This window comes from Larus michahellis, chromosome 2 (genome assembly GCF_964199755.1).
Source record: "Larus michahellis chromosome 2, bLarMic1.1, whole genome shotgun sequence".
In the NCBI taxonomy this organism is placed as follows: Eukaryota; Metazoa; Chordata; class Aves; order Charadriiformes; family Laridae; genus Larus; species Larus michahellis.
Window position 1 is genome coordinate 31,247,760 of NC_133897.1, and position 144,179 is coordinate 31,391,938.

Consider the following 144,179-nt stretch of genomic DNA (forward strand, 5'->3'; position numbering starts at 1 on the left):
AAAGCAAACTAGCAAACAAACAAAAAACCAAAGTTATTTTCCCAGATAACTTTTTTTGCCCAGAATCTGATCAGCTGCAACAGCATAAATGCTGAAAGAACTGCATAGAAGTGCTGCAAACCTAAAAACACTTAAGTAAGAAAGTGGGTTTTTTTTTTCTGTTCTTTTCCTTTTGGAAATCGTATACTTACAATAAGAAAAGCAAGAAAAAATAAATGTGGAAACTGTTCAGTTGGCTGTAGGTGATTTGTCACCAATGAATTTTTCTTCCTCCTTCAACTCCAGTTAAATCCACTATGTACACAGTCATATCACATAGCTGAAGAATAGCTTTTTATGATTTTCTGATGAAACATCAAGAAAGAAAAACAAAATAACTGAGCCCTTTTTACTCCATTCAAACATAGCCTACTCTGCTGGAGTGCTGGCCAAAGTTTCAGCTGTGTAATGAAGTTCTGCAGCCAGAGGGAACAGATTTTACAATGAAATAGCTGATCAAACCAATGTAATTTCCAACAGCACATAACAACAGTTTGTTAAGGTGAAAGGGTGCTATAACATATTTATAGTTTTATACATGTGCTGTGTTCTTATTTATACTTCACTTGCACATAAGCAAATATAGAAAACACTCTATGTGTACGTGGTTAAGTAATTGCTCCCAGTTATACAATCCATGCCATTTTAAGAATGATCATTTCAAGGTGTGTGTAGCAACTATTAAATTTTTCTGTTGGCAGAGGGCTTGAAAACTGAAATGCAAACTGGAAATTAATTCCGCTATCCTGACTCTTGTGTTGTCACTTCTACTGCACAAGCTGAATATTCAGGAAATACTGGTGTAAATACTGATGCTGCTTTGTGTTCACTTGTTATAGTAAATATGAACCTGCTCAAAGCACGGGGTAGCAAAGCATCAGATCTTTCAGGTCATAAAGGTATGTTTAGAAAAAGATAATTCCATCCCTTAGGATAATTGGTGATACAACAGCTCTGCTTTGTTTTCAAATTATTGTTTTCTTTTCCTCAGTCACATTTTCCATCTCATACCTTTGTTTTCTAACATGTAAGAGAATCACATTGAACTTGTGGCCTTGTTGCTAGGTTTCAAGCTGCATTTATGCAGTCTACTGAGACGCTATTTTCGTTTTTGAATTCTGAATCGAGTCCCAAGGCAACAGCGCCCTGTTTCTTAGCAACACAGATGGGTAGACTGTATATTCCAGCTCTTTTGTACAATGGAAGAATAAACAATTCCCTGAATAAGGGTGTGCTGCAAGTTCATCCCTTTGCTTAGCTTCCCCTAGGAGGAATGAGAAGCCTTCAGTGATACAGCATATGAAGTTTGTCAGGAAGTCCCTGTTTTTGCAGAGTGGTGAGTGGTATCTCTGTCTTTTCTTTGGGGTCCTTATTCATCACTGGACATATGGATCTGCAGGTACTTTGGATCAGTGAGTTTCAGTTTCTAGGATACAGGCATATGCATGGAAAATCAATGTTAACAAAGCTGATAGAGGTGTGATGTGTGAAAATACACAGACTTTTTGCTTTGGTGAAATTAACGGAGAATCATAGAATTGCATAGCTTCAGAAAGTTCCTCTGGATTCAAACCCATGGTTTTAGGAAAAAAAACAGGGGCTGGAGAAAACAAACAGGTGGAGGATCAAGAGGTGAGGAGGAAATGGTTATTCACGTGACTAGTAAATTAGTGATGTATGTCAGCTAGTAAATCAGTGACTAGTAAATCAGTGGTGTTTCATTCAGCGAATGAAACAGAGAAGAGTTACCCTTTCAGCACAAACCCTGCAAAGGGTTGCATGACTTTGAGACTTCTTGGCCATATCAGCAAAAAATTGACTTTTGCTGCCTCCAGACAGTTGGACTGACATTGCCATGGGGAGGGAGGAGTGCCAAGTAGAAGGAAGGGTACAGAGAAGCACACAGCTCCTCAGAGCTGAACTTTCTGCTCCTGACACATGTGGAGGGGCAAGTCCATATATACCCTTTTCATGACGGCAGCAGCAGCAATGCAAAGTCTAGGTTATTACAGTTTTGGCAATGGTTAGAAAAGCAAAACACCTTTGCTATTATTCATGCAGCTGATTGCTGACTTTGCCAACTCCCTATTGTACCTGTACCTGAAGATGGCCTGGTGAGTCTGCCAGTATCTCCATTTAGTTGCAAAACAAGAAAAGGCAGATTTAAATGTATAAATTACCAGCTGTCAGTTTTTCTCCTCAATTTATTAAATGATCAGATCAGTTGGCTTGCCCCTACACACACACCTGATGGGAAGCCAGGGCCACATTAGAGGACAAAAGCAGGGCACCCACACAAGCCCACCCAAGCCTGCTCACCTCCTCCCAAGCAGGAACAGGGCCAGGCTGTGCTTCGGTGTTTGGATAAGCTGAGAATAATTTGTGGAATAGGGACTGCCAGTTTTGGCCCCTTCCTGGAGGCTGTCCTGCAGTGGGGCCCAGCTGCAGCTGGGAGTGCTCCAGCCAGTGGGGTCCTGGACTGGAATGAGCCTGGCTTGACAGCACAGCACAGCTGAGCATGGCTTGAGAACCAAAATCATCTGAAAAGGAGAGCACAGAAATGTGACCTTCCAAAAACAGTTTGTGGGAACTTACTTTATCTCCACCAAGCTGCCTACCCAAATCCCTGTTCAGAAACACAATTTTGTTGGTAAGGACACATTTGCATTTGCCCTTATTGTACAACGGACCGCCGTCTTCTCTTAGAAAAAAAACAAACAACTTTCTGTCCTCAGAATGAATAAGCACAAAGAAGACAAAGTTGTAAGGTTATAGCTTTCCTTCAGATTTCCTAAGCATTGAATATTAAAGGAAGCAGGAAAAAGTAGTTTGTAGTGTCTTGAGGCCTGTTGCAACACCCTTATGTCTTGCAAGACCTATGTCTTTCTTCTGGATTTTTCAGGACATACAAGGAGCTCTTTAAGGCTGCTATTACAGATATGGTGTAAGAAAGGTAACAGAGTCTGGGTGGGTCTTTAAGATCAGCAAGAGACAGAATAGAGATAACGTAGTATCTAGCTGGTGCACACAGGTAAATACTTTGCTGCCTATTAGGGCATTAGTGCTGCTCCAGTGGTCTTTCACCCTGCCCAGAAGCATCCTTGGGTATATGAAAGGGCCTCCTTCTCCCTCTAGGCAAAAAGGTGAAGCTCGAGTGGCACTGGCTGATGAGATAGCCCACGGCAGGACATAACACCTGGGCACATATTAGGATACTAATGGGGCAGCTCTAATTGATGTTGTGGCCTGGGTGAGCCCAGGAATGTGGAGGAACATGAAAATACATCAGGAAGGATGGAGGCTGGAGTTTCAACACTTCCCTGATTTGAGGTTCGTTTTGTCACTCCTGCTTGTGCAAAGTGAGGCTGTTGTGCACCCAGCGCTGCCCAGCTAACACCAAGTTCCTGCCATGCTGCGCTGCATGTGCATAGGTTTAGTCTCCCCTCAAGGATGTACTGGTTAATGAAACAAGAATAAAAACTTGAAGGAGAAGATGTATTTGTGATCCTACTTAGTGGTGGGCATTTCAGGCAAAATAAAAACCAGAGCTCCTGTTACTACAGGCTGGTATGAACATGTAGATTCCTGAACATCAAAGCTTTTGACTTCAGATGGGCTTTCTCTAGGGTTAGGAGTCTGCTTCTTCAGGTTACTTCACAGAACTGAGAGGAAGAAGGGATCAAGAAGCAAGAGTTCTTCATGTAAGCACAGGTACAAAATAATATTGAAGTACAAGTATACATTTATCTTCAATGAATGCACTAGGTTATACAGTCAGGGGTAGCCAGACTGCAAGTAACAATCAAAAATAGAAGTTCTGTTGTATATGTGTGTGTTGCTTTTTTTTTCTTTTTCTTTTTGACAGGGATTACAGTATCTGAGAAGAAAAAAATCCATCATCCGGCCATTACGTTCACCCTCCACCAAGACAAGCAAAAATTTTTATTTGCAAGTCAAACACAATTTTCTGTGAGCCTTGATTTGCCTTTCTCCCAGCGACAAACTGTAGTGCAGCAACCCAAAGCCAATACAGATATATGGCTAAAACAGCCTCCTGATTTTAGCTACCAGCTCTATAGATCATCTAACCCTTCACTGAACCCACGAGAAAGGGGAAAAGGGGAACTGAAGCCAAAAATTACCTCTGAGTTCATAGTCATGCAACAGCTTTCCAGGCTTAGGTCCAGGCTGCTCCTTCGTCTCAGAAAACAAAAGGGGCTTGCCTCAGCTTGTCACTTGCTTTTCCACGGATCGGCTCTTATGAGGCCAAAATACTGTTTGTGGAGAATGGCAAATGTAAGACTGGTGTGTATGAAGACCCCGAACCACATGATTATAGGCAGGTAAAGTGTCTGGCTCCCACACTTTTATAAAGCAAACACTGAAATAGAGGATGCTTGGAGATCTGTAAATGAAGCCACTAGATGTCAGTCTCAGTAGCCCCAAAAAAAAGAAAACCCAGCAGTTAGTACAACAGCTGGGCTCCAGCTTTCATAGGTAACTGTTGTAGTCACGAATTATTTGCCAAAAAAGACTTCTGTAGGGCAAGTTAATGAATGCAGGTTTGGACCTTTATGTTTTAATGTGCTTTGTAGCTGACAAGATGGTGTTCATTTTGGCAGCGCAGATTGAAATAGGGACATCAGGGCTAATCAGTTCATCTTTTCCTTGCTCTCTGTGACATGTCTGCCTGTACTTTCTGCTTTCCCCAGATTAACAGGTAGCAGTTGAATTGCTTGACATGCTGGATGGAAGTATTTTATGGTAATTTTTCCATTTAGCAGCCCTAACTGAGACCAGCATCTCATTGTGCTAACTCTTGTTTGTAACACATGGCGAGAAACTATCCCTTTTTTCACAACAGCTGAAAATCAAATTATGTACAAAAAAGTTTGCAAAGTTGCAAAGGAAAATTAAAAAATCCAGAGTATTACTTGGATCAGCGCATTCCCCCAAAATCAGTGCATTTAACATTAAAACTGCTAAGGAAGAGAAATCTTCAAACTAAGTGGGTTTTGTTCAGATTCTTTAGATTTTCTTTTTTTTATTTATTTCAGAGACTCTTTCTTTGGTTTGCTTTTTGGGTGTTTTTTTTTGGTGTTTTGGGTTGTCTTTTTTTGTAATATCTTTTAAAATCAGATGCCATAAAAACAGAGAGAAGAATAATATTTTATTAAGATTCAGTATTCTATCCATATTCTATTAACTTTTAATTACAAACCTTCTTATGTCCTCTCCTCTGAGCCCTTCAAAGAATCTCACCCAAACAGCAATTCAGCAAACTTACTATTTCTAAAATAAGAAACAAAACCGAGACGGTAAACAAAATACCTTCTGTTCTCCAAAGCAAACATTTATCACTGAATACGTAGTTTATTGAAGAACCACATAAATGGCATATAGCCAATATTACATTTCCATGGAAAACAATATGTTTTTCCTCATTCTGTCTTCATGAGAGTATAAATCATGTCTTCATGTATTTGCCAAGCTGCTATAGCAGGAATTTAACTTCCTTGTTTTTGAGTTTACCTAAGGCAATTAGAAGCAAACTTCTAGTTAGCTTTTACAGCCAGAAGAAATTTGTCTAATAATATCCTGTCTCAAGGAAAATTTGCTTTATTTCAAGATGATCAAGTTTCCATAATAGTAATTAAATGCTAATTTGTACTAAAACCTGCTAAACAAAACCTTTCTCTTTAAGTAAATGTGTCTTATTTTTTCTCAAGTCTTGACCAGTAATGTAAATTTGCAAAACCAGTGGAAGGGGAAAAGAAAGCATGTTTGTCCCGCAACTCTAAAGTGCTCTGTAAGGTCACTGCTTCAGAGGGCCTGACTATAGCAAGATAATCAATAGCATCCATATCTTAGGAAGTGTTCTCAAGGTTTCAGAACCTTCCCCATTCCATATCAGGAGAAAACTAATGCTTTAATAATTTGACTGGCTCCAAAATCTAACTCCAGAAAGTCCAGTAACTACATGACCAAGGCGTTTAGCTGTGCATGTGAAATCAAATTTCAGGTCCTTGTTACAAATCAGGCACTTTGGGGATTTCAGCGTCACCAGTCAGTGCTCTGATCTGTGGACTAGTGGTTTTCTTTGGTGAAATTCTACCTGAGTGAAATAACTCAGCACATCTGAAAAGAAATAAGGAAAAAGCAAGTTGCAACCAAAAATTAACCATTAAATTCCTGACAGCAGCAAAACATTTTCAGACTCTCTTAAGGACTTGGACAAGAGGTGGAGGGGACCTGCACTCTGAGGTCTAGAGGAAAATAGTGCATATTGTCTAATTGCTTTGGTATATCATTAGCTTTTCAACCAACTGAAATTTCAGGCTACCTGGTTCCAGAAGACTGTAGACTGTACAGTGATGCAAATTCAGTAGAACTAAGGACTTGCCACTGCAAGGAATTTTACTCTTTTTTTTCCCCCCACTAAAATGTCCCCTGGGGAGAAACCTTAATGATATGTTGTCAGGAGTTTAAAAGGAAATGAGCAATCCCAGTGCAAGATTGCTAAATAAAAAATGTGCCTAAGGACTAGCTGCACTGGTCCAAAATTCTTAAATATAGACTTGGACTTACACAGATAAAAAGAGGCAATTTCTGTGTTCACTTAGATGCGAAGTCCCCTTTTCACCTTTCAGGCCAATGAGAAATGCTTCATCAAATGGAAACCAGAACTCAGAAAAAAAAATAAGAAAGAGTTGTATTAAGTGAAAGGCAACAAGTAAGATATGTAAATTACTAGCGCACAGTGTTTCCTTCTCCTTGTGGCATTCTCTCCTAGACACTTATAAGATGCACCACACCCATCAATCCACAGTTAAGCATTCGTTACCACCAAGTTTTCAACATGTAACTTCATGCACCATTTATGTTCCCTCCCTGATTTCACAGGGTACGTTCTTGTCCTGCTGCCTAACCCCCCCATTTTGATTTTATCTTGTTCAGTTAATCAAAGAAACATATCTTCCTATTCATGCAGATGATACTGACATCTCCAGAACATCACGGTTATAGATTTTTTTATCTTGTAATTCACAAGAAATCAACTGGTTTATGATATCCATTTCAAACTGTGCAGATCAGGGAAAACTGTCAGTCACATTCTAGAGGAAGAAGCAAATTGCTTTTCAAGAATGGGATGATGGAGCAAACTCACCCTTTTAAAACACTGTGTCTCGGAAAGATTTTAAGACCAATGTACTGGTGTCATATCTTGTCCTACACTTATCTGACTCTGCAAAATGTGGTTTGGTGAAGAGCAGCACTACCAGCAGTCAAACTCAGGATTTCCTTTTGCAACTGGCAAAAAACATTACCAGCTTTTTAAAATCCTACCCACTTTGAATGCAAAATCACTTTTGCTTCTAAACAATGAGAATTCGTATCTAAAAAATGTTATGTCATTGATTTTAAATGACCCCCTTGTTTCAGCCTTGCTTTCAACCTCTCATAAGTTCTCCAGCAACAGAAAACTCTTAAGCTCATCATAATGCAGATGACTGCGGGGTATGTTAATGGTTAATTAAATCCACTGGAAAGGTTTGAGAAATAACACAAATTACTTCATGCAAATAACTCCAAAGTATGCAACATATTTATACCAAGAAATTGCATCCCCTGTGGTTTTAGTATCACAGCTCCTTTCTCTAGAAGGGTGTTCTGTTTACATTATTATTCCTTATCTGTATTGTAATAGGAGGCCACTGGACTCATTTGAGATCAGGACCATGGTGATAGGAGTTGTGTAAATAAAGAACTTTAAGGTCACGGAAAACCGTAACTCTTGTCATCTCAACAGCTTGACATGTTAACAAGTTAATTAACAGTTAATTAAATCTCCTAAATCTTCCTTTTTTTTTGAACAGAAATGTTACAGGTATATTTTTTACCTTACCTAAATCCAACATGTAAAGTTTACTCTTCAATTAACTTCAATGTTCCTTGTTCTAGGCATGATGACTTATCTGACGTCACAATGTATTTTCCTCTTCAGGTGCAGCATACAGCTAATTTACCAAATCTTGTGACAAGTTACTCCAGACATCCTTTAAATCTGAAGTTAAGATCACAGGATTTAAACATAGGTAAGTCCTTGCACAACCTGCGCATTCACTGTGTTAAAGAAATTAGGATTCAGTATGTGAACAGTAGCCAGCAGGAGTAAGAGCGCAGAACCCCTCTACTGCCATGCAGCTGGCGTAAGTGACCTCAGATGAAGATGAACAACCAAACAGCAATGTTTTCCCCTAAGTTTCAGTATCAGAGAAAGTATGCTTCCCAGGTCTAAATAACAGACTCAGATCACAGAAAATACACTAGTTCACTCATGCAAAGACGCTCAGTTTTAAGGATACCGGATACAAGCAGGATTATTAGCTCAAAAATCTGCTTGCCAATGTAGATTTGCTGATAAGACTGGAATTTCAACCTTGTAATGGTGGTTTATTCCCAGGAAACTGAATCAAGTCCAATGTCTGCTGTCCTCATTGTAGATACAATAGTCCATACCTGCATTCCTACTGTGGTGGGTTGCCCATAATGGGATGTCCGCCCTTTAGTGTAGTTTCTGTAGCTTCACCTCTTATAAGAATAGCTTATTTGAAAATAATTAACTACACATTAGTTAAAGTACACACACACACCTACTATGTATCATAAAACGTGACTTACTTTGTACATTCACAGCAAGGCCATGGACAGAATATTTTTTTGCTTATAATCTGTACCACATATGTCTGGGTGCTCCTTTTTTGGAATCCTATCTGATTAACAATAAACATAGCTTTTCAAATCCTAGAGTCCAGACAGTTTGTCCCATAGTTTGCTTAATATTTTCAGATCCTGGACTTGACCCACTGAGAGGAAAGCAAAAGGATTCTGATAGGAGATTTCTTACATACAAGCCTTGTGAAAGCAAATGGGATCCACGGCTGCTACTACCAAAGAATCCCTGCCCACCAAAATCTGATTCATTTACAGTTAGTTAGATTAAAAGATAACTCCCTGCTTTTCTCTACATCAAAATCTTTTAAAAAATTATTATTATTATTACTAGTACTACTACTACTGCTGCTACTACTGCTACTAATTCTGAATTACATTTATTTCAAAGTGTTTTGGATCATGCAATATCTGAACTTGAGGGGCACAGCTGGCATGTCCTAAGGGAAATGTCACTGTACTGGAGATCTAGGGACATGGACCAACAATTTCCTTTAGCTTTTCAGGAATATAAGTCTGTTTCCAGCTCGTGGTGACTTTGATGGAGTCTGGAAAAATATTGTCTTGGAGAACACGCTCTTATTTCAGCCTTTAGCGGAAAATTATAGAGCACTGCACATGGCAATTCATTTGTAGGAACTAAGGTGTCCATATTAAACTGTTCAAAGACATGGACTATTTCAGAATATACAGAGACTGGGTGGATGCTTTGATGGTTTATAAATATACATCAAACACTGAAATATAGAGATCTCCAAAAAGAGAATGTCTCTATTTTCATTCTAAAACAGCTCCCATTAACATTATTGAAGATTAACAAATAGTGAGTTGAGGGGAAAATAAATTGTTTAGGGAATCAGTGTAGGTGATAACAGATTCCAAGTTGTGAACATAACTCTACTGAATAGCAGCAAGTCAACATGCACATTTGTAAAACACAAGCACAAGAATTGGCTGAACACAAATGTCTCTAGGCATTTTGACATGTTGTGCTCTGATTCAAGTCTGAAACACATCTGAGAATGAGTTCTTTGATGAACCTGTCAAAGATCATTCTCATGACAGCCCCTCCTGTTCCATTTTGTAGCTCTAGTGTACCTCTACTTCTCTGCTCTCAGAGGTACATGTGGTGGTGTGGTGGTGCTCCCACTGTGTTCTTGGATTGCATGGAGGAAAAGCTGCGCCGGCTGCAGCAGGGAGACGCAGGCAGAGACAAGAGTGTTCACTCTGCTGGAGATTCTGCTACAGTAGGGACATCGGATCTAGTCTCTTTCAGAGGGCAAACATGACTTTGGTCTCCTGTGGTCTTAGATGAGAAAAGATTGATAGGTGCTGGGAGAAGTCATAATTCCATTGGCTCAGGAGGGTCAGGAGGACACTGACACCCAAGTAAACTGAATAGGCCCAAATCTTTCTTTGAGACCAGAGTTAAAAATGCAGAGAGTTTGGCTGGCCTTTCCCCATGCTGGCTTGCACCGGGGAAAGGTTGCTATCAAGTGAGATCCTTGCAGCATCCAGGATGACCCTGGCGTACATGGGCTCAGTGTATCCATGCAGAAAATGCAGCATTGTCTCCGAGTCTGCGCTACAGTGGTGATAATCTGAGTGAGAGGAAGCAATGAAAATGTGCTGGTCACGTCACTGACCTTCGCTGGACCAGCTTGTGCTTCTTGGAAAAATACACTTGCCTGAGCAGACTCCTCTGCTGCTATAGCCAGGATGCTCTGTATTTCTGGTTGTCAAATCTCTTGAATGAGATTACTCTTGGGGAATAACCCCCACTCAAAGAAGGGCCATGTTGGGTGGCATCTAAGGCAGGTGGAAAGTAGGACTGCTTTTTAATGTGTTAGGAGACAATTTTTTAGCTTCCAACATATCTCTCCTTCAATGTTCCTGGGCTGCTGACACTTTACAGTGCCCTCCAACATCAACCCCATGCCTAGCTGCCAGAGTCCTGGGAGGAAGAGAAAAATGTCTATGAAATACACCGTTTTCTTCTTCCATCTTGTCTAGAACAAACTTCTCACAGAGGAAAATCTTGATCTTCTCACTGATGAAACCAGTTTCCTGTAAAACTGCATTTTTTTCCATCATGTTTGATGGCCCGATGTGACCTTATAGGGTGATGACTGTATTTAAATGACAATGTTTTTCCTTTCACAGGAACCCCAGACTAAACAGCATGGTGCTGAGGAGAAAGCAATGTGATAGGGACTCCACACCACTACCCATGCTAATGCACCAGACTTCTGGTCCCAAGAAATGTGTTCATCTGCACATGTTATGGAAGACACTAGTGGTCCTGAGCTGGTCTTTTGTCTGTCCTGTGAGGTCAGGTATGAGCCACTGTAATGAAGCAGGCCTAGATGCTTCAAACAATACAAAAACTGGCACAGAGAGCCCCCTTTATCAATGATGTTCAAATATTTCAGCAAAATGTCTGCTTTTTTTTTTTTTTACTGTAAATACCAGAGTGAAAGAGAAACACACTAAATGGGTTAGTGAGTATTTCACCTCTTTCTCTTACACCCTGATTGCTGAAATAACATGTAAGATGTAAGACAGCATTATTATCTCTTTCTACTTAATAAATTCCTCTTGAGTCTTTCAATTCATTAATTCTTTTCTCTAGAATGACCTCAGTCATCTGGAGGTAAAAGAAATGGCACAGCCCACCACACTCCTGAGAATTTGAGAGGCTGAGTGCTGTCATGAGCTTACTTTGGAAAATCCCTGTCCTCTCCACTCAAGAGCTGGTGACCAGCAGACTGTGCCAAAATGAAACCTCCCATGGTTCCTCTTCCTTTGATAGGGACAGCTGCTTTAATCTTGACTCTAATTACTATGGCATTGGCTGCTGAAAGCTCAACATGGTCAGGTAGTTTCAATTCCTTTTATAAACAGGGGGAAGCACTTTTTAGTCATAGTCTGCATAGCTGAGGGCATTGGAGGTATATCCAGAGATAGGTTTGGACTCAAATCTCTAGATTTAAACTGTAAGTAAGCTGCACAGTAAATGCACCCCAGATAGTGATTTAGCATAAGAAAATGACATATTGGATTGGGACACTAGTAAGAATCCCTTAAGCAATGATCTCATAGCTCTGTGTGCACTGTTGTGGAGTTTGGCATTTCCCCAGGATTTCCCAGATGCAACCCTTAGTGAAAAGAAAAAATTGTGTAAGATGTTAACACTAAAAAGAGCGTATTTTTTGTTAAAGAAAGCATCCTATCGGTCAGGGAGCAATTGCACTACATCTCCAGACACTTGTTGGAAGTTTGTGGTTCCCCTAATTTGGGTTTGGAAAGAATAAAGTCCCCACTCTGCCTGGAAATTCCCCATTTTCTGAATGCCAGACAAACTGAGCCCTGCGAATGATGCTTTCTCTGTGCATGGCAAATGAAAGACTCAGGACAAATACGATTTCAGAAGTTGTTAGGATCTGGAGCTCTTGTTGGTAGACATAATCATAACATAATAGCATTGCATCTGTGCTAATCATGGATAATGATAAAATTTTAGCTAGGCCTCCCCATAGTATTAGGAGACACAGTGTAATGAAGTGAAGCACATAGCAGTCCTTCGAAGGAATGCTATTGACTTTGTGTTTTTACAGGTGGGAAAAAAGAGGCACAGAGGAGGCAAATGAATTACACCAAAAGCATGAGGGAAGGGCAAACTCTCAGGCAAACTCTCAGGCTCTTTCAGGCAAACTCTCGCAGGTAAACTTGATCTCTTATAACAAATGTGGGTGTATTTCCAGTGTTCCTGAGGAAAAGAGGAATGAACTTGTCTTTAACCTCTGTGCATGACACCTCATCTTTAAAAATGTAGATGACAGAGATATATCTTCATTCTGACCCAAAAGATGGAGGAAGCCCCTTGTACTTTCTTGCAGTGGGGAGTGAGACACGCATGTTACAGACACTCATTTCCTGACTTGGGCAATTTCACTCTTTCATTAGAGGAGCCGGGAAAAAACCACAGGGCTGCTCTGCAGTGAGGAGAGTGCAAGTCGCTAGAGCCTCTGGGGTACAGGGGTTATTAAGGAAACTACGGTACCTGCATTAATTCTATGCATGTATAATGCTTTTATTGCCAAATATACAATAAGAGATAACATAAGAATGCAAACTGAGAGTTACAAACCTAAGAGTTCCTTGAAAATGCTGTCTCAGTTTGTTCACCTACTTTTATGTAATTATTACATATACTATATACCTTTACCATATGCAATATATATAAGTAAGAAAAAACAACTCTTCCTGTTAAGAACACTATGAAGAAGTATAAAGTTTTTTTTTTCTCCAACACCACATCCTTGCTAGGAAGCATCTTAAAGAGCATTACTGCTACTGACAGGACAGATATCTTGCTTCCAAATTCCCGCAGGGCTGTGACACCCAGCTGTACCTTTTGTGAGAGGCAGATGCAGTGCTGCTGGGCAGCTGTGCAGCTAGAAGCCCCTGTTACCCTCCCAGGCTTACCAGTATAATGCAGTAGCTTGGTCTGAAGAAGCTGGCGACGCTGCCATACAATGTGGACATTTAGGTGCTCTCTGGAGAGTGGTTCTGCCTCTGCTGCAAGGTCGGCTTGGTGCACTCCAGCATTCAGCAGAGCCCAGCCGGAGCACAGGGTCACCGGCCTTTTGCTGTGTGTCTGTGTACCATTGCCCATGGCAATGGTTTATAGATGCACATGGAAGAAGTGCAGCACCCGAGCAGAGTGCTGTGGCAGCTCTTCACACTGGCCCAAGCTTAACATCTCCTCGTCCCTCTGTTGCACACCCGAGTTCTTTCAGGGTCCAAAGAGGCCTGAGATCCCCCCTCAGAGATGTCTGCCATTCAGGCTGATCTCCATCTCCTCTGACTTGCTTCACAAAGCTTTTAAACTTCAGAGAAAGCGGAGTGTAGTTTTTGTATCAAGGACCGGCTAAAGTAATGTTCTCATGTCTCAGCAGTTGGAGATACATGCAAAATATTTTCATCCTTTTTACTTTTGCATTCTCTTTGCGGGGGTGCAAACACACTGTAAATCTTGCTGACAGCCCTGTCAGCCATTTAGGCACACAGTCAACTGCAGCGTGGACACCTCTTAGCCCAGAGAAATGACCAGTATCCATTACCAAAAATGTCGCTGATCTAAAATCTGTTCCAGTCAATCAGTATTTTTACATTGACTGCTGTATTTTGGAACAGGCTTACGGAGGTGAATTCTTTTGTTCTAGGCAGCACTATTGGATTGTTCCTTTAGAATCACTTTATAAAAACCTCTACATCTTGTATAAATGCAGAGAGTAAATTTGGATACTTTCTGAAATGCTAAAAGGAAGAAGCAGGCTTATCGGTTAACTGTAAATACCGTGATCTTCCAAATGACTAGGAGAAGCAAGTGTTGCACAAAAGTATATTTAGATGTGCCACCCACACACACTTACTCCATAAAGACAAATGAGTAGATTCTGAAAGTTAATACTGCTGTTTTGCGTATGTGTAGAACTTAACCTACATCTTTATTATAAAACAGACAGAAAGATTTCAAGGTCTCTGTTCAGGACCTCCTCCCCCCCACCTTCAAATTCAATGTTATCTCTAAAGCTGTTGTACTTTGGGCTAGATTTAGCCATGTGTCCTGTGATTTCTTGAACTGAGATCCTACTTGTGAATGATTACCACGCAGATTAAAATCAATGTTTGAATTATACACAGGACTCCCAATCTAAGTTCTGTCACATTTCTATAACTTTATTATTTCTTTGCCATGAATTTATGCCCAAGTTCAACTAAAAGACACTTCTCTATATCCTCCCTCCATCGCAAACCCATACATTTGAAAAATTAAGCACATACACGTGGAGTACTCAGGTGGTCAGCAAATTTTAGGTACTGTAAATGGTCCCAGGATCATACTGTTTGTGCTGAAAGTGTTAATATCCTTGTCACACTAAGCCTTTGAAATACCAAATTTTATGCCTTTCCAGTGGAACAAAATCTTAAAAAGACATGAAACAATCAACCCGACTAACAATAGACTAACAACCTAAAGTTTAACGAATTATTATTAATTTATTAAGATCTTTCTGAGACCTGATTTACAAAAGCTGGTAAAGAGAGCCGATTTGTTTGCAATGAAAAAAAAACTCGTATTGACCACAATTAAAATTAACATACTGGAAAAAATGCAAAGAATAATTTTCTGCCAGATACTTCTCTGCTCCATTAAACATTGCTTTGAGCATTGCATTATAACTTATCGTTATAATGTGTTATGGTGATAGCAGTAGGGTAATTTTTTTACCTTAATAACACAAGTGCAGTTAGCTAACACTGTGCTGTTTCAGTCATATAAGGAAGAAAATATTAATTTATTTTAAATAAGGGACTCTTTTTAAAAAGGCACTAACTGCATCCACAAAGACACGTAGGAGAACTGTGCAGTGCTAAATAAAAGAGCGAAGACCAAATTAAAAATGTTCTGGGATGCCTCTTTTCATTTAGATAAGTCTAAGGCCCTCTTTTACTTGGCCAGCAACGTCTGTAACAGCTCAGGAAGTGCTGGGAGTGTTCTGGCTGAATTTTGTGCACATCATGGCAAAGGACAACAAGCAGAGGACACTGGAGAGAAGCAGGGTAGGGATCTGTGGGGAGAGGGCCTCGGAGGAGGCAGCAGGATGCACGCAGCCAGAAAGGCTGCTGTTGCTGCAGGACGCCTGCACACGCTTCTTTTAATAAAGAGCCAGTTCAGTTTTAGTACCATGGGATTTCCTCAAGTTACAAACCAACAGGCAGTGCGTGAAACACACAAGGTCTATTCTGTGACTGTTTAAAACGTAAAGCTTTATAAACATTGAAGTGCTACTTTTCCTCCACAGAGGCCTTTACTTAGTTGGAAAAATAAAACAAGGAAGCTCCTGTTATGTATGTTGTACTAAAATTATACTTAGCACAATAAACTCAACTGTAATAGCAAGTTCCTCAGCAGACTCTTTAGCTATCATCTTTTACTTTGTGAAGAGAATCAGTTTATTTTCACTTGCTTCCTACATAGTTGAAGGAGATAGTAGCTAAGTAGTGGTGATATTCTTTGAATGTTCATCTCAAGAGATGGATAGGAAAACTTCAATCACCTGGCAGCCAGTGGACAGTCAAACCACAGAGCCATAAACAGATGCGTTCCTGTACGTGTTTTCCTGCGAGGATAATTGCTCTTGTTGATGGTTATGTACCTTTGAAAATAAATATCAAACGGTGTTACTAGTGAAAATAACTAGAAACAGAGAAAGTCCAAGGACACCAAAGGGATTTTTCTTTTCCCAACAGAGGAAATTTTCTGGCCTCGTGGAAAAGGCAAAGAAGGAAAGGGAATATAATGGCCTGGTGTATTTTAAAATAGTATATCAATATGCACCCTTCTCTCTGATCATGACTCTAAGAGCTGGCTGGGATGTCCTGTATGAGACATGAGCCCAAGCACACAGAGGCTGTGTCATCACACAATACTGGCTACCTTTCCTACTCAGTAAGGAAAAAGTTTCTCTTGAATCCAGGAAGAGTTGGACAAAGCCTTAAGTGACTTCCAGATCTGGAATTTCAAGCACACAGTCTATACACGTAGTGCTGTGTCGCTGGGTCTTTGAAGAAAAAAGAGCACAAAATTTATCAAATTTATTTATTGAATTTATTGATCTGGGTTTTTTGTGGGCTGGGGCGGTGTTTTTTTTATTTGTTCTAGGACCACACAGTTTATCACAGTTTCACAACATTGTAGATCCCATAAGAGTGGGCATCCCCCAGTCTTCTTTAGTGCTGTTCAGGATTTTATTTTTAAAAGTAGAAATTAGAGAAATATACTCTCAGAAGTCATATATATATAAAGCAAGGAAGGGAGAATGGTTGGGATAGAGGTAACATTTATGTTTGGCTTCTAGACAGATCTAGTTAGGAAGGCTCAGGACGTTGGAAACATGGGAGAGGACAGTGCCAGAGACCTCAGAGCAATGCACCAGGATGGTGGGATGGGATTTACATTAGCAGGATAAACTGGAGACCCAGGAAAATGAGGAATCTAAACTACTGATTTGGGGGAGAAGCTAAAGGGTGCTTTGTAGCTGTTCAACAGTTTTATTCTGGAAGGAGTGAATGCTGTAGTTCTGTTTGGGAGCACAAGTATGTACAGGATTATTGACATGAAGGAAATGAGGGGAGACAAAGGAAATGAGATGTTAGCTCTCTTTTTACAGCCAGAGGGTTCATTTGTTCTGGGAACTATGCCTAATGCTAGCTAGGATTGAGGGTGTGTAAATAATGTGCGTACTTCACTGTCTCACATCAATTACGCATTTTGCCTCACACTTTATTTTATCTGGTATCTGCCATTTGTCAGTGGACAAATAAATTGGAATAGGATTCAGGAGAACAGGCTCTGCAACGATAATACACTTGTGACCCTGAGGACATGCCTTCTGTAGAACAATAGGCTCCTTAAAACAAAACATTAAGGAAATGTATTTATTCTCATAAGCTTAATTTTTTCCTTGGAGTCTAGGGCTGAGGGACTGGCATGATTTGCTAATCAGACTTGAGTTGACATGAAATGTCATGGTTCTTCAGACTTTCTCATGAAAAAAACTTGTTCCAGATGAGTGGCAAAAAACCTAACCAAATATTGTTCTGTGTGTTTCCTTGTCACTTAGATTTATGAAATCAACTTTGAAATAAATGTTATGTTGACAGTATAACTTTTAATGTCAAGGCACCTCCGTGCTTTCTAGTGCTAATCAGAAAACATAGAGGTTGGGTCCTTTTCCAGTAAGTATGTCTCAGACTCTTGAAACAGGAATCAGTACCAAGCTTTGACTAAAAATAGATCTTTCTGTAGACCTCTTGAGCAACATCAAGACCCCATCTTGAACATGCGCTACCAAAAGATAACTATTTTAGAAGCTGCCTCCAGCAGGTTTGCAGATCTCAGCAGCTTTTTTGTGAATTAGTACACTTTCAATATTTCAGAGAAAAGGAAGAAATTAATTTTATAACTCTGGTGATCCTGATGTAGAAACAAATTCATGGATGTCTCTGTTCTCCTTCAGACAGCTTTGCATATAGATCTGCTAAACTCAATGGGTAGATCCCCGACAAATGTCGGTGATTTTAGAAACTATTCACTTTATTTGGGAAGGCTGATCGAGGAAACTTTCCTGCCCTCTTCAAACTGAAGCAATGCTGAGAGTATTAGCTTTAAAATGCTGTGACAGGACTCTTGTTAGTGATCTTAGTGTTTTGTGCTGGTATAATTAAATTTGGCTAATGCATAAAAGCTGACATACCATAACAAAATTCATAATTCTCAAATGTTTTCTTCTCGGAGAGTTTGAAACCACCTTAGCCTTTCATTAGTTGAAGTATAACAATATACTTGTGCTTTAAGAAAAGAAGTGGGAGGCATAAATACTCTCCTATATGAGCTTGGTAAGAACTGAATGTTTTGAACAATCTAGAAAATGTTTATTTTCCCAGGCTAGTGTGTCAAATTCAAGAAAACTTCAAACAGATATTTTTCAAAAAGTTAGAAAACAGAAAGTCTTCCCCTTCATTCCCACATTTCCCTTCCCTTCTTTTCTGTTTCAGATATTTGAGTGAGTTAGGTAAGTGTTCAGGCTCGGTGAATTAAAAACTGAAAAAATTGTTAGAACGTGTTTCAAATTTTATGTGAATGTCAATGAATGTTTTGAAAAAAAATAGTTTCAATATATTGTTTCCAAATCCAGAATAAAGTTATATGTGAGATTTGATGAAAAATGTAATTTTAAGTACTCAGCTCAATACTTGCAGATAACCTTTTAATGAGGAGCTACTCTGTATTTAAAAAGCAGCCATACCACTACAGTGATCTGTGTTACTCTGAAAATGTAAAGAAGCTCAAAGCCTATTTTTATTCACGGTTAAATTAATCTTACAACTGTTTTGCCTGGAATAGAGAATACGCCATGGATGTCTACCACTGCAATCAGCTACAATGAAGGAGTTTATTCCTTCTGTGAGAATTCAGAGGCGCTACTTGCTAAACGGGGGTAGAGGATGCACATACTTTGCGTACTCTGCTTTTCACACACACTGCCTTTAAACACCTGAAGGCATTAACATATTATCTTCATTCAAGAGAAAAAGCTGTCTGAGAATAACTTTATTTCAAAATATACCTGCAATTAGAATCTTGGGAAAAATATCCTTTCCTTAGGATCTTAGTTTAATGTCTCACAAAAATTGTTCCTTTTTATATTAAATTTAGTAACTCTCTCAGATGAATCAGTATCAAGGAATTAATGAAGGAAATAATTACCATTTGAAGAATGCAATGAAATAAATTAAACAGAAACTGTACCTCAGTGTAGATAACTACCAGCAGTTTTGCTTTTTACCACTTTTCTACAGATTTGATTGTTCCCCCTTCCCCCTTTGTGAGCAGATGTCTAGAAGAACCACTGGTTTGTGCAGATATATATAAGGAATATAAGGAAGTAAACTTAAGGATCATTGGGATAATTTTGGTGAAACTTACTGAGCCATGTAGCCGTAGAGAACAGCATGATTTATTCCTATGGTAGACCAAATAAGCAGGAAACGTGGACAGGCTGGTAAATCATTGGTGTGAATAATGGCAGTATTTCTCTGTGTAGGTAGCCAAGGTGGGTAAAATGGTGAGTCTGAGGATGTTTTTCTGAATCTTGTCTACTCCCATGACCATGCAATGAAATGGCATGTCACATAAACATAAAGGAAACCTTCTATCTCTTGGAAGACAGGGATTGCTGAAGGAGTGCTTCAATTCCCTCTCTCTGACTCCCTGAGAAATAATATATTGCGGCTTGGGATGAACATATAATCAGAATTTCTTGATTAAACTTTTATGCTGCTCATTGACTATTTCAGGGGAAGAACATATGAAGAATACAGGGAGCTGTAATATACTTAATAATTAATACTTCTCACTAGCTCAGTGTCAAAAACATTTTCCTAGCTTCTTTGACTGAAAGCAACAATTGGATTGCTTCCTCTGCATGCCCTGCTTAGTTGGCACCATTGCTGAAGAATGAATTTGGAAAGTCAGAGCGTCCCAGCTGCTGGGCATGCAGCATCCTTACCCGCACGGCTGAGAGTGGTGGGTGCCACTGAAGAACCCCTCATTGCCTGTACCGGGAGCACAGACTCTGCCATAGAGAATGAAAGAATGCCCGGGCAAGCAGAGCAGGACGTAGGTAGGAGCCAGCCAGTTGCCAAGCGGAACACATAGTGTAGCTGTGATCCTACCCTCTCTATGCCTCAGATACCTGCCTCAAAGCTACACACTGAGGCCCTTTATTTGCACTGAACTGAAGAGGATTAAAACCAGACTCCTTTCTTGAAGGAGAGACTTATTATTTTTAAGGAGGACCTATTACTTTTATGTCAGGGGACTGCCTGGGATTCTACATACCTCTCATCTGGTACCCTCATGACTCAAACTTTGCCAGTAAGGAGGAAAGCTAGGTTTTGGTCTTTCTTCAGCACTTTTTGGCTTTGCTAAAGGCTCTCTTGTTGAGGCTGGGCTACCAAGCAGGGTGGTTTGAGGGATCATGAGAGAATGGAGAGAATTAGCAAGCGGTAAAATAATTCTGTAGCCTGGCTTTGATAACTCGTTTCTTAAAGCTGTTTGGTCTAATTATCCTTCTGCTCATACAGTAACAGTGAATTTTTATTTATTTTTTTTTTAGAAGTATATTGCAAACAAGAATTTAGCTCCGATCTATGAACTGTCTTACTGTATTTGGTGTAAATCTGAAATAACTACTGATTCGTAATTCAGCAACAGAACAGATGAGAACAGGGATTGACCTCTGTGACTGTTTGGACAAGACACACATACTCTTGACACACATACTCTGTGTACAGCAAACTTTGTAATGTGAAACTGGAGGAAAAACTAAACATCTGTAATCCTATTGTTGAGGTAGGGTCATAGAGTTCATGAGGGTATTTGGTATATGTGGGGAAGAAGAAATAAGCTTCATAGAAGGAAAACACTCGTGACATTTGAAAATGTTCTCTCCTCACATTCCCTCCTCTTTCCTTCCATTGTTAGTTCCTGAAACTCCAATTCAAGGCTGGGCATCAGCCTTGAAGAAGGACTTCAACCTTAGACTTAAACAACACATACTGAAAGATATTCCTCCTGGGAATGCTGGAACTCAGCTCCTGGAAGGCCTTTTGGGTTCCTTGTGTATATCATCTGGAAACACCACCTTGTTTTGTTGCAATGCTTATCCCTGACTGGGACAAAAATCAGAACTCACTACATTGTGTTCTGGTTTTTCATATGCATATACACACACGCCACCCTGCATATATGCAGTATATGACAACAACACTTGAAGGGAAAAAGACCGCTTAAACATTACCCAAAAAAAGACTTTGGAAGGATATTAGCAAAATTAAATGGCAAAGTTTTTCATAAGTCCTCGAATTCTCTGACTCATATCAAAGCTTTAAACTCAGTACAAGTTTGAATCTCTACTGTTTTAAGGACTAGATGAGGAACAGGAACAACTTCTGACACTCCTGTGTGACCTATCAGCAACTCGGAAAAAAAAGCAGGCATTTAAAGATGACCATACCTCAGACAGGGCAGGCAAGCAGGTAGAAATCTACATCTTTACTCTATGACTGTGTTCCTGGTCTGCAACAGCAGCTGACTGCTGTATCCAACCTCCCCCTGAGGAAAGGGTGTGAGGCAAAACTATTTCTCTGTGTTACTCCAAAGCTAAAACAGCAGTAGGCCTTTGCCATCCTTTTGAGGAAGACATAGTTTATTAGCAAAATATAATCTTTAGGATATTAGAACAGAATTCTTTGAAATGTGCTGGTAGTCTGAAATTCCATTCTAGTGCAATTTCTAATGAGTGTAGTGATTACAGTTTGACCCGGGACTTCTGAGTCACAAAACCAATGTTGTTTTGTAGTCCCCTCCACTTCGACTACTACATCAAACAACATGCAAAACCACATAAAAAGTAATTTTAAATATTCTTTCTGAATATGCAAATCCTAGGATATTTCTAATTTTCTTTCTCTAAAATTTAAGCTTTGAATCTGCATGTTAGAAAGCTTTTGATTATTTAAAATGTTATGAAAATCTATGTGATGTTAACAATGTCAGTGCTTATTTTTGCTACAAAAAAATAGATGGAAACGAATCAAGGCAGAAGACAATACAACTTTCATAAGAAGACAGACATACACAACAGGAGTGGATTGCAAAAGCGAGATTTGCAAACAGACAAAAATTAATGTTGAAGAGTACAAACAAATCTCCTGGCACGTACTATACAAACTTCAACCCAAGATCTTCTTTGCTAGCGGCCAGTAAGTGATTATATAGTACATAATCCTAGTAAGACAAACTTGGGAATGAGAAAACTCTGCTGTCAGTACTAACATCTTTTGTGTCTGAGTAGTGCCACAGACTCCAAGACAAAACAATTAAACTGTTCTTGTGTCTTTAACCTTTGTCTGTTGGTGTGTGATACTGGGCACGGTCAATGCTGAGCAAATAGCATTAGTGTGTATCTCAGGACAGAAACAGGGATACAGCTGAGAGTAGTATTTGGCCTGTCGATTGAAAATTTAAAGCTAGAATAAGGAGATGTAAATTTGACTCAACTGGCCTGTGCAATCTGTGCACAAACCATCGTAGCTTGGCAAGACAGGCAGAACAGGTAGGAGACATGAGGCTGCATAACACCGGGCTGGTTTGAGCTCATGTATGGGCAAAACCCAGCACAATCCAAAGTGGGTGCAACTTGCCAACTTCAGAAGAAACAGTAAATCCATACAATTATAGAGTATGCGGTAAGTTCTACCTGCACTAACTAATGCACAAGAGTGCAAAAAGGCATGCAATGAGAGAAAGAAAAACTGCTTGGTGTAGTTAAGTGAGTAAAAGTGAAAAGAATACTTTTACTGGGAGGGTAAATCCGAGAAATCACTTACAAATATTTTGAAACATCTGATACCATTTTGAAACATCTGATACCATATTGAAACTGGAACTGCTGTAATGTTTTGGCTGCTCTTTCTAAACTTTTTTTTCTTCTTCACATGGTGAACGATCTGAAGAAAAGAATTTCATCCAGGAGGCATAGTGCTTTATCACGCAGGCTCAGCCTCATCAAGTCCTCAGCCCTGGCTGAGGGATGAAGGATAAAATGCTTGGCCATGAACTGCTGAAGGTGAGCTGTAACATGTTCAGCTGGACCTTGGGCAAAGCAGAGCACCAGCAGGTTCCTTTTTTAAACAGTGGGGGTAGAGTTTAGGGTGCCTGTACGCCTCTGTCTGACGAGCTGATGACAGGGTGCTCACCAAAATGGGAAGTGGTAGTAGGTACATATTGTGTAATGGCATCTTTCCCCTCAATAGCTAAACTGTACACCAGACAGTATAAAAAGAAGACAGGGAAGATAGATAGTTAAAAGGATTTCTTAGATGTGGTGCTTTTTTTAACTTTTTGCCAGAGAAGATGCTCTCCATCTGTTGCATTTAGCAGTGCCTCTCCCTCCTTATTGAGGTAGCCCCAATCCACCTGCAGGTGAATAATTGCACTCTGCTTGTATTAACTTGCTGAAACAAACTAGTGGGGAAATCACGAGCCTCAAAATTAATCCAGGTGGATAAGATAATGGACGTAAACACAACCCTCTCTGAAATATATAGACAGCTTGAGCTGTACCTATCTGTATCCTATCCAGATTAACCTACCTCCTACAATATCAGATGAAAGCAGTGATTTGCTATAATTTTCATGTTGTAATGACATGTTAGGATGATGTACCAACCATTTATAAAGGACAAGGAGGAAGTAAGTTTAACCTTTTTGGGTTGCTGTTGCATGATGTTGGAAAAACACCAGCACAATGCTTTACATTTTCTGAGAAAGGGAAATTTATACAAATTCTGGCCTTCATTTGTAATCTTCAAAAAGATACAAAAATTTTCCCCCTACAAAAAGATTTCTGGCAATATTGGACAAACAGAATGAAATTACTGGATGGAGAATGAGAGTTGTGGTTTGCCATTCCAACCCGGGGTAAAAAAAAGAGCCCAGCAGCGAGTGCAAGCTCTAAAAACTATTTGTATTCTGATATGAACAGCTTACAAAAACAAGGCAGATGTGATAATTATATAGGCAAAATACACAGCACGATAACACCCATAGCTACTGAATTAGGCTGGTTGTGCTTTGCTTTCTTAACTTATTTTTTTTCCTTCTCATTTTAGAATAGAGAAAAATGATCCATTTGCAGCAAGGAAGGCTGATTTTTTAATAACACCTCTGCACCGGCTCTGGGGCACAGAAAGTAAAGGTGTGCTGGGTGAGTTCTGTAGGCATGTGTCCTGATTTAAGCGACACAGGACTAATTTCTCTTCTAATGCTTGGGAAAACTGCACTTCTAGAAGACTTCAGTGTCTGAATTTGTGAAAATATTTACTTTATAGCCATCTATGCTATGTGGGTTTCAAGATCTTGGTGTTTTTGTGCTCGCCAGCTGCCGGGATGAGGAGTGAGACGGAGATGAGACCCAATCTGGCCAACAGGATTATTTCATACCATGAAAGTCACATTCAACATAAATTAGAAAGCTTGCTGCCAAGTGCTCTCTCTCCCTTGATGGCGGTGGTCTAGGGAACTTCTTGCCCCCGTGCCGGACCCCTGAGCCCTTCCCTTCCTCCCGAAGCCACGGCCCTCGCAGTGTCCCACATTTGCTGTCCCCTGCTAGGAGTGCACAGCTTCCTGCTGATAGAACGGGCTGAGTATGATCTTGTATATTTTGTATTGGTATCGGGATCAAGACTGTTGTTTAGTATTATTAATGTGAATTATTTAGTCCTATCCTATTCAATCTATACATATTTCAACCCTCGTGTTTCCTTGCTTTTCCCCGATTCCCCTTCCCGGGTGGCGAGGGGTCAGAGGAGTGATGGAATAATTGTCTAAACGACAATAAGTTGTTGTGGGTTTCTCAAACTGTAACAGCGTGTTAGAAACGAAAAAATGAACAAAACTTCAGCCAGCCTGCACCGGCGCCGCCGGCGGGAGCCGGGACGGGACGGCGCATCCCGCTGCCCCGCGGGGACCGGCGGCTCCCCTCGCCGGGCTCCGACTGCCGGGCGGGGCCGGCCCCGCTCCGCCCGGGGGGCCGGGCCGGAGCCCTATAAAGGCGATGCGGGCGAGCCGGCGGTGCTGCATCTTTGCTCGCCACCATGGCCCCGGACCGGCCCCCGCCTGCCTTCGCCGAAGCCGGGCAGCAGAGCGGGCTGCAGGTGTGGCGGGTCGAGCAGCTGGAGCTGGTGCCGGTGCCCCCCAGCCACCACGGCGACTTCTTCGTGGGGGACGCCTACCTGGTGCTGCACACCGTCCGCCGCCCCGCCGACGCCGCCTACCGCCTCCACTTCTGGCTCGGTAGGCAGTGGGGGGGCCGGGGGGCTCGGGGCCGGGGGGCAGCGCCGGCCGGCAGTGTGTGCCCGGGCTCTTCCCGAAGTTTCTTGCTGGGTTCCAAAGGGAATCAGGAGCTGATTTTTCCCCCCTCCGCTTCCCTTTTCAGAAGTACTGCGTGCGTGAAGCCTCCGAGTTGAGGCACTTAATAAGAGAAGTAGGGCTATGGCCAAGCATCTGGGCGATGCCAAGCCTTGCCACTTCTGATGCGGTGGTGCAGAGGGGGTCTGGGGATGAGAAGGTGGGGTATGACAGAAAGGTGAACATTTGCTTGCTTTGTGATGTTAGTTTGGAAAAGCGGGGAAGGGTTAAAATCAAGTCTTGGCTGCATCCAACCAAGATTCGCAAGTGAAATCCTGCCGTCATTCAGATGAAGAGTTTTCTTGCCTTTGTTTCCACTAGGACCAAAATGTCATCTATGTCATCTCCCTGTGGCATTCTTGCACTGTTTTGTGTCCAGATGTTGCCTTTTTCAGCTAGACTAATTTTGCTTTCTGATGATACAGAAGTTGGAGGCAAAGTCACCAGGTTTTCTGTAAAACCTCTTTAATATCAGTCCGACAGCCTAGCAAAGCCCTTCCTGAAGCAACTGGGAACACTTGGATTGATGTCTTTTTGCCTTCAGCCTTGACTAGCAGAGTGTTTACAGAAAAACAGGAGTCTGACATAAGGATGCATTTTAGGTGACTTCCTCATCTTTTGTAGCTTTCTTGAGGCTTCCTTGCCTGGTCACCAAGTCATCTGACCACAGTGGTTGCTGGTGTAGCCGCCTGAGATCTATTACTTTGTTCTTGTTTCACCATCACAAGGTTTGTGTTTGTAGGCAATTATCTCGGTGAATGCACATAAAGACAGGCCAATGTGTATTAACATTAATGTGTTTGAGTTGCTGTGGTTCTCATTGTACTTTTGAATGCATTGAAAAAGAATGGCAGATAAAGCTGGGATTGTTCTTGCCTAAATGTTTGAAGCTTGTTTAGTTTTGCATGTGTTATGAGTTATCCAGCTGGCATGTGGGATAGTGTCTGTCTCTGATGAGTATAATCATAGATGGCAGTATAAATGAATTTCTGGCAGATGTTCTTATGTCAACAGCACTGCTAGTCAATAGCAGGGTTTGGCTATTTAGACCTTCGTTAATGAAGTTAGAACTATTTATGTAGTAGTTAAGGTATATTAGATACTTCCTAGGGAACGATGTGAAGAGTTCTTGCAACTGGAAGTGAAGTAAAAAGTGACTGATATTTGCGCTAATTAAAACCTCTTTGCTGTTGGCTGAAGACCTTTAGTTGTATGTGCTGATGCACATCTCGTGCTGATGGGGTGATATCCAGATATTGTAAATAGCTTCAGGTACTCAGGGCACACATCGTTCTTTTATGCAACTAGCAGGTTGGCAGCAGAGTGCTGAACTGCTGGGAAATGCCTTTCTGCATGCAAGATATTCTAGTATTGGGGCGGAGGTGCTCAAACACTGCTGCAAGCTTAATAACAGGAGATCAGGACTTCATACATGGTGTATGGGGAAGGGCAGCACATTCAGAGTAGGAATTGAAATAATTTTGGTATTTTTTGATGACTGATTCTCACTACTGTTACATACACCAAACTTATCTCTCATGAGCAAAGGTTTTATAACCTGTGGGCCAGGAAGACCTCAGTAGGGGTTTTTCTAAAGACTTCCCATAAGCAGTCTCTGAACGGTAACAGCAGTAATTACAGTCAGACTTTGGGATGCAAAGAACTTTTGTGAAATGAGATTGATGGAAACCCTGCACACTTTGGACTTTGGTACTTAACAAGGGACTTGCGATTTGGCGACACTGTCACTACCCCTGACTGTCATGTGGTGTGTGTTATTGTGGTCTCATGTGGTAGCTTTGAGCCTGAACAGATTCTGACTTTACCAAAAAAGATCCCCAATTCATAATAAAAGCAGACCATTGAATTTTCATATTATATAGTGGTAGAAGTCCTCCTAATACCTTGCATGGGTATACCCATGGCGTAGGTAGGGTACCCTTGGGTATACCCATAGGAAGTCTAGACTATGGGAGGATGGTCTGTGACCTTGATGCAGTCTTGTGCTGTGACTGGCATCCTAGGGTTAAAGTGACCAAACTGTACAAATTCTCACACCTGGGCAGGATGTAAACAGCCAGGAGATGAGTGATGGGTTAGCTCTCCCAAGGTACACCCTACACTCTCAGAATAGCTCTTCTCCCTCATCCCTCTCTGGCTTTTATCTCTGTGTATGTTTTTAACAGCCCAGGCCTGCTCTTCAGCTAGCAGGGTGAATGGCACAGTCCCATGCAAACAGCTGAACTGTCTCCTTCCTCCCCTTTTGACTTCTCTTTAAACAGAGGTGAACGTGTTTCCAAAGTGTTTCTTCAGAAAACTAAAATGTAGACAGATGTCACTAATATGCAGAATCTCTGGTTACAATTTGGATGCTAAATCTCTGCCCCTTTACTTTGCAAGTTAGTCTTTACTAGCACTGTATCCTAGGATTAGTGTGGGGTTTATTTTTTTTTAACTCAGTGCAATGCAAGCTTTATCTTAAATGTATTCTCTCTCTTAACATATAGTTCAGTACGAAAAAATATTGATAAATGAACTGTGTCTCTGAAGTTGTTAAACTTTGCCTTTCTCAGTTAATAAAACTAAAGTTGTTGCTAAAGAACTTGATAAATGTACAGCTTTCCACACCTATTTACAACAATATATGAAAGCTATACAGGAGAAATATTTTCTCTGGAATGTGTACAGTGAAAGAGCCTTTTTTAAAGACCATGGAGGGCAGGGAGGCATCTGAATTTCTTTTACTCCTGGTGAAACATACAGCGATCTCTGAGGGAGGATTACTTCACACCTTTTCTGTCTATCAGCTGTGAAACTACAGCCTGCATGGTACTTTGTCCTTACCAACAGTACATGTGAATTTGCAAAAGAAAAAAGTTTTGAGAATTTGGAATTAACTAATAATAACTAATTAGGAAAAAAACTCCTAAAGAAAGCAAATTACAGAATTTCTTCACCAAATGTGTCTCATTACTACCTGAGACCAGAGTCCTAGGGGACAACAAATCCTTGTTTAATCTGATTTTTGTCACCTAATACTTAAAACTTTCTACTCAAATCGTTCCAGTACACCAACTATTTTAGTATAAAGTTCAGACATGGGTGACCACTATTACAATAGAAGGTTACTTTTAGGAAAGGATTTCAAACATTATGCAACTTGACTTACCTAACAGTCCCCTTCACAGCTTTTTGCTTAGTAAAACTTATCCCTGAGTATCCTAAAACCATGCCTAAGGGCAGCAATGCTTCTCTGGGCATCTAAGCGAACCACCACTGGTTACTCTGAGGTTCTGGGCCTGCCTTTGTTCCCACTATCACAGTTGTTCCATTGGCTTGAAGCTTCCTATGCGAAAGCCAATGTTTTACCTCACATATGGTGAAGTGCTGTCCAGGTCAGGTAGTTTCTGAACAAGCCAACTCAGGTGCTGCAGTGATGTTGGCATGGCCAAGCAATCAATATGGATCTGTCATGGTAGCTGTATCCATTTTTACCTTTGCTTAGAGATCCTGATTTGGATGTCTGCACTGGCACTTGAGGGATATCTTAGCAGCTAAACTAAACTGAAGGGAGCTGTCTTGACTTGAAATTATAACTAGTGGAAATGGCACTATGAAGCCACTTGTGGGAGTAAGCCTGACTCTATCCCACTTAATATCTTTAATAAAATCATGCATGGGACTTTTAACTATTTTTTTAACCCTTGTCCCCAGAGATTAAGTGATAAGATTTATCCAGTCTGGCTTTGTATTCTGGCTTATTTATAGTTGTTTGTGCCTCAAACTATAAGGTAAATCTGTTTTCCATACAGCTTGAATGACCTACACTTGGATTGATGCTCACTTTATTTAAATAGGGTTTCACTGACTATTTTACTGCACAGCAGCTCAGAGACTGAGCCTGGTTTTTGTTCTTATCTCTAACACTGTTCCAAAACCAATTTTCTTCAGCCCTGAACCCTGCTGTGTAATTACAAGCAATAAACCTGAAGGATCTAGTCCTAATGGGCATGACTAACCCTAAAAAAAAAAAAAAAACCACAAACCAAAAAGCAAACAAAACTTTGCCACCAACTTTAAGGAAGTACCCAGTTCTAAGAAAGCATATTATCACATAGCAAATTCTTCTGTCACTTGAGTGATGGGGATATTTTTTTCAGAGCTTCTTGTGTTATCCCCTTTCAGTAACTTATTTTTTTTTACCATTTTGGGTAAGGCCTCATGCTTTTCTCTTCCCCCTGTCTCCATTATTCTTTGGATCCCTTCCCTGTTTCATCCTTGCTGCTTTCTGGGCGCTTCTATTGCACCTGTGTCCCCACAGAAGCTGTGGTGGTGGCAGTGGTGGCACTGCTTCTCAGAGAAGCACAGTTGTTGGGGGGCAGTGGGAGTTGTCTTGTGGCATTTGCACTGCTGGGCCATGAATAGCATATTTATTGTCCCTCTGAGGAGCTATCTTGGTGATCCACTTAGGCATCCCTGTCCCCCCTTCCCCAGGCTTTATTCTTTCCTAATGCCTTACTGACAGGCTTCCTGTGACAACAACGACTCATTACACCCTGAGGTGACACCAACACCGCACTACACACTTCCCATTCTCCCACAGCCTGAGAGAGGTATCTCTGTCTGGGCTGCCTGGAGCTCTGTGCTATTTTTCCACTCAGTCACCTAGAAGCAAAGAAATGGTTAATGCAAGTGAGAAGCTGCCCTTGAGAACTGTTGCTTGTATACCAGCTTCTTCCTCTTATTTAGAAAGAACAAATAAAAACCAAACGGCAAACCTTGCCTTTCCTCACTCTTCAAAAGTTCTTGAGAAGCTAGTTTTTTGAGACTCAATCCTACTTGCACTGCTCTTGGAACAATCAAAACTGCTGAAAATGTTCATCAAAACTGTATGGGCCCATGCTAGAAGTTTTGTTTTAATATACAATCTGCTTTGCAGTGTGATTAGGCCATCAACACACTAGTTAAAGGGCCCATTTTGCCACATTCCTGAGAAGAGGCTAATCTTTGAAAGGTACGAAACGATGTGTGACCTCATGAAGTAAATATCTGAGCCCCAAAGCTGCTTTTCTTTCTCCCAGCTGTACCAGGTGATCTAATAAAGCTATCTACGCAAAATGCCCATTGCTTCATTATAGTGTCCAGAGGACTGCTTCTGATTTTAACTTTATGGCTTGGCGAGTTGCTTTTAGCATAAATATATGGTTTGCTATCTAATCAGTCCTTTAACATGACCTTCCTTAGTCTTTGCACTTCAACTCGAAGTCCAAAAATCGTTACGGCAGACACTTGCCATGCTAAACTTAATTAAAGTATTCTCTTGTTCAAAGAGACTGAGAGAAGACGAACCTGGCTATCTTTCATTTTTTTTGCTTATGAAGGCAGTTCTACAAGTAGTTAAGAAATGGTGTGGATGATCATGCATTGGGTGGTGAAAAAGGTTACGGTGTAGTGTTTTGTTGCAACATACAGGGGCTCTACAACCTGCTGAAGGCAGTGCCTGATTATCACAGAAATGATTTCTCCAGCAGAATTCAAAGTTACATTAGTGCTTTATAGACATAATATTTCATATTATTTCAGGGAAAGAATGTACCCAGGATGAAAGCACAGCTGCAGCTATCTTTGCTGTTCAAATGGATGACTATTTAGGAGGAAAGCCTGTGCAGAGTAGAGAAATTCAAGGATATGAGTCTACTGAGTTTGTGGGCTACTTCAAAGGAGGAATTAAATACAAGGTAAAGTGCCAGCTGTCAAAATATATTCTAAAAATGTATGTAACACTGTCTTCCGAGTAAAAACAAATCTTTTACTTTGTATCTGTTACTGAAAGTTTTAAAATTGTTTCTTAATTTTTAGTGGTTTCAGATCTGAACTACCTATCCTAAACTATAGGAGTCCCAGTACTTGTACAGAAAGCAGCAGCTTTCCCAATGATTTCCCCCCCCCGCCCCGCTTTCATCCCACCCCCATCAAGCTATCCTGGGTTTTCATACTTGTGTGCCTAAGGGCGCTCACCATAGGGACTCTTTGTGTTCGGGAGGCAGCAAATTTCACAGAAACCATTTTAGGTTGTAGACTGAATCATTTTGTTCAAATGCAGAACCCAGTGTGCTTAAGTGGTTAAAAACACGAGCAGAGTGGAAAAGACCAAAACCTCATTTTAGTCTAAAAATGGTGCTTTTGCAGTCCTACTGCAATTTTTTTCTTTGAGGTAGGTAAAAATACTCCCAAATACTTTTCACTAAACTTGTTAAATGTTTTAAAAAGCTGTACTGTCAGACTCCTTGTTGTGCTACTTCCAGAAACAGAATCTTTGGAAGGAAATTTTTTGAGACATCTGTGTTTAAGAATAAAATAATGCATGTACTGACAGTCTCCTTGTAGCAGGAGCTCTGGGAGCTATTGCTCAGTCAGCCTTTTTCCCATTATGGAGGTTTGTCTACAAAACCAGTTTGAAGCTTTTAACTCTGTTTGCATAAGAGTTTGACAGTGACCTGCCCACTCCTTTACATAACTTTTTTTCTTTGTAATTTCAAGAGACATTTTCTATTCCAACCCAAGATCTGGCTCTTGTGGAGGAGTGGAGAATACTGCCTCACAGAGCCTCACGAACCAGTTTACAGAAATAAATGAGGCTTAAATTTACACTTTATAGATTGTAAATCAATAGTTTGGTCTCGCTTACCCAAGTTTGGTGCTTTTTGCTAACTTGCCTCTTAAGTTGCAAATATTCTTTTCAGAAAATCACAGAGCTGCTGTGAAATGCCTCCTCCCTCTACACGTAACCAGGCACTAAAACACCCAGACCTATTGAATTTAAGGAAGTTGTGAAAACTTGTACAGAAGCTCCATATCCCTCTGCTTTCCCTCAGTCCTTACTTGATAACCTACTGACTTTTGTCCTAACAGTGTGGTTCAGCATTACCTTATCTGGATGATGCAGGAATGTGCTTTCCCTTTCCCCATTCATCTGAAAACCTTTTGAAGTGGGGTGACATCTTCTTCCTCAAAGGCTCACACCTGAGAGTTCAGCAGCAGCAGTGTTCCCCAAGTCTGTCTGGTCTGTGGCCAGCACTGTTAAACAGTATATTATTTTGGCTAACCTCTCGCTGCATAAACTATGTTTTAGCCCTGCTAGCTCCTCAGCTGTAGCAAAACAGTAAATTTGAGAAATCAAACTAAAATAAAGCTTGCTGCTTTGTTTTGTTTTATTCAGGCAGGTGGTGTTGCTTCTGGATTTAATCATGTTGTTACTAATGATCTGAGTGCTCAGAGGCTTCTGCATATCAAGGGCCGGAGAGTTGTAAGAGCCACAGAAGTCCCCCTGGCTTGGACCAGCTTCAACAGAGGAGATTGTTTCATTATTGACCTTGGAACTGTAAGTATATCCTAGAGCAAAACACACTGAAAAGTAAGAGATGCAGCATCCCTTCTAAGGTCTGAATCATCCCCTAAACCGTGCAACTGATTTTGTCACTCACACAAACTGACAAGAATCTGCTTTAGTAAATCAGTTTTAGTGTCACAACACTTTGAAGGTTCAAAACTGCCCTAAATGTTTTCTGAAGTATGCACAGATTATCCTTCGGTAAGCAGTTCTCTTTCCCGCTCAAGGCATTGGCATTTTTTACTACTCATGTTTGAACCTTAAGCTGTTCACAGTAAGTCCTGTCTGACTTTGACACTGTCTGCCAGCTGAATGGGATCAGTGCTAGGCTTCAGAGCAGAACACAGATTGGACCTTTCCCTTAAGAGCATTTCTTGATACTCATAAAACTTTGATCATGACAATTCACGCTAAAAAAAAGCTGTAAAAGTTGTCATAATAAACTTATCATACAATATGTTATAAAACTACTTCAGTATTTCAAGAGGTCACTTGAGAAGCCATCCCATACTTCAAGGCTTTCTGCTGAAAGCAAGTAGAGAGACTTTGCACAGAAGCATGTGGACAGATAAGATAATTTTGCTCGCTCCAGATGACTTAAAGTATAGTACGGTCACCTTAGTATCAAAGTCTTAAAATTAATTCTAAAAGTAGCAGCTGGGATGTAGTCTGTGCTATTAGATGATAGTTATCACTTTGAAAGTATTCCCCTGCCTGATATGCTGACATGTATAAAACTAAGAGTGTATGAGAGAAAAACAGTTCATTTGCAAGACAGCAACTGCAGTTGGTCTTAATTGTAATGCTTCACAAGGAAGTGGTCAGCTATTTCAGCAAGATTTCAGAGAAGAGTTCCATGACCTATTGAAAAAGGAGTTCTGAACTCATGTTACGGGTTTGGCTGTTTCTTCTGAAAAGCATCCTCTGGTGTGATGATTGAAGATATTGGTATGAAGTAGCTATATTGATTGTCTGTTAGAATTTTATCATGCTTAGCAGCCTTCAGATAGAACAACAACCAATGTTTTCCTAACATTATCCCCATTTATCCTTTGGCACTGTGGTCTAATCATCCGAAACAACCAAGTCATCAGTATCCAAACAGCTATCTCTCAATGACACTTTGTACTAAGAATGCATAGAAGACTCAATCATCTATTCCCTTTCAGAGTTAACCCATGGGAAATGGGAAAGTTGGAACTAAACATTGATAGCAAATGCTGCGTTTGCAGTGAGGCTGTCACAGGGCTTGAGTTTTCTGGTTTGGAGTTAACCTCCCATGGACACCCCATGGAACTGGGTGTACTCCATTAATTTGGTTTGTCCTGATCCTCATTGTGCCACAGTTACCCAGTTCACCTAATACTCAGGTCCCACCACAGAGGTGGCAATGACACTGATGAAACACACTATAGGTAATAGTGGTATTATGTGTATAGCTTGGGGTTCATCCCTTTTGATGAGACTTGTCGAGAGGACAGCACTGTCACTAAGTAATTCAAACGTAATATGGCTTTAAAGTCTTGATTTCTAATACTGAACATACATTATGAGCCTTTTTCTTTTTTTTTTTTAGTATAACATCGCTCTGGTTTCTGATTTCCTGTTTGATAAGACAGAGGTTAAGCAGCAAGGCAACACTGTGCCTTTGCAGGAAGAAAGATTAGACGTGAACATCTAGATATCTTCTTTACCACGCTATGGGAAATATCAGTCAAATCACATGACTAACAACAGTTCTTTGGTCTTGCCGTGTCAGTGGTATACGTGGGATGTGTTTCCTTGGATGTGTTAAGGAAAAAAGTCTTTCAGCATCCAGACATTTGTAGTAACTTCATCATAGGTTAGGATATAAACCAGACCTTTTCTGTGGGGGATGAAAAGGCAATGCGTGACATACTTCAAGATGAAAATATGTAAGTCTAGTAACTTTCAATAGTGAAATAGGTGTGGTGTAAAACTTGCTCACAATTTCTACTGTGACAGTGTATTTTCTATGAACTATATTTCAAGCTGAATTAACTGTATTTCAGATTGAAATTTTCCATGGGTCCATGACTAGAGGTTCATTATAAATGGGTTTACAGGAGCTCTTAATTGAATTTAGGGATCCTTTAAAAAAAGAAAAAAAAGATTTTGGCTCAAGTAGATTCCTTAATTGAAATAAAATTAATCTTAAATAGGGTTGCTCTTGAGTCTTGGGATTTATTGCAGGGCACTACTGAATCATTGTCTGAGAATAATGGGCAGTAATTGCATAAAATAATGAGCTTATGGTCAGTGCTTTTAATATCAAATTATTGTAGCATGTCAAATAAGATGAATTTCCAAGACTTACTTTCCCCAATGTCTTAGCTAACAAGAAGGATGGTCTCCATGGCACTGCAAAACCGCTTATGCAGTCCATTTGCTGTTACGTTTTATCAAGCCGCTTTACCTAATATAATGAAAAATCATATAGGATTTCCCACTGAGCTCAATTACAGCAGTATTTGAAACCTGTGGTTTGAACAGATAAGGGAAAATTAAGAAAGATAATAATGATCAGGAATAAAATCATTAAAGTCACTAAGGTTTCCCTCCCAGTGAAAATGCCTTAAGTAAAAAGCGTTTATGTGCATTTCCAGCTAGGTTCGCATATTTACAGTTCAGGTTCTGATGGTTACCTCATACCTAGATATGGTACTAAACCACATCTACAGCACTTCAAATATCCTGCCCAGGTCTTATCTTGCCTCCTTTGAACTCTCTAGGCTGGAATAGAAAATAGCTGCAGATGGCAGAGAAAACACTGTCTTTGATATGAGTGGAGTCATTACCTGTATGTAATGTGTTAAAGACCTTTTATTCAGTCTCCTGTAAGACCATCACATGAGCGCTGTGACTACCAGACTGATGTTCCAGTGCAATGAGTGATCCAGGAGGGTGCCTGGAGTGCCAGACCCAGATTTATGATTTTATTTTTTAATTTTTTTCTACAAGGGATTTCCATGACATGTCCTTGATGAACCTGAGAATCTCCCTGTAAGGGAGCCTTTGGGAGAGGGCAGGCAAGACAAGTGCAAGGCAGTTGCTGAGAAGGTTTTGTACAGGCCTGGAGTAAAGCACACTTTACCTTGTCAGGTGCCGCTTGGTGCGTCCTGTCCTGGCGTAGCTGTGCTCAAGTCCTCCCAGAAGCCATGGTCTTCTGCCTCACTTCCCATTCCATCCTTTTGGTTGGAGGGTGCTGAGCTCTTCCTGGTGTCCCACCTGAGAAGCACCAGGATGGGTTTGGCAGTTCTTGGTGGCTATAAACTGTCCTTGGTCTGTGCTGTCCCCTTTACCTCCAGATGCAGCTCTCCCTGCACCACCCCATCCTCCAGCCACATCCCTTTTTCTTCCTCCATCACCAAGACAAATTCTCAAAAGAGCAAGGAGCATAAGAGGGCATGGAAAATGGGAAGGAAGGAAATAGATTAATCATTGTGCCACTCAGTGAATAACATACATGCTGTTCCCCAGGCTATTTTAGTATTATCCAGATGCATATGTTAATATAGCTTATATATGTATATTTCTGATAAGATGTGCTAAAGATTTTAACCTCTTTTGTCAACTTTCTTAGTGATTGGTTTAAAGTGGGAAGGAAACTTTTCAGTATTGTGAAAATCACTCTACGTGCATTGGTATACACTGGTGATGTACAAAATGTGAATGTTGGGACCTGTTGATTATTTGGCTGGTTATCAAAACATGGAGCAGAAGTAATGGGAGTAGCAATACAATAAAACAGCATGAAGTGACCAGCTGATTTTACTGAACGCTTCTCAACTCTGTTTGGGAAGCTCTGCTGTATGAAGGCTGTCTATAGTTGTATCCTTTAAATATTCTCTACACGTTTGTTCAGATAGAGCTTTGTAAAATGTAAGACTTGGTTCTGTCTGGCTGACTTCCCTCTTGATGGGAGGCAGCAGCAGTGCTATGAGTCAAGTGACTGCAGGGGGCAGGAAGAGGGCAGTGTACCACTCAGCCTCCTGGAAGGAATTAGGAGACCCTTGGTAAAATAAGGTGTGTGATAAGTAACAAGCAGTTCTGAGCTTGGGCCTGATCGAGGCTGGAAAGTTTTGTCAGTACAAAGCTCTGCTAATAAAATGTTACCCTTCTTCCCAAAGGAAGAATGCAGACGTTGAGGTGTTAACTGTGTCTTAAGTTAAGTGAAGACTGAAGGTAAACTGCATGCAGTTGTCCATCCTTCCCATTCCCATAGGGGTGCTTATAAACTGATTTATAAACAGACACGGGGTTGCTGGTTTGAAATTTAAGAGCCTGCGATGTGCTTAAAAACAACTTGTGCCATCCGGCAATCAACATAAGTACATCTCAAGGGCTCCATGAATCACAAGTGAATATTATGATGTTAGAACTCAAAAGTGTGAGACTGAATAAAGCTATTGTGATGCTTTTATATGTCAGCATATTGTCAGTATGTTCCTACTTGAACTCCTGACTTAGGTATTATGTCAAAAGGAAAAAGATTGCTGTCTTTCATGAAGACCTGGGAAAAAATTCATCAAGCAAAAAAGGCTGTTTTTTTTATTCACAGCTGCTTTTTATAAAAACTGTTAACTTGCTATAGATTGTTATGTTTACAAAAAAATTAACTTCTGCTTTTTAACAGTAAAGGATCAAGAGGACAGATACTTGCTTTATGGTTATGACTACAGGGTATGACTCAGCATCACATTGCAACCTTAAACAAAGTTGAAATTTTCCTTGCTTCTGTAATCTCCCTGCCTTCTTGCCTGCACTATCTCTTCTAGGTGCCTTTGCTTCTCTTCCTTTAGAGAAACCAGGTCACAGTCAGCACTTTAATAAAATCACTGTTTGGGTGTAAACAGGAATGGAAGAGCAGATTCTTGCATGGTGGAGTTCATCACTGTTAAGTTTCTCTTCTAGTTGCTTTGTCTGGCACTAACAGCTGACTAGTTGTGTCCTTTTTCCATGTTTTTCATTCACATGTTTCTCCTACAACTAACCTCTTCCCCAGTTTCCCCCAGCTGAGAGTTAAACTATTGCCCTGCTGTAGCAGGGAGCTGCCAAACAAGTAGCAGAGCTTGGAAGAACTAAACTGCTTTAGTTCTTCATTAACTTTATGGACTTATTAATAGTTTAAAAATGTGATTATAGCTATGCACAGCGTATCTTAGTAAGCAAGCATCTCATTTTTCAGTAAGTCTGTGAACCAATCACTTTTACAGCTCCAGTAGCGTGAACTCCAGCATTCTGGAAACTGTTGTAGTCCCTGGGTCATTAGATGGAGAAAAATAAATAACAAGCCTTTTTTTGCCCACTTCAGTTAGAGTATTCAGGGTATGTAGTTTTCCTTCTTACCCTATGGACAGGAAAGCTTCTCCTCACCCCCACTTGTACACAGAAAAGTGGCTGAAACAGACCACCATTAAAGGTTCAGGTGGATGGGACATACATATATGCACAAGGATTTAGTTAGGTTACTTGTCTTTCTGATGCTATGGGAAATCCAGAGGTTTTGCTGCTTGAGCTGCTCTTATTTAGAATAAATAACCTCCTAGTAGCAACAGCTATTCCCAGAATATACTAGCAAAACAGGTGTGAGAGGAAAAATGAACGTAGTAAGTGTATGACTGTGGTACATCTGACTTATTTTTATTCTGGCAATTTGTTCCAGTTGAATCAACTGGGAGACTTCAAGACTGATTACAAAGACACTATTGTAATTATACCAGGGCCAGGCTTGTGGTGGCCTCAGCAGTGTTCTGGCTGAATGAATTCAGAGTTTGTTTTGGATTATCAAAACTCCACAACTTTCAATGGGTCACTGTATTACAGTTTCAACAAATGTTAAAAGGCAGATTTGATGAATATGTGAAATTATTTTTTTCTTTTCCCTGCCTATATCAAGAATTTAACAGCCAATAAAGGAAAAAAACCACTGAATAATTTAAGGAGAAAAATGTCTCCAGAGGTCTATATTAACCTGGTTCAATCCAAACATTCTTCTTAATATACATGTCAGTTCCTAAAAAACTGAATATCAGTGAACTGACAAAAAGTACTGTATCCTAGTCACTTTTATTCAGTTTTACCGTTCAGTTATTTTCCCCAACATTTACACTCTGTTTTCTTGATTTAGCACAAAAAGCTCTACATTCTTGCTTTAGGGGTCTCCATTTAGTTTCCAAGAACTTGGTATTTGAATTATAAACTCCAAGGTAAAATGCATTAGTTTACAAATACTTTTATTTACAGAACTGAAGGCACTGGAAGTATTTCTGTTGCTTGCAGTTCATATAAAAGCTTTTTTTGCAAGTCTCTCTGCATTTTGTATTGGCATTTTCCTTTAAATCTGTTAATTTTAGAGACTAGACTTTAACAAAACCAGTTTCAGCTAGAATGAACTTGTGCCTTATCAGAACAGCTGTTTAGTAATGACCATGAAGAGAATGAATGCAGTTTCAGCTAAGCGCATGCCAAGTATTCCGATACAAACACAGGAGCATGATAAGATACATATAAAAGCTTTGCTAATACTCGTGCATGTTCAATTTGCCCATAACTTCGATAGGTTTTCTTTTTTCTACTTCCCTCAAGGAGAGTGATGTCTTAAGTTCACTCGCATGTGTGGGTCCTTTGGGCACTCCTGTATCACAGCTCCTCTCCTCCTGACCCACCTTTCTTTACAAGCCTTTCTTCTACCTACCTACTGTGAAACCAGTGAACCACAGAAGCTGTGGCTTTCTGTGATGTGGTTATTTGCCCAGCCTCTGATCTGATTCTAATAAACAGAGGCAGCTAAGCCAAAGAGAAGAGAGGAATTAAGGAAGTAATAACTTTAAAAACCCTCTTTTCTTGCTTTTCACCCTTTTGTATGAGTTGTGGGGGTAAAGAGAATGTGGTGTTTCACACGAGTGAGGGGGGTTTAGCTGAAGGTCTTTTTTGCACTAAGAACCTCTGTTTCCATAGCCGTGCCTCAGCAACTGATGTTGTGGTTTAGAGGAACAGAAGACAACATCCAGACTGACATACGTGAAGTCAGCATAAGCTACACCATGTTGACATGACACTATCCACGCTATAGATTTAGCTGAATCTTAAATGAGTGGTAATTTTTTTAATTGAGGTGCAATTACATTCAGGGTGCATGTTCTGGTGTAGGTGCGGGCAAAGGTGGACAGGTTTGGAGTACAACAGGGCCTGCCAAAGAGAGTAGAGGCACACCAGCTTGTGATTCTTGGCTTGAAGTCTTTCCTTAATGAAAGCTTAAATTTTTATTTTAATATTTTAAGATGAGTGACTCAATCCCTTAAACATTTCACTATTATTTCTACTGAAATTGGAGTTTTGCAACAAATTTACATCAAATAGAGTTTTGAAACCTATTTAATTTGTTTAGCTTTTTAACGTCTGTTCATGTAAGAGAATGCAAATAGGCAGTTACAGTATGGGCTGGAAATTAATAGATACTTCAACAAAGACATAGGATTAAAACACTTTTATGTTCATGGCATGTAGTTACTAGAACAAAATTGTGACTTCTTCACAGATTTAAGCTTCTTGGTTTTGCTTTCATAGTCCTGACTAAGATTCATAGAAAAGACACCAGGATGCAGAGTATATTTTTGTTTGCCTCCAAACCGAGCAGGCTGCCAGTTGAATACAGAGGTGGCTATGTATTAGAAAGGAAAACTTGGTTTTTATGTCACTTCTGAAATACACAATTTTTTTTTTATTTTTCCTTCTCTTGCTCTACATGCCATTTGAGGCTGGAGCAGAAAAGCAGGAGGTGTACTTTCACAATCCCTCTCCATGCAGGGAAAAGTGCCAAGGTACTCTGAGTAAGAGTTACACAAGCCATACATAATCATCCTGCCACACGCTTCTGTATAGAAGCTAAGTGTTGGGTCATTTTTAATGTGCTGTAGAAATCTCATGTGACTTGCTCAAGGTCACTCTGCAGGCCAGAAGCTATTAAGAATAAAAGTAGTGACTCCTGATACTTTAGAACTGGAAAACCAAACTGCATGCCCCAAAGACCACGAGACGTTCAGATGAGGAGAGACCTCAATATGACCACAGTCTGCACATCACAGACCTGGTTTGCCTTCCCAACCTTCCTCGGGAACTCTGGAGTAGTCATTGTGATTATTCATGACAACATTTTCTCACTCTAAGCTGCTAATTGTCCCACTGTGATCCAACAAGGATATTGATATCAACAACCATTAATATTGGGTAGCAGAATGGGACTCTTCATAGCATCTCTCTCAAACTCTGTTAAAGAGATTACGAAAAATAAATACTGCTAGTACAAACTTCTGAAAATAAACTGGGCTTGTCACAGGAATTACTGATGAATGAAGTTCCTTTTTTTTTTTTTGAGGGGAGTGAACATTTCTATTCTATTTTCATTTTATTGGAAACATTTTTTTGTCAGCTGGCCAATTCAAAACAAGGTTAGCAAAACAAGCCTAAAAATAGTGAAGGTGTAGTACAGCTAAGAAATTGTGAAAGCACTGAGTGAGCTAAAGCTGAATACCTTATTATGTCCCTAGTTGAGCACCACATATATGTCTAAAAATAAATACATGAGTAATAAAATACAAGCCAAAGGCTCAGTGCCTCGGGTGCCTCAGGTCTGTTGGACATGGTTAGATAATTAGCTGACTGTATTTCAGTTAAATCCAGATCTAAATATTAGCCTTGTGGCTTTAACTTTTAAAAATATCTTTTTCTGGCTTTAAATTGTTAGAAAACCAATCTGTGTGGAGAATGAAATGGGTAAGTTGCATCAGGAAGACAAACTTGTAAATATCCAGCTGAATGTCTACCATGAGGCCTCAAAATTCGATACATTTAAAAACAATTGAGAAGATTTTACTTCGGAAGAGAGAATTAACTGAATCTAAGCTCCTGAAGGCTTGTAGCACTGAATGCTTAAGGTATTTGTTTAGTGCTCATAGTAAACATAACGAAATGTTATCTACTCTGGGACACTTTCATGACTTGTGGCTGCTCACTTCCTTCTATTAAATTACACAGTATGTGAAGTTTAGCTGTCAGTGTTTTAAAAAAGAATGCTATCTTTGATATCTAGTGCCGAAAGGAATCAGGTTCTTGTTTCTCTACCTTTTAAAATCACTATTTTTTAAATAACTAGGGAACATGGAGCTTATAGGAATGGTATGGGTCATCCATGTGAAGTCCAGATCAAGGATGTTTTCAGACACTGCTTGTTGATTCAGGTGGGGTTTTTTATGCAGCAGGAAAAAACCTTACCACACAAGGTTTCTCAAGGTTACAGATAACAAAATTTCATATGTAATTATTTTATTTTAGGACAAAAGTATTTAGACCACATCATTTTGTGGGAATGTTTCTGTAGTTCAGGAAGGTGGACTCCATAAGGAAAATAATGAAGTCTGCAAATCAAAAATCTGAAATCCATTACTGTAGATTTTCAAAGGCCTTTCTCCTTCCTCAGGCTGATTTTCAGCCTAGAGCCAGTGGATTGTTGGAGAGCTCAGTCTAGTCACTTGCGGACTGAAGGCAAAGTGGGAGAATACGCTGTGAATGCAGGGCAGCCAGGGCGCGCTGTGCAGTGGGACCTTTAGGAGATGCTGAGAAAAGAAAATGTGAATTTATTGTCTGAGAAGTAAAGGTCTTTCTTTGTAATTTGCAGTGACAATTTAAGTCTCACAATATCCTTTGTGGTCAGTACAGTAAATACTATTCATTTTGTAGATGAGAATACTTGTTTGAGGTTGCGTGGTCAGTTACCAAAAGACCAAGAGAAGGCTGACTCATACAACTGAAACTGAACTTTTAACCTTTTTGAACGACTAATCGCCATGAATTGCAGCATGCATGCTGAGATAAGGCAAGAGCTGCTTAACCTCTTCAGCTAATTCTCTATATGTCTTCTTCCTTATTGCTTCTGTAGACTCTGTTAAAGAAAGAGTTCCTGTTTATTGCTGCTATATCTCTAGTGACTCCTGTTTTCTCACATAATTTCAAATAAGATCAATTAGTAGGAGGTAAGCCAAGATCAGAATGGGTAAGTTCGAGTGCCAAAATTCTCGGAAACTGAAGGCATCTGTGTTTTGGGAAGTCTCCCAAAATTTGGGAGAAGACGGCTGAAGCAGTGCATGCCTATAATAACTATATAAAGAAATGTGCTTAAATTGAAACGTTTGACTTTCTACACACTCAAGGCAGTCTTTCATTAATTCTTCAGAAAATTTTGTTTCTCCAAGTATGCACAGATATTAATTTTTTTTTTCCTGTGTAAATGTTAAAAGTCAGATTTAAGATAAGGTTCAGACCTGAAGCCAAGTATGTCTCCAGATTCTGGATACTTAGTAAGCTGACAGTACTTAAACTAGAACTTGGAAGCTTCTTTTTTTTTTTTTTTTCTTCCTTGTCTTAAGCCTACAGTCAGTTTGGTAAAGGCAAGCTGAAAATCTCACAGCTTTCATTGCATAACATCTGCAAGTTGAAAGGGATCCAGTTCTGGGAATCTGTGTAATCCTGACGTAAGCTTAAAGCTTTGTCTTTGAAGGATGCTTCCAAAGGGAAGTGAAGGGAACTTGGCTGTGAGATCACTGAGTTTGGTTTTATTTTATTTTTTTTGTGTCCAAGCTGGTGAAAAGTAAATATCAGAAGGTATCAGCACTGTTTCGCATGCAGATGGCATCAATGTCAGCTGTCTTCTAAAAGTTTGCATCGGCTAGTACTGAGAAGCTACACTTCATCTCTCACTTGTCTCAAGCCACCATTTCAAGTACTATTAAATAACAGCAGTGGTCAGCAGAATTAGCTTAAAAAATTTTTTTGAATGAAACAGGTTTTAATCTCAAATCTAAGTTTTATACGTTTGTATACACATAGTAAAACTAAGACCCCAATAATTTGCTCAGTGAGGGCTCTGATTAAGTCCTTTTTGTTTGCATTGTAGATGAACACAAACCAGTTCAACCTTTTTTTAAAGTTGAAAACAACTGTGTCCTTTTCTTGCTGTGCTATTTGGACTATTTGATAGAATCATATGAAGAAGAATCAAATTACTTTCTTCCAGAAGAAGGGAGGGGATAAAAAAACAACCAGCCAAGTTGATTAATTTCCTTTGACTAGCTCCTTCCAGCTCAGCCTCTAGTGGCTCTGCATCTTATGTTCTGTCTCTTCTTAGTAATTTTAATCAAGACTGAAATCTAAATTCTTTATTTTGAAATGCTTTGCATTCAGGATGAATAATGGGACTTGCCAAAACTGGTGGTGCTTGGTCTGTGGTGTGACTGGATTAGGTTACCTGTCTTAGGCCGGTTATGGTGGCCCTCCTTTCTAAGAAGTGCCTTGGGAATATGCTCCGTTCCGGTTAAATCGTTCTTTCCTGGTCATGTGCAGGGCGTACCCATTCACTACCTATTCAGCCAGATGAAAGGAAGGCCTTGAAGGCCTGCAAGATGGAATCTAGGAGTGGGTTCATGCCATCAGAGCCCTTGCTCATCAACATGAAGAGCCGCGCTGCAGTGTCTGAGGAGCTCCTTGTAAAGGTGGCAGCTCTGATGGGGTGGACTGCATCTGTGGCAGCAGCTTACTCCTAGGTGCTGTCTTTCCTGAATGGAGGCTTCTTTTACAGATGTGTCTCTTGTCTTTATTTTAGTCAGTTCCTGAGGCAGGAAGGGGGACCAGGTATGTGTCCATCTTCTGCTGGGGAGGAACTTGGTGGTTTAAGTGACCAGAAAAACTGTGTATTCCTCACATCTTTAGAAGTAATTTATAAAGACTTTTGTGATAACTACGCTTGGAAGGGCTTGCATTAATCTGAGCTTAATAAACGTTTGTGAGCATTGGATCAGCTGTACACTGAGGAAAAATCTTCCAGTGAAGAAGACTTTTTATTGAAAACACCTGTGTCATCTGTCTGCAGTTGAGCTGTTTTTGTGGTTTGATGCAGCAGAGTGTATGCTAAATATCTTTATACAGCAAAAAGTCACCACAATAAAAACTGGATTGAAAAATCTAACTTTACCTTTGAGTAGCAGATACAGTCAGAGTTTTCCTTGAGATTTTGAAATTACTTTGTTTCTTGCCACAGAAGAGAACCAGCACTGCTGAAGTAGCATAGAAGAGGAACAGGTATAAAATAAAAACAATTTGCAGTAGCAAATTCAGGAGTTTCAGGTTCTTTAGATAGCTGAAGATGTATCTGTATTTAGGATAAAACTCAGTCAAACCAAAACTCTGACTATTCTGAGACTGAGTGCTCTCCTAAGATGCAGATGCTAAATTACATTACATAAATATCTTGCATATTGCAAATATCTAGATGATTTAGCAAAACTCTTCTGGAAAGTTAATTCTGAAAGATATAGCTTCACTGATGTTCTGGTGGTTTAGATCCAGTAAGATAATTATTAATAAAATAATAATTTTGCTCAGTGTTTAATCTTATTGCTAATGTGTGTGTGCTTTTAATTATTTTAGGAAATCTATCAGTGGTGTGGCTCATCATGCAATAAATACGAGCGGTTGAAGGCTACTCAAGTTGCTATTGGCATTCGGGACAATGAACGAAATGGAAGGTCTAAATTAATTACCGTGGAAGAAGGGAGTGAACCATACCAGCTCACAAAGGTATTGTAATATGCATACCAGTTACTAAAATAGCTGTGAATAAAATGTTTTTACACCTCAGGAACTTAAATAGGATTGGGCTCAAGCCTTGTGTTCTTTAAGGACTCCAGGAAGTCAGATTTAGGTTATGGTAGGCCAGTTTATACTACTTTTCCCTCCTTATCCAAGCAGTGTTAAGTTTATTGGGCAGTAGAGTCTGAGATAATTAACCATCTGAGAATACTTTTTCAAGTACTAAATTTTGCGCTTTTGGATTAGACATAGGGTGATTGACTTAGCCATAGGGTGACTGAATTAACAGCACAGCTCGTACCCGAACCACGCTATCTACTCCGTATGAGGGAAGAGAAGCATTGAGGTGAGCCAGCACCGAACCAGAGGACGTACATAGAATTACTGTGCCTAGGATGTCAACAAACGTAGCAAATTGCATGGAGATGCATGGGGCCAAGCACGCCGCTTTGCATCACCACTTCTATTATGATCTCCTGTGCAGCTAACCCCTAGTAACCCTACTGAGCCCATTCCTCGTACGTTTAGAAAATTTAACCTTTTTCTTAAACACCAGAATTTAGATGTCATAACTCAGTCTATCAAAGTAGATTGAAAAACAAAATATTCCCCAATTTATGGAGTTGTCAGAACTTGAAAAAATTGAGTACTGATGTGTTGTTGCAGGCTGCATACTAATAAAAGCGTTGTCACTTGGCATTTGTGTGCTAATTTAAGCTTCTTCCATTCATCCTCTAAAAAAGCACAAGGGAAGCAGGGTCATAAAGCAGTCCCTCAATAAAATGGAAAATGTACAATTTGAATGTTATTTTGTACCTCGGATTAACTTCAGGAAGTAATGCTAATGGTGCATGCAGGTATGCCATTATTTTTGATGGTGCTTACACTTGGTTTTGTCACACAAACTGTAACTAGTTATGGCCTAAGCAGCAAAACATGCCAGGTGTTGAGCTGCCAGCCCGTGGCCATGCTAGCTGTGGTGATGCCTTTGGATAATCTGTCCCTCTGCCGGCAAAGACTTTTTGCCTGTGGGTGTGAGTACAGATGTGGCTGTGCTTAGAAGTAGGGGAGGTGGCACCCAGTGCACCAGAGATTTTTGAAGGAAGAAAAAACAAAACAAAACAAAACAAAAAGAAACCAACCAATCCTCTATCTGGCTTTTGCTTCCGTGTACAGACTTCTCACACAGGTTCTGATGTGGCACACATTTTACACCTAAAACTTCTGTGAAAAGAGCACAAGTTGGCAATTAGAGCCCAACCTCCTGCTCCTTAATTGAATCACGGTATTGTGTTGCAGCCCGCGGCTGGGTGCCACTGTGGGAACCTGCTGGCAAGGTCCCCTGGCAGCAGCCTCCCAGGGCCCAGCCCATCCCAGGGTTACTGCTCCAGGCTCTGCACGGGACTTCTGATAAGCTCACGTCTGAGTTCGGGAGCATTGATCAGAACAGCTGCACTTTGTACCTCTTGCCTAAGGTACAGATGCAGATGGGAAGTCAGACTGCTGTGCCACTGCAGGGACGGCCGTCAGGCGGCCAGCTGCCTCCTCCCCTGACAGGCTATAAGCGACACAGATATGCTGGCCTCACCCCTGCATCTCTTTGCCAGATTTTTTTTTCCCAGCTGAGTGCAACTGTTGTTTTGTAGCAACCTTGACACATGATTAAGAGCAGGAAAAACGCCAAGGCTGCATTTTGATCCTGCAGTGCATTGTTATTGCATCAGGGAGTAAGCCTTTTTTTCACTTGCTGAGCAGCGTATGAAGAAGTTTCTGCTTTTCCTTTTGGATTGTGAATGCAGAGGGAAGAAAAATGGGTAGTTCAGTGCAAGTAGGTTCGTGGCTTTTATCGCCGCCACCATAATGAGCCTGATTTGAGTGAGTTTGTCAGCAACCAGGGCTTACCTTCTAGTCTGTATCATCCTAGGAAAATATGCTTTTGGAAGTGCTGCTCACATAACGGCATTTGCAGCTTGGCCGTGGCTTCCGCAGTCCAAGCTGTGAAATGTGCTGCTAATAAGCTGGGAAGCTAGTTAACCTCACAAATATGTAAAAGATATTAATCCCAATTCCTGCTCAAATTGTATCCAGTTCCTGGTGCTCTTCATTTTGATTTTTCCTTGCTCCCACAAAATTGTCTCTAACTTGCTGTAGCATTTGCTGGGGCTGACTGCTCTGAATCCAGCATTGTGCCTGTTTCTTCCCTCCGCATCAGGAAGGATGGATTTTTGCAATCTCTGGCTTTCTTAGAAAAAGGTTGATTTATTTTCTAGGGAAAAGAATTATGTACTTTAGATATTCATTTTGTCACCCAGTATGCCACTGAAATCAGAATGAGATTTCCTAAAATTACCTCCTCTGATAAATGTCAGGAATGATTCCCCCTCCTGTGAGCTAGAAATCTGCTTCCATATCAGTGGCTAAACTTGCTCGTGCAGCACTGCTAGAAAAGTCTTCACCAAGCAGGGGCTGACATACCCGTCACAAGTACCAATGGAAAGAGTTAATAGTGATCTTATCCCTACTCTCTAAGCACAGAGTTGTCACTCCCAGGCAGTAAAGCAAGAGCGCTGTGCCTACACCCCACCGTGGAGGCAAGGCACAGGCTGATTCAACAAACCTTGCCGTGGGATTAGCAGAGGCAGCAGTGGCCATGCCGGGCTGGTGTTTCCCAGCCAGCCTGCTTTCCTGTTGAGAGCTGGGCAGCTGCGGGTGAGGTGAACTAGTCTGACAAGGGTGCTTGCCTGCTCCCAACTACCATTTTTAGCAAGAACTGGGAACAGGCTGGCACTGCTTGAACAATTTCCCCATGGGAGAGAGCTGTCTGGAGCACGCTGTAGGGCTGGATGGACTGCAGTGGTAGGCCAGCAAGATGCAGCTCGTTCACCCTAGGAAAGCAGAGTGGCTAGAAACAGCAGCAGTTTTGACAGCAGCAAGCTCTGTTTTCATCTGCTGTAGTGACCAGAGGCCACTTGGGAACACACAGGGACCGTCCTGTGCTCGCGCTCAGGAAATGCGGCGTGTCTGGAAAGCTCAGACCTGCGGTGGGTGCACGTGCACGTATCTCTTAAGATACTTCAGGAATCACTAGAACTCTCCGACTGCGAAGATGAGACAGAAACTTTCTGTGCAAGCACATCACAAGTACTCAGCCTAGCTGGTTTCACCTCTGCGTTTGCACTTTAGGTGAGGTACTGACTGGCAGGTTTAAATAAGCAGTGCTGTATAGGGTTGCTGCCTTGGAAATCTAAAAATTAAGCTGACCACCTTGGACGAATTGCTGCTGCTGCTGCTCAGTGACTGTGACTGGTCTCCACAGTTGCAGATGCCCATAGTAAAATCCACCAGAGGCCAACTCTGCTGATTTTCACAGGTAAACAGCTGAATAGACTTACTCATCCTGCTGAATCTTAGGCCTGAGTGTTCAAATTGTGTTGCAGGAGGTTTTTCATCTGCATGGGACCAATCCAAAAATAGGTCTTAGCAATGCATGAGTCAGTTTGATTGCTCTAGAGTGACCATGTTAGTGTTAGAGCTAACAATGCTGCTTTTTTTTTTTCTTCTTTGACCAAAAGAAGCACTAAATAGATGGTTTCAGAGCTAACCTAGGACCAAAACCTTCTAGGGTCAGTTGCTAGCCCTGTCAGAAACCCTCTTGGGCTGGCAGCACTGACACTGATGCTTGTCCTTCTGACTGCTTGCACAGCAGTGAGCAGAGATCTCGCAGCACTGCGTTTGTGTACCCAAGAGGTGGCTGAGGTCTGAGAGTGCAGCCACAGTTAACACCTAGCCATCCTCACGGCAGACAATTTTCTAACTGGAACCTCTGCCCTAATTCTGAAGAAAGGACAAAACTGGGGAAGCTAAATTTTAAACTTAGTTTCCCATGATCTCATTACTCAGCACTGTGTGAAATGGTGAGTGGGATGAGTGACTGACTGAGGTACCCTGTTTTCTTTTCTTCAGGGAAGTTATTGTCCACTATTTGGCTGGTGAATGTGTAAGCTGCACTTCTGTTTTCAGAGTAAAGGCCAAAGAAGGAATTGGAAATACCTGGTTTTGTGAAGTTTCCTAGTCAGTCAGCAAGCTGAAACTGCTTGCAATAATGCAGGAAACACGGAAATTCAGTTCTGAGTCACCCAAGGGAACGATGCAAAGCATCCAATCCTCCGTGCGTAGCGTACCAGCACCTTGATCTGGTTTCATACATCTAGAGATGAAGTAGGAGAAGAAGAGAAAGTGTTATTATATTTGTTTTACTATATTTGTGTAATTGGAAATATTAAATAAATATATTAGACACCCGATAAGATTTTTAGATTTACAGTGCTGTTCTGACTACATAGATTGATCTCCCTGTCATACATTTTAAGCATCTCAGGCACCTGTGACAGTCTGTGTGCAGGGTATAAGAGCCTATGCAAAGGTAGGATAGACTGATATTTAACTAAACTAAGTATAGAGCCTGCATTTGTCCCTTCTATTTAATCGTAAGTATTCAGCTAACAGGATGGTTCTGTTTTCTCTGCAGACAAAACTGATTCTTAGGACTGTTTTCTTGTTCCCCTACAAATTATTCCCTTAAATCTGAAGCTTATGGTAGCATGTGATTGCTGCAGTTTTTACTGCTGAGGCTTTTGGCTTTTGTTTCATTGTTTTAAAGATTTTTAATATTCATGGCTGAAATAATGAAACCTGAGAAACATGACTGCTGAGGTCTAAAACCACAAGAAAATGAAGGATCATGTTAGTACTCATCTTTGAAATCATTCTTCTGCCTTTAAACAAAAAATGGCTCGACTTTTGTTTGCTCAGCATTTTCATTTGTCATTAGCCTGGTTTTGCTGGAGTTCTAGTGGCCTTACAACAGCAGAATGTAAACTCACTTCTCATAAAATACTTGTATAAATATTCATCTAGTTTAAATATTGAGCAACAGAGGGAATCTCTTCCTCCTTTCTGATAATGCAGCCTTTCTCCTCCCTCCTTTTTCTTTCAGTCTCCTAAGAAATGCTTCATCCTGACAATTCCTGAATGTCATTGTGTTCAGTGATAATTGGTTTTGCCTGTGGTGTGAATAAATACTATGCACAAAGGTATGGGAATGCCTTGATCGTATTACAGCCAGTCACACCTTTCCACCTGTAACTGGAAAGGGACTGGTAGCGCTACACAGTGCTAACTCAGTCATGTGGATAAAATCTCAAGGGCGGAGAAATTTAAGAGCCCATTGCAAATGTAGGTTACAGAGGAGACCCAAATAACGTAAACGTCACTACAACCTCAAGCTCCAGTAAATCTTAAATTACCTGGATACGTGTCTGGGCATATGGACAGAAGAGCAGGACCACCTCCTTCTTCCTTGTTAAATTCAAGCCCCTAAAAATGATTTGATACAAAACAAAGATAATTTCTAAGAGCAGCACAGAGCAGTGAGGTAGTTGGGAAAAACAAAAGCTTGCTGTGACTTGTGACCAGCATAAATGGGTTTAACAGTGCAAGGGCATGCTTCTCTGAAGGAGCTAGGCAGGTTCCTGCAGTCTCTCGTCCTGTCACGTGGATCATTGCATAAGGCTTTAAGGGCAGCACATGCCCCACCAGTTTGGTACCTGCCTTCCCTTCAAACTATAGGTCAAATTTAGCCCTCAGGAAGTTAAATACACTTCTTTACTGGAATGGTTTGGGATATATGCAGGTGTCATCAAGAACATGATTTGGGTCTTGCCATTTTGAACAGTGAGAGTTTGTAGGATATGAACTCGAAGTAGTCTAGGGGGAAAAATACTACATATGCTTGTGCACCTTTCACAGCAACATCTGTCCAATCTGAAGAGTGGCAGTTTATTAATCATTACACCGTTAAATTAGAATTTATGATGGGCTATGAATGCGGATACAAAGTACAAACCCTTTGTCCCTGCAGGGAGCCAGTTTCAAGCTGCCAAAACCAGGCGTCCCGTTTTCTTTCTAATTACTGAGTGTATCTCCTTCATTAAGGACAGTCCTTTTTCTTGATGCAAATTTCCATTTAAAGGACTAATTATGCCACCTGTACTCAGACATAAACACGCATGGCCTGGATTTCAGTATGGCTTAGCTGCTTTGCACCAGCTGAGCATTTGGCCCGGTGTTTTCCCCAGGCCCAGGTTGTAAATCAGCAGGGGGTTTGCCCGAGAATGGCAGAGGCTGGTAAGGAGGAATCTTCAGCAACGTTGTGAGTTACCCGTAATGTTCTTCAAGCTGCAGTTTTCAATCTTGGATGCCTGAAGCCACATACTTAAATGACAGGGAACTGAACAGGAACTGCAGGTGGCAAGTACATCTGAAAGTCAGGCTTTTAATTAAGTCTCTAAATACAAATTTCAGTGCTTGCATTAGAAATTTTACTTCAGAAAATGTTCAGGCATGTCGTACCGCATGGCATGAACTACATAGTTTAAGAACAGCTCTAATAATAGATGGTTTTCTTGTGCTGGGAAAAATGCTTCTGCACTAGGTATTTTAGTGAATTTCTAAAATCGTAATGAATTTCTGGAAGTGCTTGGAATTAAATTATAACGTGTCTCGTTTGCATTCTTGTGGGTGAGAAAACCACTCATCTTTGTTATGTTTTCTCCAGCAGCTGTAGTGCTTGCAGGGTTACCATGTTAGTCAATTATAATCTTATAATTACATGTTAGAATATTAATGGAGTTTGTAATGGCTTTTTTCCTTTCTGTGCTAGACTATCAAGAAATCTATTGATGAAAAACCACTATAATTTTCAGTTATTAAATGAGCACAATTAAGAAGACAAGGCCAACGAAAAGAGTTGTTAGCAGTTATCTCCAAGTGGAGTTGTTAGCAGTTATTTCTATGTACTGTCTAGCAACAGGGGGATTTAATGGAGAAGAACTGAAAGGGCAGAATTGCCTTGCTATATAAAGAGCTCAGAGATATGCTGTCCCTGGAATCCAGCATCTCCCCAAGACAAATACACCTTGAAAGGCGTGTTGGGTTTTTTTCTTGGTGGTTTTTTTTTTTTCCTTGGTTTTTATACAGGTCTGATTCATCCCAGCCCCTGTGCAAAGCAGCTCTTAAGGGATCTCTGCTTAAGGTTGCCTTTGAATTTTCTTAAGTGGAAGGTCTGAAGTGCAGGAAGGGCTCAGGGGAGAAAACTTTTGTAGGTTGTTTGTTTTTTCAGAGGAGTCTGGATATGCACGGATTGCTGTTCTTAACCAGGCGATATAACACTGGAGCAAAAGTCTTCTCACATCCGGGCAAGGTTGAAGAACAGCTGTATAGAAGAAATGTGTTGTGGGATCAGTTTCAGTATTTCCACCACCACTGACTGTATAACACTGAAGAAATATGTAAATGTAACTGTTGTGTTCACTGCAAAGCAGATTACTAGGGCCAAGTCTTTTGCTCCCATAACTGCCTATGACTTTGATACTACCTGCCTTTGCCTGTAAAAATAAGAGGTAGATAAAATTACATGAGACGGATTTAAAAAATGGAGTAATCAGTGGTTCGAGTTCTGATTTTTTAAGAGCTGTAAATCAAAGCCCCTTTGAGCATATTGTCTCCTCTAAATAAATTTTGAGGAGGTGTAGGGACTTAAAAACAGACATCAGTTAGTGGACCTAAACTAGCAGGTGGAAACGATTTTCAAAGAGCTAAGCAGGACGTATCTCCTATATAACCAGGGGAAAGCAACATTCTTGCTCTTTTTCTGTCCTAATAAATATTTAATTGATTTCAAGCTTCATCAGGAGGCATTAGAGAAAATTTATCAAAATAATCTCTGGTTATTAACATTAGAGCCCAAATCTGTGCTCTGTCAAGAATGCAAGAGTTTGGGTGTCATACCAGAGAGGATCCCCTGGTATAACTGATCTATTGGGCTCTATGGGACTGGAAATGCTGAGCTTGTGAATACAGACAGTGGTGCACTGGGAAAATATCTCAGTGCCCTGAGTAGCTTTTTCCACCTTCCCATCTCATGGACTGAGCGCTGAAACACCTTGCTGCAGCTCCCTCTGCTCACTCTGATGTTGCTAGGTATTACAGCTGCCTGCTTCTCCCTCCAGCCACTCTAGTTCCCCTGGGAACACTGGTTTTCTAGCAGGGTGGTTGGTTGCCAATCGCCTGCTGCTTCCTCCAGCTTGCTCCCTGCTGCTTCAAGCTCCACAGGGTATTTGCCATACTCTTCCTTTCACCCCACTATTGCTATAGACCAGCCTGCCACAGCCCCGGCACCAGCCTGCGTGGTGGCACTGCAAATGCCCAGCTGCAAAAATATGGGTGCTTACAAAACAAAAAGCTGGGAGTTTTCTGAATTTTAGCAGGTAGTGTCTGAGCCTCCCTGTTGGCGCTAGTTACTTGAATTATTACCGTTAATTATTTTCCAACACATAAGCATGCATTAACTGTCATGCAGCTCATACAGGGTTTTTTTATCCATAAAGCTTTCAAACAGAGATCTGCAAAGCTACAGAGGTGTCAGTGTGTGCCTGACTTTATGTCCCAGTAAAGCAGAAAAACCAGGCATCTCAAGCATACATCCAAGTCTCTGCAGGATTTGAGTCTCATTTCTAACACTTCTGCTGGTATCAGAGCAGTATATAACAAAGGAGTAAGATTTAAAAAATGAGGCAGAAAGGATTAGTATAAATGCAAAAAAAGATGTAGGGGGGATTACTTACTGTATTTTTAATTATGCTGCAGGTAGGCAGGTGGCTGACCAGCTCAGTTCTCGATGTTCAGTGGCAGTAATGGTTACAAAAAGTCTTGTGTTTGCATAGTTACTGCCAGTCGCTCCCCTAGTTTCTTTAGCGTGGGATCGCTGTTCATCTTGAAGGCGCTTGAAGATAACATAGGCTGGGGTTTTCCTCAGCTCATTTCACGCACAGTTTCCATGTAAATAGCTAGCTTAGATACTGTCAGCTGTGCAGTCCCGGCAGGACAGAAGGTGGCTTTTTTACCTCGGAGGTGAACTATTGAAAAACATCCAATGTGTACTCTCAAGACTGATCTAGATACTTTTTTTTGTGAAAATGTTATCTGTGGCCTGTTTCACAGAGCAGAAAATCAGTGTTAGAATATTGTTCTCATACTAGTAAAGGCTTTATATTCAAATTATCCCAGACAGATATGCAAAGTTGCAAATATTGTGTGAAAAGCTGTCTAAGCCTAATGTCCTGTTTTTAGGAAGTTAAGCATAGAGCTATGAATAAAATTATGATTTGCATTTGAAATTCCTGAGACAACAGAAACTGGCTAAAAATGTAGGCCATAATTCCTGCGTCAAAAGTGCCATGAGCAACTGATGCTTTTTTGCTATTTTATAGCAACCTGACTGCATATAGATCAGGTTTAGACCTTAATACCAGAAAGTCTTTTTGATAAATTCCATGGTAAACCCTCAAATATTAACAGCATACCAGAACAATTTGTTAACATAAAACATCCTTTTGTCCGCTGCTTAGTGCATTATGGCTGTTTCCATCTTATTTTCAATCTCTGTTTAGGCAGGTGGGAGGTCTTCTGCTCAAGGTGAGAGTGTAATGACATCTGTTGTTGCTGGCATTGCCAGTGAGAGGCAATTTCAGGCAGAAATCCTGCTGGCTACCTGGGAGCAGTTTAGCAAAAGGATTTTTATTTTTTTTTTCCTGATGGAAGTGTAATTTTTTCTAAGACAATGAATGTTTGCTCAGGTTGATGGAAAGAGCTCCAGGTTACAATAAGCAGTGAAATAAGCATGTTCGGCTATTCATAATCTGACCAATGTCAAAAGTCAGTTTTGTCTGGAGCAGAACATCCTCTGCAGTGATTGTGCTGCGGCAGGAGAACCAGTAAGCTAAAATGATTAGAAGTGAAACTGTGGCCAGTTCCTTAAGCAGCAAAGCCCTAAAGCCACCTTTTCCCAATGAGCCTCAGGGTGTATGTCTGTGCCGGTACCCAGCGTCAGCCAGGTGGTTACGAGCCTGCGTCATGTTCACCCTTTCCTCTCTCTGCTGGATTTTTCCCTTTTTCAGGATACTGGAGTAGATATTTGAGGCAGTATTTATTTGAGAGAGACATTCCTTGTAACACTTTTCTTGGCTTCGGAGGTTAATAAAAATCTAAGCCTTTATCTGCCAATGAGTTCACGCTGTGCCAATAGTTCAGGCCTATTGTCCTGCACGGAGGGTTTATTCTCTGTCACAGCCTACATGTGTACCTTGAGTTTGCAGGAGCAGGATATACTTGCTTATGTCAGAGCGTTGAAGAAAGTAAATGATGAGACTGATTGTTTTCCAAAAGTATGAAGTGATAAAATGTCAGGCCCACAAGACAGCTTTAAGCTATGTAAATGTCCTGTTTTTCTTTCCATTGCTCATAGCATATAAAGAGGGGAATTTGAGTGGTTTTGAGGTCTGACACTTGGGATCACAGCCACAACAAACAGTTCAGTTTCAGACCCAGAAACCTAACCCAAACTGTTTATAGTGCAAAGAAACACAAACACAGTGCTAGTGTACACAACTTAAACTGTACAAAACTGGTTTTCTCTCTTAATTAACCTTCACCTGATGTGTTCCTCAAGTATTGTTTTCCTAGTTGGATTTTTCAGCCTCACTGAACTCTTTAAACTTCTTGCTCCTATTAAATCAATATCAACTATATTATGCTGCAGAGCTGGCTTCTCCAGTTATGAAGACAATGTTTGCTAAATTTCTTCTTTTGATGAGTTTATTTTAAGTTATTTACCTTGTCACATTCCTACAGATTAGAAACCTTTTGGCTGTGATTTCGTTTATTCTTTTTTAAGGGCAATGGAGAGAAATTTCACTTGTCAGTAAAAGTTTTGTCTCTGTATTTTGCACTTCTCTGAGGGGGTGCAGATATTTACAGAGAAGGGCTCATGCACATGAGAATATGGAAGGGAATTATGGTTTTGCAGGCAGAATAAGCTCCATTGCATTTCCCCAAGATAAGAGTGAACTTGGGCAGTGGTTGTAGAAGAACTGATGTTCTGTCGGTTCCCACTATGATATCTTTGTGCTAACCCAAGAGCATTAACACAAAGGTTTAACAGAACTTAAAAAACCAAAACTTATAAAATTAATGCAGATTGACTTCCTGTTATACCCCCCCATAGACAAGATCTAAAGGTATGGAGGTAATGAATACTTTTGCTCAAACAACACTAACTCATCTGCCTGATGCTCTCATTGAGAAATAAGCTGGCATTAGGCTACAGCCACGTAAAGCAAGCGAGGCTCTGCCATAGCCAGCTATGGGCATGTCTTATTCTGAAGTACCTGTGAAGCAGATCAAGCCCCGGGTGGTTAAACAACCTCACGCAGCCCGTGAGGTTAGAGCAGTCGCTGCAGAACAGCGGCACTACGCCTGTGTGCGCCTTCGCTGAGGCCGGAGCCGCTCAGGCTTTTCTGCAGGACTCTGATAAACCTGCACGTAGGAAGCAATGCTGGGGAGAGGGTAAACATCATTCTGTGGTGGAGCAACAGAGAATGAGGGCTGGTTTGATACCTTAATCTGTCAGTGGCAGATAAGGTGAAGTGATATGAAGAGTCTCTGTGGCTTGGAAATCAGTAGCTGCAAAGAAAGATGCTAAGCCCACAGAATGAAGAAGTTGGGGCATGGGTATTGCTTTCAGGACCCATAATTATTCTTTAGATTATTTCTACTGCAGTAAAGAATAATAATAATAATAATGATTTTAAAAGTGTTTTCAAAACCTGTCTCTGCACCTGTGTATTTATGAGAGGTATGCTTTGAAGTTGCCAATATGGTTGGACGTCCAGGGAAAAGTGTGGCTAGGCTGTTTTGTGTCCCCGAGAGAGCATTGCTATTTTCAGGTGTGTAGGGTGGATTTGTGGGTCTGAATTCTTGGCAGGTTTGTGAGCCAGGGTCTGGAACCTCCGAGCAGCCCAGAAGAGCCAGCCTAGGCTCTGGGTCATAAGATGTAAGGACCCACTTGGGCAGCCTGACTGTCTGTATAGGGAGAATTAGACGAGTGAGGTCCTGTGTATATAGCTACCACAGGACTTGCGTGAACCTAACAGTATATGTAGATAAGAATCAGAAGACTCAATGTCCTTTGAAGTGTCTGTTGGTTTAAGTCATTTTATTGGGGAACCTTGCTGAAAAGCTTTGGGAGCCTTTGGCTATAGTCTCAGCTGGCACGATTTGTTTTCTTTTTGATGTATTGCGTGAAAATTATTTGTATAAAGATGAGGTGCCCTGAAGAGCTGCAACTCAGCCAGCCATATGCTTAGTAACAACACAACCCAATTCCAGCATAGCAGTTAGCTGTTGTTCAATACACATTTTGTAATCTTACTGATAAAATTATCTGTTGTCATAACATCCAGCCATATGTGTGGCTGCATACAGACTCAGCCATTGCATGGGAGCTTGCCCTAGAAGGAGGAAAGACAACTTCTCTGGAAGGCATTTCTTTCAGACAGAGCATAACATTTTTTTCAGCATAAATTGCTTTCTGTTTAAGCACAGAATTTTTCCTTCCATGATCTGTCTCATCCTCCAGTCTGTAAGACAAACTGGCTGAAATTAATGCATGTTGGGAATGATGTAAGTTGTTCCCAGCAATACAAAAGCGTACTGACTATATGTATTTCATATATATCACTTCATATATGAAGTATCTATAGGGCACGCTGTATCTCTTCACAATTGATGTCTTCACATGCCTCAGGTCATTTTACCCTTGTATCATCTTCTGGTTTTGATCCGAACACACATAGCTATACACACCTGTTAGTGATTGATCTCAAGGCTTATTCCAATGGCTGTGTTGGCTGCACAGCCCTCCTAAATCCTGTATTTTTTTATCTGGTGGGAGGAGAAGCACATATTTTCGCTTCTTATCAAGGGTCCCCAAAATACCAGGATCTACAAGCAACTGTGACTTCAAATGCAGGAGAAGGGAGCACCCTCAAGACCCTTCTCCATTTATTTTTGGGCTCCTCTGAGAAACTGCAGAAGAATTACAAAAATGAGTTATGTTCCTTTTCTGCTTGCCTATGCTGAAGCGCAGGACTAGCTTTGGCCAGAGAAGCTACTGTGCAAGCTGCTGTTTAGTGAATTGTGAATGGATTTCCCCAGAACCAGAACGTCTCTGCCCTTTCCAGGGCATTTCATCTCATACCTATAACTGCACCTGCACAAAGGAGGTTTTGACCCCCCTCACTGTGCCAATACTGATGAACTGAGATTTCTTGAGATAAGACTTAAAGAGTCTGACAATAATTCTCTATCTAGTTCAGAAAAACATTTCTACATGCATTTTTAAGGCACCAAGAGGTCAGGCCAGAAATCTAAACTGTGCTGGGGCCGATTTTAAAGCGCAATATTTAAATTATAGAGGCTGCTTGGTTTAATTTTCACCAGAGTGGAGTGCCTACACATTGTGCTGTGACTAGAGAGGCTGCTTCTGTCAAGATGCTTTCATGTACACCAACAGGCACTATTTAGCCTTGTTTAAAAATATTCCATGTCACTCACATAGTTTTCAAAGACCCCTGGGCAAGCAGAAAATTTTGAGAGCAGTTTATTTTTATATTGCTTTTAGCATCTTACAATGAAGCTGCAAAATAATTGTGGTGCCACAGGTATTCTATATGCACAGTAAGGGAAAATGCTGACTTTAACTGTATCAGGAATCACAATTTTTGTGTCATTTTTTTGGTGTATTTTTTTTGCTGGAAATACCTAATTAAGCAGAGAACTAGTGTGTGGACTTCTGGAAGTTTTATTAGCAAGTCTCTTTATCATCTTAATCATTGCTGAAAGTCAAACGTTATAAATACCGCAAACCTATTCAGTGTCTGTTTGGGTAAAGAAGCATGCCTATTAATTGGCAATTTTCTGACCCTTGCATTACAAAGACAACATTGTTCTTGGTGGTCTACAGCATGTGTGTAGGAAGCTTGTGCTGATATGCCACATACACCTGTTGCTTTTAGCCATTCACCACCATGGTGGCACTCTGCTACGAAAATGTAGCCCTGCTTGGCCTATACATTAGTAAATCTCTAGCCACGTAGCATAAATTCAGGAAATGCTGACTGATAGCTACTGAAAAGCTATTGGTAACATCTTTCTTAAACACTCAGGACAAGACTTTTTCAACGAATGAAATAGTTCAGATTAAACTGGAGTGATCACACTTAACAAGGCCAAGTATTTCACTGGGCTTTACCAGGGCAGGAGAGTCCACAGATGGCAGATATATATTAAATATTTAGGCTATATTGTAGTGTTTTTTTTTTCCAAATTGCAGCTGTGTGCTTTGTCAGGCTTCCCTGTTATCAAATATTTACAGTGGTTTTGCATGTGACTCCATGCTACATGCAAATGCACTGTGTCAATAAGAAGGCTGGCACTACCCTTGTACTTGATGTTGAGATTTAGTTACTCTGACATATCAGTTACTACTGCCTTCACTCTGGGACATAATGTCATAGAAATACATAAATTTCTGTATGTAACATTTGGATCTGGTCATATATGAATCATTAAGGAAAGATCGTTAAGAATGAGTCACTAGGATCTAATAGTGGCTACCTGACTGTTATCTATTCATGATGAATCTCTGTAAATTTCTTGTAGTGATAGTTGTTATAAGGTTACCCATGGTGTAAAATTACTGTGATGTAAAACTACCATAGTGTTAAAATTGACATACTGGTGGTGGAGCAAGAATAAGTTTTTCTCACCCTATAAGTTTTTTTCAAGACCTTCTTTAATTTTTCCTCCTTAAAATATGGTTAAGAATCTGTCAATTTTTAGATTTTTTAACTCTTAATCAGATATTTTATAGTGACAATTGAATATTTTTAAAAGGTAATTCACCCATATATTTCACTTTGTCTACTTCAATTTCAGTATTTTCAAACATTTTAAGAGTAACGTCATTCCAAAAATTATAAGACTTGCTTGCTGACAGTTAGAAGTTACTGGGAGGAAAAGTGGAAGACAGACATATAAACACACACGTAGAGCAGGACCCTGTGAACCTCTGTTCTGTGTACGTGTGTGTGTACGGATCCTTCGAAGCTTTTTTCTCTACAGCATTTCCTATCCCAGTCTATAGAGGACCAGCACGTTGCCTTGCAGGAAAGACAGCGTGTAGATCTAATGCTGCTGGAGATCTGACAATTATTTAAACTTACCCATATATTTGTGAACAGGTCATCCATGAGTTTGGAATTAGATTGGGTTACGTGTAAAGATGATCCTGACTAACTGATTACTGGCACAACATGTTACAGCGTTTAGGTATTTATACTACAGCACCTACTCTCTCTCTGCATTGAATTTGTTATTGTTGTACAGGTTTTAGGGAGCAAGCCAGCGCTTCCCGACTGTGATGATGATGATGATGAGCTGGCCGATATTACAAACAGGAGAAGCGCTAAACTATATATGGTAAGTATTTTATATTTTTTTTTAGTTAGGTACACTCAACAGTATTCAAGCACGTAGTGCCCTCATATATGGAGTTCTGCCTTCAGTTACCGAACTGCAGTTGTGTTAGTTGATTTGCAGCCAATGGACAAATTTCTTAAAGGATGTCAATCAGGACAGCCCAGGTAATTTGGGAAAAAAAAAGGGATTACAGTCCTATTTACTCAGAAAACAAGTTAAGCATGGCCTATGAACCACTCAGTGCAGGTCAAAGAAGAATTAACTGGTCTTAAACTATATTTCCTGTCTTCTTGAATTTTAAAAGTGAGAGTTTAGTAGTCATATATGATTTAATTATTCTTAGCAGAGTTTGAGAGATGGACAGTTATGTTATATTTTTCTAATCAAAATCCAATAGAAGTTGAGCGGAAAACTCCTTTCTTTTGCAATACCCTTTTCCTCCTCCCTCAGCTGCTTATCACCAACTAGGACAATGCCAATGTCAGAAAAATTACCTATAAACAAAATGGATAAATATTTTACTGCATTTAAATCAGTAGGAATTTTATTATTACATTTATGGAATACATTATTCAACAGAAAGACTGTGATTAATTTTAGTAGTAGTCCAAAATGTGTTCTTCATTACCAGTGCCAAAACAGACCTGTTTTTTTTGTATTTGATCCTTTCTCATAAAAAAAAAATGTTTTAAAATTGAAATGTGTAGACATTTCATTTCATTGGAAGAAGCCACTGAACTGAAAAACTGAAGAACTGTATTTCCAGGCCTGTATTTTCTCTTTTTTTTTTTTTTTATTTTCCCCCCACGGATCCCCTTTCTTTCATATTCTCCCACTTGAGAAAAGAAGTGAGGAAGTATTTGGAAAAAGGGGATTTTTTTAATGAAATCTAGAAAAGACATTTATTCCCTGTCCCCTCTTCCCTCCCCCACCCCGAGAAAAAATATATTTTCTTCTGAAGATTGCAAGAGTATTTTTTTTATAAGCCCCCATTAGCATTGAGATCTGGACCTTTCTCTTCAGCACTTTGTGCTCTGGCTCATGCAATGAGGTTGCCTTGTGTGGTAGAAAAGAATCTTCCCCTGGCATACAGTGGACACGCTTCCCTATAGTCACGTAACGAGAAGGGTTTGGTCAACAAGTGGCAACACTCTGACAGCACTAAGTGCTACTGGATCCCCATGTGTGACCTTTTAGGTGCCATCTACAGTAGCTTTGAAGCTGCTGTGAAGTGTGAGAGAGGGTCAGTCACTCCCTCCGCAGCTCCTGCATCCCACAGACCACAGCAGGATGGAGCCACCCCTCTCCCTGCCTGTTACGTGATCCTTCCCCTGCCCGCACGTGTGGCTGGGGTTTACAAGAAGCCTATGTGAGATCCCTGCTAAAAGGCCATATTTAGTCCTTGTTGTCTATGTGCTGTGTTCAGTTCCCATTAATCATTCTATTCTTGACAAAAAATTGTGCACATATTAATCCCCTGCGGCAGGGGAGGTTTAGATTAGATATTAGGAAGAATGACTTTACTGAAAGAGTGGTCAGGCCCTGGAACAGCCTGCCCAGGGAGGTCGTTGAGTCACCATCCCTAGAGGTGTTTAAGAAACGTCTAGATTTGGCACTTCAGGGCATGCTCTAGTGACAGAGATTGTAGGGGGTTTTTTTGTGTGCATATGGTTGGACTCGGTGATCTCAAAGGTCCCTTCCAACCATGAAGATTCTATGATTCTATGATCTTTACAGCAGTAGTTCAGGGGGGAGGGGGGGAAAAAAGAAGAAAAAAAGAAAAAGAGGGCCTGCGGGTATGATCAGGACCATTGTAGTAAGACAATACTAGAGAAGAGAAAAGTGCTTCCAGTGAGTTTTGGAATCCTAAGAACTCTCAGAAAATTCTGTGGATATCTAATAAATTCCTCTAAGTACATGGGTTCTACTACCAGAGCTCTGTTAGCTAAACTTAAATTGCTGCAATATAATGGCGAGTGTCAAAGTCAAGAGACAGGTCTACGGTGAGGCTTCACAATAGGTATAATGGTTGATTTGTATTTGTTGTATGCAGTGGTGATTTCCATCTTCTGCTTCCATAATACACAATATAAGATATAATGGTGTATTTAAAATTAATATTTAATTGTGAAAGGAAATAAAGATTGCCAGAAAAGTTATTACAATAGGAATAACTTATTTTCAGTAGTAATAACTGGTCTCTTCAGCCATGCAGGAGTGGATTTTAAAAGGTTTTAAAGGTCTCCATGAACGTACAGTGGTGGTAGAGGTTACATAAGAGATTTTCCAATAGGTCTTATATTACAGTTTCCAATTAAAGAACTGTAGGTTACAAATGTAGGTATTTCACTTGTTAATCTAAGTGTAGGACTATTTTATTATAATTTCAAATGCTCTTGTTCAGCATATATGTATACCTTTGGCTTCAGTGGGGGTTGCTTGGTAGCAGAAGATGACACCTAGGGACTCCGCCAGTTCGGCTGACTGTATAGGAGGGGCTGAAGAAAATACAGATTTTTTTAACTGTGAGGTGTTCAGTGCATGAGCAGTTGAATTGAAAGTGGAAGAGAAATGGATTTATTTTAAGAAGTTGTGAGACAGGCGTCCAAAAACCTCACTAAAATTAACACTACATCTCCCTCTATTGGATGTTAAATGAAATGAAACAAAAAAAGTAATCGTTAGCCTACCTTACTTTCCAGCAGCACGCAAGTTTTATACAGCCGTTTATATAGGAATGGCGACTGACTTTTTTAGTAATATTGGGAGCAGAAATGAATTTGGTTATAAAAGGCAGAGTTGATCTAAATTTGAAATGATTGCTTTCTTAGGTGTCAGATGCAAGTGGATCCATGAAGGTGTCTGTGGTAGCAGAGGAAAACCCCTTCTCCATGGCTATGCTTTTGTCTGAGGAGTGCTTCATTTTGGACAACGGTGCTGCAAGGAAGATCTTTGTGTGGAAAGGTAAGAGATCACTTCTGTTGCAAATGCAGAAGCTACACAGACATATCTAAGGAGTTCACACAACACCCTTGGGACACTAGTGAGAATTTAATGCTGTCTGGACACAGAACCCTGCAGACAGATCTTCCTTGGTGCGGTCAATGGACAAGGATTGCTCATGTGAGTAAAGGCCTCAAGACCAAGTCCTGTCTATGGACCCTGTCTATTTTTGAGGCATCTGTAAGCCTGGGTGCTTAAACGCAATTATAGAGCAAACACAAAGAATCCTACAAGTTTTGTATATTGACATCAAATCACTGTCTTCTGGGACAAAATCCGGACTCTGGAGGTTTGATAATGGGTAGATATTATATTTCCATACATTACTCCACAGAAGCATGAAACTGAAAGGTGAGTGAGCCAGGCATCAACTAAAAGCATAAGATCACAAATACTTTGGCACTTCTTTTTTTTTTTTTTGTGAATACTTCTCTGTGGTATCATCAGTGCTTGCAGGAGTGTCTGCAATTGCTTTGACTGAACATTTCCCAGGGGAATATTACTACTGGGGAATTAGGCCTGGACACCTTGTAGCTGGATTGTTCTGCTGCCATTGCATCCAGTGCTGAGTGCTTTCTTGTCTGAGGCAGTGTATTAATTATTCTGTGGCATTTGCATTTCTTTTTACCATGTGCAATAGCAAACAATTAATCAGTGCAGTTGTCAAACTGCTGAAGTCAGTCTGGGAAGCATTGTAAGCATTTTGCTTGAAAACTTAATTTGCGGGTAGGGAAAAATCCGTTAAAAGAGAGCATTTTTGGGAGCACTGTGCTCAGATTGCCTAAGGTCTAGGTCTACCTGACCCCCTGATTCCTGGTTTTCATTCTCTACCTGCCAGCTCCTAGCAGAATCAAGCCAACAGGATCAGGTATAAAACAAATAAAATACTATTTAGGCCCTTTGAATGTGGTCCTATGTGCTCCTCTGTGCATCCTGACTTTCCTACTGTTGGTAACAATAGTGTGTGGAAAAAAACCCCATTAATCTGTGAGTGTCACCCTTGCAATGGGAGGCTGCAGTTATCATCTCTGCTGGAAATGTTCAGACCACTAAGCTGAGTGTGAATTACTTCGTTAATAGTCTCATTCAAAACGGAATACAATGAATAGCTTATCAGAGCATCTTATTAGACTAAGAGGTGTTTGGAGTATAGTCATTTGCAGCCAGCTGGGACAGAGACCTGACATCCAATATCATCCCACAGAGACTTTCAGAGATGTCGAACACTGAGCACTGCTGAACAAGGAGCAGTGGGTGGGGAAGGGTGGTGGTAAATTCCACAGCCCAGCCAGATGAAATGGGAATTTCTTTTACTCGGACTGTGACACTGCTTGAAGAAGTGAAGGCAGTTCTGGACAACAGTTTTATTTACCAGCCCAGTAAGAGAAGATTCAGAGAAAAGAGCCAGGGTGCTTCTTGTACCTTGAACCAAGCAGATATTATGAACAGCATTTTTTGATAGAAATGCACATACTAAGCAAAAATCAATGTCCCCTTTTTTCTTCCTCCCCTCCCCTCCCCTCAACTCTGTGTGCACCTTATTGCTCATGCTATGTCCAGCATTTGTGTTTGTTCAAGGCTGAGGCAAGACCAATGTTGAGGAGAACCTGGCTCAAGGACATCTTGTTTTTGCAGGCTCTGTGAGCTCATTGCCCTTTCCCATGTATTGTTATCCTTCTGTTTTAACCAGGCAAAGATGCTAACCCACAAGAGAGAAAAGCTGCCATGAAGAATGCTGAACAATTCATTCAGCAGATGAATTATCCTGCCAACACACAGGTGTGGTCTATTTATAAGATGATACCAGGAGAACATTAGTTCTGTTAAGGGCTTTGTTTTTGAATCAGCAAAAAAAATTTTAAAAAATTAAGGGCTTATAAGACAATAAGGGCAATGTCTCACTAAGAAATAATTGAGAAAAGTTTTTATTTTAATAACTTTATCAGTTTTCTTTTCCTACCACCTCATGTGGTGGCTTGTTTCATTTCAGATTCAAGTCCTTCCCGAAGGAGGTGAAACGCCAATTTTCAAACAATTTTTCAAAGACTGGAAGGATAAAGATCAAAGTGATGGCTTCGGCAAAGTATATGTCACAGAGAGAGTGGCTAAAATTGAGCAGATTGAATTTGATGCTACCAAGTTACATGAGTCTCCACAAATGGCTGCCCAGCATAACATGGTAGATGATGGTTCAGGGAAAGTAGAGGTAATTTTTGTATTTTAATGGATTGTATCCCACCTACCTAATTCTTTTCTGTCACTTGTAACAGGATAAGCTGCTACTCTATGTTTTGCAATTTAAACTGCTGTGTAGAGTAATACTACGTTAGTGGCAGCGTTACTTTTACCACTGGAAAAGGTACTTTGAAGTGGAAAGTGAATCTCTTTGTCAGCTGTATGCTGTGTCGTGGTTTTTTGGTGCTTATGTTGTACCAGTCACCAGTAGAAATCAAACAGCTGAAAAATTACCCCTTTTACACAGTACCTTTTAAAGATATACTTTAAATATGCTCCTTAGCCTAAAGAAAAGCTTCACATCAGCTTGAAATCTGGAATGGAAAAACCTGCCCTTGGAGTCAGGAATTAATTCTGTGTCTTTATGTATGTAGCCAGTCTGCTTTCTAGAGGAACCTTTTTTGTCCCGAGTGTATCTCCCAGGTAGCCTGGATTTGAGGAGAAAAAGATGACTAACTGTACAGTCTTTCTAGATATATCCATATCCCACTGCAGGAAAATCTTTGGACTACACAGGGCTGGTCTGGCATTGTACCGACACAGCCTGTTGAATGCAGGTCTGCAAGTTGTGATTCTGGAAGACAAAGGAGGGATAAATACCTACAGTCTCACTGGTGTATTTTCTGGGTTTCTAACCTCATACTTGGGACGGTCCATAGTCCATAGGCTTGTGACAAAGCAGCTTAGATCCGAAGCATTTTTTGCTGTATAATTTTAGCAACATGTTTTTGGGGAGCAGTTGTTAACTGAACTGGGCTGTAGTGAATCAAATAGGAAGAAATCTGCCTAACAGTGTGTTATCTGACTGCAGTGTGCCTCTCCCAAATGATATGATAGTTCTATGATGAATCATAATGTTGTGCCATTCATGTCGTATCGTCATCTTAAGATGTTAAGAAAGTAAGTTCAACATAGCATTATGAAGTGAGCATGTGTCATTAAAGCATCAAGACAAAGAAAAGTGTACTGGAATGGCTTGTTGATGGTCGTTATTCATTCATTCAGTAGGCGCAGGGTGTATCTATCTACTTCATAAAGAATCCTTCCTAGTTTTATTCCACAACACTTGGGAACAGAAACAATGGTCACTCAAGGGATGACACAGTAAATTGTTTCTTGAGGAGTGTCAGGATGAAGTTCAACATTATCCAGTGATTTCTCTGTTTTTCCAGATCTGGCGTGTGGAAAGCAGCGGCAGAGTTCCTGTGGAACCCGAGACGTACGGACAGTTCTACGGTGGTGACTGCTACATTATCCTCTACACCTACCCTAAAGGGCAGATCATCTACACATGGTATATGTGGTCGGCTTTGCACAGACCTCCAGCATGTGGCTATTATTTTATGCTGATGTTATGTCCTTTTGAGTAGAACCACATGTAAATGCAAGGTTGTTTACTGTGCCTTTGTCATGCAGTGTAAGCTCTGGATCATTTTGAAACTGGACTTAACCATTGTCTTTCTCCTTGTCTTCCTCAGGCAGGGAGCCCATACTACAAAAGATGAACTGACTGCGTCTGCATTTCTGACTGTTCAGCTGGATCGGTTATTGAACGATCAGGCCGTGCAGGTTAGTGTCTTTCTGATAAAATTCAACAGAGCATGCAATATATGCAAATGTCAATGAGAGCTGAAAGGAGGAGGTAGCATTTGAAGACTGGGAATATCAAATGCACATGGTCCGTATCGAGCCAAGCACCATGGGCTCCTTTTAAAGTTACCAGAGATTTCCCATTTGAATCGTCCTTCCTGAATGCAGATGTCCAAAAGAACACAGATATAAGACAACCTAAAACTGCCTTTTCTTTCCTCTGAATTTCACCACCTAAAAATTAGGTTTTAGTCCTGCCTAGCCTTACAGACTCGGGTCAGCGGAGGCCGAAAGATAAGATCCTTCCAGGGCAACTCACTCTGAAGCAGGTGTCTGACAGGGCGATAGCCCTGTGTGAGCCCCCCTGTCTCTTTTTGATTACAGAGGAAGCTGTGATGTTTAGCCCAGACAAGACACCTTACGTTTAGAGGGCCAAACCTGGGAGACATGAAGGCCACACAACAGCCAGAACGGGAGAGCCTGCTGGAACTGTGGGCCACAGGGTCTGGCTTGTCCTTGCCTTAGTGAGGAACATAACCTGGGTTTTCCCATCGCGTAGTGCTTGCAGCTCCGTGACAGCAGGATGCACATCCTCACTTGCAGAAATGGGATGTGCAAGGCAAGGCGCAGGACATTGGCAGCTAAAAGGTGTGAGGAGATAAGCCGGTCCTAGCATGACTAGGGTGTGTGCTCTCCTTTCATCATTACTGAGGAGTGGTGGGTAGGTGGAGAGGTGAGAGGTCTCTTCTTTTCACAGAAAGGCTAAAGCTGGAGGATGACTAGGGACAGGCAGAGATTTTTCTAGGCAGCGGGAGATAATTCCGTGCTTCCCATTCCTTAATTACGAAAGTAAAGGGCTTCCCCCACCCACGAAGGTACAGTTAATTCAGATGGCAGACCACACTTTCAGCTATTAATCAGTTATGATTTATGATTGAAATCATATTAAGGAAGGATTAGGTCATTACTCCTTGAAATATTCCTAACACCTGTTCTATATTTGGACCAAGTTCAGCACAATATGGTCTTGCGTCGTACCTAAAGCCAATACTAACATTGAAGTAATAATAATGTTACTACTGACAACTGCAATAACAATGTGCTTTACAAGCTTTTTTATTAAAGCTGAAGGTGATCCATCTTACTGTGACGGACATGATACTTAAAAGTACTTTTAGCACATATATATGTGTATATATATGTATGTATATATACACACAGACATATATATGTGTACATTTGTATGCATGTAGCTACCTAAAATATATTACCTGTGCTTAACGTTTGTATTAGCGTTATTTGAAAGGTTTAAATGTACTATTTTGTGGGCACTAGATGGCACTACAGTACAAATGACTATTAAAAAGTGGTTCCTCTATTTGTTTTGCAGGAATATGTTTCCCTCAGCAGGTTGTGGTGGGGTTTTTTTCCGCGTTTGTTTTTTTTGTGGATTTGGTTTTGGGGTTTTTTTGGTATTTGTAAAACCCTGACGCAGTTTGGCTCCTACAAGTATGCGTGTCCTAGGGTATCCTTATCAGGCGACTGTACCAGTCTATCCAGCGGTGAGACAAGCAAAAGCACGGGCCCCAGACCGACCACTGCTGGCCACCCTGGGCTGCCCGGCTGCAGCCGCCCCTCCTGGGCCCCGGCTCCTCGCTGCCCCCAGCCTCACCGGGCAGGGCCAAAGGGCTGGGGCTCCCCACTTCTCATCCTCTGCTGGCTACACAGCATGCCTCAGTCCCTTTTTTTTCCCCCTTTCTTTCCGGGAGTGAAAGGCCGGGATTCACAGCCTTCTGCCTTGGCATGTGGTGTTGTTATAAAGGAAGAATAAACAGTTGTATGCAAATAACTTTCATCGTGTGTTAACCTAAAAATAGTAGTTCTTCATAGCTCAGTGTTTTTCTGAGATTGCAATAACATTTTTTGCATCTGTAATGGAAGTTAATTTTTGTCATCCATGTTACCCTCTGCAAGGTAGATTTACGCTCATCTTTTTCAGCTTCTTGCAGATAAAATACACATAGAAATAATGAACAGGATGAATAACTATTCTCTTCTGCTTAAACACAGGGCACCTAAACTTCCAAGATAGTTTTTCAGGGGAATTAAGTCACTCTATAAAACTCTATGAAATGACAGTTCTTTTGAAAAAGACTAATTTTCTCATTACAGTAAATAGCAGCCATTTTAATCAGCTAAACGTTATGTTAGAAGTTTGAGTCTTGTCTTTGTGTCAGCATGATTGACAAAAAAACCTCACAAATGCTCTAACTTCAATGTGTCTGGAACTATATTTTTAGATCCTCTCAGCTTGCCACTTCTCTTTCTTGCTAACATACTTAACATTATTGGCTAACTTCCCCTATGCTATTCAACAAAGACCAAAAATAACTACCTCTTTCCTTTTGTTTCCTTTATTGCATTTCTTTACGTACGTACAGATCCGAGTCAGCCAAGGCAAAGAGCCTGCACATTTACTGAGCTTGTTCAAAAACAAACCACTTATTGTCTACAAGGATGGGACATCCAAGAAGGAAGGTCAGAAACCTGCTCCATCCACGCGACTCTTCCAAGTCCGCAGGAACCTAGCAGCCATTACCAGGATTGCAGAGGTAAGGTCACCTGCTATGGAACATGCCATAGCTGCCACGAGCCTCTCCAACTAATCTTTTTGCATAGTCACGTGTGGTAGGAACACAGAACTCCAAATCAAATCACTGCTCTAGGTGACCAACCCATCTAATAAATCAAAGGGAATATGCCATAACTGGCTACAACCATGTTTCAGACTCTAACAAAATGCATAGCGAACACTGTCACCTGACAAAGAACAGACGAGAAGTCAGCAACCCACATGAGATAGTCTTTCCTACTGCCAAATGCAAAATAGTGACCACATTATTTGCAAATACGAAGAATAATACAATTTCTTTCTCGATCTAGGTTGATGTTGATGCAATGTCACTGAACTCCAATGATGTCTTTGTTCTGAAACTGCCAAACAACTCTGGCTACACCTGGGTAGGAAAAGGAGCAAACAAAGAAGAGGAACAAGGGGCTCAATACATTGCCAGTGTTCTTAAGTGCCAGACTGCTAAGATTAATGAAGGCCAGGAACCAGGTTAGTATGAAGCCATGTGGTTGCTAATAGGCAACTGAGAACACACAGCACTGCATGGAAACACAGCCTGCGGGGGTTTCGTGATCATATATGTTGTAGGCAGATGCATATGCTCACTCTCTCTCTTTGAAAATCCAAGGTGACATTTTACCATGGAGATCTATCCAGAACTGGCTGATACACACGCAGTGCGATGCCCTGCAAGTCTGTAGGACGAGTCAGTAGCAGGAGCTGCAGAAGAATGCGGTCCTTTCTTTATCATGAGTGCCTAGGAGGGGGGAAGGACAGTGCATCGCCCTGTCTAAGTCTGCAAGTGATATCTTTATTGTTATTTTGACAAGCTGCGGGAAGAACTGTAAGAAAACGCACCCATCTTTGAGACAGCAAAGAAGATATTGTTTGGGGATTCTTGAAACAGTATCTAACAAGCTAAAACATCAAATGTTAAATCCACTGGTGAATAAATTATATATTGTGTATTTCAGAGGAATTCTGGAAAGCGCTTGGAGGTAAAAAAAAATATCAGACTTCATCACAACTCTTGACAAAGGCTGAAGACCATCCCCCTCGCCTGTATGGTTGTTCTAATAAGACTGGCAGATTTATTGTGAGTATATGAGGGATACTTTCCCCTCTGTTTAATTATATAGTTTCTGGTATATTTTGCCTTGGGAATCAGCAGACGTTAAGTGAATTTGGGGATCTGGCTTAGTTAGCCGTGCTTGGCGAGAGCTAGAGAGCTGAGGTTTGGTGCTTTATATAATTCCAAATGCAAAAGATGGACAGAAGAATTAATACTGCAGAAGTTTACACGCAGAGCCTGCTCCAGCCTGGGACTAGAGGCTTGCAGATGCAAAAAGATAAGGCGTTTGCCCAGTCAAAAGCAATTGTGTTCTTGCAGAGCATTGCCAGACTGCTATCATTTTGCTGAGAAAGCGCAGGTCAGTGCCTTGCCCCTTTCGTGTTTGATAGGGGTGGTGAGGAAAAGAAATGTCCCTTGCCAAAAATCCCTATCAGCCTGAAATTTTCCATAGAGATTTAAGACATGTAATTATGCCTCTAAGGTATTGGCTCGTGCTCAAGGAGGTAGGAAGACTTATTTCCTTAGCAGAAATACCCAGACCTGTGCACTGGGTATTAAGCCTGTGATTCAGGCTTAATTACTTACTGTTTTCTGGGAGGGCAACACTGTGTCACCGTTTGGCAAGGGCGCACTAATTTTTAGGTAGGGGACATAGTTGGCTACCATCTCTGCAGTCTCCTTGAGGCACAGCCCGCTCATTTGGAGACAGATAAAACAAATAAGATCCTTTAATAAGGACTTTAAAATCCTATGAGAGAAGTAAAGGGTATTCTTCTAACAAGCTTCTAAAACACTGCTGTGAAATACAGTTATAGGAACCAGCCTCTCCCATAATAGTCTGCTGGGAGCTATGCACTTGTTTGGTTTTTGTTTTAAATTCCCTCCAAATTCTGTGAAATCCCCTCTTATCTGTAGCATTTCTCTAGTAACAGAATCACCACTGTTAGAGCTCACCAGAAGAAGTGGGTCAGATCACTCTGACCTTCTGGCCACCATAACAAAGGGTGGGGAAAGGAGTATCTTTTGCAATGTCTGCTTAGCACTCCTTTAGCACTCTTACATGACCAAGCTTAGCCAAACCCTTGATAGTCCTATAAAAGTAGAGGGCTGACCACCATATACCTTATTACCTCTCCTTCTCGTAGACAATAAGATTATCTGATATCCTTTCCTATCTGCCTGCACATCCTTGGAAGAAGCAAGCAGTCTGCCTTTCCTTTGGGGACTAATCCTCAATGGCTTCGTCAACTGTAACGTCCCATTGTCAGGTGACTGGAAAGCTTGCTTGGGTGTGTATTTCATCACTGAGCTCACCCACTGCAAACCAAAGCAGTTTCTTTTCCTTATCAATGAGTGTAACCTGTGTGGATATATCAGCTGATATCAGCTGCTCGATTTAGCTTGCTTGGTACAACGTGCTCTCTCGAAATTTCCCTGTGCCTTTCTTCTGGCAGACCTCGGTCCCAACTTACAATAGTCACAATTACAATGTAAGCCTCTGCCTCTCCTGAGGATGTCCTAGCAATTCTGACAAACTGAGAGCTGATTTTATAGGACATGTGATTTGTTTCCTTTAGTGAAAGACCCTTGACACATTCATCAAATCAGTTTGGACCGTGATCCTTTAGGAGCAAAAAGAATTGCACACCACCTTCTAGACTTGTCTCTTTTTAAAACATATTTGGTCTGTCCAAAATCAGAATATCTTAAGAAATAATTGATGAAAAAACTAAAAAAAAAAAAAGAAAATAACATAATATCCCTTTTTTAGATTGAGGAGGTCCCGGGAGAATTCACTCAGGATGATTTGGCTGAAGATGATGTCATGTTGCTGGATGCTTGGGAACAGGTAAGCTGTGTACTTGACCACTGCTTTTTGTGGTAACAAAAATAATTTATTCTAAATCACTTAGATCATAAGATGGGAGGGAAAAATCATCTTTGTGAGAATGGAAGAGGTTTTGTTTTCATTAAATTATACCAGAGGGAGCTATATTTTTTGAGCTATATGGTGTGCTACATGATTGAATTTCCAAGCATAATGTGAGACAACAGCAGGCACTTCCCATTAAAACCAATGGAGGTTGCACGATAAAAGCCCCAGCAGCGTTCTGAAAGGCTCTCAATAATGTTCTTGAATTTATCACTAAAATTTATTAATTAAAAAAACCCCAAACATTTATTCCATAAAAGGTATTCAGAAGCCACAAAATCCATGTAACAGCAGCACCCATAAAAATTCTTCCTAGAGAAGAGGACAAATACTAGACTCATACACAGATATTTTTTCAGAAGAACTGGGTGGAGGGTGACAGAAACAACCTCCGTCATTTTCCCAGGTTCACCGAAAACTGAAAACGTTGAAAGCTTTTTGGATGACAGGCAAACTTACTGCAGGTGTGGAGGGTGCATCTGTTTCTCACAGAATATCTCTCTACCCTTCCTCTTCCCTTGGAGGGAAAGGGGGAGGAGGCCACAGGTCACATGTTTTACTTGCCTTCTTCAGCCTAACTCTAAAGGAAAGAAGGCTGAGGTTTTTGGAAATGAAAAGGAACGTCCAAGGTCTGTGTGGGAAGGAGTGATGGGGGAAGGTGGGTGGAAAGGCTGGGTGGAAAGTGGTTGTGACATATGGACTCAGGTAAGAAGGAAAGAAGCCTTGGGAAATGTAACTGGTTTCCAAAAAGATCCTTGAGAGAAAATAAATAGTGGGGATTGCAGATCAAGGCTCTGGATATTGGGTTATTCAGTGGCTTCTCCAGCCATTACCCTGGGTAGCATCAGTCACAGGGCACAAGTGTTGATGCACACGCAGAGCTCAAAGTGGAGACAGCTCCTGATCAGTGTCTTTACCTGCACCTAAAGAGCAACTTCCACGGTAACTTGTAAAAGAGATCCATTCAAAAGGTAATTCGACTTCCTTTCATCAGAGCGCGTAAAGGTTTGGCCTCCCAGCGTCACGAGAGCGGTGAGATTTCAGAGGATAGAGCTACAGTCTCTTGCAAGGGAAAAAATAAAAATCATCAGTTCTGGTTTGAGAGAGCTGTGCATGTCTGCAGTCTTTTCATAGTGTGTATTCTTTCTCCTAGTGGAATTAACTATTTTGTATTTCACCTGCTGTACACAACATCCTTATAAAAACATGGGAGCTAAATCTTTCTCACCTCTGTTTGCAGGTTTTTGTCTGGATTGGGAAGGAAGCTAATGAAACTGAGCGACGGGAATCCATTAAATCTGGTAAATCAAATCGATTTGGCAGAATTCTAAGAGGAATAGCGTCAACAGTAATTAAAGAAGTAAAAAAGATGATGTAGAAGAAATCTAGTTATGTTTACAGTGTCTAAAAGGGTTGTTGAACTTATCAGGGATTTAATCCTGAAGATTTTTTTCTCCTTTAAATGTGATTTAAAGCTCATTGTATCTTTCTTATCTCTAAATTTATGAAGAGTAAAATTATTCAACCAGGCTGCAGAGCTTTTTAAGGAGCATATAGGAGAGCTCTGTGAAAAAAAACTGCACTCAAAGGAGGTGGAATTTAAAAGGAGATACCTTCTGAGCTGCACCCCACGCTAATGTATATAGTCAAAGGAATGCCAAGAAATCCTCAAGTCCTTACACTGACACCCTTCACTGAGTTAAATTTGGAGGAGGAAATTCCAATTGCAGAACAAAACAAGACAACTTACATGGAGTGCACCTTCTTGAAAATTCACGTAATCTCTGGTGTGAGTTCACATAGCTGAGCCGTTCTGACAAAGCTTTTGCTAAAAATGCTTGCAGGAGTAGCCCTAGATCAGCTAGGATTTTACCTAGCTGCATTTCCGATGTGTACTGATGTCACATTGTGGTGTCAAGGGCAACTATACTGTCTTTTACATGGGAAAAATGGGAATGAAGCTTGTCCCTTTGCACAGCACCAGCAAATGCTTCCTCCTGTTCAAGAGCCAAACCCAGCTGTGTGGAATGAACTGATGAGAGAAACAATCCCTCTCTTTTAACCTCGTGGAAAATTCTTTCACTGGCAGCTGGGAGAAATCAGCAACTACCTGATCATTTCATTGCCTTTGAAATAATTTAATTGAATACTGTATTATAGTAGCCCTGGGCTCTTTCACTGGGGCTTTTAATGTATTTTTTATACCAAAGGAATGAACTAATATATTACATGTTTTATTTCCTTTCTGGTTTCAGCCAAACGCTATATTGAAACGGATCCTTCCGGCAGAGATAAGGGGACCCCCATTGTAATTGTGAAGCAGGGGCACGAACCCCTGACATTCACAGGCTGGTTCCTGGCTTGGGACGCCAACAAATGGAAGAACTGATCAATCCAAGGAGGCTTCAGCTTCAAGCCAAAGAATGATCAGAGCCCAGCTACTTCCTAGTATTTTTAAGCATAAGCTTATGCAACAATATGATGCATCTGTTGTTACAGTTTCCCAAGGTTTGATATATTTTTGAGAATAACCTAGAAATTCTTAGCACTGGAAAGGATAAATGATAATCATAAACTGGTCAAATAGGGTGAGCGGGCCTTTTCATGTAGTAAATATGGGAAGCGCTGCCAATACTTCGCTTAATCTATTGATTCTTCAAACAGAAGCTGTGCATCAGTTTATTTTAATGTATTAAAATGGGCCAATTCTGCATTCAATTAAAAATCCAAACTAATGCCAAAGAAATTCCTTTAGATTAAGGTCAGCATAATACTGTGCAGAATTTGACCTGGTAAAGGACTAATTTTACATCTGTTGCGAGGGTAGGACAGGATATGATTTACTTACTAGGCCAAAATATTGCCGCACTCACTCACGTACAGTTTCAGATGATCCCTGATGCAGAGTGGGATCTGTGTCTTGCAGGGGGCAAGTAAGGGATGGGTATTTTGAGAAAGCTGTGCTTAACATGTTTGTTTGTCTTCTTAGTACATACATTTGGAGCTTAGGACTGTAGAGTTTTAAGAATATCAAGTTGATAATGGTTTTTTTTGAGGGACTGTCTAGCTCATTGTAACGGATTTCTTTAGATTTATCTCTGTGAACCAGCCTCCAGCTCCAGGTCTTTTTAACCAAAGCTCTTAGACACATTCTAGTGCACTAGTGCTTTTAAGTGGAAGCAGAAAAGTAACAGCTTCAAAAATACTTAACTCTGCCTTAACCACATGGCACTTAAGCCATGCTTTGTCTCGGTTGCTTTACTCAGCGGTACTCAATTCTTTTCCAGCATGTGGACTGCTCACCTTGTCAGCTGCAGGACGTGTTTCTACTCATTTTCTATGCAGGTCTTAGTCAAATATCAAGTACGTCAAGCGCAAGGAAACCCCTTGTATCAGTAGCATTCCACATCCTGGGAATTTGGGAGTGTGAGTACGCACTGTAGAATATGGCCTTCTCTTTTCTCTCAGACATAGTTATTTGGGATTTTTTTTACTCTGGTGAATATAAGAGTACATTTTGAAAGTGTTTTTTATTTGTAGCTTAGCCAGAAAAGTCTACGTAAGGGCAGTGGGAAAATCTGCTTCAAATCTTCAGCGCTGCTTTGAACAATTATCCTATAATGCTTGTTTTAAAACACAATTTGTACAGCTGTAATTCATCTCAACATGGCTTTTTAATGAAGGCGTTTCGACTGTTCCATTATTCTTAGAAGTTAGGTTGGAAAGCGAAATTTTAGACATTTTTGTATTTTTTTAACACGTTTGCAATTTTGAATCTGAGTAATGCAAAAGAGTGAACTTAGTCTGAGCTCATAATCCATATCAATGACAAAAGAACTGTGAAGCTAAGAGATTAATTACGGGAGTCTGTTAGCTTTAAACATTTGTTTAAATCTCTGCTAATATATCTGGGCTGTATCTGAATGCAATTTCATTTAAAATAAAATTACAAAAACCAGTAGTCTGTATGCCGAGCTGATCTTCCTCTCTCTGACATACCGTTGCTCAGTGCTTCCACTGATGTCTAGCAAAACGTCCTAAAAGACCCACGGCATACCTTCCTTTTCAGATGGACAATGCAATGAGAAGACTGGGGTTTTTTATTACTTTGGTGCCATTTTACCCAAAGGAGAGCTAACTCTTCCCAACAACCTTAAAGTTGCAAACCTAAGTGAAAACTGAAGAACTGGGTGCTTATTAGCTTATGATTTCATCTTTAAGAACAACTACCATTGTCGTTATCAAAATCCTTGGCTTTGTAACTCCCTGCTTGCAAAAATGATTTACTATAGAAATCACTCTTTTATAAAGCAGGAGGAAATAGGTGTATGTTTTTAAAGGATAGGTCTTGCTTTTTATTTGTGAGGGTAGGTAACATGTCCTTCTCCTGCTGGAAGGAGCACAAAGACCTTTGCAGTCCCTGAGCTACTGCACTTCATCCAGCCATTGAGCAGCCTGTAATTATCTGGTGGTTGTCTTTGACACATACATATGATTCTTCTCATTTTTAAAAATAACAGTTATAGTAGCTTCTTAACCAAGGATTAGACAAGATTTGCCCTCCTTGTACATAAACATCTTCCAGAACACTGAGGGCTATGAACGCGGCACAGTCTACAAGCGTATTCTGCAGCGCTATGAAAGCTTCTTTTCAGTTCCCTCGCAGAAGACAGAGGAGCTTTTGTGGTCTCCTGGCCCGGGCATTTGGGTTTACAATACATTGTCCTGGCACGTTGATTTCTGATGTTGAGAAGAGCATTGAGAGCTCATAACTGAGCAGTGTTCTCAACTGGGCTTTATAAGCACGACAGCTGCTAGCAACATTGTTCTTGGGTTTACTTGCTAGCGAGGAAGTTTATTTTTCGTAAGTATATGTGCAGTACGCACAAAGACGTATTTCTTTCTCTCTCTGAAGAAGAGAGAGAGGGAGGGAGGACAGACAGGATGGACTGTAAGTGCTTGGAAATATTAAAGATTAGGCTGTTTTCAAGAAAATATTTAAGCACATAACTATGAATATGCGTACCAAACCCATCTGCCTTATTTTCAGAATAGAAAAAAATATGCAGATGTTTGCAGCACAGTCAAGTTCAGTCAAGAAGCTATATCTTGCGTTATTATCAAATAGTAATAGTATTTTCAGTCTATTCGTTATGGCAAAATTAGACCCTGACTTAGCAGTTTCATTATGCTACCAAACAGCAAGTAGTCATATGTTCTATTGGTTGTAAATACAGCATCATTTTTCATCTTTGTTTTATAGAATTTCATTGCAACAGAAAGATAACGTTAGGAATCCTTAGAGCCAATAGGACATCATAATACTATACACAGTATTGCTAGTTTACATAAAATACCATAATATTAGACTATAACTACAGATTGTATGCAGGAGAGGAGTCAGCCTCCGGAATCGCTGCTCTAAATACCCATTTTGACCATAGCACATGGTGGTCTATAGCATCAGATCTCCTGTAAATGAGTGTTAAATGCAGCTAAATTCAATTGAACAGTTTGATCTCTCCCCAGTTCAGATTCACATGGGCAACAAGAAAATCATAAAGATGGCAGACAGTGAGATCATGGTACTAACCCTCAGAGGAGAACTAAAGAATCATAAAGCAAATATATTGCTCACTGGACTACAACGGGAGGCGTGCTCAGGCACCTCTACAGGCTACTGGAACAACTGTTAGAAATCTTGCGATCTTGTAGTCTTCATTTTTACCAGATCTAAAAAGGCAAAAAAAAACCCCAACAAAACAAGCTTATTATTTTCCATGGACTGCAGTTGCTCTCCAGACTCCACTTCTCTAAAGGAAATCTTGGAAAAAATCTGCAAACTTTGCCTTAGAATGCTTCCTAAGCCTGCAAATGCTTCCTTAAGCATCCCACTGAAGTTGTGCCTTTATGGCTTAATGTAACCAAATGTAAGTATGTAAGACAACTAAATTATTATCTCATAAAAGCCGAGTTAGCTAATATTTTAATGTGCTAACTTTCCAACTCAGCACATTTTTCCTTTTTAAAGACAAAAAATTTGTGTATAGATAAAGAAATAATACACTTTTCCCTTCTTATGGCTAGGACTTTTGCTGCTAAAATCAAGGAAACTTCTGATTTCGTTAGAAACACAATCAGATCTTTCATCCACTACACGTCCTTAATGTCTCATTACATCCTCTCTAGACTGGCCTAAAGTTACTTTGACCTCCTCTGATTATTAACACATTACCTTATGCTAAAAATCAATAAACTACACTCACTTCAATTAAAGCTTCCAAGGTGCTAGAGGGAGAAGGGCCGACCAAAGGGAACTGGGAGGCCCACCATGCCGTAAAATTAGTCAATGACTGTGCTAGCCCTTCTCCCCCTGCATGTCATTTTCTTCCTGACATTCAAGCATATTTGCATTACAGAAAAAAAAAATATTTGTCCCTACAGAACAGAAGACGTAAACTTATTTTTATTTTTTCTTCCAAATAACAGCAAACTGAGTTATTCCAGGGGAGCAGTTACAAGGGGAATTGGCCTGTACCAAGCTTCTTCCTAAAGGCATCCACGCTTCCATCCGGCAACTCCTCTCTCCTCAAAAGGACACTATGAGGTTACTGAAATCCACAAGATTGGACCTTTTACCAGCACATTTAACCAGTCAGCAGTGAAATGTGAGCCTCTGCGTAAATGAAATGAAAGCATTAAGTGAAAACAATAATTTTTATTGTTTGGTAGACTACAGATGGTTTGGTCAGAAAATTACCTGGGTGGCGGCAGTGAAGGTATGTGCAATGTTTCTTTGGGAATGCATCAGGAAACCAACCAAGCAGTGAGGCTGGGACAACCTGAACAGCATCTCACCACACAGCCCAGAGACAGGCACGTTTGCTTTAGCAGCAATAATAATGCTTTGATTATTCTAAAAAAGGCTCTTGACCGGTGCTAGAAGAGATTTTGCAGCAGGTGGCAATATTAACATCAAGGCTGAATGCAATCAGGTGATTTTAACACCATCTACCTGACGGCTGACAGTGCTTTGTGTTGTCTGATGCCCTTCCTGCAGCAGAACCAGCTACAGCAACAATCCTGATTAAAATAGAGCATGGCAAGGAGGGACCGAAGACAAATTTCCCTCCAGGCTTAGATTTTTACAGAGGTGGCTCAGAAAGGCCACAGATGTCCTGGCATCCCAGGCATGGCAGCACAGCCGAATCCCTGTTTAAGCAGCAGAGTGGGGTTCTAGTTACCTTTGTTGGTGCCAGAGATTGCTGTCCTTCCCACCACTAACCAGCTGTTCTCCTACTGGACTTGGGCGAGAAGTTGGTTGTAGCAGGGAGAAGAGACAGGAGTGGCAGCGAATGTCTTATCAGCAGGGCCAACAGGTAAGAAGCCCGCTCTAACGATTCCGTACTTTCTTGATAGATAATCCCAGTCAACAGTAGGTATCTCACACACTTTCTGCTGCCGGACTCTGTCCCATCCTAGCATTTGCAGATGCGCTCCAGCATCCACTGCCTAAATATCCCACAGGTGAATTCCCAAAACTCAAAGTGATTGTTTTTAAGATTGTGTGAGGAGAGGTGATGGAAATTTGTCCTGTATTTAAAGCAGCAAACAAGGATTCTGGCAACCTGCGTTTCCTGTGGTGTGTGCATCCTTGCGTAACCTGAAGTACATCACTGCATTTCGGTGCTTCTATTCTATTCTCCACCTGTTAAATGAGGATTTCTTCCATCCTTTCCCTGATTATTTAAGCTGTGCTGTCTTTTACCGTGTGTTTGTACAATGCTTGACCTAGTGAAGTCGCTTCTCAGCACTGTCATCTTGTGGGCGCTGCTCATAATCCAGACAGCTGCCAGGGTTACCAGTGCCAAGCTGCACGGGCTCGCTCAGAGTAAAATGAGACAACGAGCCAAGCGGGATGTCTTGGAGACTTGCTGAAGCGCGGGTGCTGCTCCACCCACGGTGGCATTGGGGCAGCAGAGAAAGGGTTGGAGCCAGCTCAGCTGGGAAGTGAAGCTTTTGCAATCTAGCACAATACGAGCGAAAATAACTCCCCCCAGCAGCGCCGTTCAGGGTTGCTCTGTCAGAGAACTCGTTAGCCGTAACTACAGGCGCATCTGCATCGGGTCCATAGGATTCCTCTCCAGATCAGGAGCGGCTGCTCTGGGGACAGTAAGTGTGAGGGGAAGACAAAGCTCCGCCTTGTTTACAAAGGAATAGCAAAATCCTCAGGTGCCTCTTTACTTTGACCTGGAGAGTGAGAACATTTGCTTTTAACTTGTCTCATCTCCCATGTCCTTACATTTTGCTGCCGCTGCTGTTAAAGACACAAGGCCCCTCTGCAGTAAAGCTCATTTTTTTTCTGGCAAGTGGTATTTCGTGGGTGACTCGGGGACTGTGGCTGTTGGCAATTTATGGGATCTTTCTTCTTTCATTATTGAATTATATGGGGTAACAGACATCTGCTGACGTGGCTCCAATCCAGAGGATGAGCGTGATGGGTTCTGTCCACAGTAAAGTATATGAGAGGACCAAAAAGTGCCTGCTGACTACAGATGGAAGGATGATGATAACTGCCCAATATCTTGTTAATTTTGCATTTTAATGGTATCTCCACTCTTGAAATGTCTGATGGTTTCACATAAAAGGAAGAATTTCCTAGTTCTTTAAGAGTGAAGGCTTGGAGTTAGGGACTCCATGGTGGCTGCTAATAGCTATCGTTTTATCTCAACTCTGAATTATCACAGGTCTGAAAAACACAGAAAGAGGTATATGCTTCATGTGCTAGACCGCTGGGCCTTCGATCAATCCTCAGCAAGGACTCCAAGATCAGTGATTTGAAGGGAGTGCGATGGTGCTCACCTAAAAACTCCACTATCTGGAGTTGTGCTGAGATGAAAGACCGTGCAGATGTTGGTGTCCCTAAACAAAAGTGCTGGGCTCCAAAGCGCGACTCGGCAGGTAGCATCTCTAAGACTTAATAACAGGCTTTTGCAGAATAACCTACGGTTTCAGAGGCCTTCCATCATTAAAATAGGAGGAAGGGATGCAACCGTTTGTCCTCTTTCAAGGTTTCTGATGCTTCCTTTGAAGATTCAGACTGGGGTTGCATGTACTTATGAGCCGTATGCATCATATATCTATCACATTACTTGCCATCTGACAAACAAAGACTTCAAAGCATGAAAAATTCCCCAACTAGTCCCTTTCTGCTGACAGTATGTCCATGCTTATTTTTTCCTTACATAAAGAGGCATTATTTGTTTTCTTTTCCATTTATATCCCAGCAGTAGAGAGGCCTTGAAGGGAATAAGTAAACTGGAAAAAAATAAGATTATGTTTATAGTATCCTGCCGCTGCTTCTGCCTCCTCGAGTCCTGCCTGGACTCTTCCTTAATCTCTGTGTCCCATCCTGGCAGAGGTGCAGAGGAAGGCCTTCAAACATGGGATGAAAACTGCAGAGCTTACCCTTGCAGCACTCCTGGCTCTTGCAGTGTTGTCTCCCTTCACTGGAGTTAAGTGACGTGATTAAAATCTCAGCTAAACAATCTGTTCCTCCCGAGGTTTGTTTATCTGCCTTCCTTACTCTGTTTAAAGCCTGCTAAGTAGTGGCATGGCCATGAGAGCCAGAGCAGGGGAAACCTATAGTCTGATAAAAAGCTGTGATGTCAACATGAGGCTTAAAAAATGTATGTATTTAAAAATTAGTATTTTGGCAGGTTTTTACGTAAGTAGAGTTTACAACTAGAGTGGCAGCAGCTGTTAGGCGCCAGATTCCCTGAAAGACTTCGACTCTTTTTCAATGTTATGAAACTGGAATGTATAATGTGGTTTGTTTGAATCGTATTCTCTGTGAGATGAAAGCAGAAATGATTTTGCGGAGACTGCTTTTATAAGGTCTTCAAAGTGAGTTTACTGTTGTTTCCATCCAAGAATTGAAACCTAGGAGTGCAAAAGCAAGCTTTCTGCCTAGCACACTCGTGATCAGCTTTTCAAATCAATTTTCAATTGACTTAGCTTTTAAACTTCAGCAAACAGTAGGCCCAATCTTGCATTCACTGAAGTAATTTTGAGATTTACTGTTAACTTAAAAAGAAGACGTGGTGAGCTGACAAGAATGAAAAATTCTAGACTGTAGCTGAGCGAGGAGCTGAAACTACTGTTCCCCACCCACACAATGTTTGTCTTCCCTGAAACCTTGTTCTTTCATCCTCCTCTTTTCTTTGGTTTCTTTCTTCCTTCTTTTTTCACCTAACCATAATACAAGCTTGAGTTCCCTAGGATAAGGGTTGGTTTTCCTTTTGCTACGGTCATATAGCACACAGTAATAGGCTCAGATTTCTCACTGATACTCTTAAGTATTGTGATTGAGAAGACTAATTACCTTTTTTTTTTTTTTTTCCTGAAGTTTTGGAAATGTCAAGAAATATCCAGTACTTAACACAAGTTATCAGTTGCCCATTGTGTCTCCATGTAGGAGACTGAAACTGTCCACGACCCTGGGGGAAACTTCTTTGGCTGCACTGCAACTTTGGAGTTCGTATCACCTGCAGCCAAACGACTCTGTTTAGGCTTGAGGAAAAATCCGATCTCGAATGCTTCGCTCTGGTTCCTATTCTGCTGGCTGAAGCCTGCTTTTAATGCTAGAAATCAAAGCAAGGGAGTACATGCTCTTTCCACCCTGAGACTAGTGGACTGCACAGATGCTCAGTGGACTTCATCAGTTTCCTATGGTTTACAAAAACAAGATGTTAATTTATCTGGGAAAGCATATATTGTCTTGTTTATCTTCAGGTACATTGTTAATCTATTAATTACATCATTAAAGAAATTACAACTACGCTTGAGCTCAGTTATCTGGCTGAAATCCATAATAAATTGTTGCTGTCTTTAAAAAATTTAAAAAAAAACCCCTTCCCCCTGTATCTAGGGAGCCAGTAGGTCTTTCTTTTCACTCATCTAAGAGAGAGATGCTTTCAGAAAGTCAGAGAGTGGCTTTATTCCACACGTATTTGTTCTGTAAGTGACCAGGAGTTATAAGGAGCGCTCGCAAGCTCCTATTATTAGGAACACTGATAAATAACAGAACAGGGGCTGGAGAACATCAAACGAATTGTTCGTGCTCTATTTAATTGTCTCAGTAGGGACTTATATTAGCTGTTGCCTCTGAACACCAAGCGCAAGGAGCTGTGACATTATCACTATACTACCTACGACATCATACACTGAAGCAGAGAGTTTAGATTTTTCACAGCCCTCCTGGGAGTTTAGGCATATCTCCCATAAAAGTTTATTTCCGTACACCGTAATCTCTGTGAAATCTTTTTCTATTGCTGCTATGCCATTTTTAGGAGAGATGAGCAACTGAATTTCCTCTTCGAGGTGGGCACTTTTCTTGATTTACACAAAGCTATTACAGATGAACAGCCCGCTCGTTTTTCCAGTGGGCACCTTCCCTCAGCTGCTCCACGAGGGTCAGACCGCGTCCAAGAGGTAGCTGTGTGTGCGCCGCACGGGCACGTGCTCCCTGCCACCTGCGGGGACAGGCTGGTCCCTGAGAATCAGCGGAGCTGCAGCGCTTTGTCTTTTGTGACCGTCTCTGAAATTCTCTCAGAGCACTGTTTCAGTGCACAGTACTTGTCATTAAAGCATTTCATTAACCGCACGCCAAGTCCTACTCTGTGAACTACTTGCTAAACGCTTCTTCCTGTCCTTGCACTTCCTTTTGGATATAGGCAGTACCTGGAAGACAAAGCATGGCTTTTAAACAAGAAACTATTGCAAGCGGACTGATTATTATAAAATAACTGGCTTAAATGAACGTTCCATCCCACAAACACTTCATCGTAAGTCTCAGTCAGAACTTGCATTGCTTTTTCCACTACAGTCAATCAACTGAGATTTTCAAATTCATCAAAAAATCACAGAATCACAGAATGGCAGGGGTTGGAAGGGACCTCTGGAGATCATCTAGTCCAACCCCCCTGCCAGAGCAGGGTCACCTACAGCAGGTTGCACAGGAACGCGTCCAGGTGGGTTTTGAATGTCTCCAGAGCTGGAGACTCCACCACCTCTCTGGGCAGCCTGTTCCAGGGCTCTGCCACCTGCAAAGAAAGAAGTTCCTCCTCATGTTCAGGTGGAACTTCCTATGTTCAAGTTTGTGCCCGTTACCTCTTGTCCTGTTGCCGGGAACCACAGAAAAGAGCCTGGCCCCATCCTCCTGACACCCACCCTTTAAGTATTTACAAGCATTGATAAGATCCCCCCTCAGTCTTCTCTTCTTCAGGCCGAACAGACCCAAGTCCCTCAGCATTTCTTCATGAGGGAGGTGTGCCAGTCCCCTGATCATCTTTGTAGCCATTTACTGTACCCTCTCCAGCAGTTCCCAGACGTTCAAGGCCTGTGTTCATCTCATCTTTTATAATCCCAGGAAATCTCAGCACCCTTATATTAAATACTTACACAATATTTAGAAAGTTCTTCGGAAACGCAAAAATCTAATTGCATTTTCCTCTTTTCTTCATTATTACTCTGTGCTAGCAGTATCGCAAAGCCATCAGTATTTAATATACTACTACTACTTCCAATATTATTCTGGATTGGGGAAAATACCCTCACATATTAAATCTAGCTATGCAGGGACAAAATAGAGCAAATGCTGCTCTTGTATTTGAAAGTGTAGTACTTTTAATCTGCTTGCAAACTGTATTAAAGAAAAGCGATGTATTCAGAAATTGTACAACCCTCTTTAAAGGAAGCGTTGTGAGGAGATGGTAGCCCATACTGAAATCTCAGCTTGAGAGAATTTTAAACTATTTAGATTAGAGCTTTTTTTGTATGACAAAGTGCCCACGGCTTTTCTGAGGAAAAAATACTGGGGAAAAAAATAAAGCTTTTGGAACCGGTGCTGTAACCGGCAAGATGTTTGAATAGCAGCAGAGTGACCCAGCATTCTCAGCAAAAGAGCGTGTTTGATTCAAATCAGTAGTTCTAGAAAAAAAATGGCATCACAAACTCAGGGTAGAGGGGCGGGGAACCTGTTGCTGGGTTGAACATAAGTACAGATGTCTTTGCTCAGTATAAAACCATTGACGAAAATACATAAGCCAAGGCTGTAAAGCTCATATGTGGTATCACACATTGAATGCTCTTGAATTTCTCATGGTGCAGAGTCTTACCTCACACACGGAAGGATTAAGGTAGGAGGTATTTTTTCCATTTATTAAAGAAACATCTTTGCTGTGCTTTTTTTAGTGCCAGCGGCTTAGTGAAGTAGGGGTAAGGAGACTGGAAACCAGGGGTGCCTGCAACAATAATGCTTTTTTCTGCTCTTTAAAACTTCCCCGTAACTAGTTGTATGTCCCCGTTTGGATTTGGTGACTATAAACTTTGTGTAATACGAAGATAGGATCTATGCTTAACCTTTATTAATTACATGCTGCTATTCAATGAACAATCAGTATGGTAGAGAGTTTTGTGATGCAAGTCCTTAATACACAGGTGCTGTTGGGGACAGCCGTTCTGCTGTTCCGCCCCATGTCAGAAGAAGGTGCGCTACTCACACCCACACCCACACCAAGCCCTCCGACTGTTCCCTGTGCCCTGCAAGCCTGGAGTCACTGCCATCGCAGCCATCCCATCGGGGGATGACGCAACCCAAATTCACAGTACTTGGAAGGCGGAGATTACCATTTTAGTCACGCGGAGAGAACACTTGCTCCGTATGACTAAGAAAATTTATGAGCTAGCACCACTGTTTTTCAGCTAACGCACCTAACAGCATTCAAGACGCGACTCGGCGCGACTGTCAGTATCAAAGAACAAGGCTTTTTTGTTTGTTAGCCTGCTATATGGCATAATGTTTATTTATGAAAATAAAAGCAGTAAAATGTAAATGTTAGACTTCATGTGAAGGTACATACGAAACGAGAACAGGTTTAATTAACTGGTCTAATCAGAGTGGTAACTTAAATTGTAAAACACAGCGACTCCATCTCCTACTGCTCTAAGCTTTGGTATTTATTATGAGGAAATAAATTAGATTTTCTACCACTGGCTACTTTTTAATAATCAAAGCAAAATAATTCATGCAGCTTGTAAGTTATCATAAAAGAATTCAGCAGACCTAGCAAAGATGATAAAAGGCTGCTTTGTGCAAAACATTTTGTATGTCAATTTAGGAGACAGTCTTAAGAGCAAAACTTCATGTGTTGCAATTTGTCAGCAATTTCATTGTTACTGCTTATTTTCAAGGGGGTTCTCAAAATCCACGGTGAAACTGCTGTAGTATTTTATGTAGCAACTCGATCTTCTTTTAGAACCACATAGAGTCATCTCAAAGCAATACTTTTTAGCTCTAATCTTAGATCTAGGGTATAGTTGAAGAGGAGTAACTTCAATTTTTTAAATGTACAACCAAGCTACAGTTGGTTACTGTAACAATAATACATATTATTACATATACATGAATACACATTACCCTAGCTGAGGCCTGCCATGTCATTGTACTGAAATGCGATTGACTTTCGTTTTTATACACATGGAGAAATGAGCTCGGTTTCCGCTTGGAGCAGCAAAAATTGGTGGTGTGAGGTTGCCAACATGTAGAAGACAGGTGTTGGGATCCCATCACTCTATGCCAGCTACCTGTAGCTGCCAGGGCATCGCCCTTGCAAGAATTTTGTTCTCCTCGTGACTTCGTTCCTATGTGGTTTATGACTAATGCAGCTCCATGATGCAGCTGGTTTCTTCCTCTCCCTCCTTCCGCATTTGCTCACATTCGCGTCTGTCCTTTATAGCTCTGGACATATCCCTCTGCATCTGCAGTATGTGGGATTTGGTTTATTTGTCTTATGTTTCATTTTTCATTTGATTTGCCTGCGACTCACAACACTCAGTGTTATTAAAAAATAACTGCTAAGGCGATTAGATATCGAATTGGATAATAAATGTCATTAGCCTGTTCTACAGAATGATGGTATTTAGCCGAAACAAAAGGAGTATTGTGCTAATCTGGCCAAGGAAACTCAAGCCCACTGGTGTTTCCATGAATTGCTATTTCCATATGAAAGACCGTTTCTTGTGAAGTACACCTGCAGCCTTGCAAGTGGACATTTGATGATCCTTTGCATTTCTGTTGTTATGTGGGCACTGTGAGATAGCTCCTGCAGCACATGAGGTCATATGTTTTAAAAGGTAACCTAAATGTCTGTTGGGTAACAGAATTAAAATTTCCAAGAGTCTTCTCTTTCCACTCCATGCCAATTCTTTCTTGGCAACATTTACTACCCCTCTCTCCCCACTATCAGTTTCATAGTCCATACCCCTAATAAGGCTATCCATGTTTCATAGAGGTAGTCAATGGCTGCAGCTTTAGCCTCCTCTGAACCACAATTATTCCTGGACCATTTAGGAATTTATAAAACAAAAACAAAACCCAAAAAACTATTTTACTATAATGAAGAAACCACATGTTATGCAGGTGCTGCTTCTTTTTCTTGAAACACAAATGTTTGTCCCAGGCTACCTATTCTGTGTGGAAAAATGTATGTAAACTATACATATGAAACATACGTAGAAAATAATATATTACCATTCACCCCGGTAAATTGGTATCAAGGGGGAAAGGGAAGAAGGTTTTTAGCCCAGAGAAGCTCAAGTTGCAGTTGTTTTCATGAGCTAAGGAATGCTGAGCCAGAAAGAACTCAGCGCCACAGACAAGTCAGGTAGGAAGCGAGGGAAGTATCAGTAGGCGAAATGACCTCAACACAGAAATTAGGCAGCTCCTTATTCTGCATTACAAAGTCTGCACGTGGCTTTAGCCTTTTTCCATTCAGATTCCTCATACACGCAACTTGCGGTTATCATCACCTGCCATCTACTAACAACCCCCTACCCCCCATTTAGCTACATACTTAAAAAGAAAGTAAGTATACTTCTTGCTGTCCACCCTCCTTCCTTCAAGACTTCTAGAGGATACTCAAAGCCTTGCTTCACCCTTACCTTCAATGATCAGAGGTTGAATGTGTCAGCCTTCTTACACTCCCACTAATTTAGATACCATTACTCCCTTCATAACACCTGGAACACCTGCCCAGTCTGCACGTTTGACTTCTAAAGTAGCATGAAGTGCATGGGAGGAGTTGATCAACTTGGATTGTTATTTAATAGCTGTTTTGCAGAAATGCCTACAGGCATTAATTAAGATCAAGGTGCTAAACACAAAGAAGACTTACAATGAAAAATAGTCCCTGCCCAAGAGAGTTCATAATTCACTTTATAACAAGTTACAACAGGTGGATGAGATAAATTAACTGGAGGGAGGGAGAGAGAAATAAAACAAGCTCCTTCTTCAAGCATGTTCTGGACAGTGTGGATCATTTTCATGTATATATTTACAAATACAGATATGCTCATTTTGCCAAAGATGTTAATTTCTCTCTAATCTTAAAAGTTATCTCCGGTATGTCATAAAACTCTCCTTCCAAAGCAACACATATCTATGAGATTTCTTCTTCTCCTTGTGTGTTGGATGTGCTATATCCAGAAAATCATCAGTTCTGTATCCTTCCCTTGTCAAGGGCACCAAAATCTGTTACTATGTATTGATTGCTTTTCAGCAGAGCAAGGGATAAAGGCAATTTTTCCGCATTTTATGGTTAAAATTAAAATACCTCCAATAAAAGTAGGAGCTGGACCATATCACTCCCTGTGGAATTAATTGTAAAATTGGTTATTATGAAGCTGTGTTAAAGCGTGAACAGATCTTGGTAACAATCAGACATGAAAGTTTAGGAGACCTTAATATCCAACAGGCTTATTTTTCCATTAAAAATCGGGAATACATAATGTTGTAGGTGGAGATAAAGGTCAATTTGATTCATTTCAGCCTGTCACGTTTTATGAATAAATCTATTATCTCTAGTAATAGTCCTTAACAAGATATTTCTATCTGGTTTCCACCAATTTTACATTACTGAAAACCATCCATGAAATAATTAAGGCCTACTTCTACTGTCACTACAAATGCTTTCCTATTACATTGTGCGCTGTGCTGTTCTTTATACTATGCAAAAGTAGCATAAAATGCTGCCAAAGCAGAAATCTTACTACATGGCCTTAGGGATAGTAACTTACCCCTACTTTTCTATAGATATAAAATCACTTTCCTATACAAACAGGCCACTTCCTCCAAAAAGAGTCATCTGCAAGATCAGGATGTAAATAACTAACAAAGATAAAAACAATGAAACATTAATCTCAGATGTAAACCAATGAGAATTTTGCTGTTTTTAGCAGGACTATAATGACTATCTTAACAGTTTATGAACATAAAACCTTGCCTAAAGCACACTGTGAAATCTTTGTTGCTATACAATGTCCTTTTACTAGTAAATTACTTGTATACATCATAGAATCATTTAGGTTGGAAAAGACCCTTGGGATCATCGAGTCCAACCATCAACTCCACTCTACAAAGTTCTCCATTACACCATATCCCTTAACACCACATCTAAACGAGTCTTAAACACATCCAGGGATGGTGACTCCACCACCCCCCTGGGGAGCCTATTCCAGTGTCTGACCACTCTGTGAGGAATTTTTTCTTAATGTCCAGCCTAAACCTACCCTGCTGCAGCTTGAACCCATTCCCTCTTGTTCTATTGCTAATTACCTGTGAGAAGAGACCAGCACCAACCTCTCTACAGTGTCCTTTCAAGTAGTTGTAAAGAGTGATGAGGTCTCCCCTCAGCCTCCTCTTCCTCAAACTAAACAGTCCCAGCTCCTTCAATCGCTCCTCATAAGATTTATTCTCTAGGCCCTTCACCAGCTTCATTGCCCTGCTCCGCACTCACTCCAGCACCTCGATATCTCTCTCATATTGAGGTGCCCAGAACTGGACACAATACTCAAGGTGTGGCCTCACCAGTGCTGAGTACAGGGGGACAATCACCTCCCTACTTCTGCTGGTCACACTATTTCTAATACAAGCCAGGATGCCATTGGCCCTCTTGGCCACCTGGGTACACTGCTGGCTCATGTTCAGCCGCTCGTCAATAACTCTGATTTCATAATTCTTTGTGATTTAACACATAAAGTCCAATGTTTTCAATGAAAAAAAAACAAAACAAAACATGATTGCCAGAATATTCTTTAATATTCAACACTTTTCAGGAGCTACATCAAGAAACCTGAAAGTCCTCTAGAAAAAATGCAAGGTTAATATTGAAAATGTTCCCTTTTCTCTTTTACTGGAGCCCAGCTGGTCAAAGACTTGGATGACTGTGGTACAATAGAGAAAACGCACACTTTTAACAGCAGACTTCAGTAGCTGTTAGTTATCAGTTAAACGCATGCTTTTATCAGAAAGACTGATTTACTTATTTCTAGCTAGCTAAGATATAGATTAAGATTTTCCTAGTATGCCCTGCTCTGAAGTCAGCAAATCTGGTCCTTTTGTATGCTATTGGTATTTTACGCTGAGCTGGTATACATCCAACACAGGCAGAAGTAGCCATCTAAATTGCCACAGCTGTATGAAAACTAGTAGCAAACACACCTAAGTGAAGAGAGCTGTGGGAAGGAAGAAAATGATGGAGACGTAGCAAGAATATCTGAGACAAACTGCTCCTCCAGGCCTCATCTAAAACCAGTACGCTCTGGAAACAGTAACATATAAAAATGTCTTACTAAACGCTAGTAATTAGTTCTGACTTTGAAAGACTTCACTGCTCAAATCAGGCTTAGATATTAAAATGCAGAATTACTTAACATACCCTTGTGCTGTGGGAAACCTCCCTTGTAACTAAGCTAAGTGATGTTTATGTTCATTCAGACCCGAGCACTGCTGCCATCTCTATATGTCAGGCATCTAAAAGACCATTTCATCCACTCACTTATCCTCAGCTCCTCCAGGACTGTCTCCTGTTTCATGGGGACAAGCGAAACGCACGAGTTCGATATGAACAAACAGCCAGGCCCGGGACAACTCTTATTTATGCAACAACAGCAAGAAACCCCGCTCGCACTGCTTCCGTCTCCTCTAACTTCGCCTATATCAGTGTCCGCTGGGGTTCCCGGTGGCGAGGGCGAGGCAGCCCCTGCGCTTTTCCACAGCCGCGGAAGCAGGACAGTGGCCTAGAGCCTACTTTGCTGCGTCACTGCGAGAGATGAGGAGCTGTAAGGCCGCGCACCGACGCTCTGACCGCAGCACCACCCGCGCTGCGCCACCCCGGCCTCCCCGGGGCACCGCTCTTCGCCCAGGCCTCTCCGGCCCCACTCCGGGCGGCCACCAGAGGGACAACCGGCCCCACCATGGCGGCGTCCCCTCAGCGCGGCGGGGCTGGGGCCGCGCGCAGCGGGTCACGTGGGCGGGGCCACCGCTGCGGAAAGGCGGTTTGGAGCCCGTTGCTAGGCGACGGGAGGGCGCGCGGCGCCAGCGGGCGCGGCCGGGCGAGCGGGGCAGCGTCAGTCGCGGCCCTTCGTCGCCCCGGGGGAGGCGGCGCCCGACCCGCACCGGGAGGCTTTCCCGGGGCGGGGGGGATTCCAGCGGGAACGGGCGGCCGGAGAAAGGCGTTGCCGCCTCTACTCGTCGTCCCCCCCACGGGGCGCAGGTGCGCCGTGAGGCGCCGCCGAGCGCTCTCCCGCGCCGCTAGGGGGCGGGGTTAAGAGTGACAGCGCCCACAGCCAGTGAGCGCGCGCGTCCCCGGCGAAGGGGCGGGGCGCTGAGGCCTGCAGGGTGCTGCCGCCCGCCCGCCGCAGCGGGTGAGAGGCTGCTGGCGCCGCCCGCCCGTTGGGCCACGGGCCCGTGGGCGAAGGGCGCGGTATCAGCGGCTTTCCCCGCAGGGGCCGTGTGAGGCAGCGGCTCCACCCCGCGGAGGGAAGAGTGGGGTCGCTCAGGCAGGGCGCGGGCGGAAAGAACGGTACGTCCCCAGCGTTCCGGAGGAGGCGGTGGCGGCGGCGCCTTCCGCAGCCGCGCTTGAGCCCCAGCGTCCGGTAGAGGACGGTAATAAAATCGGGGTCTGCCATGAGTGGCCGTTGCTGCCGGCCAATCGGCGAGGCGGAGCAGGCGCTCCTCCCCGCCCCCGCCGCGCGGCGGGGCCAATGGGGGCGCGCGGGGCGGGGCGCGCGGGGCTAGGCGCGGGCTGGGAGGCGCCTCACCGCCAGATGCGGGGGAGTCGCGACGGCAGCGGCAACGGCAGCGCGTGCGGTGGCGCGCGGGCATGGGGGCGCGGGCTGCTTTCGCCTCCCCGCGCTGAGGGACGTGCCCGCCGGCGAGGCCCAGCGGTAGGCGAGGGGCGGTGGCCGTGGCGGTGGCCGTGGCGGTGAGAGGCGCAGGTGGCCGGCGAGCTGCAGTGTCGGTAGCGGCCGCCGTCGCGTCGCCGGGCGGCAAAGCCCGCCGGGCCGGGGGACGTGTGTCGTTCCGCGTCGCGCTGCCTGTGGTCTCCTCCGCAGCCGGGGCGGCAGCGCTGGGCCGGCGCCTTGTGGCCGCTAAAGCCCGGCCGAGGCCCTGGAGAGGTGGGGGGGTCCGGCGTGTGGTAACGCCGGTCGTGTCGTTGGCAGGATCCGAGCGTAGCGCGGCGGCGAGCCTAGCCGCGGGAGCCGGCCTCTGCTCGTGGCAGCCTGCTGTCACCTTCCCTCCTGGCAATGGGGAATGGACTCTCGGACCAGACGCCGATCTTCTCCAGCTTGCCTTCTTTCCAGAGTTTCCACATCGTCATCTTGGGACTGGACTCCGCCGGAAAGACGACCGTGCTCTACAGACTGCAGTTCAATGAGTTTGTCAACACTGTCCCCACTAAAGGATTTAATACGGAGAAAATCAAAGTGACGCTGGGCAACTCGAAGACGGTCACTTTCCACTTCTGGGATGTAGGCGGCCAGGAGAAGCTGAGGCCGCTGTGGAAGTCGTACACAAGGTGCACCGATGGCATCGTGTTTGTGGTGGACTCCGTCGATGTGGAGAGAATGGAGGAGGCCAAAACAGAACTTCACAAAATTACTAGGATATCTGAAAATCAAGGAGTGCCTGTCCTTATCATTGCTAACAAGCAGGACTTGAGGAACTCTCTTTCCCTTTCTGAAATTGAGAAAATGTTAGCAATGAGTGAGCTGAGTTCTTCGACTCCATGGCATTTGCAGCCTACCTGTGCAATCATTGGCGATGGACTCAAAGAGGGACTGGAGAAACTACATGATATGATAATTAAGCGAAGGAAAATGTTGAGGCAGCAGAAAAAGAAGAGATGAGTTCTGTTTTGACCTTTCTATTTTAGAGTAGTTACACGGTCAAAATTTGACATAAGACAGCTTCCAAATCCAGGCCTGCTTGTTTGGATGCCGTTAAGCTTAGTTACGTTAAACAATCAGTTGCACAACCTTGCCGTGTGGAAGGCTGTGCACTTAATGGAACTTTTTTTTTTTTTAAACTAGTTTCTTCTGAGTTTTATGGCTCTGCATTATTTCAGAAGCCCTAATAGATGATGTAATACTATCAGGAAATGGATGGGTGGGTATATGTGACATGGATGTCTAAATAGCCAAATAAAACGAGGGTTTTCTGCTTAGTGTTGTATTCATATGTTTGAGGGTGCCCTCTGCAAGAAATCTGCATTGAAGGTGTTCTGTGTTTTTAAACTTCTAATGCTCGTAAGTGGAGTGTTTAGGTGAACATTATACAGCTTTAAAAACATGTATGAAGCTAGTAACCCATTATTTTGAGAGGCTGTTTTTTATCTTGTTTGGGGATTTCTAGGAAAGCTTGGCTACACGTGTAGGTTTTTTTTTTAATTTGGCACTTTTTGAAATTTAATTATGTTCAGTTCAAATACTTGAAATTTAAGTGCTGTGGATTCTTCAACTGATAAAAGAAAGACTTTTTGATAAGTAAAAAATGTAAACAACACGCTGGAGCATGGAAAAGTGGTTTCCCAACATATAGCATGTTTTTGGTATGTAAGTTTTTTATTTTTTAGAAGTAGCCATTCATCATTATACAGTGCTAATCAGGTTTAAACTGTTACTCAAAATTAGTAATTTATTTCTGAATGCTGAGTATTATGTCCTCCTACTATCAAGTTAAAAGTAAATTAATTGCAGTAAAGGAGCTCTAAAGAACAACTCTGGCTGTTGCGGTCCTAACCAGTGCAGCATTCTTAGCTCTACTGGTGACTTTTCTGGCAATAAAACAAAATTATAATGAAGTAAAGATGGAGTTAAAATTAGCAGAGCACATCTTGTATCTCCCCAAAATACCCCATTTTATTAAAGTGGTATTGCTATGTCACTTTCAACGTATGCTTTTTTTATCGTGACTCTTAAAGTATTTTGTGGTTAGGAATGTAATAATGCTTTATACACTCAAAACATTTGACACTGCCGGGGGGGAGGGGGGGGAGTGGGGGAAGAAGATTTTCAAGATGGGCCTGTGTTCTGCTTTAATTATGCTTTAAGCTGTTCTTGTTTACAGAGTGTGAAACAGTGTTAACTGGGCAGGATAGTGCTTGACGGGAAAGGGAGGGTGGTTTTTCTTACTGGTACAGAGCTTCAAGTGACTCTTTAGATACTTGGCTGGCAATTAAAAGGGCTAAAAAAGAGCCTGGATTTTTAAGACTAACTTTAGTGGTGCTGTAAAAATTGATCAGAATGTTAGATTCTCTTTAAACTTTTGTGGAAATACCGGATTAAAAAAAAAAGTATAAACAAAGGCAAAATCTATAAATCTGTTTCCTCCTTTTACTCAACCAGCAAAGTAATACATTTTTTTTTTACTTGCTGCCATGTATTTAGGAGGATGACAGCTACAAACCTGAATGTCAATCAATGTAACTTAGATATGTTTTTAAAAAGAAAGTCAAACTTTTTAACTAGCAGCTGTTGTCTGGGAGGTAACCAAAAATGCACTTTAGTGTCTTCAATAACTGAAAGTGACAGCTGTGTTTTGTTTTTTTTTTTAATGACATCTTGGTCCTTTTTGAATAAACTGAAGTAGCTTCCAGTGGAGCTTTTGTATGTCGGTTATATATGTACCTGCACTGGTGACATTGTAAGTCACTTACTCAAGTAATGTCTATATTTATAGAAATGTGGATGACTTCTTAAACCTCAATAAACAATTCTAAACAAGCCTGCAGAGAGGAGGTGTGTGACTTCTTGTACTGCAGTGGTACATTCTCATCAACCTCTGTGCACGTGTTGATTCTAATAACAGTAGAACTACTTGTGTTGAAAACCAAAGTCTTATAAATGTGATGAGGCTCATAAATTTCATGGTGTTACAAATTGCAGGTGTTTCATTACAAACTTTAAATCAATGGCCTATCTGTATATTGACAGAAGAAATATTAACTGCAGTGACTCCTTTCTGAAGTGATGGATCTTGCATAATTTGAAAAATCTTTTATATAGCCGAACCTGTTTTGTGTTACATGCAATGTGTAATAGGTGATGTTGGGCATTTATCACGTGTATTCACAGGTGGTACTTAATTTAGTATCTTCAGGCTCATATATCTGAAGCTGTCTGAGGGATTCACGTGTACTTAAGCCTTGGGTGAATTTCCTCCTTGGATTTTACGTCAGTGAGTAGAATATGGCAAGAGATACGGAAGCTTCTCATTAGTTCAGGACCTGAACATAAACAAGAGATAAACCTCATCTAGAAGTCTACAAATCAAAATTGCGAAGTTTGAACAAGAACATCCAAACCTATCTCTCAAAAACCTGATATTTTCATTTCTGTTTATGTAACCGATGGCACATCAATATGTGGGTTATTAACTGTCAGTCTTGAGAAAAAGCTGTTTTAGGGATGTTGAGTCCTATGAATTTGGGGTGTAATTTGTATAATCTGGCTAACGTTTTCCTTCCTATCAGGTGCGTAGTACTACTTAGGCTGAGGAAGGTGAGATGACAGGCTGGCTTTTTGTACCCAGTAAACAAACCGTACGATACCAAGTAGTAATTCCTTTATTTTGAGTATTCACTGGGCTTCTATTGGGAGTAGTTGAAAAGGCATCCTGCTTGGAAAAAGTGAACTGTATTTTGTTCTGCATATTGAACATGCTAGTGTTTATCCGATGACTATTCCCCTAAACTCTTCTATGTATAAAAACTTCAGTGAATGATTTGAAATACAAAGACAGGACTAGCACTCCTAGCACTCAGGAGGAAGAAGCGAGGAAAGGTGGAGAGTAGTCTTTCTAAGATGTTATGCCTGTTATAGTGATATTTAATACTGACTTGGAAGTAGAAAACTTTGAGTGGGGATGAGTCTTACGTTCAAGCTGTACCTTTATCTGTACTAGAACTCTTGCTGGAATATTACAGTAGCTATTCTGAGTAAACTGTACAAATGTAGCTGTACCTCTGAAACTGTGTTTTGTATTACTGTGACAAAGTCTTCAACTATGAGCAAAATGATGATTGCGGTAGAAGCATCAGGTGTCTTAGCTGATTGAGTTTCTGCTGGCACAGTTCTGTCAGCCTGGGATCACTTTCTTCCATACGATGAATTGGCAGTTCTGGCCTAAATACCGGTATGGGTAAGAAAATCTTTAGAGGAACTGAATAAGCAGGTGCAATTTTGTTACAATGCTGGAGTTGTACAACTTAAGGTTTAAAATATGTTTCTGCTAAGATGGGCTACAAACGGCACTCTGTTCTTCAAGGCACTAGTTAAATTAAATACCTTAAACTGCTGCTACTTTAAGGAGGTACGGAATTGCATTTCAATCGGTGCAGCGGCTGTTAAAAAAGAACAAACCCCAAGGTCTTGTAACCTTATCGCTGTTGTCTTAACTTACAAAAGGTGGTATGGCATTGCCTCAGCTGTTCGTGCACATCCACTCGTTTAAAGTTAACCAGCCTTCGTGATCTGGTCTCTGTTTTCTGGATGCGTAGCTGTGTATTAGCTTATGACTGTTTCAGCTACAAAAAGTAGTGTAGGATGGTGAGACTCCTTCAGGTTCTTGACATCGCTTTTAAGTTGTGTTGCGCTGGATGTGCCTTTACATTTGAAAAAAAAAAAAAAAATATTTTTTTTTACAGATGGGTGATAGGTGGAACCTTCCTCTCTTTAAATTTTCATGTTTTACTGAGACGTGATTGATCCTGTGTGTGAAAAGCAGTACCCATGGCCAGTCAGTGGTTCCCAGCCTGACTAAAGTGCTTCTATCCCACCTCATGCAGCACTTTGGTCCAGCAGGAGTTTATTACCTGGGACGCAGCAATTGCAGAGCAGTTGGAAGCAGTCCTGGTTGGGTGAGGGCTAGATAAGCCCTCCTGGACCCCAGCAGGTCTGCGTGAAGGCAGCTCTGCCTTCTTGGGGTGGGGTGGTGGTGGGGGTTATTTGCATCTTGGATAATTTGTTTACAAATAGCAGTTAGTTAGTGTTCGGTCAAAACTTTTTGTTGGGATGACTGTCGTTCTTGGCATCGGAGGAGGATTTAGATGCTGCATTGATACTACAAAGAAGGGCTGGGTAAGGCAGAGTGTGGAAGATGTAAGGCAATCGGGACACACGACGTGTAGGGGACAGACCCCAGCACGTGGTCTTGATTCAGCCATGCAGGTTGCAATGCATGAGGGCTCGTAAATGTGTACTTGAACTTCTTTTGAGAGAGAAATCTAGGCATGAGCTGGTGCTTTTTGCATCGGTGTTTTCACTTTACTGGTGGGTGACCCATCTTCTGAGAGGGTCACAGCTGGCAGCCCCTCTCTGACAGCCGATAGCCTCCTGTCCTTGAGCCAAAGCAACTCTCCCTGCTGCTGGAAGGGATGCGTAGGGAGCTGTCAATGGGCAGCGGCTCCTATTTGTTTAGTCTGGGGGATGAGGAAAGCATATTTTTCTTTTTTTTTTCTTTTTTTTTTTTTTTTTAATCCTGACTGACATAGGTATGCGAAGGCCTGCCCCTCTCACGCTGCTCTGCAGGCTGCGATTATTTTTAGGAGCAGTAGGAGACTGCAGAGCTGTGTGGATAAACTCTTGCCTGGGCTTTTAAACTAAGGGGGAACACACAGCCAGACTTCCCAGCAGGGTGATGCTCCCACAGCCGTCCCACCTCTCTGAGGACCAAATAAAGGGGTGATACACAGCTGGTAGTTCACCTTCTCTAAAGCATTAGTCAGTTGTCTTAAACAAGCTGTAGAGAAGCAAAAATGCAGTTTCAAAGACCTAGCTGGAAAAAAAAAAATATCGTTAGCAGCAAATTAAGGACTTGGGAGTTTCCTCTCTGGGAGCGCCCTGTTTGATGGGCTGGTGTCCCTCCGGCTGCCAGCGCTCTGCCTGCTTGCCACCAGGCTGGCAAGTGGCACCCTCGCTCAGTCTGCACATAGTGATTTATTTTTTTTTATTCCAAGGCAAACCCAAAATCTAAGGAGAAAAAGCAGGGAGGGAGGCCAGACAGTGCTTCCAGATGAAATACCCGCTTGCAAACAGCTCAGGAAGGTGAGAGATGCTAATCCCTGAGCTGTGAAGATTATGATTTCTTAGTTCCAGCTATATTTACGCAGCTGCTCCACCAGAATTAAGAGCTAAAGATGACAGAACAGTTAGAAAGAAGGTCAAGTACAGTTGTTGGCTGTGCGGTGTGTGGAGGGAGAGAGGATTTGGAACTGTTGGGTTTTCCGAGCTTTTCAAGACATGTTGAGTCCTAAGGGAAATAAATACGCTTTTGGGCCGCTTAATTGGTTTAAAATCTTTATTGTTTTATGCACTCTAGTTTTCCTATTGCTGAAATGAAACAATACCTCATTTAAGAAAACCACCTAATCACCGCGTTAATCTCTGAGTCCAGTGACAAAGGAGAAGGTTAGCAGGGGTGTTGAGCCTTGTTAACCGCGCTGAGGGCTCCTGGCTGGCACACAAGCTGCTGCATTTCAAGGTCTTTTCTAAAAATAGCAGAATGGTAGAATTTAGGTCAGGCGAGGTAAAGGTGTGAAGCCTGATACCTCAGATACCACACACGGTCCAGAGGTACCACCAATCCTGCACCTGCTTATCTTCCATTGCCACTTTATGAATGATAAATAAGAATAATTTCCTTTGGAGCATAACATTTTCAGCCTTTTCCCATTCCAGTGTCATTTGCCCTGAAAGTTTTAACAGGTTTTGATACTGGAACATTGTTGAGTTGGGTGTCACAGGGATGAGTTCATGAGTGAAGAGGGTCAGGAAAGAGCGTTCACCTTTGCTGCAGTGACTGGGTTAGCTAAAACCAGGCTTTTTGTAAAGCTGGCTTAACGTGGACAAAGGTGACCTAAAAGAGGGAAATTTTCTAAAAATATCTTCTCGTTTCTAACATTATCTGAACTCCACTGGTCTTAAAATTATCAGATGCTGTTGTAGGCATGGGCTGCTGCTGGGTTTTTGACACCAGTTGCATGATGATCTCTAAGATGCCTTCAGCTGTTTGCAGACCCACGAGTGTAAGGTCTCCACAGTAATACTGAATTTATATATCCATGATGTATGTTTTTAGCTATTTGGGGTGCTTCTGTGGGTCAATTTCATTTCTCAAAGAAACTCGATTCTTTGTGAAACATAGTTTAATGTGTCAGTGTCACTGCAAACACAGTTTACTCCTATTTGGTTTCTGTTAAAAGTGGTACAGTAAAATGGCAATCTACAGATTATTAGTAGCACTGTTTCCTTTGAACTTCCATTTTTCTTTATTATACTGTATTTCGTATAGGAGCTGAATTGTACTAACCTTAGAAATACTAGCCTCCCTGATTTTAATTAGCTTAGAAAATTGACTTGTACATTTAAAGTCTCTGTAATTCAGCTGTAATCAGTCATGTTAAGCGAGAGAATAATGGATTCGTGGACTGAGCCCACACTGATTCTTTTTGACAGATCTCCTATTGCCATGTCAATACGCATCCCTCACTGTGTGCTGTGGTAGCACTGGTACCAGCAAACTATATTTCTATATGGTTCAGCAACTGTATTTCTGCCACTCTGTCATATACAACTTGCTTATGTACAACGTTTGCTTATGTCCTGCTATTGCTGTAATCATGATAGGGGACTGTTTGAAAAAAATCTGTACAAAAACTCAGCTGTGCACTGCAACTTTAAAACAAACACATCAAACTGTGTAATTTAGTTTTAAAGTACCGGAATTAATGAGGAAAGCTGGAAGTTTAAGACTGAAGATTGGTATATCCAGCCCAGACACTGGGTGCTGGTCATTGTATCCCTGAAGTCTCTTTATCTATGTGTAAAGCAAGAATCTCATAGTTGCTTTTATGTTTAAATTCATGCTTAAAAGCGCTGGGAGATATTAAGATATTACAGAAATACGGTGTAATAGAGAGACTGTAACAGTAATTTGGATTTTTCCATTGACTTGTAACATATTTGTGTTCAATAGTCAGGCACCAGGAAATCATACCATTTCAAAAATAATGCTTTTGAGAGTTTAAAAATACAAGTTCAACGTACTGTATTGTCTCTGACCCCATGAGCTTCAGCTTCACAGAAAACAAAAATATTACTGTTGTTGAAAGTAATAATGTATTTCATATTCATCAGTGAATAAATATTCATAAACCGGATCATCTGTACCTGATTTTTGTTTGCATTTGACCATAGCTGTTAAGCAAAAGTAGTCAAAATTATTCTGTTTTATTTTTGAATTAAATTGGGGTGAACACATGGCCTTCCAAATCAGGCATATGCAAGTTTTCAAGTAAAGGTGATCTGCGAAGATCTTGAGTTAAAAATAACACATTATTTTAAAATAAGCATTTATTTGGAATAGTAACAAAAATGGCTGGAAATTCCTTTGAAAAGACAGCTTTATTTTACGTAGTGCAGTGAGGGGAGTATGTTAGAGTGGTTTCGGACCTCGGCATTCAGAGGGTCTCCTGTTCTCCCTGCCTTTCTTGGCTGTAATGAATCAGTCTGCACAGGATGTGGCTGCTAACAGATGATAATGCAAAGTGAAGGGCTGGGCCATGAAAAGCCCCAGGGTGGCTCAGCGTGGTGCTGAGTTCTCACGAAGAGCTGATTGCTTTCCAAAAATAAGAACAGGAACTAGGGCAGATAATCCATGTAAAATGCACTTTCCACCCTTACACGTTCAAACAATTTATTATTTTCAGCATTATGGAGCTTTACATGTTGATTACACGCATAATCCATCTCAGCACACGCACTTCTGCTGTATTCTTGCAAACCCTGTTTGCGAGTATTTCATTGGGATCCAGTTTTGTGGGTGTAACTCGAGAATATATATAAATAGATTCACGTTTTGCCATTATTTAAACCCAAAATGTGACTGCAAACACAACAGCACTAGAAATATGATTCTTTGAAATAATTTCCTGTGTTTTAAATCATTCATTTTATTAGGATAAGGTAATCCGGGCTGTTCACGCTGCACGTGAACCATGCTGTTGTGGTGGCATTACCACTGCTCGGGGCTCAGGTTGTGTCAGCGTTTCTTTTATAAATATAAATCCTTATTTCAGAAGCTTAATAACCTACTAAGCCTTGAAATTTCACACTTGTCTGAAACTTGGCACAGAGTATTTATTTTGCCTTTTACCACATGAAATTAAAATATATATCGGAGGGGAATGTGAATAAACAAAAAAATAAGCTTATTGGGTTTTGTTGCCTTTTCTATCTCAAAGTTAATTTTATTTATTGAAATGCAACGGTCTGAACTCATAGTTCCAAATGGAAAACTTTGAAAAAAATTTCTTAAGTTCAAAGTTGCAGTCGTCGGCGTTTGCAAATCAGACCTACACACACCACGCAAACTTGCGGAGCTCACGCACGGTGAGTGAAATTCTCTCATGAGTGTCAGTAGAGCTATTCCTATGCAGTAACACTTGTAGGATTGGACATATACAGAGAACAGAAGCATGGGCATGTCTTTCCTTAGTTTTTTTAATATATAATTTCAAGTGCTCTCATTCACTAAGTACGTTTTCTTAGCAGTGGTGGTGCACAAATGTAAATGAAATGCAGCGTTTTCTCTCTCTTGTGGAAAAGCCTGTGCTTGTAAGATTTCCAGGCTGTTTTCTAAACCATCAAAAAAAAAAAAAAATTGGAGAAGGCTCTAGTCTCACTAGAAGTGCTGAATCTTTTGATGTTTGCTCACCCCATCTAGATAACCCTGAGATTATCCTGAGGGTTACCAAGGGCAGAGCTTGCCTAGGCGTAGTATCTTCTTGCAAAGAAGGGTGTTTTTTTCTTAAAGGTAAAACTAATACAGGGATCCTATATTAATGATGGCTTTAGTCTGACCTAAATCACTTCTGGCTTTTTCCTTATGGATTCAGTTAAGCCTCTGCACAGGGGGTGTAGAATCCAGCTGTTTGAATCTGCAATATTTTATCTTCCCTTTGCATTAATTTTAGCTGCGTGTACGTGCCTGCACAGAGCAGCTCTTGCACTTCCTTACCAGGGAGCGTTGATCTGCTCAGAAGACTAGACACGCTCTTCACTCTTACTTTGCCCAGCCAATTTTATAGCTAGCACAGACTCTATGTAGTCAAAAAAAAAAAAAATCCCAATTTTTCTTTTTTTCTCCTTCCTTCCAAACAGCAACTCCCACTTTCAGTGGAGTGCCCATAATTATCTATTTTGTGTTGGAAAATCCTTACTTGCTTCAAGCACTTTGGGTCAAGTTTAGAGTACCCTTCCACTCAACCTTGTTCCTTTTCTTATTTACCTCCTTAAGGAAAGTTTTCCGTGTCTATAATGCCCCCCCAGGAGCAGTGCTGGGGGTTTTCAGTATAATACAGGCACAACAGTCAGGATTCACTTTAGTAAGTCGTAGAACTCCAATAATTAGGCCTTCTTGTCAGGTTTAGGCATCTCTAGATCTTTTTACAGTTCATGGAAAGAAATATGTTTGTCTAGGGTATGATTCATCTGAGTTCAGGAACGGCATCTAAGGCAGGTCAGATAAATCACCCTGTGGTGTGGCTTGTTTCTCTCCCTGCTCTACAGAAAGCCTAAGCTGATTAACTCAAATATAGACACCTGCCTTTTACACCAACTGTCTATATTTATATCCTAAATGATAGCCCCAGATCTGTGCCAGCTACTCTGCTGGAAAATGCAGGTGTATGCCATTAGAAATCTGTGTCAAGCTGCAGCAGCTGAGAGGCTGTCGCAGTGCTTCTCCTTGGCAAAGCCACCCCGGTGCTTCTGGCTGATGGTTAATGACCACACTGTTCGTAGAAGGCAAATAAAAGGACTGGTATATTAAATAATATATATTGAGAAAAAAGTGAAGTGAAAGCTTTTATTTAGAGTGAACATTACATTTCACAGTCCAGCTATTCTTGCTAGAGAAACCAGTAAACCAAATTACTTCCTCTTAGAGTGTTTTATAGCTCAGTCAAACTACTTGTGTATGCAAAGGTAGCTTTTTCATTGATTTCAGTGGGAGCGAGATAAGGCGGTAGAATCGTGCAACAAAACTGCCATCTTAAAAAGCTTTTAGATAGTAAACTTTTATGTTCCTTTTTTTGGAAAATGTAAGTAAATCCCCACCTACTCGTTGATACTGTAATTGAACCTAGCAACACCTGTGCCTGCTTCTGCATGTGCTGGGAGTTGCAATCACTCTCCTGTGACTACAGAGGGGCTACCAGCAATCAGGATGAAATTGTTAGAGGCTGAGAGAGATTTCTTAAAAGAAAGTTTGCTAGCTGAGTGGATAAATGTGGTGTGAGTAAGAAGCTCTGTAAGCAGAGGAGATTGTGAATTGCTCTGGTGTTTCCAGGTTTCCTTCTGTCTAGCAAGGTATGAGCAACTGATCATCTTTCTGATGAGGAAACCCTGATGTAGGAGGGGGTGTGAAAAGGGATCTCCCTTGTCTTTATGTTTTGAAAATTGTAATAATTTAATACTTTTTAAAGTATCTCTTACGGTCAAACTTTTTGTTGGTTAAAGGGTTCAAAAGCCAGTATAGCCAATGGTTTGAAATTGCACGTAACTTCTTTAAGTAGCCAAACTGACATGCTGGGAGGTGTAGTAGAAGAAGGAAGACACCTAGAACATAAAGATGTTGGGGCACGGTGCTATGAGCTTTGGTGTTTAGGGAATGACTAAACTGAGCGTATTGTGCAGTTCTGTAGTCTTGGGGAAAAGTGTGAGACTTTGTTTTGCTGAGGTATTGTTTGATCTCAAAAGAAAGCTAATGTGCAGGCTTACTGGGAGATCTGCCTCTCCTGTATCACCATATCATCATGTGAAAGCACAGTAAGGGTGCACCTCCAGCAGGCTTGTTATCTCTGATGTGAGACCAGGTGCTGTGACGTCCCATCAGTTATCTCGAGTGAGAAAATAACTGTACGTAAACTCCAAAGCAGATACTATCTGCTTCCGTAAACATCCTGGTCGCTCTGTGTATTGTGTGGATTAAATAGGGGTTGTGAGGACGTGTGAGATGGAACTGAGACTGCCGCCGAAAAGCTGCGCTCTGCCTGTTAGCTTGCTTTCTCTCTTCCAATGCAGATATGCGTAGAAAGCATTTACTTATTGCTTCTCGAGCCTGTGGCAGTGAATTAATAATGCATAACACAGTGCAACCACTTCCTAGCGCTGAATTTGCTGGGATTCAGAGAGTTTTCAGTCCTGAAGAAGAGGGGAGTGATGCAGGGGTGTGAGCCTGCAGAGGACTAGAAGACGAACAGGGCTGCTTTTGGATGTTTGGGGCAGACAGAACGGAGTTTCCCTGTTCCAGGAATGGGAATCTGGAAAGCGTTCATCTCCTTTTTAATGTGTGCAGTAATGTTGTTTGTTGCGCCATTGACTTTTTTTTTTTGAGCCTGTTGTGATTATTATTATTATGTGTTGAAATGTAGAGATTTATGAACAAAGACTTAAAACAAACAAGCAAAAAACACCAAAAAACGCAATCGGCAAGAAAAATACAACGTTTGGAAGCCATTATATATATATATTAAAAAAAAAGCTATTGAACATGGTTGTAAACACTAGTTAGTAGGTGACAAGTTAAACTTAATTACAGAAACTTTTCTCATATCTGTTTATTTCGCCTTAATAGCTGCCTTCTAGTAAACGAACCTCAGTAAACAAATGGCTCTAGGCTTTGTTTGGTAATAGTAATACTTCACAAGGTGTCATGTTTGGTTTTTGGTGGTTTGTTGTTGGGTTTTTTTGGTGCAAAGCGAGCTACAATTGTACTCCTCCTCCTAAGCTGTTCAATGGCCTTCAGCAATAGGGCCTGAGGATGCCCTCTGGAACAGGCTGGTCAGCTAGGCAGCGAATGTGGGTGAGCTCCTTTCATTCAGCATGCTGAGTTGATATAGGTACTAGGTGGCTTTTGTCCCAAAGCCAGGGTTTGTGTGCTGTCAGCTGAGAGCTCTCCTTTCCTCAGGCTTGCTTGGGCTCTGGTAGTCTGCCTGACCCAGCTCAGTTGGGGGAATCCCCAAACAGCACCTTTTCGATGCACTAAAAAGCTCTTACAGTGCCAATAGCAGTTCAATGTGAATACAATTTGTGTGTTTCTTTCCCCCGCCATACCCCAGGTTCCTGTCCCTGCAGCAATGGTGTTGGACTCCAGCACGTTTCCACCTGTGTCCCGTAGTGTGATTCTGAAAAGCTTGCTTTAAATCCTGATGGGGATCAAATAATCCTGTATCCACGCAGATTGCTGAATTTTCTCTTTCTTCCTCACCTTCAAAAGAGCTCAAAGAAAACACTGAGGGTATTGCAATAACCTTGCTACTCTTCCATAAGGAATGTAAAAACAGGATAAGATCTCTTGAGAAATATTTTGGTAGGGAGACTAATGACTAATTTGTTGTTATTGTGTTTGAAGAGCCCTTTGCTGCATTTCTTTGGTCAGTTGTCAGTGGCGTCTAGAGCTAGAAACTGTCAGCCTTGGTGTCTCTGGGCCTGCCGAGCAATGCCATCCATGCTGCCCTCCTCTGTGCTTGTCCAGCCAGAGGCTTCATCTGACCTCTGCGGGCTCCAAAATGTGCTGCCCTGCTCATGAAATCTCTCCTGGGGAAAGCGATTAGAGTGACTTTGACAGAGGCTATTGCATAATGCTGAGTTGAACAGTGTCATGTTTCTGTCTCTCTGAAGGACTGGCGGTGGGGTGGGTATCGCTGCCAGCGCTTGGTGCTGACGCTCACCTCTCCGTGCACCGCGGTCCTCTGTTTGTTTGTGCTGGTTTGGTGAAATGATCTATCTTTTGCTGAAGCTGGCATGGAAAAAGCAGTGAATGTCTCTTAGGTCTCCCGTTTGGATACTTTCACTGGTGACTCTCGGTCTGCTAGGTGTTCAGAGGGGCTCTTGGTTACAGATGGGCATGCTCTCCCTCAGGGAAAAGGGGCGCAAAGCAGGGGGAGCGGGGGACCACCAGGAAGCCCCTGCCTCTGTGTGACTGGACTGGAGGTGCTGCCCCGTCCCAGGGTATATCCCAGTGATGGCTTTTCTGTCTTCCTCCTTTCCCCAGCAAGGCTTCAGGTCTCTTGGCAGGCCTGTGACAACGTACCAGAGCGCAGCCTCGCTATGCCGTCACATGCAGGCGCAGCTGGAGGCAGCGGCCCTGCGGTTCAAAGTCCTCTGCTCACACAGAGCAGTTGTCCCTCAGGATGGGCGGGAGAGGCCAGCCTGGGCACTCAGCCCTTGGCGGTCTCACCTCGGGAGCCTGCCCAGGGAGAGGGGCTGCAACAAGTTGGGGACAGGGTGGATGTCGTGCATAGGGTTTCTGCCCAGCCTCGGCAGGCGCGGTTGGAGACCAGCTCTGTGCAGGTTTTACTCTGGGGGGTTTGCACACTCGAATAAATTGGTGCTTTGGGAAGTGTTCAGATGGAGTTGACAGGCGGGGCCCAGCCTTATTTATTTCCTTTTTTTTTATTTTTAATTTCTTCTTCTGATACTCAGTTAAACCGCTTCCTTCAGTGGAAATGCAGAGATGGGCCAAGCCTCAGCCTTCTCCTCAGCAGTGGCTCCCACTGCGGCTCCTGGCTGCATAACGCTTCCACGGTGCAGCCCCATGGGGGGCTGCTGCCTCCTCTTCTGCAAGCCCTGGGCACCACAGCTGGTGTGGCGTTGCCTCAGGATCCTCTGGAAGAGAGGGGGAGATGGGTCTGCTGTTCCCCACTACCTGTTCAAGACGGGGGGAGTGTCTGTTCCAGGCAATACGTGCCCAACACCTTCTCTAGTGCTTCAACAAAACACAGTGCGTTTCTGTGCCTTGTAGCGTGTGCCTGGTCTTGTTATGGCAAGCTCCTTCAGTGTCTCCTCTTGGAAACATTTCTGTGGCTTCCAGGTATTACCAACTTCTCAATTTCTTCGCTGTGATTAAGCACAAGAGATATAATCCGGTGGAGGGCCGCTTCTCCCAGGGGAATGTTGCCTGGAAAAAGGCTTTCCTGTAGCCAGAGTTTGCAGTCTTTTAAGAATGTTATTTCCAGCATTAGCATTTTCTTAACAGTTTTTTTTTAATGATCCTTAAAGTAGATTGAGGGTTTTATTCAACTTCTTGGATTATGGTCTGTCTATCTATTTATTTATCAAACTCTCTTCCAATATTAAGGATGGATTTTTTTAAAAAGTGGAATCTTTGACTTGTTTATATCTCTCTGACTCTTATAGAATGAGGCAGAAGATTTGGAGGGGGCGAGAAAAACTAACAACAGTCCCCTCCCCTCAGAAAACCTGCTAGGTTCTTTGGCTGTGTCGTTATGGTATGATGTGTTCAGTAAAAGTGTTGCCTTGCATCCTGTAGCTGTGCTGGCGCCGTCGCCTGTACAGCTGTATCGTGGCCCTTACAGTGAGCTGATCTGGCTTCAGCAAAATTTTCTGGGTTAACTTCCAGTTTACCAGTTCAGATTCCAGTTTACCAGTTCAGACTGCAGCTGGCCGGGCTCGTGTGACAGTAAAACTGGAGGGGGGGGAGTGTGCAGGGATTCAAGAGGTGGGGCTGAGCGGTGGCAGTACCTTAAACTAGCGCTCTTGCTGCTGAAGAACTCCGGATCGTGAAACCAGAGCCTTGGTGTGTTTGCAAAGTAATAACAACATGCGCAAAACATAATTCAATAAAATGGTACTTTCTTGTTTGTTTTTGGAAAGCTGCAAAAAAAGAATATAATTACAGACTCCAAAGGATTCCCAGATAGGTGTCGTTTGTCTCACTGACTGCCAGCGCCAAAATGAAGAGCTGAAATTGCTGTAAGCAAAAGTAAGAGGTGAACCTCAGTTCTTGACAGTGTCTGCCTTAATCTACAAAGGTTTCTTATGACTGATATTTTTCTGACACACGCTCACATCTGTTACATCACTGTAGAGTGTACCGATGGCATTTTTTTCAGTCTCAAAGCAAGGATTCTAAGTTTCTGAAAATTTTGTAAGTATGTAATTGCTATGTATATTTAGGGTGATTCACTCTCTGATTCACTGACCAAAATACAGGCTTGTTTCTGCAGAACAGGGAATTTTGTAGGCTATAATGCTATAAGCCTGTTTTCAGCTTCAAAGCAACCACCTGGGAAGCAAAAAGTAAAATCAGAGGGTGAAAACCCTTATTACGTTTGATAATTTCTGGAGTACCAGGATGTGTGTGAGGTCAATTACAAGACCTGTAATGACTGTTGAAGGTTGGATTTTTTTTGTGTAGTGTTTTTTGGTTTTGTGGGGGTCTTGTTCTAGTTGTTGGGTGTTGGCTTTTTTTTTTTTTGTTGTCCCCCCCCCCCCCAAGTTGGGGGCCCCAACTTGCAAGGACAGAAGACTAAGAACTTGACCCTTCCCTGAAGGCTGGCCAATAAAGCCTGGAGATCTCATGGTGGCTGAGGACAAGGAACTGTGTCTTCTGAGGGTTGTACTACAGTACCTTGACCCACTTGACTGTTTCTTGATGTGGCGCATGAGGCAGGCCTTGATCTTAATGGTACCTGTACTTCTTCCTTTCCCTCTTCTTGTTTCTCCCACCAAAGTTGTAGGGAAAAAATATGATACCTTAAAAATGTCATGTTTGCTTAATTTGTAGGTGCCTTATCTTTTTAACCTTTGTTTCCTCAGTTAGTGTGGGGTTGTTCAACGTATGCAATAGCTGTCTTGAGTATTGAGCAATACTGCATCTTAAATTCTGATGTGGAATTCTTTGTCTTCAAATTTCATTATTCAACTTTTCAAGCGATATTGTCTGCTGACGGCTTCTCAAATCATCTTGGTCAACTCAGTCCTTGGCTAGAGAATTTTAGACATGTATGAAAGCTTGTTTTGGTGATGAAGCGAATGTCACTTTTACTTCCAGTTTCATTGTTTTTGAATTGAATGTTTGAAGTGAAACACTATTTGGTTGTCTCAGACAGTGTTTATTTTCCTTTCAGAAGGAGGTGAGCTGTAGCTTCTTTTGAGATGGATATAAATAACTCTTTAAAAGAGGCAGTAATGGCAGAGTTGGCTACTGTCAGTCTGTCACATTCTTAGATTAGTAATTAGATTACCTAATAACACTGAGAAGGAAGATGTAATTGATCTCCTCTGGCACAACAGCCTTGCCATTCCCTCCCTCCCCCTGCCAGCTGGGCAGCCTGTGAGGCAAGGGGCAGCAGCGGCCGCTCCTGGGGTGAGAAATACCAGTGTGTACTGGAAGGCTACTGCTTCTGGACAGCCCAAATAGCTGCCTGCAAGGTGCCTGAACGGTTTGGGTGCTCTCCTTATGCCATGAGGATGTGCTCTGGCGGAGAGCAGCTTTCTGTCTTGCTGGTCACATCTGACCCATGGGAACTGATGACTCACTGTTGAGGCATCTCCAACTCTGGTGACTACGTAAACTGGAACTTACGCAGATGAGCTCCCTCTTTCATAGCAAACCATCCTCTCGCTTCCTGTGTGTCGATTTATTAGGGTTTAAAGGGGGGTGTGTGTGTACTTAAGGAAGTTTCAACCTCTTCTTTACTCCCTTCTAAATTAACACCTTGTTGCAACAGCACTAGGAGCTTGGGCTGTCCCTGATGGATGCTGCAGGTTCCACTGCTGCCAGTCAGGGGAACTGCCTCCAGCCCACAGCATCCCTCTTCCTCCTGCCCAGCCAGACCTCGACTTGGGGCTCACCCCACTGCATCCTGTGGCACTGCTTGCATCAGGCCGGAAACCCGGGCTTATACGTGTAAAATAATAATAATAATGTACCCATTGTTTGGTAAATGAAAACACAATTCAGATGTGGTCCCCCCTAACCTTTTGTGCAGCCTTGCTTTTTGTGTGTTTATTTAGACAAAAATAGATAGATTATGACGTTCTGCTGCAGTATCTAAAGTGAAAACAGTCTTAGCTGAGGGATGTGACTTGCCTCTAAATCTGGCAAACTTCGTTGTGATTTCTGTGTCTCTTTGGGTAGTGAGATGATAAAAGATCTTGAAATGACTGAAAACAAGCCTGCTGAGACTTAAAATATAATAATAAAAAGTGGTGTGATTCTCTTTATTATCCTAATTGCCTGTCTTGTGATGTACAGGCAAATATCTTACAGTTCGGTTGAGATATGTTCTGCTTAGTCTGCCATTGTATTAGGTAATTGTTTTTTCTGTCACACTTTATAGATCAGGAATTTATCCTCAATAGAATTGATTAATAGACGCCATAATCTTGTTCCACACGTGAGTAGCATGTCTTAAGCACGTTAATAGAAGGCTTCACCATCTTTAGGTACATCACTGTAAAGAATTGAACTTAGGATGGTGTAACACCATCTGTCAATTGGTTGGTAATTTCTTAGTACAAAGAGATGTTCATACATACTTTGTGAAGCATAATCACATCTTCAAAGCACTCAACTTCCTAAAGCAGAATTTATTAATGGTAAAACATATATATATATGGAGCTTCTAGGAACGTTCCAGTTGCCAGCAGTTATATTCAGGTTTATCATGATTTAGGTACTTAAGGTTCCTACTTGGACCATGCTTGGATGTTAAAAAGATGCAGTATCCACTTTAGGGTTTACAGACTAGAGACGCTAGTTGGAGGGCATCGAGGAAAAACAAGAATAGTTTGGAGGAAAGAACAAAAGCTACGCCTGCGTGGTTGTGTGGCTGACGTCACTTCATTAAGTAAACAGGGTGGTTCTGCTAAGTCTTCTGACTTTGTAGTTATAGGGTACGTGCCTCTTGTACCATGCCAAACCATCCCACTGATAGAGAAGTTAACTCGTTCTCCATCTACCTGTCATCTTGCCAAAAAACAACGTGTAGAGTTGTGATGTGGGGATAAGATCAAATGTAAGGGATCAGTACTGCCTTTGGGAATATTTCCCTTGCTCCTTCTCGTGGGAGACTTGTCTGCTTGCTGTCCCCAGCTGCTAGTCCTACCGTTGCACTGCTAGTATTTCATGCACCTGTTCTTTTTGTAATCTTTTCTGCAGCAATCATTTTTTGGTGGGGGCAGGGGTATTAAAAAGGCAGATCTGACGAAGATGCAGTTGTATCTCTGTACCTATTGTTTCTCTTCTTACGTGCTGGGCTTCGTGCTTCCATCTTTGGAACCTTACCTGGCAAAGCACTGGTGCAGGATGACACCTTGGCAATGCTGTTACACGTATGTACTGGTGGTGTAGACTTGATCATAACAGAATAAATGCTTGTCCTGGTATAATTATGCTGGTGAGGTAAGTGAAGTTAAAGCAGTGTACCACAACAAATGCTTTTTCTCATAACATGAAGTTGCAGATAAGGAAGGACCTTCCAGTTTTACTAGTCTATCTTGGGTATGTCTGTGATCTTAGTGGGTCTTTCTCATCCTACCTAATCTGAATCTGATCATATAAGCTAATAGTGATAAACAGTTAGAAAAGATTAATTTCAAAGGGAAGACTGTCACTTCTGCTCGAAAACAAAATGCTTATCTGGAAGTCTCTTTCCTTCTACAGTTTGTGAAGGCGTGTGGGACCAATGCCAGTGCATCCGTTAGCACAGCTATAGCCACTTGCATGTATGGAGAAGTCTTTGTCACTGCCTAAATTAGCTCTTTCCAACATCCTTAACCTGTCATCTGCCATGGTGACTACGAAGATTTGTTCCCTTGAGCTGTTACTGTCTTGATGCTACTGTTCCACTGTGACCGCTTGCCTCCCTGGCTGTGTATAGTGGACTTGGGGCTTCTCATTCGTTGACCAAGTCTATTATTATGAGGTGGCTCTGGCACACCTGGGAGGAAAGGGTGGACACCTCCCCCATACCATATACTTTATGGCCCATGCCAGGGCATGTTGGAGGCAAAGTCCTTTCAGCAGTATCACAGGACTGGCTGAGGCAGCTGTAATAGCCCAGGTCTTCCCTATGAAGGCCAAGCACCGCATGTTTCAAAGGCAAGCGGGGCCAGCTACGATCCTGAATGGAACTAGGCAATGCAGCTGGATTTTAGGAAAACTGTAGGCTTTGCACTGTCCCTTGGTCAGTGCACTAAAAATAGTTAATTTTGGTTACCGTTTCCTTCAGACGGACAGGTAAAACCATAGTGTCTCTTTGCTGCTGAAATTAAATTGAACTCCGAGGCAATCTGTCTTTTCTATACATCTTAAAGTGCAATAGGCTCTGGACTCCTTGTAGCAGGAGCCTTAGACTCCTGCTTTTTCTGCGTGATGCAAATGACTACTAATGGTGTCCAGCACTGTGTGCACGGGCAGTTTTGGGTTGAGGAAATGATGCTGCAGCAGCTTAGCTGGCTAAACCTGACAGCTGGATTATATGAATCAGCATTCCTGCCTTAATGAAAACCAAAGTGAGTTACTGAAATATCAGTCACGCTGCCGGATGCCACCTCAGCTGATGTGACCACTTCTTTTTGGATGTGATCCGAGAACTTTGCTTCAGCACTTGCCTGACAGTTGGCCTCATCTCATTTTTTTTTTTTCTTAGCTGTGAAGAGGTGCAAGTATGTATTACTGTTACTACGGTAACACTGTAATTGAATGTTCTAGTAAGAATGTGTTTATCTTAAAAACTATATTTATCTTTTTTGTGAACAGTCTCAATTTAGCTAAGACCCTTTAGAAGTGAAAGTTTGAATTTATTGCACTGGAAGATGCTTTCTTGCAACAAACTTGGAAATATATTAGGAACAAATTGTGTGTCTAGAGGTGGTGTTTGAAGAACTATTTTTTTTTTTTTTTAAATGAGCTAGGTGTCTGACATATCTACATACAGCAAGCAATAAAAGCTTTTAAACTGATTGTCATCTTGCTCTGGTTGGGAAAACAAAATGAACTAAACTGAAGAAGCCAAAACTTAAGTTCTGGGTTTGATTCAATGTATGCAGCCAAAAGTAAAACATGTCTCTTACTTGCATATGCTTGGATCAAGCCTTGAATTTGACATGGGGGTGGGGAAAAGCAAGTAGAAAAGGATGGGAGAGTTTCCACTGATTTCAGTGGGTGTTGACTCAGATTCTTGTTCTGTTCCCTCTTAGCAGAAAGACTCTCTCATGTAAGCTGAGGAGGACCAGATCCTATCTCTTTCCTTTCCATCAGTACAAAATGTCTGGGGCCTGCTACAGCATGAGCAGAAATAAGCAATCCCACTGAAGCCCGTGGGTTATCTCCTTGTTAAGTAAATGCTGCCTATCAGAGATGGAGCTTTAGGCTATTAACCAAACCTGTCGAGCACTGGGAATACTAATGAGCAACCATGCTTGACACTGATGGAGGCAGTTAAACAGAAGGACTCTCAGAGCAGTGAATGCTAAAACTGGCTTTCCTTGGAAGGGACTTTTGATTCTGAAATCTCTTGTTCTTGTTTGTCCACTGACTGAATTGCTTAATTGCTTCCAAGCCATCCCGCTCACCTCCTTTTTGGAGAGAGGAGTTCACTTGTAGAGTGTGGCAATATTATTTCTGTTGCAACTTCATGTTATATTGCTGGTGGCTTTGTTGTTAGAATTGGGACAGCAGTCGAATTACTATACGATAAACTAGAGTGACTGAAGAAAATATGTTAGAACTTGTAATGGGAGCGCTGCGCTCCCAGTTAGTAGATCTAACTGGTCTCATTTGTAGGAACATTGTACTTAAGACCTACTTATAGACCTGCATGTCATTGTGCAAAGGGCTATGCAAACGCAGACCAAAATGTCCATACTCAGCCTTGTAATTTAAATGAGATGAATAGGAAGCAGAGGAACACAGGATGATGGAAAGTGGGAGGAACCTAAGAGAGTAGTGACCAGATGCTGATGTGCTATGTGGCCACATGTAAGACCAGCATCCTTCAGAGCTGGGATACACTATAGCATACTGGTAATGAAACAAAACACAGGGGCAACTCTGGCTTCTGAGGTTTCCTAGTGCTGTCATCTAAATTAGACCCCTTCCAACAAAAATACTGTGCTTTGAATATTATAGTGATTTTATTTTATTTTTTGAACCGTAAACTAAAAATGCCTTGGAAAACCACGCTGAAGGCTCCCTATTCATAGTCTTTATTCCTTGGAGATTGGAATGGGTGAGACAGAAGATGTACTGGAAGGAAGCAGGGGATTATTCTCACTTCCGTTAGCTGAATGCTAATGCTGCTGGCTTTGGAAAGAGGTGTTAGCGTCTGTGAGAACTGATGCAGGTACAATGGCTCCACTCTCTCCCCTGGGAAATGATTTATCAGCAGCTTAACGCAATAACTAACTAAAACAGCCACCTGCCTTATGCCACAGCAGTTGGTAATAATGTTACTGTGTGAAGATTGATATAGGTGAAGAGAGGCCACGGTCTCTTTCTGTCCTAAGCGGGAAAGAACTGTTCTGAAAGCACAAAGTCTCTTCCCTGCTCCTTGAGATATTTATTTTTTTTTGAGTTGAGGATTTGACTGACTGACTGGTTGGCATGTAAATGTTTCTGACACCATCTTGAGGCGATCTTATTGGAATGATCGGGTATGAGGGCTCTTACCTCTCCTGCTATTATTGTTTGTTTAGGTGTGTGGGTATTTCCTGCAAAGCTAGCTCAACAGAGCAACTGGAGCCTGACCATGCAGACATCTGTAATGCACAAAAGCTGAAAGTTCAAGCTGTTCTGCAGTTTGCATAGTTTACTCTTTTAAACTTGGCAGTTTATAACCTCTTCTGCCTGTTTGTGGATTCTGCTCAGAATGTCCAAGAGATTGGAATTTTCCGTCTCAAAAATAGATGGAAAGTAGGGGGAACTGAGTGCCTCTGAAAATCCCACTTTGAATTATTTCTTCCCTCCTTTAGGTGAAAGAAACTTCATGTGAGGTTGTACTTGAGTATCTTCTTGTTCCCTGGACAAGAACAGCCTGGGTCTTGGCACTCAAGATCATTGAATTAAACTCTTGCAGGATGCCTGGTCCAACTCCCCACTCAAAGCAGGGCCATCTCTGAAGCTGGGTACAGTTTCTCAGAGCCTTGCTCAGTCAAATTGTGACTGTCTCAATGGACTGAGATTCTACAACCTCCATGGGCATGGGCAGCCTGGTCCAATATTTGGTCATCTTTATTTTGATCCCCCTTCTTCAAGGGAGCAAAGGGCTTTTGATGACTTACCCTTTCAGCCTGATGGCCCAGACAGTTCTCTACTTCTGTGCCACCCATCCAGCCCACACCTCTATGATTTGACTGATCTGGATGCTGAGGGAGGCTGTTGAAAGCTTTGCTAGAGTCAAGGTAAATGATATCTGCTGCTCTTCCTTTGTTTGAGGTCACCCTTCTCTTCATAGAAAGAGACCAGGTCAGTCGAGCACCATTTCCTTTTGGTAACTCCCTATTGGCAGCTCCCCATGACCTTCTCATCCTTAGTGTGCTTAGAAATGGCTTTGAAGATTTCAGCCTGGAGAAGAGAAGGCTCCCAGGAGACCTTATAGCAGCCTTCCAGTACCTGAAGGGGGCCTACAGGAAGGATGGGGAGGGACTCTTTATCAGGGAGTGTAGTGATAGGACACAGGGTAATGGCCTCAAACTGAAAGAGGGTAGGTTTAGATTGGATATCAGGAAAAAATCCTTTACTGTAAGGGTGGTGCAGCACTGGAACAGGTTGCCCAGGGAAGCTGCGGGTGCCCCATCCCTGGAAGTGTTCAAGGCCAGGTTGGATGGGGCTTCGACCAGCCTGGTCTGGTGGGAGGTGTCCCTGCCCATGGTAGGGGGGTTGGAACTAGGTGGTCTTTAAGGTCCCTTCCAACCCGAACCATTCTGTGAAGATTTGCTCCACAGTCTTTCCAGGGACTGTGATTAAGTCTGTGGTTTCCCAAGATCATCCTTCTTGAAGAGGAATGTGACATTTCTGCTTTTATGTAGTTATTGGGGTCCTTATGAAACTGTCATGCCCTTTTAAAGGTGATTCAGAGTGGCATCTCAGTGGTGCTGGCCAGGAGTCTCAGTGCCCTCATTTGCCCTGCGAGCCTGTAGGACCAGGCAGATATTCAGTCTGCTCTCCCAGACTCTTCCATTAGGCAGAGGAACCGAAAAGGCCTGAGAGCAGACCTTACCAGTAAGGTCCTCTTCTGCTTCTGTTACCACCATGTCCCACAGCCCATTCAGCAATGGAACCATGCTGGTTTTTTAATATTGCTATTGCTGACTCTGTACCAGGAGAAGCCCTTGTTGTTGCCTCTTGCATTTTTTACAGATTCTGGCTCCAAGGGAGCTTCAGCCTCCCTAGGACCATCCCTATGTACCTAGGCAATGTCCCTGTTTCCCTTCATCCTTCTACTTTTTCTGCATGCTTCTGTGAGATCTCATCAACTCATTCAGGGCTGTCATAGAATTTTAGTTTGTCGTTTTGCTGTTTGTTTGGTTTTGTTGTGTTTTTGTTTTTTTTTAACTAAGGAAGTAAAATACCTGCCCTGAGATTTTGCTTGGGTAAAGGCAATATTTTTAAGACTTAAAAAAAAAAAAGGTACCTTACTAGCATATATGAATACCCACGGTTGAGGTAACTTGCAGAGCTTGAGACTGAAGTCTTGTGTGGGCTGATAAAGTATTTGCAGATATGAATAGGGACTGCTAAAGGTGATTTTAGTTTTGATGAGAACTTATGAATATTCACTCACTTCCTTCTCAATTTTAGTAGCTCCTTCCTACTGCAGCCTCTTGTGCATTGAATTGTTTGGGACATATTCTACACCCACTCCTCAGGTGTTGCCAACTCTCACAAGCACTCTCATTCTGATTAAAGGAATTGCCTGGCTATATTACCTGAATTCTTTTGGCCTTATTCATGTTAGCTTGAAAGGGGGGAGAGAAAAAGCATATAAACTTTAAGTGCTCCGAGTCAAAAGCCACAGCACAGGCAGCTCATACCGGTGTGGTACAGGCCAGCGTCAGGGTGGGTGCTATAGCCAAGCTTCTGAGAACTTGTTACGAGTCCAGTCCGTCACTGCTGACGCTTCTCCCAGCGCTCGCAAGGAGGGGTTTAGCCTGTGCGCTCCTTAACCCACTGACTTCATTTTGGTCTCTGTACAGCTTGCTGAAACACTTCCGGACGCAGAATCTCCTGCGAGTAGAACATGACAGAAATGTCAAATTTCTTTGAGCTAGAGTGAACATCAAACTACACTGCACGCAAGTTGACAGATCGCTCTGTTGGAGTTGAATGGCTGAATGAGAGTTTGGAGCTGTAATGTGGCTCTTAATGTCTGGACATGTTTCACTGGCACTGATTTTTTGCTTTATTTAGATTGGGAAAACAGACTACTCTGTGACGTCCATTTTATAAAGCTATTACTAAAACTAATTTTTTTCAGCTGCTGCTGCGTTCAAGGCTGCTAGAAATACATAGGCTGAAGCCAGAAAGAACATAATCTGTTGAACTGTGATGCTGAAGCAGATTTGCAAACATCAAAAGTGAAGAAAATATTCTGCTTATAAAACATAAATCACTACAATCTCTGAAATAACCTACTATGATAAAATGGCAATGAATTTTTCATGAAGTACAGCAATAGCACCAGATGGCTACTGGGCCTGTGGGAGAATCTTCCCATTTCACATTAATTCTGAAAAACAGTGAACTATAAATGGCATGCAGTAACGAATAGGTCACCCACAATGTAGTGACCGCTCTTAGTTTGGATCTAAATAAACGTATGGAGTCAGATTTGTTCTAAACAGGCATATTTTCCTGGACTTCTATCTATCTGAGGTCTGGATCCATGAGTTCTTGTCTACACAGGTCTCTGCAATGTGTAGGTGGGTGCTGTTTGGCTTAAATTGCTTCATGCTCACACAGTTGTCTTCTGTCCTTTTTTTTAATCTTGTCGCATCCTGCTATAATTAACCTACCTTCGAAGTGATGTTACTCCAACGTGGAATGGATGAGACCACTGTAAGAGTTCATGTGAACTTTACCCACATCGTGTGAGCTAGAGTGGTAGTGTCTGCAGGGCAAGGTTTTGCTTGTCATTAGGAAGTCATGTTAGTTTATCTTTGTACTTTCCACTGTTGAAGAAACACCTTTGTTGCGTGTTGGCATGTGCGCAGCTATATTTGTCTGTTACTTCAGTTTATGGCAAGTTTTAGCCAGGACTGCATTACGTCTATCGTACTCGGTGCTGTTTTTAGTCATGGGTGGTGACCTGGTTTGTCATCCCTAGTAGGGATGACAAAATTGAAACTCTAGAGCAAGCGTACAAATTCCTGTTGATGAGATAAACAGGGAAGGAGTAATTCAAGGCTCAACCCTGTGACCTGTCAAAACCAAAGAGGAACGCTTGGTTAAAGATTCCTCAAACAGAAAATTCATTTCCCAGAACACACTCTCTTTTTTTTTTTTTTTTTTTGGCCTGAGACATCACCAATCTTGGGTTTTGCTTATTCTTTTTTCTACCTTTTTATTTTCGTAGTCATCTAAGCTAGTTTAACAAACCTAAAACGTGGTCTTATCTACCACTGTACTTCTGACCGTTGTTCTGCTAAGTGGTGGGAAATGGATTTGAATAAGGGGCTGGGGCTTGTGGGGGGTGTGTGTGTGTACATACAAACAACCACCCTGCCTTAAACCATTGCAGACTAAGATTTTAATGCACGTTAATCCATATGAGGTTAAAGACTTTTTTTTTTTAGTCATGTGAGAGTTATTTTACTTATTTTATTAAGTTGCCTCTACGATTTGTAACCCCAGTGGAAAAGCTTGATGGATTCCAAAGCCTTTCTGCAGACAATTTAACTACCTGCGTGTACTTTGCCCTCAATGTGCAAACATATGGGTGTACCCACTCTTTGGAGTGAAGTTCAGAGTCCTTATTTGGCTTTGAGGTGGCTGATATGTCCACATGGCACAGTACAAACCACGTTAGCCGCAGTGACACGCAGCATAGCTACATCAGCCTGATGCTGTTCCTCAGCTGAAGCGCCTTGTCTCCCTGCAAAGCCAACCAGGCTGACCCCACTGAAGTTGGCTGACAGAACTAGAGGTTTTCTAGCTAATCAGGATATATATTCCTGAATATATATTTCAAGAACTATATACACCCATGAGTACACAGATTATCAAGGCAAGGTATATCTTAGGTTCCTGTTTTTAACAGGGACACCTTCTTGGAAAATTTTAAGTGCATGTGTGCATATAGGTATTTATTTCCGCACCTCCTTCTATTTCGGCCTCTTCTTTCTTGGTGGAATCCCTCTGAATAATGTGGTCTTGTGTAAGATAGCTTGAAGGCATTGAGTCTAAACATTAGCTCCAAGCTCAGGATCGGTGCATCCCGAAGAGCAAGAAATCGGCCAAGGGACACAGGAGACCTGCATGGTTGAGCAGGGAGCTTCTGAAAAAGCTCAAGTGGAAGAAGGAAGTTTATAATAAGTGGAAGAAGGGACTGACCCCTTGGGAGGATTACAAGAATGCCACCAGAGCGTGCAGGGATGAAACGAGGAAAGCCAAGGCTGCCTTGGAATTAAACCTGGCTAGGGATGTCAAGCTCAACAGGAAGGGCTTCTACAAGTATATTGGAGGCAAAAGGAAGACCAGAGAAGTGGGCCCATTGTTGAATGAGCCAGTGGTGACAGACGTGGTGATGGAGGATGTGGAGAAGGCGGAGTTACTGAATACCTTCTTTGCTTTGGTCTTTATTGCTCGGCCCAGCCCTCAGGAGACCCAGGCTTTGGGGGAAGTAACGGGGAAAGAAGAAGAATTCCCTTGGGTTGAGGAGGATCAAGTGAGGGATCAGTTAGGTCAATTAGATATTCACAAGTCCATGGGCTCCGATAGGATGCACCCGAGAGTGCTGAGGGAGCTGGGAGAAGTCATTGCTGGGCCGCTCTCCATCATCTTTGAAAAGTCCTGGAGAACAGGCAAGGTGCCTGAGGACTGGAGGAAAGCCAATGTCACTACAGTCTTCAAAAAAGGCAAGAAGGAGGAGCTGGGGAATTACAGGCTGGTCAGCCTCACCTCCATCCCTGGAAAGATGATGGAACAGCTCGTTCTGGGCAGCATCTCAAGACATGTGGAGGAAAAGAAAGCTATCAGAACTACTCAGCATGGATTCACCAAGGGGAAATCATGTCTGACTAATCTGATAGCCTTCTGTGATGGCATGACTGGATGGATAGACGAGGGGAGGGCAGTGGATGTGGTCTACCTTGACTTAAGCAAGGCGTTCGACACGGTCTCCCGCAGCATCCTCCTAGGGAAGCTTAGGAAGAGTGGGTTAGATGAATGGACAGTAAGGTGGATAGATAACTGGTTGAAAGACAGAGCTCAGAGGGTAGTGATTAGGGGCACAGAGTCTAGTTGGAGGTCAGTGACGAGTGGTGTTCCCCAGGGGTCAGTACGGGGTCCAGTCCTCTTCAATATATTCATCAATGACCTGGATGAGGGGATAGAGTGCACCCTCAGCTAGTTTGCTGATGACACAAAGCTGGGGGGGTGGCTGGCACACCGGAAGGATGGGCTGCCATACAGAGAGACCTGAGCAGGCTGGAGAGTTGGGCAGAGAGGAACCTTATGAAATTCAATATGGGCAAGTGTAGGGTGCTGCACCTGGGGAGGAATAACCCCATGCACCAGTACAGGTTGGGGGCTGACCTGCTGAAGACCAGCTCTGTGGAAAGAGACCTGGGAGTCCTGGTGGACAACAGGATGACCATGAGCCAGCAATGGGACCTTGTGGCCAAGAAGGCCAATGGCATCCTGGGATGCATCAAGAAGAGTGTGGCCAGCAGGTCAAGGGAGGTCATCCTCCCCCTCTACTCTGCCTTGGTGACGCCACACCTGGAGTACTGTGTCCAGTTCTGGGCTCCCCGATTCAAGAGGGACAGGGAGCTGCTGGAGATGGTGCAGCAGAGAACTACCAAGATGATTAGGGGACTGGAGTACCTCTCTCATGAAGAAAGACTGAGGGATTTGGGTCTCTTCAGTCTGGAAAAAGGACAACTGAGGGGGGACCTTATCAACACTTATAAATACTTAAAGGGTGGGTGTCAGGAGGGTGGGACCAGGCTCTTTTCTGTGGTACCTGGGGACGGGACAAGAGGTAACGGGCAGAAACTTGAGCATAGGAAGTTCCACCTAAACATGAGGAGGAACTTCTTTACTCTGAGGGTGGCAGAGCACTGGAACAGGCTGCCCAGAGAGGTGGTGGAGTCTCCAACTCTGGAGACATTCAAAACCTGCCTGGACACGTTCCTGTGTAACCTGTTCTAGGTGACCCTGCTCTGGCAGGGGGGTTGGACTAGATGATCTCCAGAGGTCCCTTCCAACCCCTACCATTCTGTGATTTTTTGATGAATTTGAAAATCTCAGTTGATTGACTGTAATGGAAAAAGCAATGCAAGTTCTGACTGAGACTTATAATGAAGTGTTTGTGGGATGGAATGTTCATTTAAACCAGTTATTTTATAATAATCTGTCCGCTTGCAACAGTTTCTTGTTGGAAGTCCCTTCCAACCCTATGGTTCTATGATTCTATGATTACTTTGTCATTTTGGAGCTGATATAAAGCATTATTATATTAGTCAGATGACACTGAACTCTGCTGGTGCAGGAAATCAGCATGTGTGGCTTGGTGGGTAGAAGTGAAGGGGGATAGAGGGCACCTGATCTCTGAGGCTGGATCGGTAGCATGTGCCCAGGGTTGGGCTGGAAGGCAGGAGGTTTGCGTGGCCCCGTGGACTTCGTTAATGCCCTGTGGAGCATGTAGGCACAGCACTGGAGAGCAGATGCTGTCTGGCAACACCAGCACTTGAGGGAGGGAATTATTGTACTATATTTCATCATGGGCTCTTTCTGGCCACAGACTTTTTTTGTTTGGTGTCGGTGGTGTTCATCATGCCTTCTCTAGGGTATCATACTGCAATATTATGGCAACCATTCCTTATAGGCCCTTAAACATGCTGCAGAGCTAGTTGGGTTGAATCTCAAAGCGCAGCCTATGGCAAGAAGTGCTGGAGCTGCAGTTGAGGGTACTGTGTGTCCTCTTCCTTGCAGGAAGCTGGCATAGCTCACGTGGAGACACGTGTTGTTAGTTGAGCTGTAACTCCTCGTTGCTCACTTTGTGAGTAAGTCTTACCTGAAAACCCCTGTGTTTTCTTTTGTTTAAATTAAACCACCTCAAATATGACCCTGAAACAAAATGAACAGGAAGATTTAGGAGTGGACTTGACAAAGTCTATTGAAAAAAAAAAAAAAAAAAGGGAGTGGGGCAGGCTGGAGGAGGGGAAATTGGAAGGAGAACTGAAACTGTGCCAAGCAGTTGTGGATGGGTGAATGGATGAAAACAAGATAGCGGTTTGGAGGAGAGGAAGCTGGGCGTTATGCAGGAGATTTCCGAAGTAGGTAACGTTACTGTAGTGCAAATCTGTGCAATGTGCAGCTCCAGCCCCGCTCTGCAAGGTTCTCGTATGAATACAAGGTGTTCAGGGTACCACCGTACAGTGGTGTGCCCCAGCAAAAACGAGTAAATAAAAATAAAAAAAAAAAGGAAAAAAAGCCCTGTCAGTGTTATATCACTGTGACTCCATCTATGTATTTATGCTGACAATTTGGTATACCAGCCCTATTCCAGATGTCTTTAAGTCTGTGTTGCAACTGCCTTGAAAAGTACACTTAAGATTTTATTGTTGTATTTAATTGTATAAAAATTAGTAACAATACAACTCTTCTATGCCAAAGTCATTCCACCTTAAACAAAACAAACTGTTATCTTCCTCTGTCTACGTTCTCTGGGTATAAACACAGCGCTGCTTTTGCTGGCCAGGAAACCTCTCTGGCTATTCATAGCATTACAAAAATCTTTCCAGATTCTCTAGGTACCTATTAACGGGTCTGTCTTTCTGATACGGGACAAAAAAAATCACAAATATCTAGAATGAGACAGATAGGGAAAGGCTAGAGGCTCCTGAGAGATGCAGCATTTCTATTGTCCTTTCTGCTTTTCAGCAATCACTGCGAAGTCACACTGCTGATCTACAAGATACTCATGAACAATCCTCTTGTCTTGCGAAAATACCCCCTGAAAAGCTTCACGTTTCAGAGAAGAGGAAGATAAACACCTCTAGGGCTCTCCCTGCACCCTGATATCTCGTGTTACTGATGAATGCTGATTAGGTGGACCTGAGAAGTGGCACTCTGCTGAGCGAAACAAAGGCAGGCAGAAGGAAATGTGTGGTTACGTTGCTCTCTTATTTCATGGTCCTGTTTTTTTCTTCATCCCCTGCAAAGTGATGCCTCTGTCTGCTTGCGTAACATGTATCAAAAACACTGTACTTTGGTGTAGAGAAAAGATAGCTGAACAACTGAAAATCTGTCTAAAAGTGAAATGAGACTTTCTGGTATGACATAGAAGATGGAAATATTTTGACCTCGTATTCCTGAACTCTGGCAACTGTTTAAAATGCACTGCAGGAATTGAGCCCCTGGTGCGGGAGGCTCAGAGCTCTTAGAAAGCCATTCTGTAATGATGGTGTGTATACATGCATGCATAAACATATACACTTGTGTACTTGGTTGTGTGTGTGTTATGTGGCTGCCCCTCACACACACACAAAAGCTGCGGAGAGCACGGCGGCAGAGCGGTTCCCCGTGCCAGCACTGGCTTGCTGTGGCCCTGCTGTGGGAGGGAAAGTGTGTGTGGCTCCATTCACCCCTGAACTGTACAAGACGAGCGTAAGCATGAGGTCAAAGAAAGAGTCAAGTGCACTGATGCCATATGGTGGTTTTTTTCTTCCAAGTGACTTTTTTTTTTTTCCTTCTTCCTCATCTTGTCTAAACTCTTTCTCTCTTTTTTTTTTTTTTTTCTTTTTTTGTGTGTGTGCTGGCGGAGCCCCTTTCCTCTCTTGCTATGACAGCATCGAGGAGGGGAGAGGGTGGCTTTGGTGGGGTTTAGAAATCCAAGAGCGCGTTTCCTTTCCCACTGCTTTCCGCTGAGTCAGAGCAGCGCGGGGGGGACGGGACGGGACGGGGGGGCTGTTCCTGGCAGCTGCCGCTCCATGGCCGGGCTCTTGCGGTGCCCCTGGACCCCACCCGCCCGCCAGATAAACACAACGCTCCGGCTGCTTATGAATCCTGTACTTTGGCCAGTTTGAGGCATTTTCTTTTTTTTTTTTTCCTCCAAAGCCACGCTATTGTTGCTTTGCCTTTGATGTGCAAAGCCGAGCCGGGAATATGAGCCGCCTGCTTCTACACCCAAGAGCTTGGGGAGATAAGTGTTATCAGAGCAGGAGATGAATATCCATGTAATGTTGTTAATATTCAGATAGTGCTGACTTTCAAGAGATAATGGAAGACTTTCAGCCAGGCACTCCTGCTTGTAACACGTAGGCTGGGCTAACCCACTGAGAAAAAGGGGTGTATATGAAATTTCTGACCTTTATTTTGGATAGTTGTTAAAAGTAAATAAAAAACAAAAAAACCCAACTAAACCCAGCTGTACCTCCTGTATGAAACTGGCAGGTAAAAGAAGAGGAGGCTCTGCATCAAACACCCTTGTATCGCATCCCACAAGTAAGCAAAGCGCATGCAAGCAGCAGGGATTTAGCTAGTGCTCTTCTGGAAAGCTCTTTCTTGGTACCAAGAATGTGAGGCTCTACAGCTGCATGCATTCTCAGCTCCTGGAAACCACCAAAGGCTCTGGAGGGAGTCTCCAGACAGAAATTTTTTTGTGGTTTTTTTTTTTTTTTTTGTACCTAGCTAAGTTGTGCCCAATAGACTGAAGGCTGCCTTCAGTGTAGTCTCCTTTATAGTGTACTAACGTTACTCTTCAATTCTGTGTACAATTTGAGAGCTTGGCAAACATTTTCTTCTATGTGTAGGATAGGTATGTTGTCTAGATCTTTCAGTACAACTGTCAGGAGAAACTTAGGTTAGCTGTGGGGCTAATGGAAACAACAAACTTACATTCAAGATTTCTATTAGATGACACTTAAGGCTACTGGTGCCTTCATAATTCCCGTGTCCTTTGGTTCATAAAGCAAGGGGGGGAACTGGGGACCCGGACTACACTTTCCTGTGCAGACGCTCGCTAATGCTGAGACAGTCGCGTCTCTCACAATCTTCTGTGATCCTCAACAACCTAATCTAGACCTGCAGGATATTGTTGTGTTAAGAGCACACAATAGTCGCGGTTAGATTTCTGAGAGGAAAAGGAGGTGTTAGGACTATGCAGTCAGTCTGTAACAGCCATTATCATTAATAATGTATTAAAAAGAAGGTTTATAGCCCCGAGGCTATCATCTCAATGATGCATAATCTTAGAAATGTCAAGGTGACTCATGGTGACATGACGGACCATGGCATCTCCGAACTGCTCTGAAATACGCCGTTCCGAATAGCACACGTCCTGAAAAGCGTGTGGTGCTCAGACACAAAGGCTTTGTCGCCCTCTGAATCATAAACACTCTCCTTGGCAAGGATGTAGGGCAGCCATAGTGCCTATTGTCTTTGCCTCCTAAATACGTGGGCTTGTTTTTACAGTCTGTAGCTAACTTGGGGTAAGAAAGATTCGGTAGGTAAATAATAATCTATTTCCTCCCCTTTTATTGGGATAGAAATACTTTTTGCTCATGTTCACAGCGGGGGAAGGTAAGTAGGGCTCAAAGCAGGGATCCAGTAGGGGACACATTTGTCTTATTGCTGCAATTTAGTTGAAAGTTCTTGCAATTAACAATGTCTGTTTGTGGGTGTTGGTTTTGTGCTGTGTCACCATACTTCTCTCTGATGACGTTATTCTTTTTATGAGCACAGCCTCTTTTCATGCAACGGGTTAATCTTGTTTGTCAATTGCATCAGAGCAGCTCTGAGCTCTTCCCTGAGGTCAGTACAAATCCAAGTCAAGCACCAATGCCAAAACCTTATGCACAGCTACTCTTTGACCGGTTGTTTGTTTTTTTAAATTGGATATTTTTGTGATACAGTCCAATGCAACAACAAAAATACATTGGTGATGTGAAGGGAGATGTAGGAAGAAATTAATTTGAATTCTTCAGACTGTATCAGAATGTCATCAAATAAAGGACGGTTTATTTGAATGTGGTCTTCTGTTGGAGTAGGTAGTTGCAAATTGTTAGGACGTAGCATTCCTAGAAGGGACCAGGTGGTGTAACCACTCCTCCCACCCCGTGACCTGATGTTTTCATTTTATTTTTATACAATGCTTTTCAACAATAGGCTTTTATTATGTTTAGTGGACCTTTTTTTTTTTTTTTAATAATGGGCTGGGCTTCCTGACCAGCAGAACATCTACCAAGAGTTTATCTCGGAAAGCTCTTCTCTTAGAGTACATTATGTTCACTCAAGAAACTTGCTCTGTGCTTGGCATTCTGAGTAGGTTTTCCCATTTTAGTGCCAGTTGGCTCTTGAAATTACAATAGCTTTACTGGTATGACAGCACAGGTGCAAATTCGTTGGGTCTCAAACAAAACTGAGATGGACCCTTGTCACTTCTAATTTTTTATGCTAGAGGACTGACACCTAAGTTATTCTGGGTCTCTGGTGAGGTTTAGGCTGTGCGCTGGGAAATTTGGCTCTGCCCATTGCATGTTATACCGCAAAGTGACTTTGGGCAGTGCTCATGCAAGTCAGAGCTCTGTGGTGAACACCTGGCTTTAGCTGCATTAGTAGCCAAGCTCTCATTAATTTCTATGGAGTCAGGCTTGTAAGTCTCAGGGTTTTTTCGTCCAGCCTCTGACACAGAGGCAGATATGCACTCGTATCTACCTATACGTTTTGCTTTAAAACCAGGTGACCATGTTAGCTGAGGTAGTGCCACGCCTGAGGCTACAAAGTCACGGTGAAAGACTTTCTCTGCGAAGTTGGGCTTGGTGCTGTCCTAACACGCTCACGCAGATGTTTCTTTTTTCCAGGATGGCACATCAACTGAAAAAAAACTTTCATCTGCTTGGCAGAAGCCCACAGTATGTAGTGCAAACAGATCCCTCTCTGGCATCCAAGTGAGTTACACCAAGCGTGCGTTCCTCAGTCCTTCCCTGTAAAATGAGGATAATTCGTTCTTCCTTTTGTTAAGATGCTTTGGATGAAAGGTGTTTAATTGATGTAAAGTGTTACTGTTAGGAATGTACCTCGTCGCTTCCAGCTGCTCAGGCTGCTGACATACAACCCAATTCTTTTCCTCTCAAGCATTACTCCAGTGAGAGAGGACGAGTTTTGACTGGTCTTCATGCGGTGATATCCCTGAGTTCATGGCATTGCTGCCGTTTCACCACCCTAATGATTGTCTTTGGTAGTACCAATGCTTTTCCTAAGCCTGACAGGAATAGTAACTTTTGCTTCTGTCCTGTAAATCTAAACATGTTTGATTAAATTCCAGTAAAATTGAGGCTTTGTTTCTAGTTAGGAGGTTTTTTCTGCCTGGTGGCTTCGTCTCACTGAGACGCTGCTCACTAAGGTTGGGGATAGTGTCTTGTTCTAGAGGCCGTCAGCAGATCAGTCTCTCCTTGTCTTCAGCTGTAATCCGAAAACCTCTCCTGCCTTTTTTTTTTTTTTTTTTTTTTTTTTTTAAGCCAGGAAAGCTTTCAGCCAAAAAAAAAAGAAATATATTCTCGAGGGAGATCAGAGGCTGCAAATGCAATAAGTAAAATCCTATCAGACAGTATGTTTGGAGGGTATGTACCACAGTTCTAAGTGTCTATCAGGTTTAATTAGCTGGTTTTAGTCTGTGGCACAGATAGCTCCAGGACTCTTTCTTTCCTATGCATTCCTTTCTCATAAAGGCATTGATGGTAAAATCAGAGGTTTTGGGTGTGGTAAGGAGTAAAGGATTTAACCTTCTTCTGGGGGAGAAAAAAACCCCAAAAACTAAACCCAAAAAACAACCAAGACCCCAAGCAAAACATTCCATAAACAGTCCTTTCTAGTTCTTTTTTCCTTTTTTCCCTTGCCCTGTGGCTGCATTGTGCTGTTGTGAGAGACCTGTTAGGATTGCAAAGCAGCAGTTCTCACTCTTGGCAGGTCCTAGAAGAGTCTGATGAGAGGAATCATTATCTACTATCTGCCAGCAGCTCAGGGAAGAAAGAAATGGAATTTGGGTCTCCCCGAAGGTGTCTGAATTAAGAGAAATGCAGCCTTCAGGTGCTTATTATGTATAATCGTATAACCAAGGGTTAATTAGGAAAGCCCCTGTGGTATTTTCAATGTTTGAGGGATCTCTTAAAGCTGAGCAAACCAGGCTTTGGGATGGAGACTGAAGTCTTAACAAGTAGTCCCGCGGGACTTTAGCAACCCTACGTGACTCTCACTTTCACTGGCTCGGCTTGCTATTTTATAAGCTGTGACGCAGATGTTAAAGCAAGCATAAGGAAGTATTAATGCCTGATAAGCGCTGCAGCAATTTGCAGAGTCGCCAAGTAATTGAATTTGAAGTAGATTAGCATATTCATGGTCCTAATGCTAGCGCGTATACTAGCACATACACAATCTTGTATAAATAGTCACGATAGTAGCTAATTTGTTACCTGTTTGGCATAGGGTGTATATTGTTTCCTCACCAGTGCCAAACTTCAGGCTAGCTCTAACAGCATAGGACGTGTTTAAAAAAATAATAATAAAAAAAAAAATAATGGCTGAGGCTATGAAAGCCAGAGAGATAAAACCTTTAGGGAGCAATAATTCACCCTGAGGAGTCTGTATGTAACTATACTGCATCCTCTGCATCCGATACACGTCATTTTTTTGAGCTATGGCTTGAAAAACTCAGAAGTCCTGATTATATCCTTGAAAGCATCTGTGAAAGAATAAAATCTGTATAAAAAGAATCAGCCCATTTTGTAGGAACAGAATTCAGCCAGTTATGGAACTAGGGAAAGAAACTTCAAGGCGCTGTTGCAGAAAAGTTGTTTGTTTGCTTTGTTTTGGCTTTTTGTTTGCTTGTGGTGGTTTTTTTGTTTGTTTATTTGTTTTCTTCCCCTCATCAGAGAATCTTGCCAGAAAGTCCTCATTTCATTTGCCTAATAACACAGGATAATTCAACCAGCACCAGGCACTTTGGTTATTCCTGCCTTGCCTCTAGCTGCTCTTCCAGGAGGGTAGAGGTCCCATAAAGTCTGATTAAATATACAGCCTTAGGCAGGTGTCTTGGATCCCCCAATGAACTGAGTCCAAAGACTTCCAACAAAAATCTAAAACGTTTGGGAACTGATTTTCCTGCATTAATACAGTACTGTGGAAAATTATAGAGTAAAAACCTATCTTTTCAGTTTCTTAAAACACAAGTTTCCTTAACCTCTTACCTGCATAAGCAGCTAAAAATTCTCTTCGCTAATAGTTTGTTGGCTCCAAAGTTGGGAAATACTTGATTTTTTTTTTTTTTTTTTTGTTCAATAGCAGATACTCTTCAGCATCTGCAATCATAAATTTTTCACTAAAAAAAAAAAAGGAAAACCCACCAAAATCTAATAACTTAGTTAGAACTCGTAATTTGTTTCCTAAGCTCTAATTGGTAACACAGCCAGCTAATTTTTGTTTCACTGGATTCTCGTTTGAGCTGTGTGCGTTAAGAAAAATGGACATCGAGTTGCGGCGCTGGCTCCCTTCCAGAAGCACGTTATGCAAGGCAGCGGCAGCAGCAAGCCCTGCTCTGGGAATCCTGTCTGAGAGCACGTAGTTGGAAGCGCAGGGCTGCGTTGCGCTGCTGTACAGACCATCGCAGGACGCCAGCATCAAGGCGCTGCAAACCTGGGCAGATGTTCTTTAACGACTGGTTTGCGTAGTGTTTGTTTATGGCAAGAAAACTCGTTTAAACTTGTGTTTTAAGTCGGTTGAACTTAGATCATACACTGTCTTCATAGTAGGAACTATTGCTAAAATAACTGATGTGAGCAAGGGACTTTCCCTGACTTTAAGAGGGGCTAGACCAGGCACTTACTGTTATTTTTATGGCGGTGTTTTTTTTGGTTTTTTTTTTTTTTTTTTTTTTACTGATTTAGCCTGACTGTGTTAGTGGAGAGTCAAGATTATCTTCAGAATTGCATCAGTTATGACTAACTAAGGATCTTACTGTTATCTCCTTATGTTGAATAGAATAAAGATACACCCAGCTTGCCACACTAGCAAACTGCATCTGTAGGAGGCATAGGCACAAAAAATGAAGTATAAATCCCTATTTTGTCTTTTGGTGACCCTATTTGGTCACAAATGTACTCTGCTCTTGAGCCCATCCCTGCCAGCTATTAATATGCAGGGCAGTTGTGCAGACAGACATTCAAACCCATCCCTGCCAGGGGGAGATGGCGAGGATGAAGGTGGGGAGGAAAGATTATGGAGTTCAAACTTAGCAACATCTTGCATCTTTGAAAAATGAAATTGTGGATATTGACAGCTGCTAATCTGTAAATTTTTTTTCATCAAAAACAACATCAAAGGATAGCTAATTACAGGCAGTTCTCTATGAGCAGGGTTTAGCTTGAGAAGGATGATTCCTAGTCGGTGTAACTGCTTTCCTGCAGCTGTTATGATGTTACAGCTAGGTTACTTATCCTCACAAATTTGAAACTACAGCCCGTTACACTGTCATAAATCCAACATGAGCTTCTTGTTGCTTGGCGCACTGTAAACAGTACGGTATACAACAGGAGCGTGATATCCATCTTTTTAAAAGACTCATTCCAAAGAACGAAATAGTAGGTAAGAAGGGTAGGTCAGACTGTGTATCTGCCAGCTCTGACAAAGTCCTCTGCTCTAGCAACGGGATGTACGTGTCCGGTGGTGGGAAATCTGCCCCAAAGGGAGGTTACAGCATTGCAAAAGAAGTGGTCTATAGAATTATGGAGATAATGAAAATTAGCTCCGTTTCATTGGAGTGACAGTGGGTATTTTTGAGGGAAGTGACGCATGCTTTCCTCCCAAAGACTGTGCCGTGTGACCCAGTGCCACAGGTTGGGGGTGATGATCAAGCAAAGCAGTTCCAAATGCAGGCTGGTGCCATTAAATCTTTCGGTTTTGATAATTGTTTGCAGGCAGGGTGGGGGGTCCAGACACCTCCATCAGTCCGCAACTACCTGGTCAGATTTTGTGTCCACTGGCTCAGGGCAGCACTTGTCACTCTTGGGGAGAGCTCATAGTTCCCTGAATGCCTTCAGAAACTGTCGGCTGCTGTTTAATGCTGTTGAATAATGATCAGGTATTCTCTTCCTTCTCCTCAAGCTGCTGCCTCCAAAATCCGTGACCCTCAACCATTTCACTCTACCCACCATCTGTTTTTAACTGTGTTTGATCCCTGTTCCCAAGGTGTCTCTCTGTTTTGGCTGAGGACATTAGGATGTGCCTGCTTGCCTTTCTCCTAGATGTTTTCAAGATGTACGGTAGCTGATGGCAGATAACCAGGGGGAAAATAAAGGCTATTGTAACACTCTCTGCAGCTCTGGAGGAAAAAAAAAAAAAAAATCATTGCTCTTAACGTAGACTTCTGCTCATCGGTTCCTTTTTTTTGCTTTTCCCTGTTGCCCAATTTGCTTTCCCAAGGGCACTGCCTCCCACTTGATGCAGGTGTTCCTTATGACTGAAGATGGTCTATTTGGGGTAAGCATGTGTCAGCCAGGGTCCCCACCTGGTTGCAGAATGTGTTCTTTAATGTCAAATTCAAAGGATGGCTTGAAGGTCAAAGGGGGTTTTGTGGGGGGTTTTTTTGGTTAAATGTTTGCCTCCTTGGTGTAGGAACTACAAAAGTAAAATTAGGGGAAGTACAGATAGCTGAATTCTTGGCAGTTGATACAATTTTAATGTTGACTACCTTTGTGTGTTTATATATGTGTAGAGGGAGGCTCTTTTGTGGAAAAAAATGAAAGAATTAGTCTATGAGGTGAGATATGTAGAGATTGTCCTCGAGACCCAGCTGTCTTAGTTGATATTGGATTGCTGGAGCTGGTGATTTCACATTCTCTTATACTGCAGACCTTTTACTCAACAGGCGTGGATTCTCCTAAAAAGTTGTTGGTGTGTCTGTTTTTTCTTTGTTTGTTTGTTTGCTGGTGTGGTGTTTTGGTTTTTTTTTGGGGCGTGTGTGTGTGATTGTTTAAATTTCTTCTTTGAATGTCAATGACAGGGCTTGTAGCCTCTGAAAGGTCAGTTCAGGGAGACGTTTCAATGAGCAAAATGAACAGACACCCCAATTCAGACAGTATACAAAATTGTATTGTAGCAAACTTTTTGTCCTGTCATTCTATGTCTGTCTCCAACTGACTGCAACACAGAAACAGAAGATCCTCTTGTCTGTTTCCAAACTTGTTGGTTCCTATTTTTGCAGGATTCCGGTATGATTTCACATATACATACGTGCTACCAAGGGTATGAATACATAGTACCCTTTTGGATAGTTTCCTATGGAAAGTCAAGGTCTCTGAAGAGAATTTATTAATAGAGCTGAATGGAATTAGAAGCTGAAACATAGCAGTACTACAACAAGGATAAATTTGTAGCAAGGGCAGCTCCAGAATGATTTGCATAGCTTCAGTAGTTTTCTGCTACCTGGAAACCTCAAGAGGCTAAATAACATTCTTACTTACTTGCAATTTATAAAGTCTATGGGTATCTCTAATCCACAGTTTTCTCTTCATAGACCTGTTTCCTAATTTTTGAGTTTGGCTTCCTGCAATATCTGTGGGGGTAAGTAGGGTGTGGTTTTTTTTTTTTTTCTGCAGTGTCCCTGGGTGTGCCTGAAAAATGTTTTCTTTTGATAAAGAATTCATTTTTTTTTTCAGAGCAGCCCTCACCGTAGAAACTTGTTTTCTTTCAGTTTAATACTGATAGGAAGCTGTTTATTTTAAAAAAAAAAAAGTTACAAACAAGCCATACCTTTTTTTTTTTTTTTTTTTTTTTTTTTTTTTTTTTGATAGCAAACCACAGTCTTTACGTTGCTAACTTGCCTGAGTGGGACCACAGGGTCAGAGTGACAGTACTGGAAGTTGGAGGTCGGTGTGCTCCCTTTGTGTGGCCCCTGCTGATAGTGTCACTCCAGAGGGGGCTTTTGCTGAAAGCCTTTTCCCTGTGTGTCAGGCAAACATCCTACTGATGAATTGGTGGTGATGGGAAGTGCTGGTGTGACTGAAGTCCCTTTCTTACGCAGGGAAAGAGAGAAGGGGTGGGAAGGGGGATATACAGATGAAAATCCTGGCTGGAGGATCCTGAGCAGGGCTGTGCTGCAGCGCTTTGTTTCCACTGCTGTCTCGCATCTCTCCCACCTACTCCTTAAAAACTCTCCTGGGTGGCCCAGACCCAGACATCAGTAACCACTGCCTCCAGGAGTCCTGTTGGTGTTACTGGTTTTGATCTGCTTCTGGCTGTATGGAGCCTGGGCTGCAAGCCTCAAAGTATATGGGGCTCCTTCTTTGAGATAGCTCCCCGAGCAGCTTTCCAGAAAAAGAACATTTATTCTCATAGGTATTTTCTCTGACTTTATAAAAAAAAGGCCTTGGTCTGCTGCTGCTTCACTAGGAATGAGCTGAAAGCCTTTGATATTTGAAAGCTGAGCTCTTATGATCAGATACATAAATCACATGGGTAGCTGGTCAAAAGCGTTCAGTTTTAGACAGATAATGTTGCTGAAAAATGCTTCATTTTCTTTTTCTCCCCACCCTTTTCAGCAGGGCTGTTAATATAGTCTGTGACTTCAGCTTTGGATTAGGTAGCTATAAGAAATTCCATACTTATAAGGTTTACTGCATCAAAATTTGCTACTCATGAATGATTTTCAATGTTTGCTTTTAATTTACCCTGAATGTCCACACTGGCAAACTTACTCTGCCAACTATTTATAAAATATGAATGCAAACAAACAAACCCTTGCAGCTTAAACTGAAAAGTTTTTGCAGATTTCCTTGAGTTGTGTTTACTTTCTATTTGCCTTGTGTTGGTTTATTCCCTTCTATTAAGGTCCTGGGGTGGTAGCTCGGAGCATTTTTTTATTAATTCCCCCCCCCCCCCTTTCTGCTCTGCAGTTTGAGAACATAGAGGAACTATGACCAAAGAAATCAATTTCCTTTTTCTTATGACCAAAGAAACCAAGTTAAAGATTTCATGAAAATGTGTGGTCTGAGCTGCCCTGTGCTTTTTCCCATTCCAAGCGTTGATATGGGATCCATGGACCCTTTTAGGAAGAAATTCTTTACTGCGAGGGTGGTGAGGCACTGGAACAGGTTGCCCAGAGAAGCTGTGGATGCCCCATCCCTGGAAGTGTTCAAGGCCAGGCTGGATGGGGCTTTGAGCAGCCTGGTCTGGTGGGAGGTGTCCCTGCCCAGGGCAGGGGCGCTGGAACTAGATGATCTTTAAGGTCCCTTCCAACGCGAACCATTCTGTGATTATGTGATCCTTTACCTGACCAGGCTTTCCAGACTGCTGCCATGAGACACTTGAGAAAGAATTCATGAATTAAGACCTTGGGATCTTTGTTTTATGAAAAGACAATCAAGACAGGTATAATGAGAAGTTGGTTGCAAACAAATAACCTCACTTCTTAGTCTGGAAGGTTGAATAATTCTATATGTATTAGTGAAATAAATTACAAAGCAAACGTGCTCAGGCACTACATCCAGAAGGACTCAATTTTTCAGCTAATTTATTACTTGTTTTCACATTATTTGGCCTGTCAAAAGAGCCACTTATCTGCTGCGTGAGGTGTTATTGTTCTTGCTAGATGCTGTTCTCTGCTAACAGAAATAATATTTTTCAAGTTTTAGAATGAGATACTGTAAAGCCTATAGAAATGAACAGCTTAGCATTGAGCAAACACCATCCGCCTAGCAAACAAATGCGCCTTTTCATTTTGATGTCATTGGCTTGGGTTACAGCTTTCCTCTGACGGTTCGTGACCAGAAGATTTCAGCGTTTAATGTGAAGGGACAGGAACAACCGAAGTGCAGGGTGCTACCTGAAGCCAGCCCTGGTGCTGGGCAGCACAGCCCGGCGCAGGAGGCAGATGCTTGTACCGCTGAGTCAAGAGCTGTTTGGGTTTTTGTCTTTAAAGCTCCAGCTTCCTGAGGCAGGTGAACCTGTAATTAGCGCAAGGCTTGGCTTTTGTCTTGTAATTGTACTGTTGGAAACCCAAGAGATTGGCATTGTGTCAGGGCACCTCCCCCGGCTTGCAGGCTGGGCAGTAAACCTGAAACAGTGTCAGAGGGAGGATGGTTGGGTTTTTCCCCCCCACCACCATGTGTAGTAGCTGGGGCTTAAAGGAAAATACTGTGAAAATACTGTACATTCCTCAACTTGCTGCAAAGCCGTCAGGGCTGGCGTGTTGGGTGTGTAAATAACAGGGCACAAAGTGCAGCGGGGCGTGCTGGGGACCGGCTGCCTCAGCTGGGACCAAAGCAGAAGCCCACGGCTTTGTCGCCATACCCCACCCCAGAAATGCAACAGAGCTTTATTTCAGAAACAGGGTTTTTAAGCCTTGCCCTTGGCTGCTCCGTTCAAAAAAGCACTTTCTTTTAAATGATCAGGAGCAAATATTTTGGCCATGCTAGCTCATCCAGGCAGCTGGATCGCCGCTAGAAGTAAAGCGGTAAGCACAAGGCGCCGTGGAGCTGAGGTCTCGCGTAAGAGCCGTGTGTGAAATTGAGTGTAGTTTGCATAGCGACTAGGTGAAACTCTGCTGATTTAACTCAAAATGTAGTAACTGGCAGCAGTTCAGGCTCAGAACACCATCCAACTGTTATTTTGGGAGGTTTTTTTGGCCTTTATTTCTAATCATTGCTGGCACAGTAAAGGAATGTGGATTCTTTCTTTTATTTTTGCTGTGCAGCCTCGCAAGCCTCTCTGCTTAGGAAGGGTCTGCTGATTTCAAGTGAAGCAGTGTTCACTGAAGTGATAACCTTTTATTTGCTTCCAGAGAGGTGTAGACGTAAATAAATTAATCCTGAATTGCCAGCTAACTGTTGTATACATTTTTGGTTTTTTACACGCTCGTTGGCAACCCAGTGTTCGAGTTCAGGCACGCTCCTTGCAGTCACGCCTGCCTTCCAAGGAGTTCCTGGCTAATTCCTGTCAACAGAAACCCTCGCTCAGTGCAGGCATCGTGAGTTACCTGTTCCTAGACTGGCTCAGATGAAGGGATAGTCTTTCACCTCTCTATTCCCTATTAATTACAGGGCTGGGTACTGAACGATCCAGAGCACTGTTAGGAGAGGTGGCCGCTCCCTGGGGAATGGAATGCAGTTTGCCCATCACTCTGAGAGCATCCCTTACCACCTGAGGCTTATGGTTAAAAATAAAAACCTTGTACAACTCGAGTACAACAGAGAGAGCTAGAGAGACATGTGCAGAAATAAAGTCATTCTTTATTTCTGCAAGGATACCTTTTAATCTTTTCCCTCTCTATATTATTGAGCTACAAAGTTGTTGGGGGTACTTGTGAGAATTAGAAATGCTTCGTTCTAAAACTTGCCTTTGTTAAAGGGGGCTCTTGATGAGAAGGTCGTGTGTCCTCCTTTACATGGAAACAGTATTTTGAGTGTATATTCAGTGTTCTTTATTCCCCTACTGTAAATTTCCTAATCAGTTAATTATTCATGACATCTGGTTTAGCACTCTTTCTACCAGGTCTTTGACCTCTCCACTTTTTAAGGCTAGAACAGCTGATGCCATTTGGGTCAGAGTCGAGGTGTCCCTGTCAAGAGTAATGGCTTCTCTGGTGCTTACTGAACTGGAAACAAATCAGCGTCTTCTGCCTAGCAGGGCCATGTTTACATCAGTGTGGAAGCCTATTTTGTCACAGAAGCTGTTTTACCATCTAAACCTATAAAACAAAAAGCTTAGGTGATTTAACTCAGCTATGAAAAATCTCCAGTGTTAATAAATTTCTTAAAACACAAAGACTGGAAGTTAAGAATTTTGGGTGTGGGTGGGTTTTTGTTTCGTGTTGTGGGGTTTTGGGTGTTTTTTGGGGTGTTTTTTTGTGGGGTGTTTGGGTTTTTTTAAAACCTCTTTTTCTCATTGGAGAGGGGATCCTAAAAAAGTGTTACTCTAGGACTTCTTAAATGACTAGAAACCAAGGAAAAAAAAAAATTATGAAAGCTTGCACATGTAATACGCGTAAAGTGCATATTTAATATAAAAGTGTAGGCAGAAGTGGATTGCTGTGATTTTTGGACTTGCACAGGTTTGGCATGCTTTGTGGCAGCAGTGGGAAAGGCGTGGGGTTGGACTGAAGCTTTAGTAGGATATGGAAGTTGTGAGAGACCTTTTTGGAAGGGCTGACTTGTAACATGGGCAAATGAGGGGGCTTGGAGCTGATGTGACAAAAGAAATGCACATCAGCTGTGAGTGGCAGGGCAGGAGGTCAAGGCAGAAGGAAAATAGCAGGAAAAGGCCTGAAACCAACAGGCAGCACTTGTTATTCGGCAAAGCGCTAACTCCGCTCTCAACAGCAACAACAACAGAAAAAGGGAAAGCAAATGTTCTTGGTGATCCTGATATAAACAACAAGGAATATGAAAGTTATGCTGAATAACGTCAGGTGTGTTTGATCTTAAATTGTGTTTGGATAATTTGAAAGGTCTGGTCTGGGAGAGGTAGTGCATTTTGGACATAGAGTAGCGATTGGAATGCTATGGAAGTACTAACAGAGGTCCGCAGGATACATCTCTACATATGCCAAAGGGTGTGTGTAACTTCAAAATAAAGCGTGTAAAAGAGAGAGAAAGGAACTTATTTTAGTACCTTTTTCTGCTTACAAATAATGACCTCAGTATACAGCCTGTTTAGCTTCACTGTAGACCTCAACACTTCCTTCCCAATAAAATTAGTCAGACTAATATTAACTATGCTGTTAGTGGGAGTAATATTTTTGGTTTGTTTTTTGCCTTTTTTTTTTTTGTAGACTGTGTGATAAACTTAATGAAAGAAAGCTAAGATGACTTTATTTTATTTATTTTCTTTCTGTGTGGTCCCCTCCAGGTTAGCTCTCATCTTTATCTCTTCAGAAAGCAAGCTCCAGTCTTGGGACAGCTGCATTTTCTCTTGGGTCAGTCCTACTACGCAATGGAGCAAGACTGAAAGTCACTGATTTTTCAGAGCTTGTAAATGAGTTAGACCTTACTTAAGATGAACTACTCGATGACTTCCCAAGGTTTCTCTGTTCTCTGCAACGTTTGTGAGAAAGAATTGAAGTTTACAGTATAAGTGTGCACTGAAGCTCTCTTTTTTTTTTTTTTTTTTTTTTTTTTGGTTAATGAGTAGGATCATCTGGTAGAAAATATGACTTCAAATCACAGTAGAAACTTCCATTCCCTTATTCAGCAACAATGTTGGAAATAGTCATAGTTTAGTGACTGATTTAAGAGATACCTTGATTGCAGACAGGCATATCGTGCTCCCTTGAAGAAAAAGGAAGCACAGAAACTTGCTTTGTTCTTCAGATAAGACAGTTTCTATTCTCTATCCTTATACAAAGTCTGGAGCTGTGGGCCGGGAGGCATCCCAGGTACCAGTTAATCCGTGCCTGTGTGCTGATGTGAGGTCAAGTGTACTCAGCCCTCCCTAACATGTGTTCTGCCAGTATCTGCTCTTGAAAACCTTCAGGGATGATTTTCCAGTCTCCCGGCTGCTCTAACTTAGTGTTTCATCTCTTTCTCGGTGCCTTCAGAATTTCCTCCAGTATTCAAGCTGAGTGCTAGTTATTGCAAATTAAGCTGGAGTTCTTATTTTCCTATTCCTAGCAGCCATGAAAAATAATCGTGTGCTGTTTTCTTTTAGTTTGAAAACTGATATCACATCTGTCTCTGGCATTATTTTTTTCCTAATCAAATATGGCAGTTGATTTTTTTTTTTTTTTTTCCCCACTGCTTCTGTTGCCCTCTTCTAAATTTCCTATGTGAAATTTTATTGCAGTAGAGATGGGGTCTAACAGATCAGACAATTTTGACGAACCTTTACTAAAGCTGTAAACTGGAGATATACACTTATAATGTAATTTTAATATACTTACGGCTTCCATTCTGGGTATCCAAATGGTATTTAATGTCACCCTGTCCTTTCCGTAGCCCTATTGCATACTTCTTGTTTTTCCTGCACCTCTCCCAAGGTTGTATTTTGCTGTAGCATCCCTCTGGTTTAACATAAACCTCAAGAAGATCAGAGGGAGAGGCTGCGAAATGCTAAAGGGAAACTAAATTCCTCAGCAGCTCTTTTACTCCTACATAAAGGTAAACAAACAAAAGTACACCAGACTTTCCTATGGGATGTAGGTGGCTCTCAGAGGTGTGAACATCACTCAGACCATTATGATCATCTAGAAAATGTCACCCTGTGTTTTCTATAGCCATCTTGGTTCTCCTGGCTGAGATAGGGCAGGAATGTTTTATTTAACACCAGATGTCTCTTTCTAAAGGCTTCAAATGATTGATATCTTATGTTACCTGTGTGGATTGTTTAATCAAATACTGCTGTGGAAAAAGTGTAAATGTTATCTCTAGTTTCCTATCCCTCACCAGTCCTTGCCTTTTGTTCAGCTACTTTGCACCCACTTCCGATCCAATGCCCTGTGCTCCTTATAGGCGTTTGGCAGTAAACACATTTGCTTTTTCCCACCACAGGTATTTATTATTAAATCAGCCAAAAGGCCAGGAAATCCCCCAAGATACCTGTGGTCAAGTTTCATGATAAAGTTTTTAATATTTGTTAACGATGCACCTCAACAGATTCCAAGGGCTGTCTGTAAGTAAAGAAATCTGACTGCAGTGATGTTGTTTAAGTGGCTGTCTCTTCTAAACAGCATCCCTTGCTTGGCCATCCCTCTGTCACTGCAGCCATGAACAGCAGCTGTAGCGGGAGCAGAATAATTTAAGAATTTTGGTTGCGCTCCTAAGTGTTGAACGGCAGAAAATATTTCATTTATGGTGTGTGAGTGGAACAGCCAGTTTCTCTCCCAAGGAGAATAAGCCCAGACCTGAACAGAAATTACTCATTGTTGGTTGCATTTGCATTCAGCAGGAGAGCCTGTGTGCAGAGGGCCAGCGCTGCTGAATCACTGATTGTGCTTTGCTTTCCTACAATAGCGAGAGGTGATGGGTATGAATAATGCTGAGGTCTAAATGCCTATAATTCTTATGCTGCCTTTATTCTCATGGATATGTGGGCCCTTGCCATGTCAACACCAATTCCTCCCTTCCCCCTTCATCCCCATCAGTCATTTCTAAAGCTATTTGCATGTGAATCCCTATGGGCACCCCCTTGCCACACTGGGGCTGACCTGCTAAAAGTAGGTCTCCTAGGCTTTCAATCATCTTGCCACACATAATAGCTAAATAATCCTGCCTGCCTGCAAGAAAATGACCTGCACACTGAAGGAAAGGGCAGATGAAGGTTCTTGCACCGAGTAACTGCTCAGAGAGGCACGCTGGTGCCGAGTGACAGATCACAGAAAAAGCTATGAAACTGCTCCCGACTTCCTGACGTGGGGATACCACCCAGGAAAAGCGCTCAAGGCATTGACTGCACTCGCTGTGTTGGGAAGGGGTCCGTAGTGCCTGCTCCCCTGGAGGCTCCTCTGCATTACCCTGCTTCCTAACACCTATCTCTGCTGGCAATTGCAACTGGTTAATGAAGCTCATTCTTCACATTAAATTAGATGTGTTATTAGGTCTTGGACATTAGATAAACAGCACCTGACAACTGTGCTGAAGTACGGCTGCAGGAACCCTGTCTGAAGGCTCCCTCGGTAGCGCAGCACGCCGTAGCGTGGAAGTTGCAGGTTTCAGATGGGTAACATCAGATGGTGTCATGCCAAACACTGTCAGGCATTTGGAGCTCTTATTTCTGCAGAAAGTGGAGTTTTACTCACAGTCTATCGTAACTATTCTACCACAGATAGCAACGAGAAAACAGCATTGCGGCATTTGTAAAGCTGTTTTCGCTTGGAGGATGGTGCTGCGAGTGCAGCTGTTGCTGGCAACTAGAATGGCTTGGCATTACGTTGGGCAAAATGGCATTCACATATGGAGTAGGGGGGGAAAAAAACCCTTATGAAAAGCAGTTGTAGGAAACACTGTTTAGAAAAGTGTATCCAGATTCATTAATATACAACATAATTAATACTTCCCTTGTGCTGAAGCGTTTACTTGTGGCTATGCAATAAATATAAGCTTACTTGGACAAGGTGTAGTGCCATCTCGGCAGGATGATAATTCATAACATGGAGCAAAGTAGCTAAGGATGAGCTGACTGTTTTATGTACTGCCCTTACCAAACTTTCTAGGTATTGCTCAGTGGAACCCAGTAAATAGCATAAGAAGTTAGGAGCAGTAGCAATTGTGGTTTTTTTCCACTTTCCTTTTAATTATAGGGTTAATGAGTTCTTGGAAGTTTTAGTCAGTGTGATGAGCTCCTGGTCATCTTCCAGCTGAGCAGTGAAAATCAGCAAAGCTTATTTTTTCAAAGCGTTTGCACAAATGTAGCCTTGGTATTGTTTTAAATCCGTGACAGGATGCTCCAGAACATCGTTGTCTGGGTGCAAATGATCATACGATGCATAGATAAAGAGAAGGCGGGAAAATAACCCATTTTATTCCTCCTCATGGAGGAGCCTGTACCATTACAGAACTGGGGAGTGGGAGGGAAGGCAAGCACCTAAACTTTGAGGTTACTAAGCCTGCTATCACTTCTGATATTAAGTTTTCCCAGGTCCTGAATGTTGACCCTTTCCTCTGACACCTTCTTTTCTGTTGGGACTTACAGAGATTTTTTTTTCATTACATAATTTTGGCCAGAACTATTTACTGCAATAATTGGGGGGTGGGTTTTTTCCTCTTGTTCTCTCAGTTCGCCTATCCATCTTAAAATATTTTTAGAGAATTTTAACGTTATTAGGAACCACATTGATTTTTCTAAAGAGTCCTTATGCTGGTTGTAGAGAGCATTTTTCTTCTGTGACTTGAGAGTTTTCTGATAAATTGCTTATTCGTGTCAGCTTAGGCTCTGGAAGTGTTCTTATAAGAGTTTAACTGATGTCTTTGGCTTCAACAGTAAAAACCTTGTATTTTTCTTGTAAATGAATATTCTTTTCCCAAAACAATTACCTGAGTATTTTTGAGTGGATTTTCTGTGGTTTTTTTTTTTTGTCATCATCACTGGAGCATGAGGCCAGCTATTCTGCTCTTCAGAAAGTAAGGCTTCTGAAAAATAAAGTAGAATAGTTGGAAATTATTAAATTAGTAATAAAGTTGCTGTGTGTTTTTTTTTTGTTGTGTGTTGTTTTTTTTGGTCACCACTTCTGCTAAAATCAATTACAAAACATTCATGTAAGTAAGTGGTAACTTACTTGGGCTTTTTTTATTAATGTTTTAAATCATTTGGACTGCTGATTTTCTTTTTCCTGCTCTGGATATGGCTTGGGAGAATAGAGACTACTGATTTAAGGATACTTAAACTTTCACGTGCAAATGTTCTCATTGACTTCAAAGAAAGTAACTACCTGTGAAAGTTATGCTTTTGTTTAAGACTTTGAAGGAGCATGGCTATTGTTTGTGTTC

General features: G+C 41.9%; 2 protein-coding genes across 5 annotated transcripts; both read left to right on the forward strand.

Moving 5' to 3' along the window:
* Positions 1 to 1,279: 1,279 nt before the first annotated feature.
* SCIN (scinderin) lies at positions 1,280 to 77,302 on the forward strand. Of its 3 annotated transcripts, XM_074574770.1 has the most exons (21): positions 1,323 to 1,375; positions 3,905 to 4,008; positions 8,045 to 8,135; positions 21,991 to 22,170; positions 22,924 to 23,036; positions 24,082 to 24,176; positions 30,962 to 31,116; positions 32,598 to 32,759; positions 45,270 to 45,419; positions 60,777 to 60,869; positions 63,701 to 63,833; positions 65,563 to 65,651; positions 65,863 to 66,078; positions 67,280 to 67,401; positions 67,586 to 67,676; positions 70,139 to 70,309; positions 70,641 to 70,818; positions 71,304 to 71,425; positions 73,173 to 73,250; positions 74,575 to 74,635; positions 75,590 to 77,302. In XM_074574770.1, exons 7-21 carry the CDS (start codon positions 31,015 to 31,017, stop codon positions 75,721 to 75,723), a joined length of 1,902 nt encoding a protein of 633 aa, XP_074430871.1. In that variant the 5' UTR covers positions 1,323 to 1,375; positions 3,905 to 4,008; positions 8,045 to 8,135; positions 21,991 to 22,170; positions 22,924 to 23,036; positions 24,082 to 24,176; positions 30,962 to 31,014; the 3' UTR covers positions 75,724 to 77,302. The 3 variants fall into 3 exon arrangements, with proteins under 3 accessions (XP_074430870.1, XP_074430871.1, XP_074430869.1); XM_074574769.1 differs by lacking the exon at positions 3,905 to 4,008 and having other exon boundaries at positions 1,280 to 1,375; XM_074574768.1 differs by lacking the exons at positions 1,323 to 1,375; positions 3,905 to 4,008; positions 8,045 to 8,135; ... (1 more) ...; positions 22,924 to 23,036; positions 24,082 to 24,176 and adding an exon at positions 25,051 to 25,264.
* Positions 77,303 to 92,728: 15,426 nt separating this feature from the next.
* ARL4A (ARF like GTPase 4A) lies at positions 92,729 to 96,465 on the forward strand. Of its 2 annotated transcripts, none has more exons than XM_074574772.1 (2): positions 92,729 to 93,256; positions 93,897 to 96,465. In XM_074574772.1, the coding sequence occupies exon 2, from the start codon at positions 93,981 to 93,983 to the stop codon at positions 94,581 to 94,583; it is 603 nt and encodes a 200-aa protein (XP_074430873.1). In that variant the 5' UTR covers positions 92,729 to 93,256; positions 93,897 to 93,980; the 3' UTR covers positions 94,584 to 96,465. The 2 variants fall into 2 exon arrangements, with proteins under 2 accessions (XP_074430873.1, XP_074430872.1); XM_074574771.1 differs by lacking the exon at positions 92,729 to 93,256 and adding an exon at positions 93,455 to 93,620.
* Positions 96,466 to 144,179: the final 47,714 nt, after the last annotated feature.

What these genes read in the sequence shown, in the direction of transcription:
- SCIN (XM_074574768.1), top strand. Translation starts at nt 25,066, where the DNA reads ATGGCCCCGGACCGGCCCCCGCCTGCCTTCGCCGAAGCCGGGCAGCAG. An exon ending in GAAGCGCTAAACTATATATG is followed by an intron (nt 60,870 to 63,700) that starts GTAAGTATTTTA and finishes TTGCTTTCTTAG; the next exon opens with GTGTCAGATGCAAGTGGATC. An exon ending in CCATTACCAGGATTGCAGAG is followed by an intron (nt 70,310 to 70,640) that starts GTAAGGTCACCT and finishes TTCTCGATCTAG; the next exon opens with GTTGATGTTGATGCAATGTC.
- ARL4A (XM_074574772.1), top strand. Translation starts at nt 93,981, where the DNA reads ATGGGGAATGGACTCTCGGACCAGACGCCGATCTTCTCCAGCTTGCCT.